The following is a 144,179-nucleotide window of genomic DNA, read 5'->3' on the forward strand; positions in this document are numbered from 1 at the left end:
GCCGTACCCCCGGATGAGTCTGAAGTCTCCCCCTGTGGTAGGCGAATAAAATGGGCGAGACTGGTCTTATCCGAGGCTAAGGTAGGGGAAATTCAATCCCTCTTAAACCAAGCAGTAACAACCCTCGGAACCTCCCTGGAAGGGGTGGGTAGAGCTAGTGGTCTTTTCGTCTCCCTGGTAGAAGCCTTAACCAACGTGTTCACTATGCACCCAAACAAGAGGGGTAATAAAGTGCCTAAAAAAACAGGAGAGGGCTGGTATACCCAAACTTGTAGGGCCCACAAGACAAGGCTAGTTGAGGCGGTAAAACTTAAGTCCCAAAGTGTGATTCAGGAAGCAAGGAAGGCCTATAACAAATCCCTTAAACTTGCTAGAAGGGAGTGGGAAGAAAAATTTTGGGACGACCTGCTCCAGGCTAGTAAAATCAGGGATTCAAGGGCCTTCTGGAATCTCATAAGCACACGCAATAAACCCGATGAACTTGTGAGACCCTGTAACATCCCGCCCCAAAACTGGGTAGAACACTTTGGGGCCCTATACCTCCCTCCTAACGGGGAACTGAACGAGGGATTCGATCTTACACGTGAAATTGAACCCCATGCCTATGACCTCTTCACTCCCCTTGAGATTGAGGGGGTTATAGGCTGGGTAGCGCCCCGCAAGGCGGCGGGCCCGGATGGCCTTCCGGGGGACCTTTTGAGAGCTTTCCCTGCGGAGTGGGCGAGGGTTATAGCAGCTCTTCTAAATGATATCATGATGGGAGGGGCAGTGCCAGAATCTTGGAAAGGGGCAGTGGTGGTCCCGATCTACAAAAAAGGGTGTAGGGAAACACCGGGGAATTATCGGCCTATAAGTCTGATAGACTCCACCCAAAAGATAGCTGGTAAAGCTATCCTTGGAAGGATTCTCCACTGGGTGGAGGAGAACAAAATCTTATCAGACTTCCAGGCGGGCTTTCGGGCTGGTATGGGGACAATTGAGCAGGTGTTTAGGCTGGCCCTATTGGGGTGGAAGGTTGTGGAACTAGGCAAGGGTAGTCTTTATCTGGCCTTTATAGACCTGAAGACTGCCTTTGACCTGGTGCCCCGGGAAGAGCTTTGGAGGGCACTTTATGAGTTAGGATTACCTCCTTACATTCTATCCCTCCTCATTAGCCTCCATACCCATACCTATGCACAGGTCCGCTGGGGTAAAAACGGAGAGCTCACCGAGAAGATACCAGTCTCCAGGGGCGTAAGACAGGGCTGTGTCTTGGCTCCCACCCTTTTCTCACTATATGTGAACGGGGTGGTAAAACATCTTCAGCAAGAACCAGCCGACGCCCCCTGTCTCGGAGGAGTCCGCATCCCCACCCTACTCTTTGCGGACGACACACTCCTGATTTCAAAAACCCCACAAGGCCTGCAGAAATTGTTAACACGGTTCCAGGAGTTCTGTACCGCAAAGGGGTTAATAATAAACGTGGACAAAACAAAATACCTAGTCCTAAATCCCCCTAAGAAACTGGGCCGTCCCCCTACCCTTAACTCGATCCCCTTAGAGAAAGTAGCCGAATTCGATTACCTCGGTATTCGGATTACAGATAGGTTGTCCTGGGGAAACCACATTGGTAAAATGGTTCTCAACCATAAGAGAGTAGGAGGAGCTCTTATGAGGGAGTTCAGGGCCTCACCCAGGAGATCACTCACCCCAGTAATTGACATCTACAAGGCCAAAGTAGTCTCATCCGCCTTGTATGGGGCAGAACTGTGGGGCCACTGCCGAATGGACGCCCTAGTGACAGCGGAGAGCAAGTTATTGAAATCCATTATCTCCGTCCCACTGAGCACCCCATCTGTACCAGTGTGGTTGGACACGGGCTGTAAAAACATCAAAGACCAGGCCCAGCTCCGACCGCTCCTGCTATGGACACGAATTTGGAGGGGTGAAGAACTAAAATCCTATGCTGATGCCTTGGGGGAAATCATGAGTCTGGGGGGTTGGGCCAAGATAAAATGGTTAAGAGAAACTAAAAATCTCCTGGAGAACATTGGGCTAGGGGACTGCTGGTCATCACGTTCAGCCCCACCAAAAGAAGTTGTTAAGGCCCTTTATTGGAAATGGACTTCGGAGCGTTTAATCACCAACTCTAACCATTGCAAATCTACTGTTGCTTTTTTTACAAATTAAAGACTCTGTGGCCTTTGAACCCTACCTGGACTTGATTACCATCCCCTTTGACCGAGCACTTTATTTCAAATTCAGAGTTGGATCCCTCCCCGTAGGTGCTGTGGTATCAAAATGGTCATCATTGGTTCGTACTTCCCCCAATTGTGCATGTTGCCCGAACAGGGTAGAGTCTTTTGCGCATGTTTTATTTGAATGCCCTGACTATGCAAGGCCCAGGAGCTTTTGGCTAAAACCTCTTTGTCGGAACATGGGCACACGTAACCACCTAGAAGCTCTACGTATTTTATCTACGGACACTTCCCCCCCAATAGTGTGCGGTATAGCAAAGTTTTTAAAACAGTTTTGGCTTATTCGTTGTAAGAGATTGTCAGTAGCTGTTTAATCTATTTTTAGCTAATTTATTGACCTTTTATCCTTTTTAAATAACTTTTTTACTGGCTTCTTGTAGCATTGTTCTCCTGTTTGTGAAATTGTAATGTTTGTATTTTATATGTGCTTACAAGATATCTTGCATATCGAATAAAAGCTTATGACTGACTGAGTAACTGATATCCTGAGACTCAAAGGACCACCCTTTCATCTTCTTTTGCCCTTCTTTTGCCCTTTGCCACTGCTGTTGAGCTGCTGAGCTGCGACCGCAGCTACCACTGTGCACACTCAACCCTGCTCCTTGAAATCAAGCGCAGACTGCCCCGGACCACAACTCCTAGGAGGGCATAGCATTTTTCGCAGCAGGAGCCGCACAACACCTGGGCGCCAACGGGCGCATATAGCCTCGCAGGTGCTCCCACGGCGCGGGACGCACACAGGCTCGCCCGTCCTTGCCCGTCATCGCCTGGAAGAGGCTGGGCTGGGCTTGACCTCTTGGTTTTCCAGGACTGCACGAACTTGAGAACATCGGGAAGGGATTCCACCAGCACAAGTAACTTTATTATCTCAAAAATATCACTGTGGGGCTGGAAATAGTTTATTTGTACAAGGGGGGAAGCAGTTAATTACCAGTACCCAATAGTACTTGAATATTTAGCCCCTATATGTCACAAGAGCATAGGTATTCTTCAATCTTTGACTGTTGACGGAGAATTAAAATATTGGTTGGAGGTGGAGAAATTAACATTAGCACAGATTATACAGATTGAAAAAGTAAGCATTAATGGGGAAAAAAAAGTTGCAGAGTGTGCAGCGTCCATCAGTCAAAAAGGCCACGGGTGATGTACAGCAAACCTTATTGAGCTACTTTACAGGAGCAATGGGGGCACTGGATAAACAAATATCTTCAGTAGAAGAGTCTATAGAGGCAGGTACAACTTGCCCTAACGTGGAAGTTGGAAGAAGTACAGAGATGTTAGAGGCCATGGGACAAAGATCAAAGGATAGAGTATCTTGTTATGGCTGTATCCAAAATGTATCTGATGAAATAGTACTCAGTAATTCTGACTCTTTTTTCCAACTGCCGCTAAAAAAGTTAAAAAACCCAATTACCCCAGATAAATTGAATGATGAGCTTGAAGGTGGGGTGGATCAAATAAAAATATCTAAGACTTCGGGTACTACTATTCTAAAACAAAGTAAACAGGGGAAAAAAGAACGGGGATAATAAAAGGCTCTTGGAAAAGCAAAGAAGAAACCTATAGAAAAACTGACCCCGTGGCAGCGACCTAAAGAGCTTAGCAGTTATAGTTGAAAGATTGGATCTCTACGTACGAGTATCATTAGATAAAATGGGCGAAAGATTATCCCTAATAGAAACCTCTCTGACCAATTATTTACATAAGGGAAGTAGTGAGAATCATATACCCATCAATCCCATAAAAGAGAGTAACGATACTCGGGAAGCAGGTAAAAACGCTGACTTGGGAGTTACTTTTCCTCTTATCACTCAGAGTAAAGAGATTGAAGTCCCTAGTGCGAGTAACCCCTTCAAAGAAACCTGAGTCCCTAAGGTAGATACCACCCAACTATATACGACTGGCCACTCAGCTAACATTATAGAGAAATGGGATAGAAGGGGTCGCAGCATAGCTAAAGCTCCAGACGGAGGTCCAATTATCCTATTCATAGCAAACAGATCGGGTTACAACCCGGGCTAATAGTCCCAGAATCAAATATCGATCTCTATAGTAGAAATCAATATTTAGACTTACCACCGGCAGCAACGCCATACGTAGTCATTCTAGCTAATGTACCAAAATTGGGGACCTCTGAACATGAAACTTGGGAAATGCTTAGAAATAAATCATTACATTTGATAAGTAGGAAGGTCGGGCTCACTGAACAACTCTTTGCTGAGTTTAAGATGGGAAGGAGGGTTCGATGGGTCGGCATTTGCAGAAAAACACTACCAAAGGATTGCGTGGTTTTAACATTCAAAATACCCCGGTTGGTGAACAATATCATTTGGCGGGCAGGCAATAATCCAGTGTCAACAATAGGGATTAATACTGTGCCTTTGGGATTTTTCTACCCACCACTATGTAGGGCAGAGAGGAACGATAATATTAGAAAAGTGGAGAAAAGGCAAAACCATACTTTTAACCTCCGACTGACAACCGATTCGCCATGCTCTCGGGCCTGGAAGAGATAGACTGACTGAATCAGTCAAATGAAATTCATATCAAGAACGCTGGAGGATATACACCATCTGAAATCCATCGCCCAGACCATATTATGAATCCTAGCACATATGAATTAGACCCAGGAAATGAACACCTATTAGAAAGGTAGACCCCGTACTTTGAAAACAAACTGGCCAGTAATGGACCAACAGTAAATCCTAGTCCGGAGGGAGATCAGGGAATTACTATAGCTATGACACTAGCTGCACTTCAACATAGGCCCATTGCAGGTGGCTCGAAGCAGGAAGATATAACCAGCGAATCCATGTTCAAAATCCTATTTTTGAACATAGCGGGCCTACGCTCAAAATTGACCAATTACACATGGCATGAGTTTGTGGGGAAATTTAACGTCCTCTGTTTCCAAGAGACATGGACTACCACCGAAACACACATTGAGGGATACAAGACCTATTTTACCCCAGCTATTCCATCTTCCTCTGGGAGGGCCAAGGGTGGACTGACAGTCCATATCTCTAATCTGTTGAACATAAAGGAAGTAACCTTTGCAAAGTCAGAACCCAATTTTCAAATAATAACCCTAAATATGAACGAACAAGACATGTATGTAGTGATTACGTTTTATAATAATATACAGACGGAATATTTGACGACTGTCTTAAAACAACTTAGAAATGCCCTTCTAGAGATAAAGAACAATAGTACTCAAAGTGTCTTATTGGGGGGCGGGGGGTGATTTCAATCTATCTCACTGTGGAACAAATAATAATTTACCATGTGGTTTAACTGAGGAGAACAACAGCAACTTACCCCATTTTTCCCACACAGTCAATGGTGACTGTTTAAACAAGTTGTTATTCGTTTAGGAACTAGGGGGCATATTACCAAGCAATAGCGATAATTATCGCTATTGCTTGGTTAGAGACAAAAATTTACCGCTGAGTTGCGGCGATTTTTACCGCAAATAAACCTTGGTATTACCAAGGTTTATCGCAAATGCGATAAAAATCGCCGCAATGCATGAATATCGCTGAAAAGTCAGCGAAATTCATGCATTACCGAGCTAATGCTCTTAGCCATGTTATCCACCTACCATTGGATAACATGGCTAAGAACTGCTCAGGGGCAGGTGTTAGCTTTTGGAGATATTCACGCTTAGCACGAATATCTCCAAAAGTTGGTAATAGGAGATAGCGATGTTAGTGACTGTTTTCAGTCGCTAACATCTTGGCACGCCCTCTTTGCATGTCATTAGTGATAAATATCACTGACATGCAAAGTGGGGCCCAAGATGGTCGCTATCTCCTATTAGCTGTCGCTAACTGGTGTTAGCGACAGCTAGGTAATAGGGAAATAATTTTATCTCCGCTTTCTTGGCTTTTAAAGCCAAAAAAGCAGAGATAAACTCCCTTGATAATATGCCCCTAGGTTTTGCAAACGACCTGCTTTCTTCAACAGTCCCATTTACACAACATTTTAATGGTAGAGGAGCAGACACAATTACAGACTTTGTTTTAATATCAAGTAGATATGTCTCCCGTCTGCTGAATTTTAATATGCACAAAAATGCTATCCGTGACCACTTTCAAAACAGTGTGTCAATATCCTGTCCGTACATCACTGGTAAAAGCAAGAATAAAAGGAGGTATGGGCATAAAAATCTGGAAATGCATAAAATAAATGGGTACTCACTAAAATGAAACAAAGTTGACCTACAGGAGATCACAAAAGTGGTAGTTAAACATCTTTAACTCTCATAATGAAGTGCTTAGATCCCCAAACTCCATATCATGACGTTTTAAGAAGTTACATGGAGATAACAATTGAAATCAAGGAATCCCTGAGAGTCTAATTAAAACAGAGGAAAGATAAGCGTAAGGGATGGTTCAATAGGAACTGCACAAAGACATATGCTGATTTGAAATTTGCTTTACATAAAAAGGACAGGGATAGGTTGGAGATTAGACAGCTCAGAAAGGCATATAATCAGGCTGTAAAAACAAGAAAAGATGAACTAAAAAAGAAACTTGGGTGGAGCTACATAAAAGCTGCATTAACAAGGATTCCACTGCATTTTGGCGTGTGGTCAAATCCCCTTTTCTTTCTGTATCTGAGGACATACCGTCTATAGAAATTGCAATAGACGAAAGACTTCGGGAGGACCATTTTTCTCAGATTTTCGGTTTAGATACCGAGAAGAATCCTAAGACATCAGGCTCACCTAATATTACTCTTTGTGCTAACCTGAGAGACCTTCCCATAGCCTTTGATGTCACCTTAACAAAGGTCGAGCTCACTCTTAAGGCCCCGGTACCTGATGGGGTCCCAGTGGACATCTTCAAATACAACATGGAGCTATGGACCCCAATACTAACTAGAGTGTTAGAAGCTTCCTGTGCAGCTGGGCTCAGTGAATCATGGTCTGAATCGATCTTGGTCCAATATTCAAGAAGGGATATCGACAGAATCTGGCCTGTTACCGCCCCATTTCACTGTTAGATTATTTGGGTAAAGTAGCAGGTCGTATAGTCCTCTACCGGCTACAACAGTGGTCAGAGGACAATAACGTGCTGTCCGATCTCCAATTCGGATTCCGGGAAGGATTGGGTACCACTGAGCAAGGCCTGAACCTGACTCTCCTCATGGGAAAATATGTAAATTCGAAAGGGGGAAAGCTGTACATGGCGTTCGTAGTCATAACAGCAGCATTATACTGTGTAAGCCATGTCAAACTTTGGAAGACTCTAGAAGTAATGGGTGTAGAGACCCCTATAATTAACTTCTTAAGGGAACTATATGCGAATGCGACTGCTAGGGTGCGATTTGGTACAAATGGGGAGCTTACAAGGCCGTTCAAAGTGGAGAGGGGGGTCAGGTAGGGCTGTGTCCTGGCACCCTTCCTTTTCACACTCTACACTAACATTCTGGAGCAAGCCATGGTGGAGGGATGTCAAGACCCACCACTGTTGCACAAACACCCAATACCCGCCCTACTCTACGCAGACAATGCCGTGATTATGGCCCGGACATCGATAGCGTTACAACGCGCCCTTAAAGCGTATCATAAATACATGGCCAACTTAGATCTAAGAATAAACATCAAGAAAACCTTTGTAATGAACTGTGGGACAGGTAGAGGAAAACAGAAGGATATCTATATTGAAAATATCAAGGTGAAGCCTACTAAAACATACCCTTATTTAGGTATTCTAATTGATAACAAGGGCTCATGGCGCCAAGCAATTCCAGAAAGTTGCTCTTTATGAGGACAATGGCTCTGGTTAACTTTGCACAGAGGTTAGGTAAGAGACCCCCGAAGGAGATGCTTCAAATATACCAAGCCAAATGTGTGAGTACAGCAACCTACGGGGCAGGAGTCTGGGGTTACGGTGTGGTGGATAAAATTTTGAAAGTTGAGAATGCCTTTTTAAGGTATCTGTTGGCAGTCCCACAAGGCACCTCCACGTTTATCTGCCACACAGAATTGGGAATACCTTACATCACAGACACAATAAAAAAGCAACAGGCCCTATCATGGCATCGTATCTGGTAATCTCCAAAAACAAATTTTAATCAGGAGGTGTTGAAAGGTAGTCTTGGCCTTGAGAATGTATTGAAAGTTGGATGGCTCAGGTACGTAAAAAAAAATCCTGTTTGATTTGGGGCTACAAGATTATTATAACAATCCTACATTGTTAGCACAAATCCCGAGGAAACTTTTTTAAAAACAATGTATGAGCCATATGGAGGAGCTTAGATTTTCCATGGAGGCAAACAAACAAACTGTACAAAACAACTTAATGATGCAAAGTAGCCTCACCACTCAGCCCTACCTAACGTTTATTCTATGTGGGCATGATAGGTTTCTCCTAAGACGTTTCAGGCTAAATGTATTCCATCCTCTGGTTAGTTTTCCAACAACGAACAACTGGGCCAAAAATCTATCAAGTTGCCCCTGCGATAAGGTATCACCCCAACCATCGATGCATGTGGTCCTGTTCTGTAAATTTAACAAAGCACTAAGGAAAAAATGGATCACACCGATTTTAAAAGTTTGGGGTATGAGACAATGTTGACCAGCCTACCTTGCATTGCAACTGCTAGATGCTGAGCGCTTCACGAGAAATATTGCACAATTCCTAAAAATCAGTATTAGGCTTAGAAAATCGCTCGTGTTATGAATTTTTGTCCTGTAAATAAGTCTTTTAATGTTCTCTTTTTAAGCACGTATTAGTATCTCCTGAAAAAACTGATTTGCCTATAGGGTCCAATAATGGTGTTATGAACGTATTAATTATAATTAATTTTTTTAATTATTTATTGTATAACAAGAAAGGAAAATTGTTTTTAATTCCTGTTCATTTAAATTTTACTTTTATGGTTTTTTACTATCATATGAAAACCGAATAAAGATATATTTGAATTGAATTTGACTCAAAGGACCATAGCCAAAGATGTCCTCTACCAGAATGTATTTTGACCAACTTTTTGTAGTCCACAAATATTCCTACAAATCTGCCGGGAAGTCTGCACCAGTTGCTGGTTTGCAGGAATATATTTGGGAAGGTCATATGACAATCTCAGTGGGATCCCTTACTCGCTGTGTGGAGTTCTTTATAGTAAAGATGTTTCCAGAGGGGCGATAGGATCTCCTGCAGAAAAAACGTTTAACTGTCTTTTGTTGTGGATGAAAATTCATTTTCCCTGCTGGGAAAGCCCTTCTGTTCACCCCGCTAATTTTGGGGGTGATCTATCCCACTTTCCACCCCACAAGGGATGTATGCTACCCTGAGCTGGAGTAACTTTCTGATCCATTCAAAGATGGAAATCTGTGGGAGAGGAGTTTGTGAATACCTACAATGCTCATAAACTTCCAAAGCAAACTGTGATTTGCAACGTCCACTTCCCAACCTTTGAGTGACATTTACAAGTGTCGAGTACTCCGCACTCGTAGATGAACTTATAGCTTCCAGAACCCCTTTGTAATTCCTTACAGGTCTGAGTAAGTTAAATTCAGTTGTAAATTTGCACTTATAACCAGCAGTGGATGGCCTAAACAAAAAGTGGTGGGTCAGGTGGTGTGCTTAGGGTGAGCGCGGGGGAGGGGTAATAATTAAAAAAAAGACTTACCTGAAGCTGTTGGCTGCCTTGCGACTCGGTGTTCTGCTACTTCCTGGTCCCAGCAGAACACTGGGGCTGCATCAGAGACTCCCTGTGTAATCCCTGCCCTGGTCTCATGTTATCACCAATGGCATGAGAGCACTGTGGGGACTGCCCTGAGCAGGCTGGCTTACCGCTCGCTCAGGCACAGCTGTTTCTCCAAAAATGCAATACAGCTGGGTTGGAGAAACCTAATTACGCATGTATGTTTGGCCGGCCTTAGATGGCAGGCCAAACAGACATGCACACTTAGAAGTGCACACTTCACTTGTTCCTCCTACCCCATCCCATGGCCCGGCCTGACCTCTATATTGCTATGATAAATGTATTTCCTACAGTATGTACGCTTCTACAGACTTTAATAATTTTGCTCTGTCTCCACTCTCGTGTATCGGCAACCACTGTGAAAGCTTAGAAACTCCATTCTCAAAGAAACAAACATCAGATCCTTCCCATTCCTGAACATCCCAATTAGAAAGAAGTGACCACTCTCACCAAAAATGTAAACAAGCATTGGCAAAGCCAGTCGGTCTGACTTACATTAGGACTCTTAACAACAATTTAAAAATGTATGCTGCAATCATATAAAACAACAAAATAAAAAGCGCTTACTGTATACAATGATTTTGTGAAGTAAATAATCGAATATGCAATGATTCAGTGTAGCTTTGAGATTTAAAATAGTCCTTCATGCCTTGCAATGCAAGCGCTCCACCTTAGGCAGAATGATATACCAAGAAGCCAATTGTACGAGGTAGGAGGGTCCACTAAGTAGAATAAAATCTTACCATATGCAATATTTTGCTTATTTTTTTTATTATATATCGTTTCCTGAACAACATTACAGCACAACATCGGCATTGCAATATCACCTTCGGCATCTCGTATTTGACCCCTCCTCCCTACCTTTATACATCAAATGGTATTCTTCATATCAAGTTTTGATAGCCCCAGTTCATTAATCTAGTCAAAGCAAATTCACTTCACACCCTATCATAAGGGCACTTGATTTATATTTCAAAGAACAATAACAATAAGTATTAGGCAACTGCACAGTCAAGCCAGACCTAAAAAATGCAGTGCTTAATTTTAGTCTGTGGTTTACGGTGCACAGTCCCTTAATCATCAATACCTGCAATTTTCATGAGCACCGTTTAAGGACAAGTTTCATTTACGGGAGATTAAGGGCCAGATGTAGGTAGCCTAATACCGATCGGTAACGGCCAAAATTACCAAATTTCGGCCGTTACTGACCGGTATTAGGCTTTTGAGATGTAGGTGGCCAATTTACAGATTCAGTAATGTTCCGAATCGGTATTTTAAGGAATCGGTAAATTACCGATTCCTTACAATACCGAATCTGTAAATTACCAAATCTGCAATGTAGGGAGCACTCTAATGAGTGAATTGCATAGTTAAGGATTCGGTATTTACCATCAACTAAAAGTTGGAGGTAAATATCAAAAATCTTTGGAAAAACATTTTTTTTGCATTTCCAAAAGTGCCATGTAGCATGTATGTGTCCCCAAAGTTAAAGGAATGACTGGGGAGGCAGGTATTAGTAATTTTGAACCCCTTGGCAGCGGCACGAATTGCGACGTGGAGTGGGTGGGGGCTGAGCGCGGTGCCGCCATGCTCGTGACGGAAACACTTATCATGAGTCCCGGGCGGCCTGTGCTCATGACAGCGTGGTTCCGTCACTGCCCCGCCCGCTCATTAATTTGTCCGCACAGGCGGGGAATTAATGCCGCGTGGGCGGAGCGGCAGCCGCATGATGGAACCACGCCGTCATGAGCACACACCGTCCGTGGCTCATGACGGCGTGATTCTGTCATAAGCAGAGAAGGGTTTAATGTATATTGTATTCATAGACAACCATTGTTCTGCTCATCTCTAAATTAGATGAGCAGCGCCACCATGTGGCAGACTGTCCTAAGTGTGGTGTTGACAATTAAGTGTCAGTGTCAAGCACTGGAAACCACTGGCTCAAATTAAGCCTAGGTTCATGAGTTCCAATGTAACTCCTCACAATGGCTAAGGAGAGTTCTTCAATCTGTGGGGTGCCCCCCCTGCGGGGGCGCGACACCGTGTCAGAGAGGGCGTGCACTCCACCTTAGAATCTCACCTTTGTCCTCAATTCTACTTCACTGCAGGCAGAGGGGCACTGTCCTAGAGTCAAATGTCAGGGGGCTGATTCTTCAAGCAAACGACAGAGGGGAGCGGCAGGGGCCCTAAGAAGAGGTGAAAACCATCAAAGCCTCGTGAACAAGTGAATGGTCTTGAAAATGACTGTGAAGTGCTCGGGTGGGGCTGTGTGCGCGCCTGGGAAGGTGTCTCAGCCCAGGCTAACGCACACAATGGGAGAAGGCGAGGGGGGGTATGGAGGAGAAGCTGAAGCCCTTTGAGTCCCATAAATGTTTATGTTAATGTCGAAGTGTTCGTGTACTGGCAATTGGCTCGATATGATTTACTATCTATCGCAAAGGGTTCATCCCTGCTGGAAAGTCGGAACGTGTATGTGTATGTGCATGAGTCATGCTGTATATTCGCAAACTGTATTTTATGAGGTTTGATGATACCTGTGAGTTACTTTTCACACAGAGATCGTTTTTTTTTTTTACTTGTGGAACTTGTACTTTTGTATAAATAACATGGGTTTAAAACCACCGGACAGTGAGACTGAATTCCTTGTTTTTCAGACAATACAAATGATACGATAATTCTAATGAATAATGTTTTTTGTGGCAGAGATCAGCATTTAGTTTAGTGGCAGTTTTCTCGCTAATAAAGTAGTGCGGAGGGTTCATACTGTTGTCTAAAGTGGGCCATATTAAACAGAAAAAAAAGGATGGCAGGTAGCAACAATGTCCAAAAACCCTTAGCACGTGTATTTATGTACATAGAAACTGGGCACTGAACACACATTTCAACCCAAATAAAAGGAGGAGAATGTTTAAATTCTGTAGATGTCACTTCCAAGATCATAAATTCAACGTGCTTGCACATTTATTATCCCCATTCGTATGAGTGTTTCCGAGGTAGAAATGCATGTGAAGGGTAATGATTAGATGTTCACACATACAACACTTTAGCTCTTTACTTGGACTTAATTCCTTAGTTTTACTTATGAGAAAGTGTCACTCAGTATCACGAATTTAGTAGAAGAATGTAAAAAGTACACTGAAACCATGAAAATGTCTCATATAAGCAATCTCAAAGCTTGGCATCTAGTCTTCACTCTTCTGAGGCTTGCCCAGTGCCCTGCGGTGGGCTGACTGTTGAGTCCCAAAGTCAGCAGACTGTTGCCCTTCCATTTCTGGTGCTTTGCACCATTTTAAGATGTTCTTACACTTTCTCGTTGCTTAAATGGGTGTAATTTCTGATATTTATATGTTTCCCTTCTCTTCTTTGCTTGATTTTGCACGCAAGAAGGTGTCACTCATAGTTGTTGAAATGTCACTCATAATTACACTCACTCCTCATTCTCGCCTTTCACTTTCATGCTCACTCTGCACTCACAGCGATCACAATTCCCTCACACTGACCCTGTGCACTGACACCATTCACCTGCATTCAGTGATCACTCTTCTCTCACAGTGCACTTGCGCGCTTTTCCCTGTACCTCAACCTGCAGCCACACAAGCACACTACCCACCCTCATGTGACACTTCACTCACCCGTCCCCCTCACTGCTCAATCTGCAATCTCACTTAAACAAGCCCATCACTAACCATGCATTCATTAGTCCCACTCTGCACTAACATGCACACCCAAATTCATATGGTCACCTCACTTACCCTGCAGTCACTCCACTTAACCTACTCTCACACTGGTGCATACATCACTGTGCACTCACATGAGCATTCCTGCCACCCTCACAGCACAGAGGGTTAATGTGCCTGCTACAAAGAAGGTGTACCATGCACATCAAAGAACTGAGGGGCATAAGTTCAAGGAAGTTGCGGAGTGAGGCGTTAGCAGTCATGGGTTAAGGCCTCTCTCCGCCACTTCAGAAACAGAAGGCTGCACCCTATTTACAACAATAGGGTGCAGCCTTGCGTTTCCCCTGCGCTGGCGCTACACTTAGCGGTGTAGCGCCTATGCAGACACCATTGCACCATAGTGCAAGGGTGTCTGCATGCAGGGGAAAGATTGTTTATGTACAGAAGGGGGACCTTCCTGTACATAAACAATCTTTAAATGCCATTTGTCACACTTCCATGTGTGCCGCTTAATGCAGCACACACGGAAATCACTTTTTTTTTTAAAGATTACAAATACAAGGCATTTTGCTTTTTGTATGTGTGCTGCACAAGGCAGCACACATGGATGGAGCAAAAATGAGGAGAAATAATGCATTTCTCCTAGTTTCACCAGCTTAAGACCAGGGTTTCCCTCTTCTTAATTTTAACGCTGCCTCAATTTAACGCTGCCCTTGTAAATAGGGTGCAGCATCAAAATCAGTGCCTGTTGCAGTGGAACGCCCACCGCAACACCCACTGCCCACCCTTTCATGCTAAGCATAGCATGAAAGGGGGCCTTATTTACAAGGCAGCGTTAAGCCAAGTTAAGTGGCTTAACTCTGCCTTGTAAATAGGGCAATGCCCCTATCGCCACCATGTCGTAAAAAGTGACGCTGTGGTTTCTATAGGGGGTTGTACATATGCCCCTGAGTATGATGAAATAAAATAAGAGTAGCACCATAAAAAAATTATATGTTTACCATAAAGGTGCCATAGAGAGATGAGGTGCACTGTTGGTGAGTGGTAGTGAGGGAATTCATGGAGAAGGAGGAGACACTCATTGTTTTGAACATTATTTGCCGGATATGGCCCGGGATATGCAGGTGGCGGTCGATTAGTTAGTGTACCAGATTCCAGAAATTTCTGTCAGGTGGTGGGGGGGCACGACATTTAAAAAATTCAACTGGGGGGTGTAGCGTGTAGGGGCTAGGCCCAACACGTGGGTGAGGGGTCGTAATAATGGACACGGACACAGTTAGCCAGTTAGCCGGAAAGACCCCAATCGGTCTTCCGCACTGTTTATTTATACCCCGGTGCGAGCCCGCCCCGGGGTATGCGTGTGTGCGTGTGTTGTGGGGATACATTGTATTAGAGAGCCCGAGTGGCTCTCTAAATCCCTCCTTCAATTTAGTTCTGTCCTTGCAGCACTCACGCGTTTCTTTTAATTCACGGAGATGTCCAGGCAAAGTCTCTCAGATGTTGGTTGGGTCTCGGGTTAGGCCTCAGATTGTAACGTTGGTTCCGGGCACACGGCATCCCCGCAACCCCAGCCGGGGTTGTTCCTGCATTCTCGCCGCTGAGGGTCGCCCAGGGTCGGTTATTCCCAGCGGTGAGGTTCGGCGGTGTCATTCTTGGTGGACTCTCCCCTCTTTGCCTGGTTGTGGGTGACCCTGGCAATGACCCTCCTAGATCTAGACCTCCATCATCTACTGCCTCCTGACCTTCCTTGGTGTGGTGGTCTCCATGTGCCTCGCTTATTTTCTTAAAGTATGACACATTACGGGTCACCACTTGTCCATTTTGCTTTGCATTTACCATTGTTCCTTGGACCTTATCCACGATCCACACCTCCAACTCGTAGGGCGTGCGGAATTTCCATCCTGGGTGGTGATCTCGCACTATGACCATGTCACCTTCCTTCAGAGTGGGCTCCTTTGCGTGACGATGCTCGCTCGCCTTCTGGTTGGTGTTTCGCCTCCGGGCTTGAATGGTTGTAGCATCTCTTTCTTCCGGGGCCCAAGTGCTGTCCGTCGGGATGCTGTCACGGGGTGCTCTTTTGAATAACACATGGGCGGAAGCACATTTTGTAGTGCTGTGAGGCATCTTTCGGTAGGCTCCTAGAAATTGATTGAGGGCTATTTCCGGATCCTCCCCACCGTCCACCGCGATCCTCAGTGCTCGGTTGAGTGTTCTCATCAGTCTTTCGACTTCCCCGTTTGCCTGGGGCCACAGCGGGGTGATTTTCCTATGCTTGATCCGGTGGCTCTCGAGGTAATTCTGAAATTCCCTCCCTTGGAAGGGAAGCCCATTGTCGGACTTGATTTCATCCGGGAGTCCCATGGTTGCAAAGACACGACTCAGCACTTTTTTGACTTGTGGAAATGCAGTTGAAGATATAATCTCCACTATCGGAAACTTTGAGAACAAATCGACGAGGACTAACATGTGTCTGCCATCGGGGAAGCTCCCAAAGTCTATGCTGAGGTGTGTCCAGGGCGTCTGGGGTGCATCCTCCATGATCACTGGTGCCGGGGTCGGATCACTGCCCGTGATTGTACAGGCATGGCAAGAGCGTACCATAGCGTCTACTTGGCTGTCCATGGCGGGGAACCATACTTTGCTCCTTAGACGTGCTTTTGTCTTGGCCATACCTTGATGGCCTATGTGTGCCAGAGCTAGTGCTCTCTGTTGGAGACTCTCAGGCATGACGATGAGATGTCCTCTGAGGATGACTCCTTCATCGCCCACGCCCAACTCAATACGGATTTGCCACAGTTGTTGCCTCGCTTGGCTCACCTCCAGCCGAAGGCTCGGCGCTCCATCAAGGAAATGGGCCCAGCGGTTTCCCTCCAGAGCCTGGTGAACTCTCACTAGCGTCTCGTCTGTGGCGGTTGCTTCCCCAATTTCCTTCAGTGACATATTTTCCGGGCACGCGGCCTGCGAGATCATGTGGACAAACTCTTCAGCTTCCACGCCTTCTTCTCTTGGTGGATATTGGCTAATGACATCAGGATGGCGGGACAGAATGTCCGCCGGGTTGTGCGCCCCGGGTCTGAACACAATCCTGAAGTTGTAACCCTGTAGCTGGACTGCCCAGCGTTCGATGCGTGGGGGTGCAAGCCTGGATGACCCTGCGAATAGTGGCAGCAGCGGCTTGTGGTCCGTCACCACGGTGAACTCCTGCCCGCACAGATAAAGATGGAAATGCTGACATGCCCATTTTATGGCCAAGGCCTCTCTTTCAATCTGTGCATATCTGGTCTCAGTGTCCGACAGCGCCTTGCTGGCATATGCGACTGGTTTCCACTCTTCTGATCCGTATTCCTGCAGGAGCACCGCTCCCAGGCCCACTGGGCTGGCATCGGCGATCAGTTCTGTCCTGCGTCGGGGTTGGAAGTATGCCATTACGGTGTTGTCGAGGAGGCTGGCTTTGATGTTTTGAAATGCTTTGTTGGCGGCTACTGTCCATTCCCACTTATGGTCTATCCGTGTGAGGGCTCGGAGGGGTTCTGCGAGTGCGGCCAAGTTAGGTATAAACCGACCGCAGTAGGTAGCCATGCCTAGGAAACTACGCACCTCGGTGGGGTTTCTTGGGGTGCTCGCTACCTTGATCGCCTCTGCCTTCTTGGGATCCACTTTCAGACCTTCCCGCGTGAAGGTGTAGCCAAAGAAGTCTATCGACTCTTGATAGAAAGAGCATTTCGACCGGTGTAGGGTCAGTCCGCTGTCCACGAGTCTTTGGAGGGTGGCCCTCAGGTGGGCATGGTGCTCTTCGAGGGTTGCTGAGTAGACTAGTATATCATCACTGAGGTTGATTACTCCACTCAGTCCGGATAGTACTTCTCGTATGGCATTTTGGAGCACCTCCGCAGCGGAAGAGACGCCAAAGCTTAGCCGTTTGTAGCGTCAAAGTCCTACATGGGTCGAAAAGGTGGTGATATATCTGCTAGCTGGTTCCAACTCGAGCTGGTGGTATCCCGAATTGAGGTCTAGTTTTGAGAACCATTTCGCCCCATTCAGATCGGCCACTATATCATCCATGGTCGGAGTGATGTGTCGTTCTCGTTTAACGGCTGTGTTGGGCAGCCTCATGTCCACGCATAACCTGATCGCCCCAGGTTGCTTCGACTTTGGTGCGACTACCAATGGGGAGACCCAGGGTGTCGGGCCCGACACCTTTTCGATGACGCCAAGGTCTTCCAGTTTCCAAGGTCTTCCAGTTTCCGGAGTTCCTCTTCGACTTGTGGCCTTAAGTTGAAGGGCACTCTCCTGTGCCGTAGTGCTACCGGCCGTACGGACGTGTCTATGTGCAGCTTGAATTTCCGTCCTTTGAGTTTTCCTAGGCCCTGAAACAATTCTGGGAAATCCTTCAGCATGAAGTCTGCATGCGCCTGATGCACCTGATTGGCAAAGAACACCAGGCCAAGGTCCTCTGCCGTGTGGCAACTCAGAAGGGTGCCTTTCTTCCCCTCGGTGATGTGAAACCGTGTTTCTGTGGAATACTCGCCATTGACGACGGTCGTTTGGATCACCCCTCTTAGTGGTAGTGGCTCAGTGCCTCCATAGGTGTATATCCTTGCAGTGGAATGTGCCAGCGGGGGCTTGGGAGACATCTTCTCATACTGATTGGAATCCATGACATTCACGGACGCCCCCATGTCTATCAGGGCTTTAATTTCGGTGCCTTCTACCGCTATGGAGCACATGGGCGGCGGCCTTCTCCTGGTGGACGCTCGGCTTACGTAGGAGATGACGTACACCTCATCGTCCTCATCGTCTTCATATCTCGGTCGTCTTTCTTGAGCCTGGTGGTCAGGGGGGGGGGGGTGGTTCGTGGTCGAGCGACAGCTGTCGGATGCGCTGCGTCACTGCCCTGGCTCTCGGACCAGCTGGCTTGAACTTTCCTCCCCTACAGACTGCGGCGAAGTGGTTCAGACGCCCGCATTTAAGGCACGTCTTCCCTTTCGCGGCACATGGGGCCGTTGCTGGATTGTCTTTACCACAGTACCCGCACTGATTTCCTCTGGACGGGGCACTTCGTGGGCGAGTGGCCGGGAACCTTCTCTGTATGGCGTCGACTCTCTCTTCCTTAATCAGCGTCGTCCTCGCGGCAGCCAGGGCGATCACTCGCATCAGATAGCTCGTGTGACCTGGCTAGAATTAGTATTTCATCTAGCGATATGCCCGGTTGGCGGAGAATGAGCTTTCTCAGCAGTTTCGACTTGCAGCCCACTATGATTTGGTCTCTAATTTCCTCCCGTGGGTTGGTAAATGGGCAGGTGCTCGCAAGCCGGCGGAGCCTAGCGTAGTACATATCGACAGATTCCGACTCCGTTTGCCAGGCTCGTTTGAATTTAAATTTTTCAAAGTCAATATTGAGTTGGGGATCAAAGTGCGCATTCAACGCTGCGACCACGGCGTCGTAGTCATGCTCGGGTCCCGTCTTGGGGAGTGACTCGAACAGTTCATAAATCTCTGGCCCACCGTATAGGATAAGGAGCGACTTTTTCACAGTTCCATCCGTCTCCCTTGTGCCTTTGAAGTATAGGTTTAGCCTCCCCACCCACGCCTTCCATCTCAGCGCCGCCGTTGCAGGGTCTGCCGCCTCGCTAAATGGGGGAATGGGCGCTGCGCCAGAGTGTAAGTGGGTGGGAGTCACCTGCAGGGGAACTCCGGCTTGGATTTGGGCTTGTGGCTGCGGCGCGACTACTACTGGTGGGGGTGCGACCGCTGAAGGTAGGTTCTGGCCTGCCCCATCTTGGCCCGCTCCCGGCGCTGTTACTGACATTGTTCAGTCTTCTTTTAGCTCTTCTGGTGCTTTCCGGTGTGTCCCTGTGTGGTGAAGCTTCTGACCCTGTTGTGACGTGAGGACTCTTACACAGCTCCTTGTTTCCTTCAGGGCAATGGATCTGATGGCACTTCTGCTTGGCTTGACTTATGCTTGTTTGTTTTCTTGTTTTTTTTTTCTCTCTCTCTCTCTTCTCTGCAGCAGGTGTGGATGTGCCTACCTCCTTTCCTGGGCCGTGCGTGCAAAGGACGGGGCCCTAGCGCTGTTTGGTTGTCCCTCTGTGGAGGAACTGGGGCTGTTTGGCTGTGCTTATGCTTTTTTTTTCTCTCTTCGTATTCCTTGTGTTCCTTGCGCTGGGCCGTGAGCGCTGAATGCACGGCCCGGGGTGTGGCACGGGCCTTCTCGAGCGTTCGCTCCGCTCGTAGCTGCGGTGAAGGCTGGGGGCTGGTCCTGGGCCTCGCCAAGACCACGTGGTGCCGCTGCGCGAGTCCCGCTGGATTCTTCCGCCGGGAGGCCTGAGGGAGGAGGGAAGGACACACGGGGGTGTCGTGCTGGCGGGGCACAAGCAGACTCACCCGCAGCTCTCAACTGGAAGCACCCAGGCTCCCCACGAGTCCCGCCGGCTGAAGGCGCTCCCTCCGGGTAGGTGCGTGGGCGGGCCTCGGGAGCCGGGCAGGACGGCAGCAAACGCGGGTGGGCTCCGCGGCAGGAAGCAGGCATACAGCGGCGCCACCGCCAGAGGCAGCCCGGCACGCGTGCAGGTAGGCCGGCCTCGTCGCCAATGTAGCGTGTAGGGGCTAGGCCCAACACGTGGGTGAGGGGTCGTAATAATGGACACGGACACAGTTAGCCAGTTAGCCGGAAAGACCCCAAGCGGTCTTCCACATTGTTTATTTATACCCCGGTGCGAGCCCGCCCCGGGGTATGCGTGCGTGCCTGTGTTGTGGGGATACATTGTATGGGAGAGCCCGAGTGGCTCTCTACAGGGGGGGCTCAACCTTCAAAAGTTTGAAGACCTCTGGGCTAAGGTGAGGCTACCATAAGCCAACCATGGGCAACTACCTTATGGTGCCACCACAAATAGCCACAAGAGGGTGTCAGATTGTAACAAGTTACCTAAAAAGTAGAAATGTACCTAGGGGTACAGGTAAGCAGATGTTTCACAATTAGGAATATTTTTTAATAAAAAATATTCCGAATCTCAACATAGTCATTGCCGTTACACAAACAGGACTCACGTTTTTAAGATCTTTGCCTCAAAAAGGTATGTTTTTTAGAGTTTGAGATTATCTGAAATTAGGAGTTCCGAAAAGTGAGATTGTAGTAGGCCATAATATCCTTCCACCCGATATCCTCACTTTCCTTATTATAATGTACTATAGAAGTGTTTTTTTGTATTTCATTTCACTTTCCATTTTATTTAATATAATTTTTCATTTTTATTACTCTGCAAGTTATTGAGGAGAGGCACTGTGTAAGCAAGTTGTTCTTCCTTTCTTAGCACCTTTCAGGATGGTGCACACTTTGGAGCCACATATTACTCTTTCCCATCTTTTTGTAATAAAAAAAGCCTTTATCAAGGCTCGCAACTCACGCTCATCTATTCTGCAGCAGAATATACGGCATTAATCTCACACAAGCAGGGCACAGTAATAGAAAAGCCAATTAAACATTAACTATGGTTGCTATCCCACTGTAATTATCAGCATTTATCAACCTGCAGATTTACATTTGCGTATTAAAAAGAAAGTTCCCTGAATGATGTGCTTGAAGCCGCAGGGCCATGAAAGTTATTTAAAATTTGCTTAGTGTTACAGCTGCCATTATCAAGGCAGATGCCAATTCATTTCCACTGCTATTGCCATCCAGATTTTTAGTGTGAGACATATATTATGGAAAATAATCCATACGGGTTAAGAAGCTTAAACTGACTAAAAGCGGGTTCCCACCGATGGTGGTAAAAAGACGCAAAAAGCCCAAATTTATTTTGAAAGCAAAACCTATATCTGAACCTAGATGGCATTTTTCGTGGACAGGTGTCGTCCACGTGGCTTGAAAGGAGATAAGTTGCTCGCCACACTCCAGTGAATATTAGAGTCGGTCCCACACACTTGTTGACAAATGGCAAACCGCTGAGTGCGTGGGATCCTTATGCACTTCTGACGAGCTGCAGAAAAGCCATCCATTTGCCCTCCACCCACAGCGCTCAGCCTTTCGTGCCGTCAAATAATTGCTTGTAACTGGAGTGTGGCGCGGCGGCACACAAAACAGTCTGGGCGGCTGTCAAAGTTGGTCACCTTCGGCCTCCGTCGTGATGGATTCAACTTTAAACGCAACAGAGAAAGGACTGGTTAACCTGGACGGGGTCATCCGCGGACTGCAACCATGCAGCAAGTCGGCCATTTTGTTTCAAGCCTGACTTGGCTGGTAGGAGCAGATAGTGGTCCCAGAACATATGAAGTAGTTCAGCTCAACTCAGGGTGGTGGTAAATTGAAAATTTTCACCCTCCAGTGGTGCAGTGAATTCACACCAATTTATTCAACTAAACTAAAGCATGCATAGAAAGCATCAGCGTGTGCAGCCCTTAGCCTCAGTCGCAGAAAACACGTTATTGCCACATTGGGCTTCTTCACTGACTAACAGAGTAATATTTTGCCAATATTTGAAGAGATTCCAGACCAAAAAACTCAACATTTTTTCAAAAGAACTGTCCTTGCTTTGATGATTGAACATCAACTAAACTGACATCTCCAAATGTAAACATTACCTGTATTGATTCTTGTACAATATTTGTGTTTAAGTTAAAAATGAGGAGCGCAAGATGAGGAGAGCAGCTTCCTATGAATAAAGCCGGTACAGTTTATCACCCACTTCTTCCAGCTTGCTGCATCCTTTACGTCAGGGCTTGTCAGAGAGTATTACAACCCATGTCAAAAAGGAAGATCACCCTGGAGTCATTCTGAGGTCATCCGATTACTTCAGCCAGGCTATTCTTGCAATTATCTGGGAAAGTCATCCCAAATGTGCCTGAAGTATGCCTATAGGACAGAATATTTAAATGAGATAACTCTATAGAGTCATCAGGGAAACTACTCGAGGATTGATTCCTGATTACCTTAGTGGAAAACATTTGATGATCTTGTACTACTGCAGGATGATACCACGATGATTGCAGGATTAGTCCAGTATGGGTTCCTGAATATTTCAATGCAAAATATGTGATGATTCCTTACCACTGCAGGATGATCCCAGAATAATTTCAGAATAAGTCTGGATTACTCCAGGATGACCTTGTGAATATTTCATGATGGGCTGAATTATTACAGAATGACCTTGTGATGACTTCAGAATGAGGCAGCATTACTCAAGATTCTCCTAAAATATCTTTAGAATGGGACTACTAGTTGATTATGACTTCATGATGGGGATGTATTACCTTAGGATGGGTTCTGGCTGTATTACGTATTGCATGACGATTTCAATATGCGGCTGTATTATTCATACATCTGATATAGTAGTGATTAAACCTTTGCCATAACCAGAAAGTTAAGAAATCATCAGTTTTTTTAGTTTGTTGGCAGAGCAGATTACTCCAGCAAAAACATGCATTGATAAATGCATTGGGATTCGCCCATGTGATCAATAATAGGCTGTTTTTTGTTTTGAGTTGCAGGTTGCTGAGTAGTTGTACAATATAAGTTACAGAAAGTCTGTTAAAGTGTTATGACTCATTTATGTGCAAAAAGGCAATATATTGTGCTGTTACTAGTGATGGAGAGTGTCGCAGAGTACAGAGGAATGGAGTGACATGGGGTAAAACAGGGTGGAATTGGTTGGAGTGGAATGAGGTAGTTGGGTGGATTGGATTGCAGTAGAGTTGGGTGAATTGGAATGGGGTGAGCTGAAATGTGGTGAGGTGGTTTGGAAAGCAGTGATTAGATTGACGTGGGTGCATTGGATTGAAGTGGAAGGACTAGGTTGGGGTGGATTGGAATGAATTTGGGGTGGGGTGGAATGGGGTGGATTAGATTGGACTGGAATGGGGCCGATTGGACTGGAGTGGGGTGGATTGGACTGGAGTGGGGTAGACTGGAATGCGGTGGGCTGAATTGTGGTGGATTGGATTGGGGGTGAATTGGAGTGAATGGGGTGCACTGGATTGACTGGGGTGAACTGGATAGCGTGGGTGGGTTAGATGGGGTGGATTGGATTGAGTGGGACGGATTGTTTCGGATTGGAGCGGGGCACACTGTTTCGGATTGGAGCGGGCAGATTCTTTCAGATTGGAGTGGGCAGATTGTTTCGGATGGAGCGGGGCAGATTGTTTCAGGTTGTAGCGGGGCAGATTGTTTCGGATTGGAGCGGGCAGATTGTTTCGGAATGGAGCGGGGCAGATAGTTTTGGATTGGTGTGGTGCAGATTGTTTGGATTGGTGTGGGGCAGATTGTTTTAGATTGGTGTGGTGCAGATTGCTTGGTATTGGTGTGGGGCAGATTGCTTTGGATCGGTGTGGGGCAGATTGTTATGGGGCGGATTGCTTTGGATCGGTGTGGGGCAGATTGCTTTGGATCGGTGTGGGGCAGATTGTTATGGGGCGGATTGCTTTGGATTGGTGTGGGGCAGATTGCTTTGGATTGGGACAGACTGTTTCGGATTGGAGTGGGCAGATTGTTTCAGATTGGAGTGGGCAGATTGTTTCGGATGGAGCGGGGCAGATTGTTTCAGGTTGTAGCGGGGCAGATTGTTTTGGATTGGAGCGGGTAGATTGTTTCGGAATGGAGCGGGGCAGATTGCTTTGTATTGGTGTGGGGCAGATTGTTATGGGGCGGATTGCTTTGGATTGGTGTGGGGCAGATTGCTTTGAATCGGTGTGGGGCAGATGGTTATGGGGCGGATTGCTTTGGATTGGTGTGGGGCAGATTGCTTTGGATTGGGACAGACTGTTTTGGGGCAGGTTGTTTTGGATTGGTGTGGGGCAGATTGTTGGGATTGGGTCAGATTACTTTGGATTGGTGTGGGTCAGATTGTTTTGGATTTGTGTCGGGCAGATTACTTTGGATTGGTGTGGGGCATATTGCTTTGGATGAGGACAGATTGCTTTGGATTGGTGTTGGTATATTGCTTTGGATTAGTGTGGGGCACATTGCTTTGGATTAGGACAGATTGCGTTAGATTGGGACAGATTTCTTTGGATTGGTGGGGCAGATTGTTATGGGGCGGATTGCTTTGGATTGGTGTGGGGCAGATTGCTTTGGATTGGGACAGACTGTTTCGGATTGGAGTGGGCAGATTGTTTCAGATTGGAGTGGGCAGATTGTTTCGGATGGAGCGGGGCAGATTGTTTCAGGTTGTAGCGGGGCAGATTGTTTTGGATTGGAGCGGGTAGATTGTTTCGGAATGGAGCGGGGCAGATTGCTTTGTATTGGTGTGGGGCAGATTGTTATGGGGCGGATTGCTTTGGATTGGTGTGGGGCAGATTGCTTTGGATCGGTGTGGGGCAGATTGTTATGGGGCGGATTGCTTTGGATTGGTGTGGGGCAGATTGCTTTGGATTGGGACAGACTGTTTTGGGGCAGGTTGTTTTGGATTGGTGTGGGGCAGATTGTTGGGATTGGGTCAGATTACTTTGGATTGGTGTGGGTCAGATTTTTTGGATTTGTGTCGGGCAGATTACTTTGGATTGGTGTGGGGCATATTGCTTTGGATGAGGACAGATTGCTTTGGATTGGTGTTGGTATATTGCTTTGGATTAGTGTGGGGCACATTGCTTTGGATTAGGACAGATTGCGTTAGATTGGGACAGATTTCTTTGGATTGGTGTGGGCAGGTTGTTTTTGGATTGGTGTGGGGCAGATTGTTCTGAATTGGTGTGGGCCAGATTGCTTTGGATTGGTGTGGGGCAGATTGCTTTGGATTGGTATGGGGCAAATTGCTTTGGATTGTATGTGGCAAATTGCTTTTGATTGATGTGGGGTAGATTGCCTTGGATTGGATGAAGCAGATTGCTTTGGATTGCTGTGGGCAGATTTGTTTGGATTGGGGCAGATTTGTTTGGATTGGAGCAGATTGGATTGGGACAGATTGCTTTGGATTGGGGTGGGGCAGATTGCTTGGATTGGTGTGGGGCAGATTTTTTGGATTGGGGCAGATTGTTTAGGATTACTGTGGACAGCTTGTTTGAATTGGGGGAGATTGCTTAGGATTGGTGTGGGCAAATTGTTTGGATTGGAGTGGGACAGATTGCTTTGGATTGGTGTGGGGCAGATTGTTATGGGGCAGATTGTTTAGTATTGGTGTGGGGCAGATTGCTTTGGATTGGAGTCGGACAGACTTTTTTGTGGCAGGTTGTTTTGGATTGGTGTGGGGCAGATTGTTTGGATTGGGCGATTGCTTTGGATTGGTGTGGGGAAAATTGTTATGGGGCAGATTGTTTTGGATCGGTGTGGGGCAGATTGCCTTGGATTGGTGTGGTGCAGAATGCGTTGGATTGGTGTGGGCAGATTGCTTTGGATTGGTGTGGGGCAGATTGCTTTAGATTTGTGTGGGGCAGATTGTTTTGGATTGGTGTGGGGAAAATTGCTTTGAATTGGATTGGGCCAGGCTGTTATGTGATAGATTGTTTTGGATTGGTTTGGGGCAGATTGCTTCGGATTGGAGTGGGCCAAATTGTTATGAGGCAGATTGTTTTGAATAGGTGTAGGGCAAATTGCTTTGGATTGGTGTGGGGCAAATTGCTTTGGGGCCTATTGCTTTGGATTGGTGCTGACAGATTGCTTTGGATTGGAGTGGGACAGACTGTTTTGGGACAGGTTGGTTTGGATTGGTGTGGGGCAGATTGCTTTTGATTGATGAGGGGCAGATAGCTTTTGATTGATGTGGGGCCAATTGTTTTAGATTTGTGTGGGGCAGTTTTTTTGGATTTGTGTGGGGCAGATTGCTTTGGATTTGTGTGGGCAGATTGTTTTGGATTGGTGTGGGGCAGATTGCTTTGGATTGGACTGGGGCAGATTGCTTTGGATTGGAGTGGGGCAGATTGCTTCGTATTGGAGTTGGGCAGATTTCTTTGGATTGGGGCAGATTTCTTTGGATTGGTGTGGGAAGATTGCTTTAGATTGGTGTGGGGCAGTTTGCTTTGGATTGAAGTGTGGCTGATTGCTTTGGATTGGAGTGGGCAGATTGGAATGGGGCACATTGCTTTGGGCGGGATTGGTCAGATTAGAGTGGAGGAGATTGCTTTGGGCTGGATTGGGCAGATTGCTTTAGGCAGGATCGGGCAGATTGCTTTGGGCTGGATTGGGCAGATTGGGATGGGGCAGATTGCTTTGGGCTGGATTGGGCTGATTGCTTTGAGCTGGATTGGGAAGGTTGGAGTGGGGCAGATTGCTTTGGGCTGGATTGGGCAGATTGGAGTGGGGCAGATTGCTTTGGGCTGGATTGGGCAGATTGGAGTGGGCCGGACTGTTATATGATAGATTGTTTTGGATTGATGTGAAGCAGATTGTTTTGGATTGTGTGGCGCAGATTGCTTTGGATTGGAGTGGGGCAGATTGTTTGGATTGGTGTGGGGCAGATTATTTGGATTGGTGAGGATTGTTTAGGATTGGTGTGGGACAGATTGTTTGGATTGGGGCAGATTGCCTAGGATTGGTGTGGGGCAGATTGCTTTGGATTGGTGTGGGCCAGATTGCTTTTGATTGGTGTGGGGCAGATTGCTTTGGGTTAGTGTGGGGAAGATTGTTTTGGGTTAGTGTGGGGCAGATTATTTTGGATTGGTGTGGGGCACATTGTTTTGGATTGGTGTGGGGCACATTGTTTTGGATTGGTGTGGGGCACATTGTTTTGGATTGGTGTGGGGCACATTGTTTTGGATAGGTGTGGGGCAAATTGCTTTGGATTGGCGTGGGGCAAATTGCTATGGATTGGTGTGGGGCAGATTGCTTTGGATTGGAGTGGGCCAAATTGTTATGATGCAGATTGTTTTGGATAGGTGTGGGGCAAATTGCTTTGGATTGGTGTGGGGCAAATTGCTTTGGGGCCTATTGCTTTGAATTGGTGCTGACAGATTGCTTTAGATTGGAGTGGGACAGACTGTTTTGGGACAGCTTGGTTTGGATTGTGAGGGGCAGATTGCTTTTGATTGATGTGGGGCAGATTGCTTTTGATTGATGTGGGGCAAATTTGTTTGGATTTGTGTGGGGCAGTTTTTTTTCGATTGGTGTGGGGCAGATTGCTTTGGATTTGTGTGGGCATATTGTTTTGGATTGGTGTGGGGCAGATTGCTTTGGATTGGAGTGGGGCATATTGCTTTGCATTGGAGTGGGGCAGATTGCTTCGTATTGGAGTTGGGCAGATTTCTTTGGATTGGGGCAGATTTCTTTGGATTTGTGTGGGAAGATTGCTTTAGATTGGTGTGGGGCAGATTGCTTTGGATTGAAGTGTGGCCGATTGCTTTAGGTTGGAGTGGGGCAGATTGGAATTGGGCACATTGCTTTGGGCGGGATTAGGCAGATTAGAGTGGCGGAGATTGCTTTGGGCTGGATTGGGCAGATTGCTTTAGGCAGGATCGGGCAGATTGCTTTGGCTGGATTGGGCAGATTGGGGTGGGGCAGATTGCTTTGGGCTGGATTGGGCCGATTGCTTTGAGCTGGATTGGGAAGGTTGGAGTGGGGCAGATTGCTTTGGGCTGGATTGGGCAGATTGGAGTGGGGCAGATTGCTTTGGGCTGGATTGTGCAGATTGCTTTGAGCTGGATTGGGAAGGGTGGAGTGGGGCAGATTGCTTTGGGCTGGATTGGGCAGATTGGAGTCCATCATCTGATGCACAATCTGCAAAATGTAACAACAACAAAAATGTTTCCTGCTCAAACAGATCAAACCTTACTAAAAACGTGGCAACTTGGTTGTTGTAAATTGGAAAATCCTTGGCACATGTAGGCTGGTCATTTTTCTATTGCTTACTGCTGTATTTAGTATTTAAACTGCTACTAAAGAGGAACAATGTTTGCACAGACAGTATTCGCATGTGTTAAAAATAATAAATTAAGTAATATTATCACAAAATGTGCAGCAGTCCGCTGAATAATTTGCCTTTTCTTTCCGCATAAATTAGTAACCCTGTCGCCCAATTTGTTTCTACCCTGCCGCCTAATGGCAATGGTAGAAATCAAAGCATAATGCAGCGTTGGTATGCTTCCAACATAAGTGATGTCACATTTATGAAGCTCTCGCTTCAAGTGGCGAATTGTCTGGTCATTGACGACTAGTCCTGTGTTTGTGTGTGACGTATATACAGAGCCACACAAATTGTAAGTTTCTACATCTGCAGCGTTTTCCATATAATATATAATCTGCTACATAAACTGCTGATTTAAAAAAAAAAAAGTAGATTCTAGCTCCAACAGTTAAAACTTTACTGGAAGAGGAGCAACACGTGTTGAGGCACGGTCGTAAGTCAATCACAAATATTGACTGGTCACTTTACTTTGGATATTGCTGAATTTGGGTGTTAATCTGAAAATAATGAGGCAAAACATTTTCACAGTGTGAACTTGCGTACAGGTGTCAAAATAATGAAGTAAAACTCAAAATAAATGTCACGCATTAAGCTAAATAATTCTCGTTTTGTAGCCGCATAATTTAGTCAGCCCTACAGCATAATTTGGAGTTTACCTCCCGCTTATTCAAGTGGCTCTGCTCATCTAACACGGCACCAGAGCACTGTGCACCGCGGGGCGATTTAAGGGTACAGGAGATGAGTAATGTAAACAAATAAGGTACAGGCTAAAAGGAACGAGCAGAAAATGTGAGCATACCCCGTTTCCTGGCAAGATTAGGTCTATAAAATCGACACGGACGTGAGTGTTTTGTTCTGCTGCCGTGGCAGGATTAGAATATAAAGTGTGGGTACCAGTTGAGAGAGAAGCCGTGGATAGAGCGAATGTGTATATTGGCATAAGGAAATGGGAAGACGGTGGCATAGGGTATTCAGAAACGAGCCCTTGTAAGAGCTAAGAATGTCAGTGGACATTGCAAAGTTTCAGACGCCAAGAGCGGCCCACATCTCGGTGACCAGTGTGAAATACCCTGCGCCCAGCATTAGGTGGCTTTCTGCCTGCCGCATAATGCGGCCTTTTATTTTAGTCAAATTTAACTTGATTAGTTTCACCCCGGAAAAAGGCCTTCATTTATAAAATGTTTTCACTTACATCAAGCATGCATAAGTTTGTGAGGTGGCATTTGCTGTAAGAGCATCCCATGTGTTTAAAGAGTGATCACTTTCTCCCTTGCCCTAAACGCGAACTAGCCCATAAAAGCAGCAAAGGAAAGGTGAATGTTATTGAAGTAAACGTCATGTGTTCCCTCACTCAATCACTGCACTGGCTCAATTGTTACATTACAACAGCAGGGGTGGCCATGCACTATTACCCCGACCGAGTTCGCACCTTAACTGGGCCTTGTAAGTTTTTAATGGCAGAAGAGACTTGGGGCCAGATGTATCAATAATGTGTTTTGCGATTCTATAATTGCGATATTTCGCGATTCACAATTGTAGATTTGCAAAACGCGATGTATGTAGGTGTTTGCGATTTTTCAGCGATTTCTTAAAATTCGCAAATAATTCTCAGAATATTTTGCGATTTCTTAAATTGCGAAATTCGCAAATTAAGAAATCGTAAAAAACGTGAATCTGCAATGCAGGAACAGGCTGATGACATCACAGTCAGGAAGTGGGACTGGTTACCTGCACCTGCTTGCCTGAGCCACACCCAGTGGCAGTTTGAAGAGTGTTTGGAGCCCGAACAGACCTGCTTGCACTGAAATGGAGCCTGAAAACACACAGGAGGGAATGGCTGGAGATAAAAGAAAGAGAAAACATAAGTTTTCAGAAAAGGAGCAAGAAATACTCATTGAAGAGATGGCTTGCAGCCATGAGTTGCTTTTTGGCAAAAAAACATTGAAAGTGCCAGAAGCCAGGAAAATAAAAATCTGGCTGGACATACAGCAGAAAGTCAATTCAGTTGGAGTGACCAATCGTACCATAGAGGAGTTACGCAAAAGATGGTATGACATGCGCCAGAGGTCTAAAGAAAGGGTTGCTGAAAGACTGAAGGAGGCAAACAAGACTGGCGGAGGGACTTCAACTGCTGAGCAGCCCACACCACACGAGGAACTGGTGGAGGCCACTCTCTTGCCTGAGAGTGTGAGTGGTGTAGCTGATATAGACAGCTCTGAGAATACACAAAGTGCACAAGGTAATATTCATGATGTTTCTTACAAATAAACATTGGGTAATGCATGTGCAATGGTGTAGTAGAAGTACACAGTGGTAGGATTGTTTAAGTCCTGGTACACAGATTCCCATACAGAGAGCAATGCATCATGGTTGTTGTAGTGCACCATTCAGATCTACATTTTCTCATAAAATAAACACAGACCCACATAGTGCTTTTTAAAAGAAGAGTGAAATGTACTTTAATGTTTTTAATTTTTCAAGTACAAACACTTTACAAATTAAATAAAGCACATCATACAACAAACTCATATGTCTCACTCTACATCCACAGCACAGTCAAGGCATTCAAGAGATGAAACTGAGGGAAATGAATCACCTATCCAAGATGTTTCTGCTGCAGAAGGCGTGAGCAGTGATGAGACTGTCTCCACTACCATAGTCCGTAGAAAGCGCAGACATGTGGCCCCTCTGCCTCTTTTAGAAGATGATCACAATAATGAAGGTGGCACAAGAGACAGTGTTCCTGACACAGTGGTCCCCCGTGGTACTGAAGAGCAAGACCAAACACAAAGAAGGCCACGTATGTATAGCGTGCAGAGATCACGGAGCAGCCGTGGGCATGTTGAAAATCCATCAGTCTTTGCAGGGTTAGAGCAGGATATGCTTCATGTGCAGCGCCTGCAACACAAGGCCCTCCGTTCCATCAATAGGCAGCTGACAAAAGTAAACCGCAACTAAGAAAGCATGGGAGATGGAATGAAAGCAATGGCAGAATCAATGGACAGACTGTGCTTGACTTTGGAACGCACAGAGACCTTACGCAACAAGGCAGCTCACCGTGCACATGGCAGGATGCATGGATACACTAAAGCCATTAACAGATTATGTACTGTCACCTGTAATTTTACAAGGCGCAGCATTAACATGCAGAGAGAAATGAGTGACTGTACTCAAAACATAGCCAAGGTCACATCTGCTGTGGAGATACTTCAAACAGCAAACTCTGGCGCCAGCGCACTTTTAGCAACAGACAGCGAGGACACCTCCAGCAGGAGTAGTAGCAACCCCACTCCTACTCCACAGCTGACGCAGCGCCGAAGTGGGAGGCATTCAGAAAATGCAGCAACTATGGAGAGCATGGAATGCCAGCAGCGCTCAATGCAAAGCCGCCAGCGCAAAAAATGACATTGTGCATTTCAAAATTTGTTCCTTACAAATTTATCTACATGTAGGGTATCTTTGTTGTTCACTAAACATTAATATGACTGTGCTGAAACATGTCATGTAACCGTACAATATTGAGTTAATTTTCTTTAAAATAAAAACATTCACTTACAAAAGGAAATACATGTTTTGAAATACCTTGTCTTACCTAAAAGTAGTTTTGTGTTATCGCAGACCTTCTTTGGCGGTCAGCCGCAGCTCCTACTCCTGCTGTAGCCCTTCTAGGTGGAGGTATGTCATCATCATCAGATGTGTCTGAGTCACTCACTTCACTTTCTGTTCCTTTTCTCATAGCCATGTTATGTAGCATTGCACAGCTAGTTATAATCTTACAGCATATTTCTGGTTGTATTGCAATGCACCTCCACTTTTGTGAATGCGGCGAAAACGGCTTCTTAATATTCCAAATGTGCGTTCAATGACGCCACGAGTTGACCTATGTGCCCTATTATATCTTCTTTCACTTGCATTAGATGGATTCAAATATGCTGTCAGAATAAAATCGCGCACTGGGTAGGCACTGTCACCTGCATGATGAAAAAGAAAGAGTGAGTGTGTATTACATCAATGAGTAATTGTTGTGTGAATGACTGTATGTTTGAGGTTCATTTACCTAGTAGATATCCCTCTCCAAACTGTCCTGCACTCAGACGTCTATAAATTGCACTATGGCGAAAAATGAAGGAATCATGTGTGCTGCCTGGGTACTTTGCCACAATGTCATTGATGATGTATTTTGTATTGCACACAATCTGAATGTTGAGCAAATGGTAACTTTTCCTATTTCTATACACATATTCTGTGGCTGGTGATGAAGTTATGGCAATATGGGTGCCATCAATACAACGAATCACATGTGGGAAACGCGAAATTTGATAAAAATCCAGTTTAGTATCTTGCATGGCTTGTTGGATGTTGGAGAAGTAGATGTGATGTTGAAGCCGGTTCAGCATTGCATCCAGAAAAGCATGGAAAAAGCGTGACAGTCTACTCTGGGACACCTGGGATACCCCACCAACCTCTGCAATGACGCTTTGAAAAGACCCAGACACCGAAAGGTGCAGTGAGCACAATACCTGCACATGAGTAGGAATTGATTGTGTCCGGCGTGTGTGATGCTCCAAAAAAGGTTTCAATTAATCAATTAGATCCAAAATAGTGTGTGGGGGAAGTCTGTATTTCTCATAGATGTCCTCTGCAGTCTGCTAGAACAGCGTGATGCGCAGTCTAAATATTCTTTCCTGTCTTTGTCTCCTCTGTGCAAGGGATTGGATTCGCAGCCTCCTGGCTATCAGGTAAAGTCCCGCCATTTTGGAAGTTAACATTGCATTATGAGTTCATTTTTATACTTTTGAAATGGCTACCACCTGCAAGTAGTTGGTGGTAATAGTGATTTCTTAAATTGCGATTTTCATATTTTCGCAATTTGCAAATTTTTCATACATTTCTTTGCGATTTCTTATTTTGCGATTTCTAGATTGAGAAATTCGCAAAAAAAGATGCACGCAAAATAAGGAATCGCAAAAAAATTGCAGAAAATGTTCTCGCAAAATAAGTCATCGCTAAAATAGCGATTACTTATTTTGCGATGCGAATTCCTACATACATACTATTTCCCTATTTTTTAGTCGAAAACGCTGTTTTTTAGCGATTCGCAGCGTTTGCACCTAAAAAAAGCTTTGATACATCTGCCCCTTGGTCTCTCTTGTGCCCTCTGTTCACAGCCCAGACATTTCCTTACCCGACATCTTGGATTCTCCTACGTCCGCTGCAGTGACACAGAGAGCGTGCAAAGAAAAGCCAGGTTAGTAGTTCATTTAACTACCCTGATCTCTGGATTTTGACTACAAAGTATAATTGCCCACTCTCCGTTTCACTGGAGCGATGTGATGCTGAAGGAGAAGCAGCCTCAATCTTGTATCACCTCTCTTAAATAAGGAGCCTTTTTTTACCGGCCGACATGATCGGAGTTTCCCGCCTTTAAAACCGGAGATGAGACAGCCCTGAACTTTGAAGATGGGAAGCCACAACTCTTTCTTGAATCGAATCAAACCATACTGGCGAAGTTCAGCTATGCGTCTCCTTCCACCCTCCTGCAAACATAAGACCGCATGTGATCATCTGTCACTTGGCACAGCAGTTCTTCGTCTTTGTCTCTCCTTAGCAGTCTGGCTACGGCCCGCTTCCGGTACTCCAGGGCAACTTCCATTTGAAAAAGGCGAAATAGAAAAAGGACATAAGCAAACGCCAGGGTAATATTTAGCTCTGGCTTTATTTTACCACAGTACCTCCAGATAGTGACATTTCAGTTGCACAAGTGCAATGAACACTCCTTTTTAATTTCTGTTCAGAATTAAACCATACTCTTTTTTTTGTTGCTTTTAAATTTGTATTTAACTCTCAACAACATTTTGTTCTAAAAATGGTGTCAGAGCCATTAAAATTATGCTAAATCGTGCTGCCAGAAAACAACAAGCATTGTAAAACCAACAAGTTTTGTCTAGAAGAGAACCATTGGCATTATCCTGAGCCTCGCTTGGAGCTCAGTTTGGTAAGAAACATTTCCGAGGTGGATGGCAAGGCGAATTATGTTCGCACCGAAGAACTGCATATTACTACAACCATGATTTTTCTGTTGGAAGGACGGGCAGCAACGGAGGGTGCAAACAGCGACACAAGGGTGGTGGGAGGGGCAGGCAACACCATATTTGCAATACATTAAATTAATCTGACCTTCTGTAATGTAATCCGGTGTGTATGTAAAGCGCTCCAATGCCCTTGGTCTTATTTTGCACTTTATACATACAACATTGGAGAGAGTGGGGTGTGGGGCTTGAGATGAACACAATGCGGGAGGGGGCAGGAACACCAGGGCAAGAAGCAATGATGGGGCAAGTAAAATGGAAAAAAAATACTCTACAAGCCCAGCTGGCTAGTGGTAGATGCAATGTAGCTGCTGTTGCTGGGTTGACAAGTTTGCAGTGTTTATCATGTGTAGCACACACGCTGCTTTGTCATACACATATTGGTGTTTGACAAGGATGAGCTACAATGGGTAACAATGGGTTTCAGCATCTGCTGCAGAAATATCTACACCAATCCCAACAGGGCCAGTTTGGCATTTCACCCTTCTGATGTCAATGAAACGAGTTGCAGTGAGTTGAGTCATATATTAACACCAGTCACTTAAGATGCCGCAAAGATGCCGCCAAGGATGTGGCTTCTCTGATATTATTCCAGGGCAGAGAAAACTGTCTGATTAATGTTAAATAGAAAAAGATTTTGCAATATTGCAGGCAAAGGCCCACACAAGCCAACAGACCTGACTCAGACAGAAGACCTCTGACTTTTGAAGCAAAAATTGTTTTTTTTTTTCACCTGCCTCGCACCTAAATATAGCCTCTGTTTTAATGTATGTCAATGAGAAAAATGCATTCCCCAAATTTTTTCGAAATCTCCCACTTTCCAGCTGTAAAACGTTGCAATTGTGTGAAACTCCTTCCGCCGACCATCAGCTGAGGTCATAAATATTTTTACAAATATTTTCGCCCCTTTATTACCGGTTTGATATCTGCATACAGCAATGAGCATTTGAAACTCGACTAGCTAGCTTTTCCAGTGTGCCCGCCATGGTATTGCAGTACAAAAGAGGGTGGTGATAGACGGAGCATCTGAACCAATGAAATACTCACACCCAGTCAACAGATCTGGGTTTAATCCATCACCGTTCTTTAGCCCACTCTGCCTCCCCAGTTCAGACATACCATATGCAAATCAGTCTGACCCTGTGCCTCATGGGAACAGTCCAGCCCGAACTGCCAAGCCATGCCTTCCCTGGACTAGAAACAAGCTTCCGAGGACCGGTTTCTGGCATTTCAGCCGTCTTCAACCCGGCTTGCCTGAATCCAGTGGCAAAGTGAGCAAGGGACTCACGTCTGAGCATACCCTGCCAACTTATGGTGAACAAAGCGGTACAAAAGAGGGTGGTGATAGAAGGAGCATCTGAACCAATCATATACTCACACCCAGTCAACAGATCTGGGTTTAATCCATCACTGTTCTTTAGCCCACTGTGCCACCCCAGTTCAGACATGGCCATATGCAAATCAGTCTAACCCTGTACCTCATGGGAACAGTCTAGCCCGAACTGCCAAGCCATGCCTTCCCTGGACCGGAAACAAGCTTCCGAGGACCGGTTTCTGGCATTTCAGCCGTCTTCAGCCCCGCTTGCCTGAATCCAGTGGCAAAGTGAGCAAGGGACTCACGTCTGAGCATACCCTGCCAACTTATGGCAAACAAAGCGGTACAAAAGAGGGTGGTGATAGACGGAGCATCTGAATCAATCAAATACTCACACCCAGTCAACAGATCTGGGTTTAATCAATCACCGTTCTTTAGCCCACTCTGCCACCCCAGTTCAGACATGGCCATATGCAAATCAGTCTGACCCTGTGCCTCATGGGAACAGTCGAGCCCGAACTGCCAAGCCATGCCTTCCCTGGACCGGAAACAAGCTTCCGAGGACTGGTTTCTGGCATTTCAGCCGTCTTCAGGCCGGCTTGCCTTAATCCAGTGACAAAGTGAGCAAGGGACTCACGTCTGAGCATACCTGCCAACTTATGGCGAACAAAGCGGTACAAAAGAGGGTGGTGATAGACGGAGCATCTGAACCAATCAAATACTTACACCCAGTCAACAAATCTGGGTTTAATCCATCACCGTTCTTTAGCCCACTCTGCCACCCCAGTTCAGACATGGCCATATGCAAATCAGTCTGATCCTGTGCCTCATGGGTACAGTCCAGCCCAAACTGCCAAGCCATGCCTTCCCTGGATCGGAAACAAGCTTATGAGGACTGGTTTCTGGCATTTCAGCCGAGTCCCGCCTGGCTTGCCTGAATCCAGTGGCAATGTTAGCAAGGGACTCACGTCTGAGCATACCTGCCAACTTAGGGCAAACAAAGCGGTACAAAAGAGGGTGATGATAGACGGAGCATCTGAACCAATCAAATACTCACACCCAGTTAACAGATCTGGGTTTAATCCATCACCGTTCTTTAGCCCATTCTGCCACCCCAGTTCAGACATGGCCATATGCAAATCAGTCTGACCCTGTGCCTCATGGGAACAGTCCAGCCCGAACTGCCAAGCCATGCCTTCCCTGGACCGGAAACAAGCTTCCGAGGACCAGTTTCTGGCATTTCAGCGGTCTTCGGCCCGTCTTTCCGGAATCCAGTGGCAAAGTGAGCAAGGGACTCACGTCTGAGCATACCCTGCCAACTTATGGCGAACAAAGCGGTACAAAAGAGGGTGGTGATAGATGGAGCATCTGAACCAATCAAATACTCACACCCAGTGAACAGATCTGGGTTTAATCCATCACCGTTCTTTAGCCCACTTTGCCACCCCAGTTCAGACATAGCCATATGCAAATCAGTCTGACCCTGTGCCTCAGGGTATTGCATGCACCAAAGTCTGCTGTGTGATTTTAGGTTCCCTTTGAAAAAGAAACATTATTTTTATTGCAATCTCAAATCATGCATGTTAGAAATGGGGGTCTCTAGTTGGCAGAGGTATGCACCTCAACGAAGTAGGGACCCTTCCTTCTAGTCAGGGTAAGGGGATTCCACTTCTATGATAACTCCTGCTCACCCGCTTGGTAGCTTGGCACAAGCAGCCAGGCTTATCTCAGAGGCAATGTATAAAGCATTTGCACATAACACACAGTAATGCAGTGAAAACACTTAAAAAGGACACCACACCAGTTTTAGAAAAATAGCCAATATTTATCCGTGTAAAACAAGACCAAAATGATCAAAATCCAGCAGACAGTTATCAAGATAAGAATAATGCAAAAAGAGACTTTAAATACAGTTCCTTGAAGTCGATAGCTCCCTCCTGGGCTACCACACACAGTCTGATTCCGCCAGCATGTGCAGCTCTGTTGAAAAGTATAGTTTCACAGTGGCTGGAGTGGGTCTATGCCTCATTGTGAGACCCATATCCGCCTAGTGAAGCTGTTCGTTAGTGTGTAAGACTTACGTCAAAAGTGTGAGGGTGACACGCTCACTGGATAAGACCTTGCCAAAACCTGTAACTCAATTAAAGACAATGGCGTCATTGCACGTGGCATGAGACTGTGCGAGACTCACACCCACCAAGTGAAAGTTCACCAATTTATAAGACCCCGCCCCCTCCCAACCACCTCTTCCCCTTTGAGGATGCTTATGAGAACATTAACGTATTTGTCGCTGAGAAGGCCTGGCCTGGCGTGGACTGACCGGTCGCTACTGTGAGTCCTCTGTGCATGGAGGTCACCCTGCCAAGAAGGAGAAGGCCCTTCCGAGAAACCGGTCGCCACATCCCAAACAGGAAGGGCAGCTGGGTCCCGGTCTCGGCAACTCTGGGTGAGCACAGAGAACAATACTCACTGGAAGCGAGCTACAAAGACGTGGTCCGTTAGGAATCGCTGTCTGACAAGAAGCGCTATACACGGTACAGAAGTAAATCTCTACCCCCCCACCCCCCAGGCTGGCGGCCAGCTGTTGCCAGCCGCCATTGTCCCACAGAATTTATTTTAAAATAAACAGTGCTCCCTGACTAACTAAAGCATCCTGTGTAACGCCGCAAGCCAACTATCCAGTCCGGGTGGGCGTGGCCAAGAGGAGACAGAGCGGTAACCAAGAAGCCTCATTTTCAATGGGAGGCCAGCGTTTTGCATAAACGGCAATGCCAGCCAATAAGAATGATGGGAGGGGCTTCAAGTCCCGTTCTGAAATCTACTCGATCACTATAAGCCTCGCAGAGCCAGGAGCTCATGCATGCTCCAGCGCTAGGTCGGCGAGACCTTAAAAGGTGGGTTATTAAACTCTGAGTTCAGACAGCCTAAACTCCACATCTCTAGCTGTTCCAAATGGTAAGTTGCACTTGTAGAGATGTTATAAGGCAGCTTTAATGTTAGCCTGTGGGAGAGCTAGTCCTTGCAATAGTGAAAATGAAATTGCCAGTATTTCACTATCAGGCCATGTAAAACACACCAGTACATGTCCTGCCTTTCACATACACTGCACCCTGCCCATGGGGGTACCTTGGGCCTACCTTATTGTTGCCTTACATGTAGTAAGAGGGAAGGTTAGGGCCTGGCAAGTGGGTACACTTGCCAGACCGACATGACAGTAACAACTGCGCACAGACGTTGACGTGGCAGGTCTGAGACACCTTTGAAAGGCTACTTTTGTGGATGGCACAACCTGTGCTTCAGGCCACGAGTAGTATTTGATTTACATGCCCTGGCCACACACAGTGCACTGTACTAGGGACTTACTAGTGAATTGTATATGCTACTCATGGAAAACCAATCATAACACAATTTTACTGTAGGAGCACTTGCACTTTAGCACTGAATAGCAGTGAACAAGTGTGCATGGACAATAAGCCCGCAAAAACGAAGTCTAGCATGCCATTAAAACAGGAGACCAGAAAGCAAAAAGACTGGGGAAACGCACCAAAAGATGCCAGGTCTAACAATGCAGCAGCTAGTGGATGATGCTGCAAGTCATTTTCTGCTTTACTTAGTCCACAGCAACTGAAAACTACTTTATAATGTAAGGAAAATAAGAATTTCAAGAAATACACATACCAAAGTAATCAAGATTTACTAACTTGTAATACTGTTAACTACGCCTGCACTAATACATTTTTATTTTCCGCCCTGTTCTACTTAAATCTAATAAAAACAGTAAAAATAACACACTGCAAATTACCTTTGACACATTTTTCTGAAGCCGATTTGAATGTTACAGGCAACTCATGTAGTAGCTAAATAGTTTTCACTGTTTAATTATCAACCACAGGGCTCAGCATTGCTGATGAAAATGCAACCAAAATAGTGGACAGAAAATGTAATTTTGTTTATCCCTTTGAAGTAATCAGACAGTCATTTTTTAATCATCTCCAAGTCATCAGGAACAATCTCAGCCTAAGAAGTAATCCTAAACGAATTTTTAAATCATCCTCAGTCATCAGGAAGATTCTTATCTTGCGAAGTAATCAAATGGTCATTTTCCAGTCATCCTGAAATCATCAGGCTCAAGTTTCTAAACGTTGCAGATGATTTCAAGAGCTTGATGATGTGTGATGACGTGAAAATGACTTCTACAGTAGTTGGATGATCATCCAATGACTCTGGGATGGCTTCTAAAGTAATCCTGTTTGACCTGGAAAGGGGGTTCGGAGATGCAGGCACCTTTCAATTGTACTTGCTTGGTGTCACTTAGACAGCAACCACCACAATGTGTTCTGGAAGTAAGGTAAGACCAGTGGTTCACTGAAGCAGCTGTAGGAGGAAAATGAATCCGAAACCTTATTGGTTAACATTTCGAGCTTTAAGAATGCACTGATACATTGGCACGGTCTCAGACCTAACTGGCATGGACTTACTACAAGATGGAGTCCCACTGCACTCCAGGAAAGCTCTACAGCTGCCCAAACCTGCTTTGCTGTTTCCTGGATATAGTGCTGTGTGGTGCTGGCAGTTTCCTAAAGGCTAGGACTAAGGCCGGTGACCGTCTGAAAGCCTGCTGCCTTATTGCTGCTACTGCCCTTGACTATGTGGAAGACCTTAACAAGCTGAAGGAGCCATGGAATGTGGAAAAACAGCGCAAATAATCCCTTTCTACCTTCTGCTGTACGAGAAATTAACACTTACATATGCAGATGAACTGAGAGGGTACTCTTCCTGAAGAGCACCCGCCCTTCCTGTGCGAATGTTTGCTGTATTTGTGGAACACTCCGAGTGCTTGCCCTGTCCTGGTACCCACTCGCCTCCTCCTGCTGTGGTTTGGGCATAGGTGCTTCACCAGCCCTTAAGTGCTTTGTGTTGTAATAGGTTTACAAAGCTTATTTTAGGGTCCTCTGACCCAGCCTCACAGTGCATAGGTCCATCACCTAGTCAGGGGTGTGCTAGCTAGATCGGGGTAGCTCGAAGACTGCCTGCATGGTTGTCATTTGTGCCAAGGTGCTTGTGGGCTCGCATATCAATTGCCCCTGTGGGTCAGACATACACCAGCCACTGTTAACTACCATAACACCTTCACGCTTATCCCCTCTCTACCCCATCTTGAAGAGTATCATCATTGAACTCAATTTACTAGAACTACAAGGGTATGAGCCATTCTCCTTTAAGGAAACCAGCACCCTGTTCATAAGTGAGGTTCATGCCCCTAGACCTCAAGGGTGACGCAATGAGAGTATGCTAGATCCTAGGCTCGCTCAGATAGTAGTGATAGATCCAGTAATTGGCCTAACCGCTAGGGCGCTCGACCTCGGACCTGGGGATCTGGGTTCGAGTCTCGGTAACGACGCCAGAACCTCCTGTGATTCTGGGCTAGCCAATTAATCTCCCCGTGCCTAAAATGAATGTGTGTCCTCATGTAACTTAACTGGTGCTATGTAAATCGCTCTGATACCCGATTCGGTTTGGGTCTAGTTCGCACTATATAAAACTCTGCAAAAACAAAAAAAACCTGACAAATCCTGCCTAATTATTGACCATGATGAAGTAACCTTGAATAAAAAATCATCATCCCCTTAAAACCAAAAGAATGGAAACCTTGTACTGGGAGCCTAGAGTGTGGCAGGGGCAACGAAGAAGGCTATGGATACCAGTTGGGAGAGATAGTTATTGAAATATCAGGTAATATGCGTGCAAGAGACGTGAGCAGTAGATATTTTTCATATAGACGGTTCTATTTTGTATCATACACCTGCAACTCCGTCCAGAGAGAGAAGAGCAAAATGAGTTTGGTGATCTTGGTTTCTACATTGTTATTAGTCGCTATAGATAAGTTTAAATGAGGTTTTCCATATTATAAAATTGCTGAAACTAGCAGAAAACAGTAAGCTGGACTTGCTACTAATTAATTATTATAACAACTGCTTTGGCTGTCATTGCGTGGAAGTTGTGGAATAAATTGAAAGAAATCTAGAACGGTTCCTAGGGAGCAATAGTAAAGACATTCACGTCATCTGAGCAGACAATTTCAACATACATCATTGTCTACTCTCTTTAAATGAGGCATGTGGGATTCTTGATAATAGGGCTGAAAGCGAATCACATTTCCAACATGATCAATATGGAGACGCGTTGAATACTACGCTTAGAAAGGACAATCTTACACTCCTGTGATTAGTGTCCCTCTGCAAATACTATCCCAGTTTTCAGAGGTAGGGGAGTGACTAGAACAATTGATTATATTTTGGTATCATCAAACGTTTTGCTTTTTTGTGTGCCCAAACCGTTATCCAGATTTGCGCAAGTAACCATAACCCTGTAACAATAGACTTAGACATAGATATAAACCCAACCAATAAGACCATATTAGTGAAGAACATAGAGGTGATTAGAAGTGGCGCCAGAAGAATTAAATGGTCAGAGGTAAATCCCTCTAAGTTTTTAACTACATTAATCAACCACTATATGATTGATTTTATAACTTGCTTGGATGAGGAATCCAGTGTTACGAATATTAGATCTTGATTTGAATAGATAGGTCTTGAAATAAATTTTTTTTTTACCCTACACGAAAAATACCAACACGGTTTTCTGGTCATAGATGGCTTGGGCAGGGCTGTACAAAGGCTCATGATACGTTAAAAGAAGGCTCCAAATTAGTACAGAGAGACATAACTGCCACCCAGAAGTGTAGATTAAGATACAAACAGGCCTCAAATGCCACAAAACTTGCAATGAAGAAAGAGGCATGGGAGGATTTAGTAAAAGCTCGCAAGACTAATGATAATATTTAATGCCCCGTTTTTAGGTCGAGCATTCAAGACCTCTTTAGTGTATACTTAAATGTGTATGTACTTTGTGGGCTCCAGAGATCAGCCCTAGGACTTGTCTGCTTCCACTTAGGTACTTTTCTTTCTGTTCAACTGTCTCTGTTTAACTGTCTTGATAGAAAACGACCAGTAGAGGTCAGTAAAATACCACAATTGCTTTTGGCTTGTTCAACTGCCTCTATTGAACTGTCTTGATAGAAAACGAACAGTAGAGGTCAGTAAAATACCCCAACTGCTTTCTGCTTGTTCAACTGCCTCTATTTAACTGTATTGATAGAAAACGACCAGTAAAGGTCAGTAAAATACCAGAATTGCTTTCTGCTGAGGGACTTTCTTTTTTGATTTTTCTGGCAACTACCTCTATTTAACTTTCTTGATAGAAAACGACCAGCAGAGGTCAGTAAAATACCAGAATCACTTTATCATTCTCTAGATTCCAGTCCATAGGAATTGTCTTCCACAAGCACCCGTAGACAATATTTTTATGGTGTATGACGTACAGGTGTATGATGTAGAGTTGAATGGCATGTCAGTGCATGGCGTTTGGTGGTATGGTGTACAGGTGTATAGGTTTATGGCATATAGGTGTACGGTGTATAGGTGTATGGTGTATAGCTGTATGGTGTACAGGTGTATTGTGTATAGGTGTATGACATATAGGTGTATGGTGTATAGGTGCATGGTGTATAAGTGTATGGCGTATAGGAATATGATGTACTGTGTATAGGTGTAGTGTTGACTTATGGGCACCAACCTTAACCAATCTGCTCAGTTCTGTAAGGAATGGTGAATTCCTGGCCACCTGGTTGCAATACATCTTTTTCCCTATTTATAAAATTAGCAATGGAAAGCATCCACAATACTATCGACGTTGCCTCTTTCCTGTTCACTTAATACAATAATTGTTTGGAAAAACTCTTACTTTAAAGTGTCATGAGTTGCCTCGGACAGGTGTACCTCCAATGCCAGTCGATGCAGACGCCACAGAATTAATGTCCAGAACAGCTTGTTTTGCAGACTTTATGGATTATTTAGACTTAAAGGTTTATTCCAAGATATATTATACAATGATCTGTGGTCTGGAAAGACCGAAGACACATCCTCACGGTGTAAGTAATGTAGATTTAAGCACTGTGACCACATTTATGTATTATGGACTACAATTTGACTCTGCTGGTAAGTGGATGCATCTAAGAAATATACAAACCCAACAGGTCACTAAAAGAATAGAGAGAGTTTTTAGATTTTAGCTTTGCTTCAAAATTGAGTCTAAAACCTATTAACTATGTGCAATCTAATAAAAGTAAAGGCCTTTTCATGGTCAGTTCTGGTGCAGATCTATGGGGGCATGGCAATTGTGGAAATATACAAAGGATGGAAAGTCAGTGGCAGATTTATCAAAATGTCACGCAGCGCAGGGCAGCGCACAAAGACACCTTGCTGTGCTGTGCTGCGTTGTGTGACAGGGACAAGGCAGGTGTGCTCCATTTTTAACATTATATGGCACATTCGTGTCCTCTCCTTGCGCTGACGCACTATGTGCTGCCTGCATTGCAAGCAGTTTTGTTTTTGTGCAGGAAGGCATGAGCTTGTAAATGAGGCCCTATCTTTTTTGCAAATGTTAAAAAACTCCAAGAACTCATTATATAAAGCCATTATTGTTAAATTTAAATTTCGATCAATACAGTCCGGCTCTTATATGTCTCCAGCAGTAAGACTCTCTATCTACTACCTTTACATTTGTGACTTTTGTTCATCAAGTAGCCCGAATTAGGAAATATCTAGTACATTTAGAAGAGATATGTTTTAACTAAATGAACTTGTCAAATGTCAATAAGTTACTTTTGTTTTTAAATTATCTATTAATTTTGCATTTTTGTGTTTGAATCATGAATCGAATAAAGAATTGAATTGAATTGGATGTAGCATCTCCATATTTGATTCATGTGATTGTTTAGGAAAGAGATGAGCAAGTCTATGACAATGCTTGGTACCCCCAGCCACTCCTGCAAGGAGGTCAAAAAGACCAAGGCCCTTATTTATGAGGCCTTGCGTCAGTTTTGCGCCGGCGGTGCGTCACTTTTTGTGACGCACAAGCGGCGTACAAAATGCGCCTTGTTGCGCCATATTTAAAAAGTGACGCATCTTGGTAGATGCGTCACTTTTTAAACCCCTGCGCCACATTATACCTGCGTCAGGTATAATATATGCAAAGGGGACGTTCCCCCGCAAAAAGCCTCGTAATAGTGACGCAGTGAAATCTATGAGATTTCACTGCGTCACTTTTAGGATGCTGTTGCGTCAAAATCTTGCGCCTGCCTCACAGCAGGTGTAAGACTGACGCAAGCCCTTTCACATGGGGCTTTCCTCATGTGAAAGGACGCATTGCTGGAGTTGCGTCACTTTTGTGACACACTCCAGCAATGCATCACTTTTGCGCTTACAGATGCGTCAGAAATACTGACGTATCTGTAGCTCCTTGCGACATGATGCGTCATACATTAAATATGACGCATCATTTGTGTCGCAAGGAGTGCGCAGTGAAAAGTGACTCATCGCTGTTTTCACGCAGCGATGCGTCACTTTTTATAAATGAGGCCCCATATCTTCTACCGTATCAAATGAAGCTGGGAGATTATGAAGAATTGATTTGTGGGGGGTATTTTGGGTAGAGAGAACATGGCTTCCTTACAAAAAGCGCATTTAGTTGATCCAGGTTGGAGCTGCCATAATATATCAATGGATCATTGTACTCAAAGCTGTATGCAGGTGCTGCCCAGCATCGCTGAAAGTCAACTGAAATATATTTGGTGCCAGATAGTACTTTTTCAGATTATGATATGATTTGATTTTTGGGTTTGTATAGCGCTCGAATGCCCAGAGGAGTCTTGGTGCTGAGGCGGACAGGAGATGCAAGGCCTGAATGGAGGTAATGACTAATTATCGTGTGAGAACAGCCAAGTTTTTACTTGCTTCCGAAAACTTAGGAAGTCGGAACACTGTTTAATGTGTAAAGGTAGTGTGTTCTAAAGTATTGCTGCCTTCAGAGAGAAACTCCGACCACCCCAGGCCATGAGCTTTGGTCTGGGGTGGATATTAACCTCGCTTGCAAGGATCGAGGCATTCTGCTTGCAGAGAACCAGGCTAACTCACTATGAAAATATCTGGGTCCATAGTTTTGCAGTGCTTTAAAAGGTATGCACAGTGTCTTAAACTCTAAACGTTTTGCTATGGGTAGCCAGTGCAAATTAATCATAGTTTGCGCTGCTGACTTATGCTTGGGAATTCCATCAAGAAGTCTGGCTGCCACATTTTGTAAGGTTTGTAATTTCTGTAGAGACTTTTTGCAGATACCAACAAACAGCACATTTCCATAGTCCAGCCTGGTCAAGATCAGGGAGAGCCTTTTTCCGACATTACTGACGGGTGGCGTTTGCAGAATCTGGATTTCCCGTGCATCTATTTTTATTACGGTGTTATCATCCCCCAGAATTGGCCGGTACTAAGTATTGTGACAGCCCGTATCTTTTCTTTGAACTGCCTAGGACGGGTGGACCATAGAATACCATTTCCTTTGGCCCTCATACGTGCCCAACAACAGATTCTGGCTATGATCGTGACGATCCAGTATAACATACGACCATTCAGTAGAAGCCTCAAAGCGGATAATAAACAGAAAATAAGTTAAATATTCTACGGTCAAATAAGCATATTGAGGTGTTTGTACCAGTGTGCCTCCAGCATCTGTCTTCATCAATATACTTACATCTGTGGAACATCGCCTAGCTGCCCCACTTTGTTAGCCGTCTAATGGTGTCCGGCCCCATTGGGCCTGTTTTCACTCAGTACAAAAAGACGGGGACCTGATGAAGGCGATAACGCCGAAACGCGCGTAGTCCTCACTACCGCCTTGCCTCCATTAATATCTGTCTATAAGTTGTGTGTACTGTCTTTTTAATAATTTTTTCGCAATAATGAAATTATTTCTTCCTTCTTTTTTTGATATGATTGTTTATATACCAACAAAAATATAAAAAATATGTACTTTATTCTAGACATGACGAAACGAAAAAATAAAATAATACTCAAGCTGAAATGATGTGTGGATACATATGTCATGTTTATGCTATACTTCACATTTATTTATTTGTATAATTCAGTTGACTTAGCTATAGACCTTTATCTACAAGATGAGGGAGGTGACGACCAATCTTTGAAGTTCATTTGGGATGAAAGGTCTGATTTTCTTTACTGAAGAAGATAGAGCTTTTACTTGATGATCAAAGTGGAGCTTATCATCAAAATGACTCCCAGGTTTCTTCCTTTTTGAGCTGGTGTCGGCAAGCGTCCCATATTCTGGGTCCCCCAGCCAAGTGACCAATCAGATCTATAGTTGCCAGAGTTTAGCTTAAGGCAATTTGTTTTCATCCAGTGATCAAGTTGCATCATTCAAGAGCTGAACCCATGGCCCGCCTCTTTAGGGTATTTGGGGATAGACACCACAATTTGTGTGTCATCAGCGTAAGACACTACCAAAAACCCCAGAGACTTTATCCATTTGACAAGGGGGGTGACGTACAAGATCTTTTCGGAGGTGGCGAGCAAAGCAGTTTCTGTGCTATGCGCCTTTCTGAAACCGTATTGTGAGGGGTCCAGCAGATAATTATTATCTATACAGGCCATCAACTCGATGTTTGGGCCTTTTAAAGTAGGTTGGCTGGGAAGGGAAGCCTGGGATGGGTCTATAACTACTAGGTTCCAGGGGTCCAGGTTACTTTCTTACAGTATGGGGAGGATAGATGCCATCTTCCAATCAATGGCAATGCATCCTGTGTTAAGCACTTTATTAAGGATTTGCATGAGTAGTTCCTTGAACATCTTTGGCGCTAAATGTATGATTTTGGGGGGACATGGGTCTAGTGGGGATCCTGATTTACAAGCTGTGATGGGTTTCATAACCTGCTCTCTATCAAGGGGGGAGAACCTATCGAGAATTGTGGGAGAGTTAAGGCAACGGGTACTTCCTTATGTTTTAACTTAAAGGAATTGAAAACCTCTGCGACTTTATCTTGAAAGAAGCTGGCGAGGGTGTCAGAGAAAGCTTTATTCAACGCGCTGTCCTTTTTTGTTGCCATTTTTTTTTTTACTTTATTGTGCAATGCAAATATAGTTAAAAGTATGGGCCTACAACCACAGGGGCCGGCCGCTAGAGCATAAAAAGCAGTCGTTCAACATCATAAAGCAGAGACTGATCCCCTAGAGGTCCGGCAAAATACAGGATACAATTCTCAGCAACACAGGATGGAATCAGAATATAGTTATTTTTATTTTTTAGAAAAGAACAAAAAGAAAAAACAGACAAACAAATCTCAAGGCGGAGAGCATTATGGACCAAGTCGTGGTCCAACGGGGGGGACCCTCAATACAGGATAGATAACCAGGTAAGCAATGGAGATGGCCAGGGGGGGAAGTCAGTGGGGAAGTCAGGAAATCAGGAAAAGAGTAAATTCTTCCAGGAATGTCAGGATCAGGGGGATAGAGAAATGTCCAGATTGTGCTCAAACGGGGGTGTACAGATGTTCCGTCGGTAAGCGTTCCATTGACCCCAGATTTTGTTCCACGCCCTAGGCTTTCCCCTAGCCAAATACACAGTCTTCTCTCTAAACATACACCAGTCCATATTCTCCTTCCATACCGACACGGTGGGGGGCCGTTGGGAACCCCACAGCTGCGCAATATCCCTCTTTGCGATCATGTTCCCAAGGGCCGCCCACCGGGCCTGAGCGATGTTGTAATCATTCGGCTCCTACACATTCAACAAGCATCTCCGAGCCTCAGGCAGCAGAGCGACCCCGGTGACACACTCCATTACAGCATGCACACGAGTCCAATACGCAGCCACCTCCCGGTATTCCCAAATTATATGGAGGAAAGTAGCACTCAAACCACACCCACGCTTGCATAACCCATCTGAGGAGAAGCCCATGGCAACCAAACGAGGGCCAGTCACATACACCCGATGAAGAATTTTGAGTTGGACGAGACGGAGACGGGCGGGAATGGCGACCTCTTTCGGGGAAGACAGTGCTGAATGCCAGTCTTCCTCATCCAACTCCAACCTGTCTCCAGTCCAGGCCTCCCTGAGACACACGAGGAGATCTGCCCGATTGTTGATTAACTTCTTATAAATCAATGAAATCGTACTATCGGGCAGATGACCATCAAGGATACGGTCCTCAAGTGGGGAGGACTCGGGAACATTAGTGTCGGCAGCGAAGACCGACGTCAAGGCATGGTGGACCTGTGCATACCTGAAAAACTCTCTATCACTCAACTCATACTCATTCTGAAGTACCTCAAAGGTCTTAACCGCGCCTTTCACCCAAAGGTCACCCACTTTGCTTATACCGATCATATCCCACTTCTCAAAACTTTTCGTTGTCCGGAGGCATCCCAGTCTTTCCGACGCATACAAAGGGGTCGCCCGTGTCAATCGATCGTTCCATCCCATGGCCGCATTTGCATCCTTCCACACACGCACAGCAATCTTGGTGGGTCCCGTCAAATTCCTCCCCGCTGTCCGAGAATAGAGCGCCCTGTTGAAGGTACCGCCCGGCAACTGATGCTTGTCCATCTCGAAAGCCGGATTTGGGCTGAGTGCATACATTGCGTGGTTGATTGCGGACAACTGGGAGGCCCAATAGTACCTCCTGATATATGGGAGCCCCATGCCCCCGTCATACCAGGGGAGAGTTAGCTTTGCAAGAGCAATACGTGCGCGGCCGTCCCAAACGAGCCGCCTCTGTAAGCCGTCCCCCTCCCGAAAGTAGCTTGCCGGAATGACGTCGACGAGTTCTGGAGTGCGTATAGAAACCGAGGCAAAGACATCATTTTAAAGAGTGTGGCGCGGCCGGGCGGCGACAACGGCAATCTACGCCACCGAATCACGTCTAGCTTCAACCTTCGGAGAAGAGGAAGGAGATTGCGCTCATAGCGAGCAGCTGGATCTAGCCATATAAAAATCCCCAAATATTTGAAGCCGGACTGAGAGATCTGTATGGGAAATCTACTTGGTAATGGAGGAAGCCACGCAAGATGACGTATACAGAAGATTTAGACCAATTTATGATCAAGCCAGAATTCTTGCAGAATGAGGTGAGAACGTCAAACAGGACGTTAGGGGATTAACGAGGGGAGGTAAGATACAAAAGAATATCGTCGGCATACAACGAGACTCGGTCATCAAAATCGGGGGCCCACTGAATGCCCTTTATCGATGGCTCCCATCGGAGCCAGGCTGCAAGAGGCTCTAAAGCAAGAGCAAAAAGCAGGGGGGACAGCGGGCACCCCTGTCTAGTGCCCCTCCCGAGAGTAAAGGACTTGGACACTCGACGTTTACAACCACCGGAGCCAGCGGTTCTGTATATAAAAGTTTTACCCACCCGACAAATTCTGAGCCAAAACCAAATTTTGCGAGGGCGGCCCTGAGATAAGGCCATTCTATTGTATCAAAGGCCATCGTGGCGTCCAAGGAAGCCAAGATGGCCGGCTCCGGAAGAGACCCCGCCCTCGCGAGAACTCCATGTAGGCGATGTGGAATAAAACCGGATTGATCCGGATGGATCAGGTCACAAATCACTGTAAGCAAACGATTGGGGAGAACCTTGGCAAGAACCTTAGGCTCAGCATTCAACAGGGAGATGGGCCTGTACGATGCGCAGCGATCCCTAGGCTTGCCCTCCTTGGGAATTACCACGATGGTTGCCAAACGCTGGTCACAAGGGAGGGTGCCAAGGTCACGTGACTCCATAAACATATCGCGAAGATATGGTGCGACTTTATCCGGGCGCAGTTTGTACAGCTCAATAGGCAAGCCGTTCGGGCCCATAGCCTTGCCCGAACGGAGAGAGCGAATTGCGGTTGCAATCTCGCCTAAAGACAACGGAGCCTCCATGCACTCTCGATCCTCCTCAGAAAGGCAGGGCAGCGCAATGTCCCGCAGCAATGAATGGGAGTCGTCCTCATCTCTATCAGACACCTGGGAGTACACAGCTCGAAAATAATCCGCAAAACACTCCACAATCTCACTCGGGTCCGTCACACTCTCACCATCTAAAGTCTGAATCACAGGGACCACACGATTCGCTCTCTCCTTCTTGTCAAGCCACGCAATCAATTTACCCGCCTTATCCCCAATATCATACAGTCTACCCTGCTGCTCCCTGTACATCGTCTTGGCAGCATCCGTGACAAGGGATTTATAGTCTAGCTGCTTCAGGCCAAGGGCGTGGAATCTGCCATGGGTAACGCCTGATTCTAGGTCAGCCTCCAAGTCCAATATTTCCGCCTCAAGACTCCCCACCTCCTGATTCCTGGCTTTCTTAGTTTCAGCTATTAAAGATAGGGCCTGTCCACGAATCACGGTCTTGAAAGCTTCCCACAGGGACACAGAGGACGAAACAGACCCCTCGTTCTCCAGGAAATAGTGGTCTAGGGACTTTATCAGACTATTACGGGTCTTAGGATTATGCAGGTACCAGGGGTTGATAGGGGCGATCCGCCCCGCAGTGTTCACCCCAGTGTCCATGCAGAGCCACAATGGAGAATGATCCGAAATGCCCCGGGCCAGGTGTCTAATCTCCCGAACAGAGGAAGACTGGGCAGCGGGCATAAGGATATAATCAAGTCTGGAGAGACTCCCATGAGCCCCAGAGTGAAAGGTGTACTGATTCTGTGACGGATGCATTAACCTCCAGCAGTATACCAGACCAAAGGTGTCTAAGAACCCACTGAGCCATGACTGGGAATTGGGAAGATCCCTGGGGGGGGTGTCGATCCATAATGCCAGAAAACACAGAATTAAAATCCCCACCCATAAGGAGAATGCTATCAGGGAGCTCCAGCATCACACAGCCAACATCTGAGAAGGTAGAGGTCTGGAGACCCGGGGGAACGTATACAGTGAGCAATGAAAGAGTCTTACCCTCCCACCTACCAGTGAGGGCGGCATAACGCCCTCTATCATCGAGGATTACATCATCAATCTCTAGAGGGAGAGAAGACCGAACCAGAATACCCACCCCTCTAGAACCAGTGGTGAACCCGGAGTGTGCGACCAGTCGGTAACCCCATCTATTCATAGCATGACACATATTTCTCACCAGATGCGTCTCCTGCAAAAGTACCACATCAGGAGACAAGTGACGCAGATAATGCAATACCACACCCCGTTTTATGCGATCACCCAATCCATTGACAAGATATTAACCTCAACCCACTACCCCCCATCCCAACAAGTGATGCAAGAGTCACCCCACAAAGAGCAGGACATTTGAGGTATAGAAGAAACCAATACGTTGCCTTGAGAAAAAAAAACACATTCACAAACACCCCATCCCACCCCCAACCAACACCCTTTACAACTCCTCCCTCCCTGCACCCCTGCAGTAGACTAAAAAGCCACCCGAACATGCAGTGTGCCTGTCGCCCTAACATTACCCCACTCTACAAAAAGACCCTGGAGGAGGAAAGAGGCCCGTCCCTCCCACCACCCAGAAGGGAACATCAGTGAATCATAGTGTACAAAATAAATAGAACCCAGTTGAGCAATGTCTAGTATTCGGAGATCAGGGGCCGAAATATCACTTCTGTACAGGCTCACCACCCTCGGCACCACCAGGGTGCTCAGTCTGGTCGTTCCGGCCAGGCAGGAAATCCAGCCAGTCACTCACATTCTCTGGCCGGTCAAAAAAGAATGTCTGTTCCTCGTACTCCACACGAAGCCTGGTAGGGAAAAGCATTGCGTACTTCAATCCTAAGTCCCGGAGACGTCGCTTAACTCCCTGAAAGCCCATCCTTTGTCTATGGACGAGCTGAGTAAAGTCTGGGTAAAAGTTAACTGTGGAACGCAATGGGCACGCCTCACTGCAAAGAACTTGCTCAGTCCAGAAGGGGCAAGGTGGTTCAGGACAAGATCTTCAACCAGGAGGTCAATCGAGTGAGTCTTGGGATTCTCCGGAACACCTATGACGCAGATGTTATTGCGTCTCGCCCTATTCTCAAAATCCTCCAGCCCATGGGACATCGGGTCATTAGCCGATTTCAAATTGCCAAGTTCGGTCTGAAGTTCCGACACATCGGCCGTGAGGCTAGAAGTCTTCCGATCCAACGACTTCATCTTCTCGTTGGTCTTGGACAGGTCGGCTCTGATCAGGGTGACATCAATGGCAACCGTGTCAATTTTATAAGCGAGAGGCTCGTATTGCTGGCCGATGGTCTCCTTCATGTTGGTAATGGCGGCCATGATGTCCTGCAGGGACAGATCAGTAGGGGCGGTTGAGTCCTCCATGGCGTCCTCCGGGGTACGGCTGGTGACTCCAGGGGATTTTTTGGGCTGAGTGTAACGGTCCATAACGTTGGACTGGACCGGTCCCCCACGAAGGGGCGTCTTAGTCTTCCGTTTCTCGGCTTCGCCCCTGGCTGCCATGCTGGAAGATGCGCCCCGGAGGGGCCCGCAAGACCTAGTGAAAATGGCCGCCTACGGGCAAGGCACCAACAGTCCACAAAAACTGGCTTGTGTGGCGAAGACAAAGACACGACTTGACCCAATCGGCGTAGACGGTGAAGTCTCACTCACACTGGATAGAGGCTGGACAGACCCCCGACCAAGCGGAACCTTCTCGCAATTAAACCATGCCAGGACCCAGAAACGAAACCGAAAGTTGGAGTAGGGCTACTGGGGAAGACCCCACACCGTTGTATTCGACTTCGTCCCGGCTGCACAATTCGCCAAGTCCCCGGCTTGCCGCAAGGTGGGCCTCAAAAGTTCAAATTGATGTAATTTCGGTTCCCCGAGTCCGAATTAAAATCTGAAAAGAGTTATGAGGTCAGCCAAAGTTCATCTTCAATAATCCGTCCAAGAATTCAGGATATTGTCAGGATAAGTTGCAAAGAGTGGCGAGGGTCCGGGGAGCTCTGTGCTCACGCCGCCATCACGGATGCTCGCATAGCTCCTCCCCCTTTGTTGCCATTTTTGATAATTTTATTGTCTTAAAAAATTCCTTGGCTGAATTTTCAGCCAACAGAATCCTTTCGGTGAAGTATTTGGTTTTCTCCCTATGTATCAGAGATTGATATACAGCAATGGCTTTTTTATAGGTCACTCTATCTCCAGACTCATATTTGGATTTCCAATTTTGTTCAAATCTCCTACAAGTTTGTTTCTGTGACTTTAAGGTCTCAGAGAATCAGGGTTCGGATGGAGTGGGGCACTGGTATTTCTGCCTTTTTCCCAGTGCTAGGAGGTCCACTGACGTTTTTATCCAGATAGTGTATTTACGGGCAGCTATCTCCACATCATCGTCCACTATATTCATTATGGGACATATGTCTACCAGGGTTCTATTAAGGTCAATTGAATATATCATGCTCCATGATCTGAACTTGAGAATCCCTGATGGTGACGTTCTGGCTACTTTTTCTGAATGGGGGTCCGATAGAAAAGAATATAGTTTTATGATCAGACCATACCAGGAGAAGAATATCTGTGACTACTAGGGAGGGACTGTTAGAGAAAAGCCCATCCAGTGTATGGCCAGCTGAGTGGGTGGGGGCTTCAATTCTTTGGTCAAGGCCTAGGGTCTCCATAAGTTCTGACAACTGGATAGTATTCCGGTCGTTATCATTTTCTAGGGGAAAATTGAAGTCACCTAGTACTAAATAATCCGAGCTGGTGACACAGTGCTCGATTAAGAGTTCACATTAGTGAAAAATGTTTCTCTAGGACCCGGGTGGCGATATAACAGTATTCCATTAAGTGAATGGTTTCTTGTTAGTTCAATTTGAAAAAAGATATTTCACAGCCCCGCGGCGGATCGGAGAGTGGGAGGATCACAGTAAGTAAGTAGGTTAACGCTGAGCAGGCATGCATTTACTACAAACTACAAACACAGTAAAATTGTTAAAATATATAAAACGGTTAAATCCGAGTAAAATTTTATCAGGCAATAGCAATCAGGCAATAGAAGGTAAAAGCGGTTCAGCACCTCACTCGTTCTCCCCATCCGTGCATCTATAGTTGTTTTTATTTACACAAAAGATCTTCATGTAGGCTTGTATATGGAGCAAAAAAATATTTTAACTTGTTATTGTTGGCTAAATATGATATCCTGTCCATTAATGATTAGGTGTACAAGAGGATGATTCCAGCCATACATGTTTAGTTCTTGCACATCTTGCTGTAGAGATTTTTCAACGCTTTGAATATTATCTGTCTGGTTCAGTCAGTCAAAAGAGTGGGTCTTCCATCTTAGAACTAGAATCTTCTTTCTATGCTCCTAATACTTAAAAGCAATGGTTACTTTGTGATACTTCCCTCCTGCATTACAATATGTATGGCCTGATTACAAGTGCCTTGGAAAATTGTGACCCTGCCCAAACCCATGTTTGCCCAGAGTTTATGATCATAACTGTGCAATGTTTATCACAGCCCCCCCCCCATTTTATTTCAGCAAACCTGCTGGAATTTTAAGAGGGAAATATGCCCGGTAATTACTGAAACGTACTTATTTTGATTCAGTAAGCCAAAATGCTGAAATTGGCAATAATTATCGCCATTTTTAGAGAGTCATCTTGTACGGTCTCTCTGTGTTGGCTGATACACAGCCAGCCTTTTATAAAAAGAGACGCAATCCGTGGGCGCAGCAGATAACAGTGTTAGTGCTCTTTTGCAAAAATGGGCTTGAAAAACTTGTGGTACTTGTTTTTCTTGGTGGGGACAAGTTATGGACTTTTAAAATTGGTTGCTCTCTGCACTTATTGCACTTTGCAGCAGGGCACTGTCCGCCTCCGTTAACTGCGTATTTGGCAGAGTTGGGCGGATGATGCGGCCATCTTGTTGGTGCCATTTTTAGGGCACTATCTTGTACGGTCTAGTGTTTTTCTCTGTGTTGGCCAATACACAGCCTGTTTTCTATATAAACAGAGGCGATGTGCAGACATGTAGTGGACACACATAGCGGGTGTGCTGCTGGCGCGTCAAAGGCAATCCTGTCTGTGCCCTTCCATGCCCGAAAGGGTGCAGGGATGAGGAACCCGGGCTATTTTACTTCAAGCAGGCTCATTTATTCCACTGCACAGCTGCGGTCCTTCAGTCCCTCAGTGTTTTCAGCTTGTAAGTGTAGTTTTGATCTTCTACAGAGCCTGCACTGTTGTTATCATTGTGGCTGTGGTTTTCGCTTTATGTTGGAAGATTAGGTCAAGCTTCTCTTTACCACTGGTTTGTCCTGCTGCTCTTAGGCATGTAATATATAGTTTGTTTAGCATGAGCTGCAGCTGTCTTGTAAAGCAACATTTAGAGGTTTGTAACTTTTTTATGGATTTTAAACCTGATGCTCTTTTTCTCATGTAAACGTGGTTACGTGCGTATTCCACTCTTGATATTACAATGGCCCTTTCAGATTACTTTTGTATAGTCACACCTGAAAGATTGGAGAAAAAGGGTGGTAGGATTCAGATTATTTTTAAGTCCAACTTTACCAACTTGGTAGAGAATCTTTCCTGAACCAGATGGTAACGGCCTGGTTTTCTCACCATCGGGCCGATTACAATCTCGTTAGGAAACACTTCTGACCTAATCAGTTTTGGAATCGTTTCCGAATGAATCGGGTTCTGCGAGTCCAACCGACCAATTACGATGCTTCCCAACATTGTTCAGTGGGACTTTAATGGGAGCCTGTGTTCCGAACGAGAACACAGGCTCCCATTGAAAAAAACAGTGGGTGGGGAAAACCTTGCACACTGTGACAGGCAACCCATGGTGCCTGCCACATTGTACATGGTTAGGTAGAGGGGTCCCTTGGGTACCCCCACAAGTCTCATTTGACACCTCAGGGTGAAGGGGGCCCCATAACAGGTCTCCAAAGACAGATTCCGACAGCCATTTTGTGTCGGGCAGACCGAATTGGAATGGCTGTCCGAATCGGTCATCCTAATCGCTCGTCCGAAACTGTGTCCATAGTAGGCATGGGCGGAAAATCCGTTCCGCTCGCGGATTTTGCGGATTTTCGGGAAATCCGCAATCCGCGAGATTTGCGAATTTCCCACAAAATCCGCAAATCCGCGAGCAGCGGATTTTGCTCGCACTGCTCGCACTGTTCGCGTGAGTTCGCGCCCCGCGAATAAGTGCAAAATTGCAGAAATACGATCTTAGCAAAACTGAAAGTAACTACTTACCAGGTTCAAAAGTTCAGGCTCATCATTAGTAGCCATTTCCTGGAGTGCTTCCTGAGGGGCCCCTCCAGAGTTCAGTTGCCAGTTGAAACTATTATGTGACCCTGCTCTGAACCTCAGAATAGTTACACATATGCCACAAAGGTCCTGAATTACAGCTAAGGGAGACAAGCAGGAGCCAGGCTGGAAGTTAAAATCCATTAATCAGCCCCTAATTCATTATTGTCAGTTGGGGCAGGGCAGGTGTTGTAACTAATTTTGCAACAATGAAAGCACTTAGCAAGTGCAAAAGATCACTAATCAGGGCGCACTAAGGAAGCAGGTGCCAGCTAAAAAAATATTCTGTGACACATTAATCAGCCCCAAATTAATTCAGGTCACTTGAGGCAGGGAAGGTGTGCTTTGCTTTGCCGAAAATAATGTACACTGGACAACCAGAGGGTGTGGTGATGAAACAGAGGGTGGCATGGGTGGGCCAGAGGGTGGCATGAGTAGTCAGAGAGTGGCAGTGGTGACAGAGTGGCAGTGATGAAGAAGAGTGTCCCAAACAGGCTGGACACGTAGAAACAACAAGTTCGCGAAACTTGCGACCCGACAGGTAAGTTCGCAATTTGCGAAAGTGTACAAAACCCTCGCGAACTGGCAGAAACACGGGCGAACACAAAAAAAAAAAAATCCGCAAATTCGCGGGAATTCGCGGATTTTGCGGATTGCGAATCCGCAAATCCGCAAAATTCGCGAACGCGAGATCCGCAAAATTCGCTCATGCTTAGTCCATAGAGCTGTACCCATCGCTCCGAAAGACTCTGGCTGTCCAAATACCTTTTGGAACTGATTCAGACTGCCCGAATGGTGTCCAGGCCTCCTCATCGCTCGTTGGGAAATATGTATGATTCATTTGGAAACAAGGGTTTCAAATTGAATTCTGCAACATCAAATCCCATTTGGAGCCTTTCCTAACGACATCGTAATCTGCCCCTATGTCTTTCTAAGAACTTTGCTTTTTTGTGGTCTTTGATTTACCACCCACCAGGTCCACCATGTGGGTGGAGCTCTCAGTTATCTGTGTCTTGTCTCATTTAGATGCTCATTTTAACTTACTGAGCAATTTCAACATCCAGTTTGATGACCCTAACTGTGGTATGGCATCTTCTCTTAATTGAGATTTCAAAGCTCTTGATATGTAGCAATTATTCTGTTTAAAGAAATGGGGTTACTGGTTGAGGGTGGTGAAACCCTACTCAGCAGCAACCTAAATCCTTGTCAGGTTGAGGCGCAAGCAAACCCCAAATTAACCTACGTCAACCCTCTGGTACCTTGGCACAGAGCAGTCAGGCTTAACTTAGAGGCAATGTGTAAAGTGTTTAACTTAGAGGCAATGTGTAAAGTGTTTAGCCAGTACTTCAAACTGAAAATATAAAACCAGAAAAATCCTTCACCAATTTTAAAGAATACAGTAACATTTTATGAATAAATCAAGAAGAAAATGGCAAACATCCAATCAGTAGAACTGAAGATAAGCAGTTTTAAAGATATAAGTGAAAATAGCACCAAAAAGCACAAAGCGCCAATTGTGGTTATCTGGTTGTGAAGGAGCGGGACAAAGTCAAATGTTCAGGCCAACCCTGGTGGAGTTCGAGCCGGCTACAGGGGCCCACTTAGGCCCCTGAACACAGTACCTTAAATGCCAGTGCATGGTCTGCCCGGTATTGCTTTGTGATACTTCGCTTTATGGCGGTTCCGATAAGGCTGTAAGCTGTGGGACAAGGCTTTACGATACCTATGATGTGGCAGCTGTGTGGCGAGGCTTTGCTGGCATTTGCCTTGATTCGCATCAGTTCTAATGGGGAAACAGCTGGGCTGGCAAAAGCACTTTCAGGACCACTTCCAAGGGTCCATGACTGAGGGTGGCACTACTTGGGAGGACATAATTCACAGATGGCAAGTTCAAGTGCTAGGTTCAAGGTTGTTGGAAGCCTGTTATGTACTTGAGGCTTCTGACCAGATGGTTAGCCAACTAGCTCTTGGAGTCATGTTTACGCACTGGGTTCACAGATACAGGTCCAGTCCTTCTCTCCCAGGCAAGATGGCAGCAGGCAACAGGTAAAGACAGCAGAGCAGCAGTCCAGCAGAGTGATAATCTTTTCAGCAGCACAGCATTCCTTCTTCCTGGTGGAGCAAAAGTGTGCTGAAGAGTTGGTTTCTGAGGTCCAATATTTATACCCGGTGTCTCCTTTGACGTGAAGAAGCTTCTAAAGGTTTCCCTTTGAATTGCACGCTTTCTGCCTCTTCTGCCCTGGTTCCATTCTAACTATAAGGGATATGCAGCCCTTTGTGTAGAGGCAGAATACAGCCTATTCAAGTGCCCAGCTCCATCCTCCCATCCTGCCAGTAAAGGCAGATCCAGGCACACCTAAGCCATTTGGGAGGAATACACAAAGCCCAACTGTCAACCACACCCAGTCATGTGTCCCAAGGACAGGCTTCAATCACTAAATGGCTAAGCCAGGAAAAATGCCAACTTTATAAAAGTGGCATTTTCAAAATTGACATTTAAAATCTGACTTTACCATAAGAGGTGATTTCTCATTATTCATGTGTGTGGAAGCCCATTACCATAGCTGGGTGTGGGAGCGCGCATTTTAGTATCTCAGTTAATCCCAATTTTTCTTTATCGGGATTATTAATTTATAGGCCACCTGGCCCTGAGGGCACCTTTTGCCATAGTCTCTTAGAGGTTGTTTCCTCTTTGATTTTGAAATCATCCAATTTCACGATAATCGGCGACCTGAATTTACACATGGACGCCCCCCTTTCTAATCCGGTCTCCAATCTGCTGGCTGATCTTGAAGCCTTCCAAATAAATCAATTGGTGCAATCACCGACCCATATAGGTGGTCATTTGTTAGATCCTGTTCTGACGAATCTCACTACCAATATTCTTGTGCTTTTGCCTAAGCCTATGGCTTGGACTGATCATTGTTTGATTGAAGCCCATGTCACCATCCCTAATCCTTCCTACAATAATAATACTCCGGGTCTTTTTAAGCGCCCTTGGAGAAAACTTAATTTTGAACATTTCCATCAGTTGTTGATGGAACATCATCCTCAACCTCCCTCGGAGGTCTCTCTTGGGTACGATAACTTCTGTGAGTGGCTTAATCACTCCCTAGACGTGTTAATACCAGCTAGGTGGAGCAAGACTAGATCCAGCCCTTCCAGCCCATGGTATGATGAATCCCTTAGACTGCTCAAATCTACCTGTAAAAAAGCTGAACGTGCATGGCGCAAAACTTACGACGCGGACCTTAAGTCCGCTTACAGGGCCTGCACGAGAGTTTATCATCGGGCCATCTGCTCTGCCAGAGCGGCCTTTTATTCTCGGGAGATAAAAAATAGTTCCAATCCCACAAAAGTAATTTTTAAGGTCTGTAAAGACCTTACAAGTAAACAAAATCAATCTGCCACTCTGGCAGCCTCCTTAGAGCATTGTGAGGATCTGGCGTCATTCTTCATTGAAAAAGTCGAGGCCATTTATAGGTCATTCTCCCAGTCTACCATCCAGGAGAATAACATAGCACCTAAGGCTTCCATACCACTGCTGACTATTCCCAGCCCTACTCTAGAGGAATTTAAAGCCTTGACAATGAAGGTTAAATCCGGCTCACCTGATGACCCCATGAGACCCATTCAATTCCAGGAAATTGCTGAGTGCTGCTACCCGGCCATGCACAGTCTCATTAAGCTGTCTTTTAACACCGGCTGTGTGCCCAGTGCTTGGAAGCAGGCTACCATCATTCCCATTCTAAAAAAACCGGCCCTTGACCCCACCAAATCGGAACATTATCGGCCGATTTCCCTGCTTCCTTGGCTAGCGAAATTAGCAGAATCTCATGCTAACCGCATCCTGTCACTCCATCTGCAGGAAGCGAAAATACTGGATACATCGCAGAATGGGTTCCGTGCGGGTCACAGTACTGAAACGGCTCTTCTAGCTGTGGTGGAGAACATCAGGAAGATGTTGGACCAAGGTCAGACGGCGGCACTGATCCTATTGGATCTCAGTGCCGCGTTTGACACGGTGTCCCATCAGATCCTCCTCCATCGCCTTGAGGAGGCCGGAGTTGGAGAGAGAGCACTTGAGTGGTTTCGATCTTTTCTCACTGATCGAACTTTTAAAGTATCCACTCCCCCTTTTGTTTCTGCTCCTCGTCCGATCCTGCAGGGTGTCCCGCAGGGGTCGGCCTTTAGCCCTACCTTATTTAATTTATATGTTCAACCGTTGGCTGAGGTCGCCCATAGTTTTGGTCTCTCCATGGTGTCATACGCCGATGACACGCAGCTGGCGGTGGCACTTAATGGAGAGACCAACATGGATGCTGCCACTTTTCAGTCCGCGTTAAAAGCTGTGGCGGGCTGGATGGCGAACAATCGCCTCCAACTGAATGCCTCTAAAACCGAGGTTATTATTTTTGGTAGGGAAAGCGAGCTTTGGGGCGATCAGTGGTGGCCACTTGAATTGGGCCCTGCTCCCACCCCAGTGGCTGAAGTTAGGAACCTTGGGGTGTGGTTGGATGATAAACTTTCATTCACCGTCCACACTAAACGGGTTGCCGAACTTGTTTTGGTGCCCTGCGGTGTTTGCGACCCATTTTTAAGTTTTTTGATGCTGACACGAGACAGATCATTGTCCAGGCCACAGTCTTGGCTAGATTAGATTACGCCAGTTCTCTGTTCTTAGGCGTTAATCAAGCAGAACTAGTTCGTCTCCAGCGGGTGCAAAATGCGGCCGCCAGGATGTTGGTTGGTCTTCCGAAGTTTGTTTCTGTGCGCCGTACTATTCAGGATCTTCACTGGCTGCCCGTGGGGCAAAGAATCAAATTTAAAACCCTTTGTTTAACTTTTAAAATCTTGAAGCTGGCTTCTCCCCCCATTTTGTCACAATTAATTTGTCATTATGAGCCATCTAGAGTTCTCCGATCCTCAGGGACAAACCTTGCTGTAGTGCCACGTTTTAAAAAAGCAAGGATGGTCGGACGCTCTTTCTCTGTGATGGCAGCAGCTCTCTGGAATTCCCTGCCTGCCTCTCTTCGCTCCATCCCTGATCTGCTCCCGTTCAGAAAAGCCTTGAAGACCTTTTTATTTTCCACTGTTTAGTCTTCTTCTCTGGGTATTAGTTTCCGTGTTGTGTTTTTTACCTTCTCCTAAGCGCCGGGACGCCTCTTGGCTGCGGCATCCGTTGCGCTTTATAAAATAAAATAACATAACATAACATAACATTACAATTCCAAAGACATGAAACATGAACTGGTTACCTGTTCCCATTTGGAATTTACAGCTTATTAAATGTAATAAGGTGACTCCAATGTTATCCTATGGGAGATGTAAGCCTTGCAACAGTGAAAATGGAATTTAAGAGATTTTCACTACCAGGACATATAAAACTTAAAAGCATGCAGCCAACTTTTTAAATTCACTGCGCCCCTCCCTGTGGACTGTCCAGGGCTTACCCCAGTGGTGACAAGTGCATTAAAGTGAAAGGTTTGGGCATGACAAAAGGTTTCTTTTTTTTTAAATGGCAGTTTATAACTGCACACAGGCTTCAATGGCAGACCTGAGACTTGCTTAAAGGGGCTACTTACGTGGATGGCACAACCAGTGCTGCAGGCCCACCGGGAGAATTTAATTTACAGGTCCTGGGCACCGCTTGTGCCACTGTACTAGGGACGTATAATTAAATTAAATATGCCAATTGGGTATAACCGTTTCTACCTTGTTTTAAGGAAAGAGTCCTAGCACTTTAGGACTGGTTAGCAGTGCTAAAGTGCACAGAGCCATAATGCCAGCAAAAACGAATTCAGCAAAACAGGAGGGTTGAAGGCAAAAAGTTAGGGGAAAACCATGCCAAGGATACCCAGCTTAATAGTCTGGCATCCACTCACAAAGCAGATCACATACTTCATCCAGTTTTCTCAAATGTGTCTTTGTTAACTATTGACCCTCCCATACCTCTTACATGGCCCGGCCATTTTGCCATCTCCATTTCTTTACTGGTGCCTGAGACTGGAGGGTCTAATTCAAGGCCCACCATGTATTCCAGACATTGGTCTAAACTTAACTCTACGATATCTTCAGGATAATGTCCCTTTCCTACAGGGAAACAACAACAAGGTGATGGATGGAATTCTTAAATGAATCTCAGTCACTTGCAAATTCTCCGGCCACATCCCAATCCATAGTTTTTCACCCACTAAGCCACCTCAGTTTGGACCCAGCCATATGTAAATCAGTCTTGACCCTGTTCTAACAGGAACATTCCACCCCAAATGGCGAGGCGAATGTTTGCATTGTCCAGTTTTCCATCCAGCAATTGTTTCTTTTGCATATATCACCCTAAGTGGGAAAGGTATGCCCAGACGTGGGTCCCGTGCTCACTGTGCCACTGGATTCAAGCTAGACTGGCTGATGAAGGGTGATGCCCTGAAATCGGTCCCAGGATACATGCTTCCGGTCCAGAGAAGCCCTGGCTTGGCAGTTCGGGCTAGATTGTTCCTACAAGGCACAGGGTCAAGACTGATTTGCATATGGCTGGGACTTAACTGGAGTGGCATGGTGAGCAAAACAATGATGGATTTAACCCATATCTCTTGACTGGGGGTGAATGTATGATTTATTTAGCAATCCGTCCATCATTTGTTTGCATAGCACTTTTCACCCTAAGTAGGATGGGTATGTCCAGACGTGGGTCCCTTGCTCACCGTGTCATTGGATTTAAGTTAGCTTGGCTGATGAATGGTAATACCCAGAAACCAACCCCAGGATGCTTGTTTCTGGTCCAGGGAGGACCTGGCTTAGCATTTTGGTCTGAACTGTTCCCATGATGCACAGGGTCAAGACTGATTTGCATATGGCTGGGACTAAACTGGGGTGGCATAGTGAGATAAAGAACGATGGATTTAACCCATATCTCTTGACTGGGGGTGAATGTATGATTTATTCAGCATTCCGTCCATCATTTGTTTGCGTAGCACAATGTCCCGGGGAAATTCAAAACACCATTGTCTGAATTCATTGTGTGCGATTGTTACCATATTCACAAGGCACCCATAATCAGGCAATGAGGACCCTATACCCTCATTCCAAATTGGTGGTTAATCTGTGTCTGGTGCACACATGAGCCTGTGTCTGAAGTTGTCTGCAAGTCTGACACCTCTTGCTATTTGCTTTGATGTAGATTTTCAACAGGTCAAACCATGAGAGAATCCTGGGGGCAAACAGCTCATATTACCAGTCTGTGCGCATTGGAACACTCGTCCACAATTTTCTGGTTATTCCACATTGTAAGGTCTGAAACCTGAGCAGTCATTATGTATTGGGTGGACAATATGCACCCGGAAGTGCACAACAATGGAAATGATTTACTCAAGTAACTACTATTGAAACAAGTAATTGCAATTAAAAAAACAGTATTCAAAAATATATTATAACATCAAATACATTGCCAGGTGATGAAAAATTGTACTTTAGCTTCTCTGAACGCTTAGGCTTGCCTCCGTGCCTGCACATAAAAAGCAGTTTGTGGTGTTACAGATCTCATAACATTTAGCTTCTTCGTTATATTTTAGATCCATTTATCCCTCCAATTCAACTGTAGTTTTTCATTGACTTTTTTTTAATGATATACTATGTTCAACATCGATGAAAATATTCTCTACCTACTTCACTTCTGCCTTGCACTGGTGGGATTAGCCTTAGGCCCTAGCTTAAAGAAACACGCTACCCCAACCCGCCATGAACATCCATGGAGGGCCTGAGAGTCCATAGAGAAAAGGGTCTTTAATTGATTTTTGTTGTTGGTTCTGAAAAGAACCACTTTTTGTTTTTTGTTATTTTTACATGATAAATACTCAAAAAAACATGTAGCATAAAAAATACAAAATGGGCAATCTGTGTAATATGGTCCTACATTGCTAACTACCTTCAGCTCAGCTCACCACCGTCCACCAAATGGCAATGAATGGTTTAAGAATTAAGGGGCCTATTTACAAGCTCCTAACGCCACTGGATTATCACTTTTTTTGACGCTCCAGTGGCATTGCTCCATACCCCATATTTACAAGGTGGAGTTAAGCCACTTAACATGGCTTAACGCCACCATGTACATATGCCCTGATCTGCAGCAGATCGCTGCAGCAGAGGGGTGGGCAATGGGTGTTACAGTAGTCGTTCCACCGCAACACCCATTGCTTTTTGACGTTGCCCCATATTTACAAGGATGGGACAGCACCAAAAACTAAGGCCAGGTAAAACCTGGTCTGCTGATGGCGATACGAGGAGAAATCATTCATTTCTCCTCATGTTTGCTGTTTCTATGTGTGCTGCAATATGCAGCACACATACAAACAGCCTTTCACCTTTATAAATTGTTTATGTGCAGGAAGGTTTCCCTTAGGGGAAACGCAGTGGTGTGCCGTATTTTTGTAAATAAGGTGCAGCCATGAGTTTTGAATGTCCCGGAGTGCAGCGTTGCCAAATTTTGCGTTACACTACGCTTCAACATATTCTTGTACATATCCCCTATGAGTGCCAACCTTCAGGGTTGTGAATTGCAATACATTGATGCAATTATGTGCATCGGCCTGTTGTCACCTGCTCTATGGTGTGCTAAAATATGCAAATTTGCGTGTGAAGGTGTTACATCTTTCAGAAATAGAAAAGTTGCATTCAAAATGTGCTGCGGTGCAGTGAAATGTGGAAATGTAAATAATATGCAAATGTTAGGTTAGTTATAACACCGAGGTATTAACAAATCTCCATGGAGGATGCCAGATCGTAACAAGTAATGACTCTGAAATCCTATTAACAAGTTTTGTGTGTTTCAGAATAACCAATATTGACCCATAAAATTCTTCATAAATAAAGGGGTAATTGGCTCTGTGCTGTTTCTTTCTTGAATTTCGCTCCAAACAACGTAAGGTGAGTTTAGTTTCAAATTGTATATCAAAGACTTGTTTTCTAACCAACAATTGTTATTTTTGTTATTTGCTAAAGAGGCCATCCATTGTAGAAGAAGAGAACAGTTCTATTTGCCCGGCCCTGCATGTCTAACAATCACGAACAACAGGTGTTTTAGAATATTCTTTTGTTTGATGATGTCTGCTTGGGTTTTGAGGTCTACTCAATCAATCAAACAGGATTTATAGAGCACGGCTAATCACCTTCAAGGGTATCCAGGCGCTATAGTGGCCAGCATCTCTCTTCACTCATGTGAGAGGGTACATCTGTAACACTCATGGTGGGGTGATTCAATGTGCTTCGGATATATCTGTTATACGCTTCCCCGAAATGTACTGTTGTAAAGAGTTTGTTTGTTTTCTGCAATCTATGGTTATTAATGGTTCTATTATTGAGACATATCTGTAAAGCGCTCTGATACCCCTTACAGGGTCATGTTCGCGCTATATAAAACACAAAATAAATAAATAAATAAAATAAATAAAAATCATACACACAACAGCCCCTTTATATTAGAATAAGATTGCAGATCAAAGGGAAACATGGAAAGGTATCTTCCAGCTTCTCCAATGTTGTAGGTCAAACCTTGACACTATGCCGGAGGCTTGACACGCCCCTTGTAGCACCGGCTACTTTGATTCAAAGAACACATTTGGAGGAATGAGAAAACAACATGATTGCTAATGTTCATGTACTATTTGCAGAAATCAGCACCACAGTCTGTCGTGGAGTTGTAGCTGAGAGTGATGATGTCATCAAAGCTCGAACAGCAGATTAATGATGCTGGAAAGTCATCCATTGCGTTTGCCAAAAATCTAAAGTGCTTGTTGGAGTATCTCACTCCATAGAAATTGTTAAAAGAAAATCTAACTGCACAATTCTCCTCAGAATTTGGCTAAAACACCTCATGCCCCATATAATTTGAGTGGGAAGTTTTACGTGCCCCACCCCACCACTCGCAAAAGGTATACATTACCTTCCTATGTATACAGTCGTTCTAACAACTTAGCTGTGGCGAAAAAAACGTGAAGCGGGAGCTTAATGCCGCGATCTAGGGCAGGGCGAGGTTATCGATGGGGAAGAGGGGACTGGAATCGGGACTTCTAGCCGCATGGCAGTGACGGGGGTTGCTAATAGCACAATAGTAGAAGCAGGCGGGAAAGACTGCAAGCAAGGCTGCATTAGGAGTAGGGTCAATCCTCATCTGGAGAAAGAGGTACAGGTGCTAGGTGGGCAGTCTGTCGGTAGAACAGTTGATAGAGCGCGCAGGGACCTACTAAGTCAATTTTACCATACTCACCTGGGCCCATATAACATTCACACTTTGAACTAGCAGACCTGCCTAACTAATAACTAATTTAGTCACCATATCAGTGCCTTGAGGTCCATTTAGGACTTATACCTGTAGACCATGACTTACCAATCCTTGTCACCTTTGCTATAAGTCCTGGGGATCGAAGAGAGAGTTAGTTTAAAACATGCAGTATTTAAGCACATTTACGTTTTCCTGTAATAACCACAGACTCGGGGAAAGTTTTAAAACCTTTATCTATGAGAGATTTTCTGAGTCAAATGGAAAAAGGCCACAATCTCATGACCATAAATTTTACAAGCAAGAATATAACCAGTAGGACATAAAGTTTGTAAGAAATCACAGTAACACCTTTAGACATTGGTACCTGGGAAGGGTGAGAAAGGGAAATAACACAAGGACATACCACATGGATTATATTTACCTGGAATATTGCAATGACCAATCCTGGCCACGGGCTGGGGCAAAACATGGACAAGGCTCCCAACTAATCAGGTGCCCAAGGGACAAGACAGGTGCAGATCAGGACAGGTGACCTCAGCTAAGTTTGACGCCAGCGTCACACCCCTCTCTCTCAGGAAAAGTCAATTAGTACCCCGACTGTGTAATCGATAATTTCCACTAGCACCTCGATTCTTCTGACAGAGTGCTCCACCAGCACCTCTGCTCTCGATCTCCTATAGCAGTCGGGTCAGTGACAAGTTTGTTACTCGGACAAGTCGGACAATTTCTCTATCTAAACCTACCTTAATTATACCATTTCGAGGGCAATGTACCACCCCTAAATGTTGCAAATCTATGTGCTCCCCTTCATTGATTGGTTGGAAAGACGAAGAGAGGTCATCACACCATACTAAGATGAGATCATCGAAATTGACTTGAATTGATCAAGTGCCCACCCACAATTTACTTTCTCACGTCTTTATGCCGTCCACCAACATTATTTCATTTTTGCATACAATGTTAAAATAAATTGTAAGTCTTCTTCCTTTTCCCAGGTCATGGGGTGAGGTTCACAGGCACATCGCGGGTGAGATGCTTCTTGGCGGAGGTTCAATGCCAATGCTTCAGCAAATTCAGAGTGTGAGTGCGCATGCGTAGCTTTCAAAGATGGGGTATTTCACAGTATTCAGGCCCAAGTAGGAGCTATAAGCAAAGTCAAAGAGAAACATTTTAGAATACAAAAATAAATGAAAGCACTGTATACCACTTATCTCTACTCTAACCCCATTACTTAATTTTATCTTTCACATTAATAGTTAAGCAAAATGAACAAGTTTGGTTTCAAGCTGCAGCATAAGCGTTAGCATGTGAGATTTAAAGCGGCCATTTCTGGCACTAGTGCGCAGAAGCGAGAAATTCCCACCAAAGCAGAAGTACTTCACACCATGTGAGTGTGGCAGACGCATGCGTAGTACAGTTCCCGTGTTTTCGGTGGCCATTTTAATGCATTCGAGTTACTGTTAGTAAAAGCACATAGGCAAGCTCCCCATTGATACTAAAAATGTTGTGTAGTGCAAATATTAGTGAACGAAACATGTTGGTTAATTAATTATAGGTTATTTCGCAAGGGCTGAATCCAAGCAAGTTTCTGCATATGTGAGACCTTGCTCCATCACAGTGATGATAGGGGTCTGGGTGAGGAGTCTGTCGGTAGGACAGTGACAGTAGGTGTCTAGCTGGGGAGCATGTCGACAAGACAATGATGGTAGGGGTCTGGTGACAGGGCAGTGATGGTAGCGGTCTAGGTGGAGAGTCTGTCCGTATGACAGTGACAGTAAGGATCTAGAGGGTTTGAGCAGATGAGTGGGGGGAGCTTGGCCGCAGGTCAGTGATGGAAGCAGAGAGATATCGTCCGCCACTGATGCTTTTCACTAAGGTAATCAAATTCTCAAAATGATTTTTTTCTCAAGCAAATGGCTCATACAAAACACCAAGCAGTAAACAAATCTTACTTTCTTGAACTGTTTACAGCGTTTGTCCGGATGAACTTGCACTCATTGGGTCAATAAATTGAAGCGCTGCCTATATTCACAGCCTGGTCTGTAGGTACTGCAGGCTTCACAGCCTGGTCTGTAGGGACTGACATATTCACAGCCTGGCCTGTCTGTACGGTTGTGTTCACAGCCTGGTCTGTAGGTACAGTAGTATTCACAGCCTGGTCTGTATGTACTGTTGCAATTTCAGCCTGGTCTGTAGGTACTGTAGTATTCACAGCCTAGTCTGTAGGTACTGTTGTATTCACAGCCTGGTCCATAGATACTGTAGTATCACAGCCTGGTCTGTAGATACTGTAGTATTACAGCCTGGTCTGTAGATACTGTAGTATCACAGCCTGGTTTGTAGGTACATTAGAATTCACAGCCTGGTCTGTAGTTGCTGTAGTATTCACAACCTAGTCTGTAGGTGTGGTTGTGTTCACAGCCTCACCTGTAGGTACTGTAGTATTCACAGCCTGATCTGTAGGTACAGTTCATAGTGTACTCACAGCCTGGTCTGTAGGCACTGTAGTACCTCAATATTAAAGTGTCTGGGTGGTGTTAGTGTTAATATCCTTCAGAAAGTTAAGTTTGGGTGCTACCATGGAGTCCCTTCAGCTGAGGTCAAAGGGTTCTAATCAGTGATGGATGTCAAGGCTTCTGGGATGCCCAAGGTTTGCAAAACCAAATATGAACCTAGGGGCAAGACTTTATAGTCTTTCGAGTTTTCTTTTCTGAACTTTTTTCATTGGTTTTTGGAAGCTGACGAAAACAAAACAAGAACACAAATCATAGCGTATGTGCATCTGAATTTGACCAGGGGTGTAACGCAGGCCCCATGCAGCCCCTACAGCACAGGCGGGGGTGGGGCTAGCCCTTCATAGGACACTCATTCAGCCCAAGGTGAATTAATATTTGTGAGATATGAGAGACTTGGAAACCCCTCAACGCATTCTGCACGAGTGACCCATCATTTTGGGTTACACAACTGAATTCGACCAACAATTCAGTGGCCAACTGAAGACCTGCATAGTGAATGGAGAAGAAAGGCGACATGAGCCACTAATTTCAGGGCTGAATCTTCTTTGAAAGGAGGCCTACAGCAATAGTTCATACCATTGGTATCCCTTGGGAAAGCGATAGAAGCTTCATCATTCAGAAGTATTGAGTCCAGGATCTCATTTCTTCTTACCTTCCAGGGCAGTCTTTTCCCCTGCACCACTTTTTCTGCTGCCAACAGCAGTCTATATTACCGTTCCAAGACACCACCTTTGGTTCTTCCACCGCAGAGCCTTGTGATGTCTCGTGGGCCACCACCATACTCCTTGGAGTTTTGATAAACTTTTTTTAGAGACCAGCATAAAAGATGATTGCCTATAGAGATTAATCAATACTAATATCAATTTGTCTTGGTTTTCAATATGAAAATGTGTAAAACAAAAATGACACATAGTGAATGGTGCTGAATGCACTAAGCTGACATCCCTAATGCCAAAACTTTGGCTAGGCTGGGGCGTGGCTTGACCGGCAGCAATGGCGGTTGTGCCTTAGGCTCGCTCCGGCCAGCCTGCTTATATCCTTCATGAATATCCTGCCCTGAGTGCCCATAATTACAGTCCAGCTGTCCGAGGTGCTGCAGTTTTGGTTAAGCAATCCCCCGATCTCTCTGGGGTCTCGCGAAGTGTGGAGATGCGGCCTGTAGTGCGGGGGCGGCCTGGCTAGTGCCGGCAGAGGCGGCGCCTTGCCGGAGACGTGGTTCCCGAGGCCGGTGAGGGAGAGCTGGTGTGGCGGTGCGACGCGGCTCTTCCCCCATTCAGCATCGGAGGGGTCAGCCTCGCGGAGCTGCACCCGGCTGCGGATCACGCTGCCTGGCGCTGCCTTAAGGCCCTGTGGAGGACAGGTCTGGAGCCGCGGGCCGGGAGAGCCCTTGTTCCAGACTGGGCGGCCCTGTGGAGGGCGGCGGCCCTTTTCTACGTCCCTGAATCCTGGAGACCACATCTTGGGGGTGACCTGCTCCTGCCAACTGAGAGCGCTGCTGGGGCTGTGGAGCGGCATTGCTGGACGACGCTCTGCGGGGCGGCTGGCCGGCTGGGTCGGCCTGTGTGGCCTGGGACCGGGGGAGACGCAGCGACTGCTCCATCACACCCTACATTGGACCGCGGTGGGTCCCCTCCATTTGGCAGCGGGGTGGCCCCTCTCCTACTGACGTTTGGCGGCGTGGAGGGGCATGAAGAGATGCCACCAGTGATTCCCAGAAGTACTCCTCAACGGGGGCTGCACACATGGACATCTTGCCAGGCCTGGGTGTCCTAGACAACGCTGAGGCCGGCTTGCCTGGCCCGGGCCCGCGGTGGTGAGTCCATCCCGTTGTGGCGTGGGGCTGTGGGCTGTGAGGCTCTGGTGGCCTCCCCTGGATATAATCCAGAGGCGGTGGTGGCCCTGGATCTGGTGTGTTCCGCGGTCTGGCCGGTCCGCGGGGATGATGGGAGTGGCGGCTGTGGTACCGTGATGCCACTGTAGAAGCGACCAGGCCTTTGTGGGGCTCCGTGGATGGTGGTGACTCCGCTGCTGCGGTTGGAGGGGCTGCTGGTGGGAGTTGGTGGTCAGTGTGGGCCACGAAGCAGGGGGCAGAGCGATATCCCCGGATGGTGAAGTGGAGTCACCCTTCAAGTGGCTCATAATCCTGAAGATAATCACAGCTTGCTTGAGGTCCACCTGGAGGGTCTTGTTGTTCTAGCAGGTGTCCAGTACATCACAGATGTTGCGACATACGGCTGCCCTAGGGTCGGTAATCCTTGCAGCGGACGGGACACAGACCTACACAATGACCCGCGACAAGAGAGGTGGCGGCGGTGCTAAACAGGGCACACTCGACAAGTATACTGGTGCCGGGGCCATCGCCGGGACTGCGGGCTTGCAGAGTCAATTGCCTGACAATGCGGCGCTCATGGCGGCTATCACACAGTCCCGAGACATGCTTGACGCCAAGATTGGGGCCGTCGGGTCCGATGTTACCCTGCTGCGACAGGATCTGCGGAATACTGTGGAGCATATCACTGCAGCAGAGACTCGCATATCGGAGGTTGAGGACGATGTCACGGTCCTGAAGAAGAAAGTTGCGGCTATGGAAAAGTTACAGAATGGTATGGCCCTGCGGGTTGAGGATGCGGAAGGGCGCGCCAGGTGGAACAATCTACGTTTCGTGGGATTTCCGGAGGGATGCAAAGGAGATAGCGTGAAGTGCTTTCTGACCCAGTGCTTGGAGGGTTGGCTCTCATCTGATGTGCTTTCTCGTTGTTTTGGTATAGAACGAGCCCACCGTGCCCTCATGCAGAAGCCCCCTGTGGGTGCTCGCCCAAGACCGATTATAGCTAAGTTCCTTAACTATATGGATCGGGACGCTATCCTGCGAAAGGCCAGGGCTAAGTATACCCTCACCTGCGACAATGCTTCCATACTCATTTTTCCAGACGACACTCGCATGGTGCAACAGCAGAGACAGTCTTTCCTGGCGGCCAAAGCGCGCCTTTGCGACCTTAAGCTACAATATGCGTTGTTGTATCCCGCCTGGCTGAGGGTCATCTATCGGTCCCGTACAGTGTTCTTTGACTCTCGGGAAGAAGTTATCAAATGGACTGATGAAACTGTGCGGATGCGTCCTCATATGCCGCCGGGCTTGGACTCTGAATCCTCTTCTAGTGATGTGACCCGTGGAGGCCCTCGGGGCCCAAGGGGTGGCAACAGGAGGTCCCGCTCCAGGCGTCGCAACAGGTCTGGCTCTGTCCTCAGTCAGAATGCTGCGTCTCCAGAGAAGCACCAACTGGAGGATTGACTTGGTGATATTGTTGCTTGGGCGCTCAGATAGGCCTGTTTGATTGGGCTGGTTCCCGCTCACACCTTCGTGGATGGGAGGGGGTGTGGTCCTTTTCTCCCCCACAGTTATGGGTGTTTTCTTGGGGATCCATTGGAGGGGATGGTGTTTGTCCCCCTGTTGGGGACTGGACCTTGCTCCGACCGTGACAGGTACTTACATGTGTTGGAGGTATGGGATGGTGGGGGGGTTCGAGGGGGGTTGTGGTGGTTGGGTGTTTGGGGGTTTGTTTGATTGCGTGGCAGTGCTGTCTGTCCATCAAAATTCGGGTTGCACTGGGTCAGGGAGGCACTGGTGAAAGGAGTGGGTACTTGTTATCATGCCTGACACTGGGGGAGGGGGGCGGGTAGTCCCAGGGTCCCTGCGCGTAGTTAGCTGTAATGTGCGTGGGGCGCTAGATAAAGTCAAGAAAGGGGCCATTCTGCGATACGCCAGGAGGGCGGGAGCTGATATTCTGTTGCTTCAAGAAACACACCTCCTGGGCACGAAGGCTCTTTGTTTGCAACGATTTGGTTTTGATCAGGTCTATCACTCTGGGTTTACGAGGGGCTCCAGGGGTGCTGCAATCCTGATTCACCGTAGGGTCTCTTAATGCACGAGAAGATATGGACCGACACTCAGGGCAGGTATGTTGTCATACAGGGAAAGATGGATGTGACCCTGTGATGGTCAGCAGTGTATACGTCCCGCCGCCACTACAGTGGTCCTTTGTGGAAAGGCTGTTGACGTTGTGGGGGACCATGCCGGATACTCTGTCCACAGTAGGGGGAGACTGGAATGATGTGATGGAGCCCGGGCTTGATAGGTGGCGCAGGGGGGGATTCCTTTGGTGGGAGGTCCCTCTACCAAGCTCCATACCATGGCGTTGGGACTCGACTGGGTGGATGTGTGGCGCCATATGCATGGACCTCTTAGGGAGTACATTTTTTTCTCTACTGTACATGAGTCCTTCTCTAGGTTGGATTATATCTTTGTTCCCAGGAGGCTTGTCCATAGGGTAGTATCAGCTGCTATACTGCCCAGGGCCATGTCTGATCATTCGCCAGTAGCGCTCACTCCAACTGGGCCCGAGGTGGCAGCCACTTTGGTGGCGTATGTCGGGGTGGCGCCTTCAGGGAGAGGAGTATAGGGAGCACCTGACCAGGGCCATTGCGGATTATTTTGCTGCTAATGTGGGGTCCGTAGACTCTTCCGTGACTCTCTGGGAGGCGTTGAAACCGACGATGCGGGGAGTCGATATTTCTTGGTGTGCGGGGGTGAGGAGGGAGCGGCAGCGAGATTTGGTGCATCGGGAGGCCGCCATTGAGGCGTTGGATCGCAGGGGCCGGGAGGCTGATGGTGGTGTGGCAAGGAGACAGCTCGTATTGGCCCAACAACAGTAGTCTGCGATTCTGATGGACAAGGCGCGTCAGGCCTGGCTGGCTACGCGCAGTCGAGTATATCAATAGGGGGACAAGTCCAGCAAGATCCTCCACCGCTTGTGTCAGGGTTCTTGTAGGAAGGGGGAGGCTCTAGTTGGCGCAGTGTGGCACTAGCGACAAGCAGGGACTCTCTCTTCCTCGTCAGAGCTGAGGGTTACCTTCCAGACAACCTCTGCTTACCCTCTAGGTAGTGTGGCTTAAGCAGTCGCAGGCTAATCTTTGGGGCACATAGGGTTAAACACTTGCAACAGTACACCCTTACAACCAACCCACCACACAACGAGACCAGACTGTATTCTGTAAAAATATATATCTTTATATAGATTTTAAGCAGGCTTGTGAATACAGTCAATATACTTTATGAAAACGGTTGCAGGTTACTTGATTCGGGTTACCACAGTTCTTATAGCAGTTCTCTTGAGGCCCGTAGGCCGGTGTTACCCAAAGTTCTTGTGGAGCCGGCGGCTTCCAGGGGATCTGTCCCACGTTGCGTTGCCTTCCCGGGGTCGCTGATCGTTGCGGCTCTTCAGCCGAGCAGGTCACTGGTCATCCGGGGCAGCGGTGTTCTGTGGCGGCAGGGTCCTCTCCTCGTCGTCCGCTCCAACCCTGGAGGCGGCGGCTGTGCGGGGGTGGCAAGCGGCAGTACGGTCCCCAAGTGCAGGACGTACCCAGCCAAGTGCCGGTGCAGCTGTGGGCTCACAGCTGGGCTGTCGGGCAGACTACCGACTCTGCGGACTCTCGTAGAGCAACTGTCCGTCTTTGCAGGTGAGTGGCTGCTCGCTATGCAGTCACCTCGTGAGCTCGGACCGGACGGGTCCTCCCTTGCTTTGCTCTTGGGCTCCCGGTGCAGTCGCGGTCACGGTGTTCGGGCCAGCGGCGGCTGGTCCTTACTTTGCTTCCGCTGTTGCTTTGGGCCCCGGTCACGGTGGTCGGGAGGGCGTTGATGCTTTAGAGGAGATTCCTCTGTCGATGCTGCGGCGATGGTCAGCACCCGCAGTCGCTTTCTTCCAAGGGGGGGTAGTGTCCACTGGTCCTGGGACGCTGGTCAGGGGGCAAGTTCAGTTGCAAGCCCTTGGAGATCTCTTTAGCAGAGTTTGGCACAAGTAGAGCAAAAGTCTTTTCGTAGTCTTTTTGGTCTTCCTCTTCTTCAGCAGCAAGGCACCAGACACAGGCAAGAGTCAGCACCCTTCCTCGTCTCTCACGGTCCTTCTCGTAGGGCAGAGTCCTTCTGTGGCCCAAACCGGATCTAATTTTCAAGGAGCAGGGCTCCTTCTTTTATAGGCCAATTCCTTTGTTCTCGCAGGCCAGGGGGGCCTTTGCATAGCCACTCTCAGTTCTGGAGTACCCCGGCGGGTGTACTCCGGCTTCTGCTTTCAGTGTGAGGGGCAGGCGCATCAGACGCCCCACAGGAGGTGGAGCCAGCATTGTCCGGACAGGGGTGGCCAGAGTACCTTGTTGATGGGGGCTTCGCCCTTCCTGGGCCAGGTGCCGGCAGAGTCATCCGCCGCTCCCCAGGAGGGTGGAGCCAGCATTGTGGTGGCCGAGCACAGTGACAGTTTGAGTCAAGAGGCACTCCTACCTCCCACTAAGGTGTAATCTGCGCATTCACCACCTGTCATCCCTCCAGCCCTGTCACTCACACATCCCAGACAGACAGATACACATACCAGCAGAGGCGGCTGAAATGGTTAAGCAAGCAAATGCTAACTTTCTAAAAGTAGCATTTGCAAACCCAGGATACTAAAATAAACTTGACTACAAGACATATCTCGTTATCCTGAGTTCAGGCATACTAAACACGACTCACTACCATGCTCCTTGAGCCTGCGGGGATTATAGGGTGTAATAATCCTCGCAGCCCAGTCTGGCCTAATGGAGCAGGTAGCCTTCAGTAGTGAACTACGGTCTTCGTTGTAAGTCACTACTAGGACATGCCACGCACATCAGGGCTTGTCCTACCTTACACCTACAACGCACCCTGCCCGTAGGCCTACCATAGGGGTGACTAATATGTAGTCAAGGGAAGGGTCGGTGCTGGCAAGTGGGGACACTTGCCCAGCTAGCGTGACATTACGAGACCGCACGCGGGTTCTGCGGTCGCAGTTCCCAGACACATCTTTACGGCTGCTTCGGTGGGTGGCGCAACCAGCGCTGCAGGCCCACCAGCAGTATTGGCATCTACAAGCCCCGGCACTCTCTCGTGCACTTTACTAGGGACTAACAGTAAATCCAATGCACCAATCATGGATACCAATCGTATGTACAATTTACAGTAGGGAGCACTTGCACTGCGGCACGGATCAGCCGTGGCGCAGTGCCCTGAGTATCGGAAAACCAGCAAAACATCGGAGGCACATCAGCAAAAAGTGGAAGGGAGACTCACACCAAGGCGCCAGGTCTAACATGTGTCCCCTCCAGCTGAAATGTGGGAGGAACTACCCTTCCCCAGGGAGTTCCACATCACTAAGGCGGAAAAATCTGGACAGACCGTCAGCGTTGGCGTGATCGGTGCCAGGGCGGTGTTCCACCGTAAAGTCCATACTCTGTAGAGAAATGGACCACCTCAACAGTTTCGGGTTCTCACCCCTCATTTGCATCAACCATCTGAGGGGCCTGTGGTCTGTCTGAACTCGGAAGTGAGACCCAAACAAGTAGGGTCTTAGCTTCTTCAGCGCCCAGACCACAGCAAATGCTTCTCGCTCTATTGCACTCCACCTACTTTCCCGTGGAAGTAACCTCCGACTTATGAAGGCTACGGGTTGGTCAAAGCCCTCCTCAGTCATCTGTGAAAGAACAGCCCCTACACCATGCTCTGAAGCGTCTGTTTGCACAATGAACTCCTTGGAGAAATCGGGGGCCAGGAGCACGGGCGCCGTGCACATGGCAGTCTTCAGGGTGTCGAAAGCCTTCTGACAGGTGTCAGTCCAAATCACATTCCTGGGCTGCTTTTTCGAAGTCAGCTCCATCAAGGGGGTCACGATCGTGCCATAGCCCTTGACAAACCTCCTGTAATACCCAGTGAGCCCAAGGAAGGCTCTCACTGCAGTCTGGGTCTTGGGGCGTTCCCAAGCCAGGATGGTTTCGATTTTGGGCTGCAAGGGGGCTACCTTGCCACTCCCAACTTGGTGTCCCAAGTACACCACTGAACCCTGCCCAATCTGGCACTTGCTTGCCTTGATTGTGAGGCCTGCTCTGCGCAGGGCCATCAACACTTCCCAGAGGTGTCGCAGGTGTTCGGGCCAGGTGCCGCTGAACACCGCGATGTCATCCAGGTAGGCGGCACTGAACTCGTCCAGTCCCGCCAACACCTGGTTGACCAATCTCTGGAAGGTGGCAGGGGCATTCTTCATTCCAAATGGCATAACCCGGAACTGGAAATGCCCATCTGGTGTAGAGAATGCCGACCTCTCCTTTGCCCCATCGGTCAAGGCGATCTGCCAGTACCCAGACGTCAAATCAAACGTGCTGAGAAACCGGGCAGCCCCTAGCCGATCAATGAGCTCGTCAGCTCTGGGGATGGGGTGCGCGTCAGTCTTCGTGACTGAATTGAGTCCTCTGTAGTCCACACAGAACCGGAGTTCGGGTGTGGCTCCCGGCGCAGCAGCCTTCGGCACCAAGACCACGGGGCTGGACCAAGGACTGCTGGAGGACTCAACCACTCCGAGGGCAAGCATCTTGGAGACCTCCTCCTTGATGCAGGCCCGTACCCTGTCAGTTACCCGGTAAGCCTTATGCTTCACCGGTAAGCTGTCTCCAGTGTCCACATCATGGACGCACCAATCTGTGACACTCGGAACCAGGGAGAACAGGTCTGGAAACTGCCCCAGCAACTGGCGGCAGTCCTCCTGTTGTTCGGCGGTCAGGGAGGGTGAGAGGTTAACTCCATCCACTGACCCATCCTTCTCACAGGCCACCAAGAGGTCAGGAAGAGGCTCCGACTCCTCCTCCATTCCGTCATCGGTTGCCAACAACATGCCCACTTCGGACCTTCGCAAGTGGGGCTTGAGGCGGTTGACATGTAGGACCCGCAAAGGGTTCCTGGGCGTCTTCATGTCCACCAAGTATGTCACGGGGCTCTTGCGCTCCACAACCTCAAATGGTCCTGTCCACTTATCCTGAAGGGCACAGGGCTCCACTGGGGCCAAGACATACACCTCCTGTCCAGGCTGAAGCTCGACCAGAGTGGCATTCTGATCGTACCACCGCTTCATCTCCTCCTGGCTCGCTTCCAGATTTGCCTCGGCAAGTTGTCTGAAGCGCCTGGTTTGGTTTCTGAAGGCCAGCATGTAGCTATATACATTCTGGGGAGGTTTCCTGGGAGATTGCTCCCAGCCTTCCTTTACCAAACTCAGTGGTCCTCTCACGGGGTGACCGTACAGCAGTTCAAAGGGGCTGAACCCTAGGGACTTCTGTGGTACCTCGCGATATGCAAAAAGCAGGCATGGCAAGAGGACGTCCCACTTACGCCTCATCGGACCTTCCAGGCCCATGATCATGCCTTTGAGGGTTCGGTTGAATCTTTCAACCAACCCGTTACCTTAGGGATGGTAGGGTGTGGTGAACTTGTACGTTACGCCACACTCCTGCCAAAGGGACTTCATATATTTCGATATGAAGTTGGTCCCTCTGTCGCTCACCACCTCTAGAGGGAATCCTACTCGTGAGAAAATTCCCATCAGTGCACGCCCCACCACGGGAGCCGTCACTGTCCTCAGAGGGATGGCTTCAGGGTACCGGGTGGCATGGTCCACCAAGACCAGGATGAACCTGTTGCCCATGGCTGTCTTGGGGTCCAGAGGCCCAACGATGTCAATACCCACTCGCTGGAATGGCGTACCGACCACAGGGAAGGGTTGGAGGGGAGCCTTGTTCTTCCCTCCCGTCTTCCGACTTGCCTGGCAAGTCGGACAGGTTCTGCAATAAGCGTCTGAGCTTTTATGCATTTGGGGCCAGTAGAAGTGGGTGACAAGCCTGTCATAGGTCTTGTCCATCCCTAGATGTCCTGCTAAAGGCACATCGTGAGCCAGACCCAGTAGGAAGGCTCTGAACTTCTGGGGTACCACCAGCACACGGGCCGACCCAGGTTCAGCAGCCTTAGGCTCCGAATACAGGAGGTCGTTCTCCCAGTACACGTAATGTGTTTTGGCCTGAACACCATTGGCTTGGTCTGCAGCCTGCTGCCGCATACCCACGAGAGAAGGGCATTCTTTCTGCTCCCTGCAGAATTCCTCCCTGGAGGGTCCTCCTTCTTGCTGCCAATGGGTCAGCTCAGGCAGGTCCCCCAGTTCGGCGATCTGTTCCCTTGTAGGCTCCAGGGCATCCCCCTCAAGGTCTGCCTCCTCCTGGACCGTAGGAACCTCAGGGGCCGGTTTCCCGCGCCCCCTGCGCCTTCTCCCTAAAGCCGGTTCCTGGGCCTCTCCATCAGGCCCCAGGACCTCTCGATCACCCTTACTGGCTGCCATTGACCGGGTGGTCACGCACGCCCAGTCAGGCAGACCCACCATCCGCAGGTGAGTCGCTTTCTCCACCTTTTCCCAAGGGGAGTGCTCCAAGTCGTTCCCTAGCAAACAGTCAACAGGCATGGTTTTTCTCACACAGACCTGCAGAGTACCCGAGACCCCCCCCCACTCGAAGGGAACTTGAGCCATCGGACACTGACTCTCAGAATTATCAGCGTTGATAACCCTACAGTAGGCATGGGGTACAACCTGCTCTTGAGACACCAGGTGCTGCCTCACCGCAGTCACACTGGCTCCTGTGTCTCTAAGAGCCTCAGCTTCCTTGCCATTGATGATCACCACCTGCCCATATTTCTTAGTGTTAGAGGGCAGGTAGTTTGTCGGGATCATCTCACTGTCTCCTAGCGAGACTAGGGTCATGTGAACGGGATCTCCACCCCCCGGGACCATCATCTCTTCTCCCAGGTGAACGCTAGTCACTTGTCGGGGCGGAGCACCAGTGGGTGCGGGTTTTCCAAATAGGCGACACTTGGGGTCACTGGATATGTGCCCAGGCTCGCCACATTTGAAACAATTGAAGGGCCCCTTCGGAACAGGTTTACCTGTCGGGGCCCCATTCTGCTTCGGGGGTGGGGGAGGCTGAGAACCCTGCTGCGGATTCCCTTGGGAACTACTTTGGGGGCCTTTTTGGAACCCTTTCTGTTTTCCCCCTTTGTCCCCCCCACTCTTCTGCTGGGGACCCTGCCCACTCTTGGCGGAATCTCCCACGGGACCCTTGTGGACCCTGGTGCTGAGCCAGCGGTCCGCCTCCTCAGCAAGCTTCCTCGGGTTGGACAGCTTGCTATCGATCAGGTGTTGGCGTAACTCAGGAAAACAGTGATCAGACAAGTGCTCCCATGCAATTAAATCAAAGAGACCTTGAAAATCATTCACTTTGTTACCTTTCACCCAACCATCCAGTGCTCTGCAAAAGTAAGTCACATACTCCACATACGTATTCCCAGGCCGCTTAGTACATCCCCTAAACTTTTGTCTATACATTTCAGGGGTAAGCCCGTACCTGTTTAATAAAGCTTCTTTCATGTGGGCATAGGATCTCTGATTCTCAACGGGCAAATCTAGCAAGGTATCTCTCCCTTCGCTAAGGAACCTTCCCCACAACCCCGCTCCCCAATCCTTGTCAGGGACCCGGTGGGAGGACATGGCTACCTCATATGCCCTGAACCACTGTCCTATGTCATCCCCCTTAAAGAACTCCTTAACTACGTCCTTCGGGATGTGCACTCTTGACTCTACCTGCACTGGCGATGTGCTGCCACCAGAGGGAGGACGATCCAAGCCTCTCTCCTTGAGACTTATCTCCCTCATTTTCACCTCGTAATCCATCTGGTGCTTTCGCTCTTCCAGCGCCATTCTTTTGGTTTCAAGCTCCAGCTGGATTTTCATTTCTGCCAACTTTCTCTCGTGATTCCGGGTTTCCTTCCTGTCCGCCAGCTCCTCTGGCGACAGGCCTTTACCCAAGCTGTGCTCGCTGTCTTGCCTTTCTAGATCGATCAGATCCCCAAGCGCATTTTGCTCCTCCGTCGTATTCTGCTCGGCGAGGACGTCTTGCTCTTCCGGGGTCTTTCTGGACTCCACCCAGGCTTTCAGGGCCTTGTAGAGCTCCGGCTTGTTTTTGCAACCAGCGTGCGGAACCTTTAGTTTCCTACAGAAAAACTTCAGTTCCATCTTTGAGTATTTGTCCAGCTTTGCGGCATCCCACTCTATCTCCAACACCTCGGAGGTCGTGGACTCCGCTCCATCCAGGCTCTTTGTGCCCGGCATGGTTTCTGCACTCGGAATCTTTTTTCGGCAAAATTCAAAAAGTAAAGCCTGTGGTTTAGTAACTGTACCGTAATCCCTGTGTAGTGGTCAGAAGCTCAGGTATAACTATCGCAAGTGTAAATTCGAAATCCTCACCGCTGCGTCCAATGTAGGAAGGGGGAGGCTCTAGTTGGCGCAGTGTGGCACTAGCGACAAGCAGGGACTCTCTCTTCCTCGTCAGGGCTGAGGGTTACCTTCCAGACAACCTCTGCTTACCCTCTAGGTAGTGTGGCTTAAGCAGTCGCAGGCTAATCTTTGGGGCACATAGGGTTAAACACTTGCAACAGTACACCCTTCCAACCAACCCACCACACAACGAGACCAGACTGTATTCTGTAAAAATATATATCTTTATATAGATTTTAAGCAGGCTTGTGAATACAGTCAATATACTTTATGAAAACAGTTGCAGGTTACTTGATTCGGGTTACCACAGTTCTTATAGCAGTTCTCTTGAGGCCCGTAGGCCGGTGTTACTCAAAGTTCTTGTGGAGCCGTCGGCTTCCAGGGGATCTGTCCCACGTCGCGTTGCCTTCCCGGGGTCGCTGATCGTTGCGGCTCTTCAGCTGAGCAGGTCACTGGTCATCCGGGGCAGCGGTGTTCTGTGGCGGCAGGGTCCTCTCCTCGTCGTCCGCTCCAACCCTGGAGGCGGCGGCTGTGCGGGGGTGGCAAGCGGCAGTACGGTCCCCAAGTGCAGGACGTACCCAGCCAAGTGCCGGTGCAGCTGTGGGCTCACAGCTGGGCTGTTGGGCAGACTACCGACTCTGCGGACACTCGTAGAGCAACTGTCCGTCTTTGCAGGTGAGTGGCTGCTCGCTATGCAGTCACCTCGTGAGCTCGGACCGGACGGGTCCTCCCTTGCTTTGCTCTCGGGCTCCCGGTGCAGTCGCGGTCACGGTGTTCGGGCCAGCGGCGGCTGGTCCTTACTTTGCTTCCGCTGTTGCTTTGGGCCCCGGTCACGGTGGTCGGGAGGGCGTTGATGCTTTAGAGGAGATTCCTCTGTCGATGCTGCGGCGATGGTCAGCACCCGCAGTCGCTTTCTTCCAAGGGGGGGTAGCGTCCACTGGTCCTGGGACGCTGGTCAGGGGGCAAGTTCAGTTGCAAGCCCTTGGAGATCTCTTTAGCAGAGTTTGGCACAAGTAGAGCAAAAGTCTTTTCGTAGTCTTTTTGGTCTTCCTCTCCTTCAGCAGCAAGGCACCAGACACAGGCAAGAGTCAGCACCCTTCCTCGTCTCTCACGGTCCTTCTCGTAGGGCAGAGTCCTTCTGTGGCCCAAACCGGATCTAATTTTCAAGGAGCAGGGCGCCTTCTTTTATAGGCCAATTCCTTTGTTCTCGCAGGCCAGGGGGGCCTTTGCATAGCCACTCTCAGTTCTGGAGTACCCCGGCGGGTGTACTCCGGCTTCTGCTTTCAGTGTGAGGGGCAGGCGCATCAGACGCCCCACAGGAGGTGGAGCCAGCATTGTCCGGACAGGGGTGGCCAGAGTACCTTGTTGATGGGGGCTTCGCCCTTCCTGGGCCAGGTGCCGGCAGAGTCATCCGCCGCTCCCCAGGAGGGTGGAGCCAGCATTGTGGTGGCCGAGCACAGTGACAGTTTGAGTCAAGAGGCACTCCTACCTCCCACTAAGGTGTAATCTGCGCATTCACCACCTGTCATCCCTCCAGCCCTGTCACTCACACATCCCAGACAGACAGATACACATACCATCAGAGGCGGCTGAAATGGTTAAGCAAGCAAATGCTAACTTTCTAAAAGTAGCATTTGCAAACCCAGGATACTAAAATAAACTTGACTACAAGACATATCTCGTTATCCTGAGTTCAGGCATACTAAACACGACTCACTACCATGCTCCTTGAGCCTGCGGGGATTATAGGGTGTAATAATCCTCGCAGCCCAGTCTGGCCTAATGGAGCAGGTAGCCTTCAGTAGTGAACTACGGTCTTCGTTGTAAGTCACTACTAGGACATGCCACGCACATCAGGGCTTGTCCTACCTTACACCTACAACGCACCCTGCCCGTAGGCCTACCATAGGGGTGACTAATATGTAGTCAAGGGAAGGGTCGGTGCTGGCAAGTGGGGACACTTGCCCAGCTAGCGTGACAGTACGAGACCGCACGCGGGTTCTGCGGTCGCAGTTCCCAGACACATCTTTACGGCTGCTTCGGTGGGTGGCGCAACCAGCGCTGCAGGCCCACCAGCAGTATTGGCATCTACAAGCCCCGGCACTCTCTCGTGCACTTTACTAGGGACTAACAGTACATCCAATGCACCAATCATGGATACCAATCGTATGTACAATTTACAGTAGGGAGCACTTGCACTGCGGCACGGATCAGCCGTGGCGCAGTGCCCTGAGTATCGGAAAACCAGCAAAACATCGGAGGCACATCAGCAAAAAGTGGAAGGGAGACTCACGCCAAGGCGCCAGGTCTAACAGTTCTCTGCATGCCAAGCAGATGCCCCGGATCTGTGATCCGGAGGGGGTCCCTGTTGTTGAGACCTCGGCCATCGCTGCGAGCTTCGCAGCGTACTATGAGGGTCTATATGCACCTCAGGAGTGTCCCCCAGAGGAGACCATTCAGAAATGTATTGATGATCTTCCCCCCAGAGGGGTATCGGACGAGGTGCGGGATAAGTTGGACCAACCCCTGTCCGACGACAAATTGAGTATGGCCTTAGGGGAGCTGCGCCCGGGGAAGGCGCCAGGTCCTAGTGGCTTCCAGAGCGAATTTTTTAAACGTTTTTTGTGCAGCTACGCCCATATTTTAGACCGGTGATTGAGGAGGCGTTGGAGAGTGGCTCGCTCCCCCCGGACTGGCGACATGCGGAAGTGGTGGTTTTCCTCAAGCCAGGGAGGCCTCCGGAACGTCATGAGTCCTATCGCCCTATCTCCCTCCTCAATATTTACAGATGCCTGATCCTATTGTGTGCTCACAAGACCTCTGTGATAAAATCGCAGGATTTTTTCACACGAAAATAGCGGACATTTATTCGGCCCGTGATTTACAAAAGGCCCTAATGCCCCTCCCTTCTCCCAGCCCAACCCTCCTCCCTCCCGAAGTTGATGCCCCGACTACCACAATGAGTTTGTCTGCATTTCCACCGCTCTTTCTGCAGGAACTTGACTTGCTTTTAAGCAAGATGAGGTCAGGGTCTCCTCTAGACCCTTGTGCTCTCAAAGTTCTCAAGGACTGCAGAGATACCTTGCTGCCTCTGCTTCTGGACATCATGAACAGAGCAATGAAGGATGGTATCTTCCCTTCCCAATGGAAGAGTGCTGTAGTCAAGCCCCTCCTTAAGAAGCCCACATTGGACCCTGAGGTACTTAAAAACTTCCGCCCCATTTCCTCGCTCCCTGCACCTGCAAAGATGCTGGAGACCCATCTAAACCAGCATTTGGCGGCGTTTTTGGATTCCTCAGGTCCTCTAGATCAGTCCCAACACGGTTTCAGGAGAGGACATAGCACGGAGTCGTGCCTTACGTTAGTGCTTGATAACATCTGCACTGAGGTCGACCAGGGCCATACCTCCCTGCTGATCCTTTGAGACCTGACAGCCGCCTTTGATACCCTGTCCCCCTCGGTTCTTACATCTCTAATGAGGGAGATAGGGGTAGAGGGCGCGGCCTTGAGTTTACTAGCTTCTTTCCCGAATCAGAGGGAGCAGAGGGTCAAGCTGGGAGAATATCTATCTCCTCCCACACCTGTGCAATGTGGGGTTCCACAAGGGTCGGCATTAAGTCCGACCCTCTTTAACATCTATGTGGCCCCACTTGCCAGGCTTGTGAGATCGTTTGGGATGGAGGTAGTCTCCTATGCCGATGACACCCAGATCCTGGTGTCCCTTTCTCACTCGATGAACGCTCCCATTCGTAATTTTAGAAACTGCATGGAGGCGGTTTCTAGGTGGATGATTCACAATTCACTTAAACTGAATGGGGAGAAGACCGAGATTCTGGTCTTTGGCGGAAATACAAACATCTGGACGGCCGAATGGTGGCCCCCCTCGCTGGGAGCCTGCCCCACACCAACAGATTCTGCGAAGAATCTGGGAGTGATGATCGACCCAGCTGTCTCAATGGCACAGCAGGTCAATAGAACAGTTGCTACTTGCTGGGGCATCATTAAAATTCTGCAGAAAATTAAATATTATCTGTCCCCCCAGGCTCGTAAGAAGGTCTTTGTTGCACTTGTTGCTTCGCGACTTGATTATTGCAACGTCCTGTACGCCGGCGCCAATAAAGGTCTGCTGCAGCGCCTTCAGACTGTTCAGAATGCGGCGGCCAAATTTGTTCTGGATGCTCCTAGACTCTCCTCCGCCACGGCTGCCAGGAAAAGCCTGCACTGGCTTCCTATTGAGTCCGGGATTGTTTTTAAGACTCTTTGTGTGACCTATGGGGCGCTTACTGGCAAAGGGGCTGATGGCGTGAGGAATCTGTTGCGCCCATATGCACCGGATAGAGTCCTCCGCTCCTCAACGAAGAGCTTGTTGGTTGTGCCTCATGTTCGAAGAAGTAAATGGGGTGGGAGGGCGTTCTCAACGGTAGCCCCCAGGTTGTGGAACAGCCTGCCCATAGAAATTAAATCCCAACCGTCGGTCTTGAACTTTCGGAAAGCTCTGAAAACGTGGCTATCCTCAAAGGCGTACCCGTAGTGCTGGTTATCTGGTAATTCTGATTATTTTTATGTTAGGCACCTTAATGCCTTCGGGCTTAGTAGCGCAATATAAGACTTATTTCATTGCATTTCATCTCAGGCCAAGGTGTCGGCTAAAGCTCTGGCTAATAGGCTCCGGTCACATATCGCTGACTTGGTACACCCGGATCAGGCCGGATTCGTGCCTCAGAGGGCAACACACCTCAATATCAGATGGGCGCATGTTGCAATATCAGCTTGGAAGCAACTCAGAGGGTCAGAGGCATTATTATTGGCAGACATAGATAGGGCGTTTGATTCCCTGAGTTGGGTGTATCTGTTAGCGCTGTTACGCCATCTTAACCTTGGACTGCGTTTCTTGACTTACCTGCGGTTGCTTTATACAGATCTTAAAGCGTTGGTGCGGGTGGGAGGGGCGATATCTCGCTCCTTTAAGATCCAACGGGGTGCGCGCCAGGGGTGCCCCCTCTCCCCATATTTATTTGCGCTTGCTATGGAACCACTGGCGGCGTGGGTGCATATTGATGCTCAGCTCAAAGGCTTCCGATGGGCTCCTGGTGACTTTGATAAAATAGCATTATGCGCCCGATGATGTCCTATTTTTCCTCACTGATATAGATAGGTCGGGACTGCGCTTATTGCGAATTTTACAGATTTTTGGTGAGACCTCTGGGATCTATATGAACCTGGGTAAATCTACCCTTTGAGTCCTGGATGATCACTACAGGGTGGGGGACTGGACGTCCGTTCTCAATCCCGCATCTGGGGGGATGAAATATCTGGGAGTTTTTCTCTAGGCTTCATCGATCGTCTCTAGGGAACGGAACTTGGCCTTGGCATGGGACTGTACGCGAGAGGACCTCAAGGCGTGGTCTCGCATGCCCCTCACTATTTATGGAAGATCAGCCATTTTTAAAATGGTAGCGCTCCCTCGCCTGTTATATCAGCTGCAGAATCACCCCTATTTGATCCCCACGCGTTGGTTCCAACAGGTAAATTCGGTCTTTGGTGGGTTTCTATGGAAGGGAGGGGCGGTGCACGTAGCGCTACGAACGTGCTTCCTCTTTACATACACTGGGGGGCTTACGACGTCAGATGTTCTCTCCTATTACCAGGCCGTGCACCTGCTGGTGCTCAGCGAATGGTAGTACGGGGATAGGGGGGACCCGGCGTATGCGGTGGAGTGCCACTTGATGGGCAATAGGTCACTACACACGTTGCTCTATTCAGCGCTGTGGGGGCAGAGCCTCTCCTCGGCCATGCAGGTGGTATTCCATGTCTGGCGACGGAGTTTACATAGGATGGGGTGTTGAAATGTACTGACTCGGGAGACGCCACTGTGGAGTAATGGGCGGCTGCCTCAGTTGAGGGCGCTGCGAGGTTTTCAGGGGTGGGACTCGATAGGGATCTCGTCCTTAGGCGGCGTGATGACTGACCTTTCAGGAGCTACATAATGAGTATGGTATGCCGTGGTCCCAATTCTTTCAATATCTACAGTTTAGCCATGCATTGTCACCTTATTTAGTGGGGCCCGAGTCCCTTCCTGAATTTAGCCCCTTGGAGGCAAAGGTGTTTATGGGTGAGTTGCCGGACCGCAAGATTTCACACATTTACCAGACGTTAGTTCACCACTGCTCTACTGACTTACAGCGCCTTCGAAGAGCGTGGGTGGGAGACGTGGCTGATTTGGAGGAGGAGAACTGGGCAGAGGCCCTGGCGAGTCCACGTGGAGCCGCTATTTCCACACGCCTGCAGTTAGTACAATTTAAATACCTACACCGTGTGTATTTTACTAGAATGCGACTGTGGAAGGCGGGAATGATAGACTCCCCTGAGTGTCTCCGATGTGGGACGCGCGAGGGTACACTTCTCCACACAGTCTGGGATTGCTCTGCGCTGCGTAGATTCTGGAAGGGTGTGTTCTCTTGTTTGTCAGAGGTGTTGGCCTGGGAGCTTCTGTACACGCCGAGATTGGCATTGTTGTATGTGATGGAGAGTGTTGGGGGCAATAGGTATAAGCGCCACTTGCTACTGTTGGGCCTCACGTTGGCAAAGAGGGATATAGCCAGGGCTTGGAAGGCGGCTCGGGCTCTGCCGTTGGCTGCCTGGCGATCTGGGATGGACTTCTGCATGGGGCTTGAGCTGCCAATATTCCTTGCCAGGGGATACCCCCGTAAACATTACAAAATCTGGAACCGTGGGCAGACTATAGGGGATTTGAGCTGGACCCGCCGTCGGACGAGGCATCTATTGTACTTCTTTGAATTGGGATGATGGTGGTACTTTGTAGGGTGCTGGGCAGACTCAGTGTGTTACTTTGGCCATGTAATTATTCAATTGGGACGGCATGCACGCAATCGGGGGGTGGTAGGGAGGGGGGTTGTTTGTTGGTTTAACAGTCAACGGCATTATTGTATTTCCATTGCTGTGTGCTGCAGTCTCCGGGTTACGAAGCTAAGCGTAATATGTGACCTGTGACAAATAAAATCTGTTTTAAAAAAAAAACTTTGGCTAGGCTTGTCTTTTCTATAAAATAGATGCTTTAGAAAAATGTTGAACTCTGCACAAGTGTATTCAATGGATTGACCTTAAAGCGACTTGCTTAGATGCTGTCATAACTGTAGAATGTGCTGAACGTATTAAATGTATTATTTCTTCAGCTAAATATTCTTGATAAACTAGAACTGAACTTCCTTCATTGTCATATGTTTGTATGAAATTGAACAGACAGTTTGTTTCAACAATAAATATATGCTTATACGGTATGGACTGCCATGACCTAACATGGGATTTGCAAATAAATGTTTCTGTCTTTAGCACAGTTCATTCTCCCTCAGTGAAACATTTAACAAGTAATTGACCAAACACTGCAATTTTCTTTCCCGAACCAAGGCTAACTTGTCCCAGTTGTACAAATATTGACATGAGATGATACTTTTCTGATAATGGATCGAGAGCTACACATGTCTGCCATGGGAAAGAAGGTACGAGACCGCTTACAGACGAAGGGTGTCTTCTCATTGGAGGGGAACCTTTGGAGATGAAACAATGGAGTGATGTGTTTTTATGTCTTTTATAATAGTGTGGTTCTAATTAGACAGACGCAATTTTCCCTGAGCACCCATGTGTGCTATTCTCCTTTGAAGTTGCCCTTTTTGCTCTGAGCTACTGGTGACGATGAATGCTGTTGCCTGACACTTTGTAGGTGACAATTCCTTTACCCTTTCACTCTAAGTGGGGCGGCTACTGCTGTGTCTGTTTCCTTATTTTCCTGATCGAGATTTAGCTTTGTGTGGTTGCTACTGCAACTGTATACTAATATTTATGTCGAAATGAGACTCAGCTGAATTTCAAAAACTTCTCTTCATGGGGAGTTTGACATACTTTTTAATGTTGATGCTCCTTGGATCTTACTCTTTTCCAAGGACTTTTTATGGGTTTTGATAGGTTAGGTTACTTTTGGATAGAATAGGGAGTCATTCCTCTATGGAACCCACTGTTATTTTGCTCTATGGAACCCACTGTTATTTTGCTCTATTGATGACTCTAACAATATTTTTATGATTTGTGTGACCAGAATATTTGATTCACTAAGTTAATAAAAAGACAAATGAAAAGAATTTACCAATCTCTTTATGAGAAATAAAGCTTTGAAAACTTCCTAAAACTCTCATCATTGACTGAACTTAAATGTAATTTCATTACAAGACCGGAGGCTACATTATGCATTATCTCTCTAATGCAGTCACAAGCAGCCGCACTACATCACAAAGTAAAACAGTTCTAGAATGGAATAGTCATATAGTATAAGAGGCATGAGCATCAAACAGACTGCCTCTTTTAAATGCGGCTCACAAGCAGATACGTTCCTTTATCTTACTTCAATTTTTGGTTCTTTTCTTAATTGTTTGCCTAACAGCTTTGCCTTGCTAGCGATCTGAAGAGATTTTACCCCTTTCGCCCACCCTTCTTTCCTCCCACCTTTCAAATGCCCTGATTCCAATTTATGGTCTTTTCGGCACTCCCCCGCCCTCTTCCACCTTCTCCTCACAGGAGTCCTGGTGTCTCTTTCCTTCAGGTGGGCCTATGCGCCTTAAGCGCTTTGATTTCTCCTGCCTTCACGATGGTCTTCCGCTCTCAAAACCCTACCTTCACTTGTGGTCCGATTGCGGTTTGCGCGTTCAACGTACTTCCTGATGCCGCCATTGTTTTAATTCTTTTTCACCCCTAAAGCCATTCCCAAAAGCTTTTGGTTAAACATGTGGCCTCTTTCTCGAGCGCTCTTCCCCCTTCGACAAGTGGGCCTAGGCAACTGCAGTGCTGCACGCTCCTGTTGCCAAGTTCCTTTCCTCTACACCCTCTGGCAGCAGCTGAGCTCGAGGGGCTTGTTACAGTTGCTCACCTGCTATCAGCTGGTGCCGGTCACTTGTCCCTTGCTTTCTGCCGATTTTCAGTGTCCTTTTGACCCAGCCAATTTCACCACTTTGGACTTGACGCCCTAAAAAAAAAAAAGGAAATAGTTACTAAGGGTAGTTTTTAGGTCTTGTCTATTATATTCCGCAAGGAATAAATAGACGAGAGTATAGCGGGCCATCCAAGCTCCTAAACCATCGCAGATTTTGGACAGTGCCAGTGGATTACTCAAGCGAAAAGCGCGTCCATATCAAAGCAATCAGCCTCCCTCCCACAGGCATCTGTTGCTTCCCCAGTGTGCGCAGTGCATGCTCGGCCTCACTTCTCCTCCCCCCTAATTACATCCCGTGCGCTCGGCCTCAGGCATTTCTCCTCCCCCCTAATTATTCACCGTTGCTGCCCACGGCCGTACTTTCACTTTCACGGCCGCCAGGCCGTGTCTCTTTCAACATCCTCCCCCCTCCCAGTATAACAGAGTATAAATAATTCTGCAATATCTGTAAAAACTTGTTCATACAGCGGCCGTGCAGGTAAGACTCGTAATTTTCTTCGACTTTGATGGAATTGCTAAACTTTTCTGGTCATACTTTTGTTCTAAGATGTGATTCGTTCAAGGACCAAAACATGACAACTTTTAACCTGGTGACTTTTTCCTATTGGACTATTTAAGGACCTTTGAAGGATGCAGTTGTGTGCACTTCGTGCGTGTCAGCATTCCTGGTCCGGGCACGGTGCCCGGCTTAACTCGTCACCCGAGGCACGTGACGGCGAAAAACATTTCGGAGAAACAATAACAAACTGTGCGCATCTAGCCGGGCATAAATCCCCTCTGTACGTTGAAAAAGGACCAGGCACGTCACACTTAAAATGTACGCGCCCTCAAAATACACAGATTCAAAACTTGAGTCTCCGAAGTTATTTTCATCCGTTTCATATTTAAGGCTGGAAACGGAACATCTGCTTTTTTCACGTGGAGAAAGGTGATTTCATTTCCAGGTTCCAGCGTAAATCACTACAATTCACCAGTGGGGCAGCCATGTGCTTCACGATGCAGCACTAAATATCCACAAGAAACTGTCTAGAAAGTGCAGCGTTCATAATTATGCGCTTGTGATCGGATGCAGTAATTTGTAAAAAGCATGAGAAGAAAAAAATACGAATTCAAGTAAAAATCCATACTGCAACTGGCGGAATCAGGGTCGATGCAGCACTAAATATCCGCAAGAAACTGTCTAGAAAGTGCAGCGTTCATAATTATGCGCTTGTGATCGGATGCAGTAATTTGTAAAAAGCATGAGAAGAAAAAAATACTAATTCATGGAAAAATCGATACTGCAACTGGTGAAATCAGCGTCGATGCAGCACTAAATATCCGCAAGAAACTGTCTAGAAAGTGCAGCGTTCATAATTATGCGCTTGTGATCGGATGCAGTAATTTGTAAAAAGCATGAGAAGAAAAAAATACTAATTCATGGAAAAATCCATACTGCAACTGGCGAAATCAGCGTCTGTGTATTATCCAATACTAAAGAGGCATCAATTGTGTGTAATATAGATGCTTTATGTACAGATGTCCCTATTGCAAACATTATTTTGTTACTGATTGGCCACAATTTCGAAAATTAATAACTTTTTTTTCTATGAAGCCTGATTCTGCCGTTTTTTGCGTGAGCTGTAAAGAGGATGTTGGTCAGTTAATTGACCTCGGAAGGACGAATGGCTGAGTTGGCCCAGTTTGGATGTCAAAAAGGTTAGGCTCTGATGGCAGCAACGGGAGTTAAACTCTGAGCCATTGCTCTGTTTGCATTTACCTTTAATATGCACTTTTGATTGTGAAAATTCACATGCAATGCACGTTGTACGGAACTCAGAAGGAAAGTACTCAGTCAAAGCGGTTATCTCTAACGAAGCTGACCCTCAAAATATGTATTTCTATATCTTTCCTTTTGTGTTAATACGCCACTCAGACCTTGCTATTTTGCATCAGGTCGCATGCTGTTTATTTCTTCTACATTATCACTCAGCACCACCACAGCAACACTCAGCACCACCACAGCATCACTCAGTGCTACCCGAGCATCTCTCAGCACCACCACAGCATCACTCAGCACCACCACAGCATCACTCAGCACCACCACAGCATCACTCAGCACCACCACAGCACCACTCAGCACCACCACAGCATCACTCAGCAGCACCACTTAGCATCTCCACAGCATCACTCAGCACCACCACAGCACCACTGAGCACCACCACAGCATTACTCAGCACCACCACAGCACCACTCAGCACCACCAAAGCATCACTCAGCAACACCACAGCATCACTCAGCACCACCACATTATCACTCAGTACTACCACAGCACAACTCAGCACCACCTCAGAACCACTCAGCACCACCTCAGCACCACTCAGCACCACCACAGCACCACTCAGCGCCACCACATCATCACTCAGCACCACCACAGCATCACTCAGCATCACCATAGTATCACTCAGCACCACCACATTATCACTCAGCACCACCACAGCACCACTCAGCACTGCTACAGCATCACTCAGCATCACCACAGCACCACTCAGTACCACCACATTGTCACTCAGCACCACCACAGCACCACTCAGCACCACCACAGCATCACTCAGCACCACCACAGCATCACTCAGCGGCACCCCAGCATCACTCAGCGCTACCCCAGCATCACTCAGCACCACCACAGCACCACTCAGCACCACCATAGCATCACTCAGCACTACCACAGCACCACTCAGCACCATCACAGCATCATTCAGCACCACCACAATATCACTCAGCACCACCCCAGCACCACTCAGCACCACCACAGCACCACTCAGCACCACCACAGAACCACCACAGCATCACTCAGCACCACCATAGCATCACACAGCATCACTCAGCACCACCACAGCACCACTCAGCACCACCACAGCACCACTCAGCGCCACCACAGCACCACTCAGCACCACCACAGCATCACTCAGCACCACCACAGCATCACTCAGCGGCACCCCAGCATCACTCAGCGCTACCCCAGCATCACTCAGCACCACCACAGCACCACTCAGCACCAACACATCATCACTCAGCATCACCACAGCATCACTCAGCGCCACCACAGCACCACTCAGCACCCCCACAGCATCACTCAGCGCCACCCCAGAATCACTCAGCGTCACCAAAGCATCACTCATCACTACCACAGCATCACTCAGCACCACCACAGCACCACTCAGCACCACCACAGCACCACTCAGCACCACCACAGCATCACTCAGCACCACAACAGCATCACTCAGTGCCACCCCAGAATCACTCAGCGCTACCCCAGCATCACACAGCACCACCACAGCATCACTCAGCACCACCACATTATCACTCAGCACCACCACAGCACCACCTCAGCACCACTCAGCACCACCACAGCATCACTCAGCACCACACAGCACCACTCAGCAACACCACAGCATCACATAGCACCACTCAGCACCACCACAGCATCACTCAGCACCACCACAGCATCACTCAGCACCACCACAGCACCACTCAGCACCACCACAGCATCACTCAGTGCCACCCCAGCATCACTCAGCGCCACCACAGCATCACTCAGCGGCACCACATCATCACTCAGCGCCACCACAGCATCACTCCGGGCCATCACAGCATCACTCTGTACAACCATTCAACAACTACTGGTTCTAATATGTTCTCTCAATGTTTCAAACTTTATTACAAATGTCACAAAAAGATGCTAATATTTCACTTCTGTTCTTGAATTTTCGTCACAATAAAATATACTGAACATAATCTTCACACAAGTTATTTACAAAAGTTTAAGCTATTGCCATTATAAATTACAATCACTTTTATTTAAGTATTAATTATTTAAAAAAATTAAAAGCCAATGTTATTTGTAATATCAATACATCTAAGTCACGTAAATACAAAACATGTTGCATTACAAATGCTATAGGTTTCACATTTGCGAAAGTTATAACTATTTGCATTGTAAATGACAAAGCTATTAATTTAGCTATTTTCAAAACCAACACATAAATTAAAAAATTGTCATTTACAAGGCCAATAGCTCAACCTTTCCTAATGCGAGACCTATTGCATTGCATTGCAAATGCTTGTTGTTTATGTTTTTGGATAAAATTACATTTAAAAAAAGGGTGCATTTACCTTTCCTTCTAAATTACCTGCTCTCTGAGCCTAAAAATGTCCGACCTAGACTCTGATGACACTCTAGCAAGCTCCCCCAATTTTAATGATGATTCTTTTTAAAAAATTCATCCATAGAGAAATGAGGTCCTGTATGCTGGACACCCTCAAGGAGGCTATGTCTGCTAAAATACTCCTTCCTTCTGAGTAGGACCACTCTATTGAAGGCTCAAATACCATTCTTATTGGCATGCCCACTGTACAGGGAAAAAGAGTCACAAGATTGAGCCTAATCAGAGCACTGTTGGAGGTCCTAGCACCTCAATTTATTTGGGAGGTCCTAACACCTCAAATCTTTTGGGAGGTCCTCGCACCTCGAATACTTCGGGTGTCCATAGTGGCACAAACTACTCAGTTGTCCCCGGGGGCACGACCAATATAGGTGTCCTTAGCGGCACAAACTATTGTAGTGCTCATAATAATGCCAGCATTGACTCTTAGAATTAGGACAGGTCCCCTAATTATTGTGACAAATTTGTCCTCGATTTAGACAATGAGTACTTTGATTTTAACAACCAACCTTCTGAGGAAGAAATCTCCTCTCATCTAAAAATGTCATCCTCGACCCCGTGGGCGAAGAAGTATTCTCCCCTCTTAACATCTCTCATCCCAGAAGTTCTAACTTGTTTCCTCAAGATCTTGTTGTGAAATTCATTAAGAGATGGCTCAGAAACGCCTTGTAGAGAGATACTCGTGGTATCCTCAGGGCCGTGTGCCTGAGGATACGCAATACAGGATAATGTCTGTCAGACCCCCAACCTTGATCCCGACTTGATCAAGTTCCTGTTCAAGCTTGCAAGAGATCCAAGGAAGGGTGTGGAAAGGCCTAAAGGGCTGTCAAGATCTCCTTCTTGACATCCTTGGGCCTTTGTCCAGAATTTTAGACCTGGCTAAAGAATGCCACATTGACGGCACTCCCCTTGACACCGACCTTGTCAGAGGCTGGGGCCAAAGGGCCATAGTTCTCCTTGGCAATGCAAACGCAGCCCTTAAAGTGAAAGAAGGCGAGTCATTCTCACTAAAATCAACCTCAAGCTAGGTGACCTGGCCGAAAAGGATCCCTCCCTAAATCCCAAGGGCCTCATTTTTTGTGAGGATATGATCAAGTCTATTGGCAAGTATGTGTCTACCTTTACCGTCCTCGACAAAGCACAATCCAATATGAGGCATGTTTTTAATTCTGACCGGCTGTGGCAACCAAAGACCCTTCTCAAGATTCAGAAGTTCCGGAACAGGCTTCTTCCCATCCAACCCTCAATTCTACCCACAGAGAGGGAGAGACTCTCGCAACAGAGGATTCAGATCCCATGGTCCTCCCACAACCTCAGTCTTCCAAGTAAGTACTCTTCTTCCTCCTTCTTCTTCCCCTCTAAGGGCAGAATATCTCCCCGGGAAATCAAACATTTCCGCGGATTGGAATTTCGAGATTCCTCTTAGACTTCAGCGATTGGAAACTTATTGTGAATGTCTTCAACGCTCTGCATCGGATCTGGGGTCCCCTTGACGAGGTTATTTTTGCCAGCAGGCTGACTTACCAATTAGAGAATTACTTCAGCAGGATGCCAGATCCGGACGTTCTTGCAGTGAACGCCTTCCTTAAGTGCTGGTCAGACCTTTGCGGCTACGTTTTCCCTCCCTTTGCTATGATCCAAAGGGATCTTCAGAAGGTGAGGAAACAAATGTGGGATCACACTGCTTCACCTCCCGTCGGGTTCCCCCCTAAGCATTATGGTGGATGCAGTTCATCCAGCATGTGTACTTGCAAAAAAGTTCTTTCCAGTGTTTCACTAGGTTGGTGCAGATCAATGCTGGACATCTCTAAACACGTGTTTCGGGATTATTAGCCCTCATCAGTAGAGATTAGACAGGAAAATATTAGGGGTTGCTGAGAAGGCTGCCAAAGTCTTCTCAGGTCACAGTACCTCTCCAGGCGCGCAGGTGCCTCTCCACAAGCTCGTCAGCTCAAAGCGGCTCGAGGGAGCCTTTTAAACAGGAAACAAATGTGGGATCACACTGCTTCACCTCCCAGCGGGTTCACCCCTTAGCAATATGGTGGATGCAGTTCATCAAGCGTGTGTACTTGCAAAAACGTTTTCACACTGGGAGGTGAAGCAGTGGGATCCCACATTTGTTTCCTGTTTAAAAGGCTCCCCAAATATTTTTTGCCTAATCTCTATTGATGATGGATAATAATCCAGAAACACGTGTTTAGAGATGGCCAGCATTGATCTGCACCAACCTGGTGAAACACTCAAAAGAACTTTTGTGCAGGTACACATGCTTGATGAACTACATCCACCATAATGCTTATGGGTGAACCCGCTGGGAGGTGAAGCAGTGTGATCCCACATTTGTTTCCTGTTTAAAAAGCTCCCTCGAGCGGCTTTGAGCTGACGAGCTCTTGGAGAGGCACCTGCTCGCCTGGAGAGGTACTATGTCTGGAGAAGACTTTGGCAGCCTGCTCAGCAATCCCAAATATTTTCATGCCTAATCTCTACTGATGACGGATAATAATCCAGAAACACGTGTTTAGAGATGGTCAGCATTGATCTGCACCAACCTGGTGAAACACTTGAAAGAACATTTGTGCAGGTACACACGCTTGATGAACTGCGTCCACTATAATGCTTATGGGTGAACCCACTGGGAGGTGAAGCAGTGTGATCCCACATTTGTTTCCTGTTTAAAAAGCTCCCTCGAGCGGCTTTGAGCTGACGAGCTCTTGGAGAGGCACCTGCTCGCCTGGAGAGGTACTATGTCCGGAGAAGACTTTGGCAGCCTGCTCAGCAACCCCAAATATTTTCATGCCTAATCTCTACTGATGACGGATAATAATCCAGAAACACAAGTTTAGAGATGGTCAGCATGGATCTGCACCAACCTGGTGAAACACTTGAAAGAACTTTTGTGCAGGTACACACGCTTGATGAACTGCATCCACCATAATGCTTATGGGTGAACCCGCTGGGAGGTGAAGCAGTGTGATCCCACATTTGTTTCCTGCTTAAAAGGCTCCCTCGAGCGGCTTTGAGCTGGCGAGCTCATGGAGAGGCACCTGCGCACCTGGAGAGGTACTGTGTGCCCCGTTCCATAAGGCAGATTCTGCCGGAGCACACTGTGCGGGATCACATTGGGGCATTTCCTTATTTTCATGCCTGTGTGTCCCCATCCAAATAAGGGAACAGTTTGCTTTTGATCTAGTACTATATTACAGACATGGGCAAAGAGGCAAAAAAGCTGTCATGAGGTACACCGACTGTACTCCACGTAGAGGTGGCCCACAGTATGCCCTGGAGGGTACCATTATTGAGGGGGTCACGTGGGTCAGACAGACCCTCAAGAAATCCCCCTGAAGGTGGGTGCATTAAAGCACTGCACCCACCAGCAGAGGTATGCCTTTTCCCCTCTCCAAATGGAGGCAAGGCTTAGTTCAGTGAAAGGCAGGTCACCAATTTCAATGGTGGCTCTGTCTTTAACTAATGCTCTCTCCTTAGCGCAGGCACAAACTATCAGAGTTAGGGCCAGCACCAAGGACAGCGTATTTTGTTGTGTACTCTGGTGCACAGCACCGGGCGCACCTAGTGATGGGTGTGCTGCGGCACATAAAGGGACAGGGCGCCAGATATGGAATACAAGTCCAGATTGTTAAGAAAATCTTTGACATCGCATTTAATCCCCCATATCATCCTATAAAACAAGTGATTATAAAACATACTTTGTTAAAGGTGGGGTTGGCCTTTTGAACTTGCAATTGTGTAGAAGACTTCATTTGTCCAATGCCCATAAGCACTCGTTCAAAATGACTGCTTTGCTGTACACTTGCTTAGCTTTTACTGCAGAATATTATTCAATGGCTAATTGTGCAAGATTTATTTCTGCAATAACATTTTTTAAATCAATGAAGCAAAGTGCTTCTTAGCAATAACCTGTTTTCTGAAGCCAAGGTTGCTAATTGTCTTCATCGTGCCATAAACTAGGAGCTTCATGTCCATAAGACACAGAATACCTTATTTTGGAATCCATTGTGGTAATGGAAGAATAGCTGTAGATTGTTCCACTGGAAGCACAGGAAGACTTAGATATGTGAAAGGTCTCTGTGTTGTGGGTTAAGTACCACTGTAGTTAGACAGCACACAATGGCGGAAACACTAAGAAGAGTGATATGTCTGCTGCGGAACCCTGTCCATGACCTGATTCACATCCATGAAGACAAAGGGCCTGGTCCACAAAGGGCCTCTGCACTAGTGGGGGAGTCTCTGCAAGTGCGCAGCCACCCCAACGACTGCGGGCCTCCACCACGAGTGCGGAGGCTCTTTGTGAATCAGGCCCAAAGTGTTATTCTGATCATTCCTTAGGTGATGTCAGCTCAATGGATTGCTGATCTCTAGGAGAACGGGTGTGCTGCCAGAATTATGGAGTGCATTATTATTTCTTCAGTTGAAGACAAGCTGAGGTGTGGTTAAGAATCAACCCATTTTCGCTGAGTCCTGTTTATTGTAGCTAAAATATACATGCCAAAATAGTAATACGTTTAATGCCTCATCAACCTATCAGTTCCTTTGTCTCCCACCAAAAGCCTACAATCAACCAACCAAGATCCATTATCCATTCTGTTGATATGTTACGATACATTTGGTTGAGTTTTATTGAAACTGAAGAAGTCTTGTCTTCCTAGGACTATGCCGCTGCCCACCGCAGAGGGGTAGATTTCATTGGTAACCGCGGCACTGGATCCTAGAAGCGTGAGGGCCCCACTGAACCCTAATTATTGCTGTATTTTATCATTCAAGCAGCAGCCAGGTGCCCATTTTGCTGCTTGCAGTAGGGCCCATCACATGCTGGCCCACTGTCTTCTTAAAAATCTTCAATTTGCAATTGCCTCAATATTTCTGATACCAAAGGAAATTTCTGTACTGTCTAAGACTTTAGTGTGGCACCTTGACATTCTGAGTGAGTACACATATCTGCAGGTTCTCTCCGCTCACTGGCTTATTGTTTGGGCTCTACTACCTAGACATGAAATATTTCCTGTCCTATACATTTACCCATCATGCTTTGATGCTGCAAGATGGTGGTATGGAGCACGCCTAAAAAGCCAAACTGTAATGAACACTTATGTCCTTATAGTATCTGTTGGAGAATGTGACCTCTTTTGTATAGCAATTGTTTTTTGTTAATGTTTTTAGTTGCCATAATTCTTCGATTATGAAATCCTATGTTGCAATTCCATTTCATACCACTAGGTGGAGTAAAGTGCAGAAACGATTTTAACCGCTTCGCCGCGGCACACATTCCCCCGCGGTGCGGGTGAATTCCATGGGTGCGCAGATTGGCCGCCCCCGGCTGTCCGACGCACACGCCCACGATGACGTCATGGAAGAGGCTAAGTAACCGGCAGGTTATGGTGAATGGGTGTTTTCTAAAAAGTTGTAAAATATGACAAGAGAAACAAATACGGTTCAAAGATTTGCTTTTTCACTGATGCACATACACCGATGCACTCTTTTCCCAACTGTTTGTGGGGCAGTGATTTCCTATGCCTCTACTCAGGTAGCTGTTTTGTAGTTGCCGCTCTTCGTGCGCAGTTCTCGAAGAGTAGTGAGGGAAGTGTTGTTTATTTTTTGCAGCTCACAACCACATCTGGGTTGTGGGCTGCCTCAGACTACATATGTGTTTCTCCGTACCTCCATGCCCACTTCCTTTTTTTTCTTTACAGATGTAAGGCGCCCCCTGTAGCTCTGTTCCTTGCTCCTTCTCCCGTTTGGTGGCCTGGGATATTAGTGTAGTTCCTATTTTCCCTATAGGCCCTGCGCATTGGAATAACATAAACAGCAGTGTAGACGTAGAAGTGCGGTCTTCCAGGTCTCTACTGACTATGCTAAACTTAATTGGGTTTGTTACCAACTAGCTCAGAGGTCACTGGAAACTTTCTTGACTGAATAGGAAGTGATCAGCTTCCCTGGCACAGACAAGAAGGGATTCAGTTTTCCAACAACCGCATAAACATGACAACTTTGCTCCTTAGAATAAGAGTCAATCTCTAGAGTCGTGTGAAACAATAGACAGTTATTTTACTCAGTCAGTTGTGCAGATTACTTTCACCAACATGCAGAGAATAGAGAGACGGGCGTTTTCAATAAAAGGTATTATTTATTGAACAGTCTTTCTTCTCATGCAAGAGAAATGAATTGCCACAATTGCAAGACTTGTTATTATAAAAAGTGCGTACAGTAAAAGGAGGATTGCGAAATAATACTGTAAAAGCATTGATATGGTTTCTTAGCCATACAATGGTTAAAATGAATAAAATATATACATTCATATATACATTTAGCTAACGTACTCAACTGGTGCTTCTAACTACGCCTACCCCAGTCTACCTGACCTAAGCCTAATACTTGGAAGGGAGTAAGTAAGTAGCAGTTTAGTTAAGTTGGTTTTGCCAAGAGTTTGCTTCAAGAATTCTCTCTAAGGGTTTAGTCAACACCATACCTCTGGAATAGAATGTTGGAGGGCTGGTATCTCCTTTCAGGACTCAATATTCCTGTCACCCGCAAGGGTAGGCTGGAAACGCCGGAGCTGGATTTTCTCGGCAGGAGAAAAGACAGCGTCTTTCTCAGCGCCTCAAGGAGGAGGAGGGGCAGCGTCCGTGGGCTGCTTGCATCTGCTGGGCTCTGCAAAGGACTGCTGTTCTGCTCCTGTATTCACCACACCATCGCTCTTGCTTAAGGCAACGTTGGTAATATTTATACCTGAAAGGTGCCTTGTTTGACGTAAGTTTTTGGACATAAGATGTCAATAAAGATGTCACAAGAACCGGTCGTTCTTACAGTGCTCATTAGAGTTCTATTACTAATCAAAACATAGCAAGCGGGGTTTTCCCAGGTTGCTGGGGGTTTTATCTTGTTGAAGAACTCGGAGTGTAATCTAGGAATCCAAGATAGTGGCTTCTGCTGTGTCATGTACTGTAATGAGCTGCAGAGGCGAGTTTCTGAAATATGGCTGAAATATGGCTCTGATCGTTTATGCCATTATAGGGGTATGAATGGATTATAGCCGTATAGGGGCATGAGGTCACAACATTGATCGGGGTCCTAGATTAGAACACGACACCCACTCCACGAATTTATGTCCATCAAATTACTAAAAACTAAAGCAATAAGATGCGCGTGTATTCCTACCCACCCCAAAATACATATTTGCATTTGAAAATGGTGTATTTGAAATACATGAAAATATAGGTACTGTACGTCTTTAAGCATAGAAATCATTCAAAAATTATAGCATATGTAATCAGTTGAACGATTTTGCGAAAAAATGAATTACACATGAAATATCTCTTTATACAGAAAAGAAGGGTGAGATTGTTTCATCACATAAAATGCATTTGCTGTAAAATGTGCTAGAGGCTGAGGTAAAGTTATTATGTCTCTAGCTCTACCTAAAAATAGAAGTTCTGTTCTTTATGAATAGTTCTACTTTAAGCAAAGGTATTCGTGGCAGGAAAAAAAGGTAAATATTTTGAAAAAATGTTCAATCCGAAAACATTTTTTTTATGATGAACGGGGCAATAGAGTTCCAACGTTTTTCAGTAGTTTTTGTTGATCAAAACTGAAAGCCGAATTCAGAGTTCATGGGAACGCTGTGTGTCGGAATGCTTATTAAAAATTATTGTTTCTGTTCAGAGGAGAACATCATATCAGACAGGCTCTCAAAGAATTGGTCTACAAAATCAGGTGACAGTTTGACCAAGTTCGATAATGCTGTAACTTGGCAGGTGTGAGAATGATTGCTATCGTCGATGTCTGGATCAGCAATGCTCACAGAAGGTCGTACCTGGGTTATGTTGCTTTTATTTCTTGCTCCACTGTCGCCACCTAGTCGTAGCACAGGAGTCTCAATGAATGCCGTCATCAGGATTGGTAGCCGCTGGGGACAACACAATGCGTGAGCCGTTACAGGACTTAGCAAAGTATCGATATCCATTGGTACCTCTGATGGAAGTGCAAGACAGGTGTCTAACACGCATTCTTCTCCGCATAGCATACATCGAAGCACAGGTAAGATGCAGGTCTGCATGAAAGAAACCAGGTCATGTTCAGATCTCTTAGCCTGGCCAATCCAAGGACTCTAGTTATGCGGTCCCGGTAGCGTATTGCTAGGATCGTTTCTTCCATCCTTGCCGGAGTCATGTCTGTGTTTTGGCTTGCCATATCGGAGCAGGAGGGTCAACATTAAAATGCCTGCTACAAGTCCCAAAATCAGGGGTATGCCGCCAAAGACTGAATGGACAAAATTAGGAATAATTCCTAGGATTGCTTTGAATGGTGTTAACAGTCCCGAAAAAATGGTCTTAAATACGCCTGGGATGCCTATGGCACTTGACATATTTAGAATTTGGCTAAGCATTTCTGTGAAATGCACGGGGCAATTTGTTGATAAAAGGTCATGTATCTCCGAAGCTGTCCTTGCAACTTGGAGGTCATACGACTCTTTTGATGACGTTATGGGCATTGTTGTCTGTAAAAGCACAGACTTCATTCTGCTTAAAGTATCAATTCGTATAGAAGAGACATTCAAACGAGGCCAAATGGGAGTCTCGGAGTCTCCAGGGCCGTTTGGAAACAATGCTTGCATACAGCATTTGACCATGGAAGTTACGCTTACGAGATATGCTTTCCCTGGCAAAAGGCCACAACAGCTGTGATCCGTATTAGAATGTAACTCCCGTTAGCAAGATCTCTAAAGAAGGGCTCTATCTGCGTTGCAGGTGTGACATGTTGGTGGCATGAAAGATTGTTTGAAGTTCCTTCACAGGCCCGTGTAAATTAATACCTTGACACAAAAGTACACCGCTTAGTGAATGTTTGCAATTTTCACCACTAAGAAAAACATTTTTGTTGCTGTCACTATAGCATGTGTGTGTATATGGTAATTTCCATGATGACAAAATGTACCCTTTACCCAATCGTTCATACTGGCCAGTCGGTATATATTCAAGGCAATTTTTAAATCGGAAAGTTGTTATCGGAATTGTGATAATCCCATGTATTATCCATTCAATGACAGGACTTTCTGACATTGTCAATGGTAATCTCTCAGGTTTTTCGATGCTCAGGATTGTATAGTCTGCTCCTTTCTGTGCCAAGCTGATTGGTTTATCAGTAAGGTTAAAGATGGAAAACAATGGCGTTGTGTTGATTAAACGCCATGGCACATAGCCTGAACAAAGATTTTGCAGCGTCCAGCCTAGCTGTACAATAGAGCGCAATTTCGACTGGCCATGCTGTAACATTAGCAAGTCTTTATCTATTATATCTATGGCAGATGATACAATACTGTCCAGTGAATATATTCTGGAGGACAGAGTCATTAACTCATTGTCCACAACAGAAAGTGATTTTTCCAAATTAATACGATCAATTTCTCGTATTTTTTCAGCTGTTTCAATTTGTGTTACTTTCCAAGCCTCGTTGTAAGCTGCATATATACTGGTCGCTATGAAACGTTTTTGACGCTGTTTGCGAGGTCCCAGAATGAAATCGCGCAAATCAGCACCATCTTTAAGTAAAGATAAGTGTTGCTTAATTTCTCCCAGTGTGGATGATTCTAGCCATTCAAGGCACAGCTTCCCTACACTGTATGTTGTTACTATCCCTGGTTGTTGTCTCTGGGAGTATCTAGGGTCCGGTCTGGTCATTGTTAACCCCTGTGTTTTGTTCAGGAATCTATCTTGACAGTTATTCGTGTCAGTAGGCCAGATTAACCACTTTTTCCAATCAGGATGTGTTCTGTTTAGATGTAAAATTTTTGATACATCTATTTCAATATCTGTTGTTGCATTATCAGGTATTGGCTTTGGAATAGACGGTTTGTTAAGGTCTTTAATCTTAGCTAGACCAAGACAGGTTGTTTGGTGAATTGTGTCATTTAAGAACATTATTTGTTCTGGGATCATGCAGGCTCGAAATAATGCTTCTAGGCCTTGTACCTGCCAATCTTTTGTACCCCAGATGGTTTTTGTTTCAATATTATTTTTCCAAAAATCAAAAACAAATATCATCATTTTTTCATAAAATGCTTCTGAATATATCAATTTAGTATTTGTCATCATAGTTTTCAACCCTGTTTTATCCAACAGTTTATAATAAAACGTTTCTGCATCACTTGTGTTAAACCCTGAGAAGTACTGGAATTTCTCATAGAATGTTTTAGAACTACTTTTAGGTGGAGTAGCACAATGTTCCCATTGGTTATATTTAAAAACATTTCTAGGTTGTGCAGATTTATGTAAGTAATGGTCTCCGTAATGTGAGAAGCAGTACATCTGTTCATAATTAGACGAACTTTGTAAATAATCATGTTCTGTAAATCTCGCTGATAACACTAAATCATTCAGAAAAGGGGGTGGTGATGAACAGAGTGTCTGAATTAAGCAGACCACTCTTACCCAGTCCAAAGATCAGGGCTTGATCCATCACCGTTTTTTAGCTCACTGCATCATCCCAGCTCAGAACCTGGCTTCATGCAAATTAGTCTGTCCCTGGCCCAGTGCATCATGGGAACAGGGCAGACCAGACTACCAAGCCAATTCTTCACTGGAAAGGAGACAAGCTTCCGGGGACCGGTTTCTGGAATTTCAGCCGTCGTCGGCCCGGCTTGCTTGAATCCTGATGGTGCAGTGAGCAAGGGACTCATGGCTGAGTATACCCTGCCACACTTATAGTGGCCAAAGACGATTCAGAAAAGGGGGTGGTGATGAACAGAGTGTCTGAATTAAGCAGACCACTCTTACCCAGTCCAAAGATCAGGGCTTGATCCATCACCGTTTTTTAGCTCACTGCACCATCCCAGCTCAGAACCTGGCTACATGCAAATTAGTCTGTCCCTGGCCCAGTGCATCATGGGAACAGGGCAGACCAGACTACCAAGCCAATTATTCACTGCATATAGCCAGGTTCTGAACTGGGATGGTGCAGTGAGCTAAAAAACAGCGTTGGATCTAGCCCTGATCTCTTGACTGGGTGAGAGTATTCTGCTTAATTCAGAAACTCTGTCCATCACCACCCCTTGTTGTTAAATATTTTGTCCACCCTAAGCGTGGAAGGGTATACTCAGATGTGAGTCCCTTGCTTATTGCACCATCAGGATTCAAGCAAGCCGGGCCGACGACGGCTGAAATGCCAGAAACCGGTCCCCGGAAGCTTGTTTCCTTCCCAGTGTAAGAATTGGCTTGGCAGTTTGGTTTGCCCTGTTCCCATCATGCACTGGGACAGGAACAGACTAATTTGCATATAGCCAGGTTCTGAACTGGGATGGTGCAGTGAGCTAAAAAACGGTGTTGGATCTAGCCCTGATCTCTTGACTGGGTGAGAGTATTCTGCTTAATTCAGAAACTCTGTCCATCACCACCCCTTGTTGTTAAATATTTTGTCCACCCTAAGCGTGGAAGTGTATACTCAGATGTGAGTCCCTTGCTCATTGCACCATCAGGATTCAAGCAAGCAGGGCCGACGACGGCTGAAATGCCAGAAACCGGTCCCCGGAAGCTTGTTTCCTTCCCAGTGTAAGAATTGGCTTGGTAGTTTGGTTTGCCCTGTTCCCATCATGCACTGGGACAGGAACAGACTAATTTGCATATAGCCAGGTTCTGAACTGGGATGGTGCAGAGAGCTAAAAAACGGTGTTGGATCTAGCCCTGATCTCTTGACTGGGTGAGAGTATTTTGCTTAATTCAGAAACTCTGTCCATCACCACCCCTTGTTGTTAAATATTTTGTCCACCCTAAGCGTGGAAGGGTATACTCAGATGTGAGTCCATTGCTCATTGCACCATCAGGATTCAAGCAAGCCGGGCCGACGACGGCTGAAATGCCAGAAACCGGTCCCCGAAAGCTTGTTTCCTTCCCAGTGTAAGAATTGGCTTGGTAGTTTGGTTTGCCCTGTTCCCATCATGCACTGGGACAGGAACAGACTAATTTGCATATAGCCAGGTTCTGAACTGGGATGGTGCAGTGAGCTAAAAAATGGTGTTGGATCTAGCCCTGATCTCTTGACTGGGTGAGAGTATTCTGCTTAATTCAGAAACTCTGTTCATCACCACCCCTTGTTGTTAAATATTTTGTCCACCCTAAGCGTGGAAGGGTATACTCAGATGTGAGTCCCTTGCTCATTGCACCATCAGGATTCAAGCAAGCCGGGCCGACGACGGCTGAAATGCCAGAAACCGGTCCCCGGAAGCTTGTTTCCTTCCCAGTGTAAGAATCGGCTTGGTAGTTTGGTTTGCCCTGTTCCCATCATGCACTGGGACAGGAACAGACTAATTTGCATATAGCCAGGTTCTAAACTGGGATGGTGCAGTAAGCTAAAAAACGGTGTTGGATCTAGCCCTGATCTCTTGACTGGGTGAGAGTATTCTGCTTAATTCAGAAACTCTGTCCATCACCACCCTTTGTTGTTAAATATTTTGTCCACCCTAAGCGTGGAAGGGTATACTCAGATGTGAGTCTGTGGTGTTGGGTTCTCCAGGCCTACATACTCCGTAGAATACCCCCTACACCATAAGGACTGTTGGCACAGAAACTAGAAAATGCAAAAGACAAGTTTATTAAGACCCCATGGGGTGGTGGTACATTCCTACAACACCCTTCGGTAATGCAAGAAGTATCACACCGAACATCGGTGCAAGTCCTTCTTTTATACAGTTTTACAGACATTAAAAGGTAGGCGGTACACAGTTACAGAGTTTTAGGTACATATATGGTCATTTTTAGAACACAGCCAACTCATGGGAGGGGCTACAAAACCACTGGTCAGTTTGGCGGAACATTCCTAAGTGATGACTGGTCAGTCTAAACTGCGCATGTGCGGGCTTGACCATTACTAAAAATAGCCTGTTGCTGGGCAAACTCGAGTGGTCAGTGGTACAGAGGAAGGACAAAAGGGCATGCTGACCACGAGGCAACGCATTCTCTGAAATGGCCGCCGTTACATACAAGATGGCGTTTAACAACTATGGTCAAGTTAAGGGAGTAATGTGTAGCAAAGCTTAACGCTAACCCGATCATTGTCAAATTACGACAGATGACCCTTTTAGCGTTTAGCTGAAGCTACCTCATAGTGGACATAATCGGGATACTCATCTTCTATATCGATAGACATAATCTGTGCCACTTCTTTATGAATCATTTGTTCATGTTTAGCAAAAGCTCGTTTGGATGGAATGCAAGCAGAGAGACAGATAGAACATAATACAGGGCCACACTGAATACAAAGGCATAAGAAGAATAATATCCCAATTATTATACATAGAATCGTCAGTAACTTCCAGCCCCAGGTACTAAGCATTGACCAAAACCACCCCGAAAATGTCCATGTACCATTATCAGGATGTATCTCAGCAGCAATTTTATGTAATTTAGATATGGCATCATACACAGAAGGTGAATTATCTGGTACGTAAACACAGCAACTACTTCCGATAATGCGGCATGCCCCTCCTCGATCAGCTAGTACTACATCTAGAACCATCCGGTTCTGGAGCGTTACAATTCTAGATATCTGAAGCTCCTCAGTTAAATTTCCTAACGCAAAAGCAGTATCATTGGCAACAGCTTCCACAACACGAGTTAACCTTCGTATTTTCCGGCTGTTCAGAGCAGCTCCAACAAAAGAAAACAGGCCTAAATTGAAATCGACATATTGTTGCAACGCAGTGTCCGTTTGGTCTATATCATCAAGAACTACTGCTCTCTTGACCCTATTCAATATAAAGTCATGGTAAAGAATGTAATTGTTATGGTACATGGGCGGGGCAATAAACAAAGGGGGCAATACAAAAGATATATAACATGTTCCCAACCATCCTATAGGGAGACGATGATAGCCTTTATTACCACATATAAAATACGTATTTCAGGAGGCCACAAATGAAATGCCATTAGGGGTATCAAAGGTGAGAGTGGTGTTACATTCACTTCTGCCCACTGGGATTGTACCTTTCGAACACAGAGGTCAGCTTTGGTATCAATAACATTAATTACATAAGAATTGGACATGTTGACACTCTGTTGATTGCTGTAAACTCGTGGTGTTGACATGTTGTCGGGGCGGTACTCCTCCCATTCAAACTTAGTTCCTTCAGCTTGCGGATAGCCGTCTCGATCATTAAAACACATCTTTTCTAAACAAAAGAGCAGCCCCCCTTTTGTTGGCCATCGCAAAGTGAATAGGAGGGTGTACCAGGCATTGCAAGAACCATTATGAGAAAACGGAAGTGGGATAAGCGATGTGCCTCCTTTCTTCTGATGTCCAGGCAACATCCCACATACCCAGCAGTTAGAAGTGTTTGTCATATTGTGAGTGTGATGCAGAATCTGAATAAAACTATTGTTCAAATAAGTCTGTCGGTGTCGCTCTTCATGATAAGGCAGAGTGAAATGGAAATGTTCAGATGGAGCCGGGGTAGTCGGCAACAAATGTTCTCGCACAGGTACCACAAGTTCTACTACCCAGGCTATCACAGCTATCACAACAATTGTTAATGCAAATAATACAGCACCAAGAATTCTCTTGTCTCGCACTGCAGAAGACGCCATAGTTCAAAGTTCAAAGTGTCTCAAAAAACACAACTAAAAAATAAAAATATGAGTGCTGAGCTCCGAGGTAGCCATTGGTTTCTTCTCCGAGATTCAAGACGGGTGTCGCTACACTTGGCAGAACAGATCCCCCCCCTTGATATTCCCGGCTTCCGTTTCACAAACCCCAGAGCAGTAACTCAACCAGTCTCGCACCAAAAAAAAAACTTCTTACCGTGGTCGTAGATTGTATCTTTCTCGTCCAGAAACAGTGTGGTCCGGGAAGGCTCCCTCTGATTCGGCAGACGTTACAGCTGGGCGCTTCTCCTCGTCCAAGATGTCTCTGTAGTCAGACAGCACATTCGGGCTCACCAGATCCGGAGAGACACGGCGGCAGTGAGTAGAATGCACCCACCGCTTCCTGTTAGTGACTCGCACAGCCGTACGAGTTGCCAGCAACACCTGTTCAGGACCACGCCACCTCGGTTCCAGGCTGCTTGTTCTCTCGAACAAACGGATCATGACATGATCCCCAAGACGAAGATTGTGAGCCTCTCCAATGGAATTGTCAGGTAGCGCTTCTCGAACCTGTTGGTGAATAGAAAGTAAATCATTTGTTAATCGTGCCAAATAATCGTTCATCATTATACAAGGCACATCATGTAACAATCGAGGCTTAGGAACTCCCCATATGTTCATAGGCCTTCCAAACACCACTTCATAAGGTGTGAGGCCTGTTCGGGAATGGGGCACTGATCTGATAGAGAGTAATGCCAAAGGCAAGGCATCAGGCCATTTCAAAGACGTGGATGCCACGATCTTTGCTAGCTTTAATTTCAGAGTAGCATTATACCGTTTAACAAGACCTGCTGACTGAGGATGGAACACAGCATGAAACTTCTGCTGAATTCCCAATCCCTTCATCACGTACTCTACAATTTTCCCAACAAAATGAGGACCATTGTCGCTCCACAGAAATTTGCAAACGCCGTATCGAGGGAAGTACTCCTTGAGCAGAACCTTAGCTGTTGTCAACGCTGTATTATCCTTCGTGGGGAAGGCCTCAATCCATTTGCTGAAAGCACACACCACCACTAAGACATACTTAAGGTTATTGCAACGCTCAAGCTGGATGTAATCCATTTGCAGTACTTCAAACGGTGCAGTTGGTGGAACAAACCCTCCTTTCGGAGTATGGGTCCCTTTTGCAGGATTGTGCTGTAAACATATCAGACAGGTCTGCACTACTCTCTTGGCCGTATTGGCAATCTCAGGATGCTCCCAAACTCGCGTTAGCAATCGAGTAATTGCAAGAGCTCCAACATGTGCCAACCCATGTGCCATCTGGACCATCGCTTGCAAGTAAGCTGCAGGCAATTTCCATTGTTCCATATCTTTGCTCCTCCAACAACCCTCATCATCCAGCACTCCCTCTGATGCCCAGGTTGCAAGTTCTGCTTCGGTCGCTGATTTCTGAATGTCTAGTATCTCCTCTCTAGCATCATGCCATCGCTCAGCCTGTGACTTCACCACATACATTGGAGAGTCATTTCGTGCCATAGCCGTTTGTCTTGCTATACTGTCTGCAAAAGCATTGCCTTGTCCCACTTTGTCAGTGACCTTTTTATGTGCACTGCATTTGATTATCGCCACTTTCTTTGGACAAAGCAAGGCATTCAAGAGATCACGCACTAACTCTCCGTGCATAATGTGTACTTCATGCGAAGTAAAAAACCCACGCTCTCTCCAGAGTAGGCCAAAGTCATGCGCTACTCCGAAGGCGTACCGGCTGTCTGTGTAGATATTCACACATAAGCCAGCACTCAATTCACAGGCTCTTGTCAAAGCTAATAATTCCGCTGCTTGGGCCGATTTCTGTGGTATTCGTGCTGTTTCTACCACTGTCTTAAGCGTCGTGACCGCATATGCTGCAGAAGTTGTGCCATCTGGCAGCCTTAAACACGATCCATCAACCCACAGTTCCCCATCCACATCTGGAAGTGGCGTATCCTGTAAGTCAACACGACCCTTTGTTTGTTCTTCAGTCAGGAAAACACAATCATGGTGTTCTTCGTCCTGGCCCTCGGCAACCGGATACGGCAATAAAGTGGCAGGGTTCAGGGTAGCACATCTCTTTAGTGTGATGTGTGGCGCCAAAAGTGTAAGCTCATATCCTGTTAAACGTGCACTCGTGAGATACTGGGTTTTCGTTTGGTTTAGCAGAGCGTCTACCGCATGGGGAACTAACACCAACAGTTTGTGTGACAAAACTATTCCCTCACTCTGCCGTATAGCTACTGCTGCTGCTGCAACTGCTCGGAAACACCCAGGTAATCCTCGTGCTACAGGATCAAGAATGGCCGAAAAGTATGCACAGGGCCTCTGCTTATCCCCGTGTGTCTGCACTAACACCGACAATGCACACCCATCTTTCTCGTGCACATACAACGTGAAGATCTCGTGTAATCTGGTGAACCTAACACTGGTGCAGAACAAAGGGCTTGTCTCAATTGTTCGAAAGTATTCTGACATTCATCTGTCCACTCAAGGTGCATTGGTGTAGTTTTGGACAATAACGCTAACAAAGGTTTTATAATGTGCGAAAACCCCATTATCCACTGTCTACAGAAGGACGTTAATCTTATAAAGGCACGCACATCTCTCTGAGTACGGGGGACTGGTGTGTCTAAAATTGCTTGAATTTGATCAGATGTTAATGCACGTCCCTCCTTAGACAAAAGATGACCGAGGTAGGTCATCTTTGGTCTACAATATTGCAACTTCTTCCTAGAAACTTTGTGATTGTTCTGAGCAAGAAAGGAGAGCAAAGCAAGAGTACTCTCCTCACACTGCGCATATGTGTCCGCAGCCAGTAAAAGATCGTCCACGTACTGGATAAGAGCTACTCCAGACCGCAATTAAAAGGAATCAAGCTGTCTTTTTAAAGCCTGACTATAAATGCTAGGACTTTCTGTATAGCCTTGAGGAACACGACAAAATCTATACGATTTATTATTCAACGTGAAGCCAAATAGATATCTGCTGTCGGGATGGATGGGAATGGAAAAGAAGGCAATCTTAAGGTCAATAACAGAAAAGGTAGTGACAGTGGGGGGGACCAAAGTAAGTAAGGTGGTGATATCAGACACCACCGGGTACTGGGGCACTACAATTTTGTTTATTTCTCTCAAATCAACAATAAATCAATAGACTTTGTCATCAGTATCTTTCTTTAAAATCGCAAGAATCGGGCTGTTACAAACATTGTAGGGAACTTCCTCCACAACTCCTGCAATAATCAAATCCTGGACAATGTGCGTCAGGGCAATTCCACCTTCCCTAGATATCTTATACTGGGGTACACATGGCAAAGACACTCCCTCCTTAACAGTTATTCGAATAGGCGGGATGAGCATCTGTCCCACATCCGTATCTGATGTCGCCCATAACGTGTGCGGGAGAGAGGCTAGCGCTTCAATTTCCTGCATGGTACATAGTCTTCCTGCGTCAGGATAATTGTCATTCAAAATAACCCGCACTCTCTCAGGAGCGCAGCGTATTGTTGCTCGAAAATATTTAAGCAAATCTATGCCCATAATATTGCCTGTGTCAACTAAAAACTGATCAGTAGAACCCAAAACGCCCGCTGATACATATGGACCTCTTTGATCTACTGGCACTTCAACCGATTCCACACCCCATCCTACGCAATCCTATGCGTGCACATAATCCTGACTCTCCACGTTCTCACCCTCCGAAATCTGGTACTGATTCCGTCGATCGAAAGTATTACGTTCATCCTGGCCACGACCCCTCACCTCAAACCTACCACGATCACCTGCTCCACCTCTTGCCCCCGAATAACTATTCCGTGTCCTTCCACCTCCTCTACCACGCTGACTATGTTGCTCACGAAGCACCGGACAATCTTCAGCCCAATGCCCAAACTCTTTACAATATGCACATTGGTCCTCAGCAATGTCGGTGCGACCATACAACGTATTACCCCCTCCTCGCCTGCCTCTATCATTCCCTCTAGATTGCGCACCACGAACCTGAGCCAACATCACCTTTGTCTTTAACTCCTTCGCTTTCTTATCAGTACTTTCTTTAGCCTCTAATTCCTGCCGCTTATAATACTGAGCCATAGTTAACAAAGACGCAGGGGTCGCCGTGGTCCAGGAACTTTCACTAGTTTTCAATCGTTTTGCAATCTCCGGTAGGAGATTAGCCACGTACTTGTCGACAAACAGATGCCTATCCGTATCATCCGTTAATAATTGCCCACGGTAATCATGAAACGCTTCTTCAAAATGTGAGAAGAAGTCAGATACCGACTCATCCTGTTTCTGTTTGCAAGAGGCTAACATAGTCCAATCAATTTTTTTAGGGGGAACAAGCGTTTTTAATTTGTTCAGAATAGCTGTCGGGAGATCTAGAATTAACTGGCAAGGCTTACATGCGGGCTCCCTATCTAAATCAGCTTGACCTATAGTTTTCCAATCAGCACCTAAAATCGCTTGATCATCCAACTTACGAATTGCTCTACACATATCAGGGGGCAGTATTAACCCAAAGAAAAGATCGATATCAACTAGTGTCATAACACAGGAAGAAATAGCCCCCTCCACTCCTTCATAGAAAGCTGCCGGATTTTTACGGGAATCGGGCAAAGCGTTTTTCAATGCCATAATATCCGCTCTATTCCAAGGCGTATACACCCAATTATATATAAAATACCCTTTTGAATCCCCTGACAATTTATCGTCACTGGTACCTTGCCCTTTAGGGGGAACATACAAAGGTGCAGCTTCACACATGGGCATAACATGAACTTTAGAACTTTTATCTGCTCCAAACATAGAACACCGTTTGGATGATTCCGTCGACCCCGGCGCAGACTCGTCTGCTGCTTTTCGTGCTTCCCGCAATCTGGACGCCTCATCCCGTAGCTGGACCAACCGTAGGAAAAACCCATCCGCATCTGTAATAACAAATAAACCTTTACGCATATTCTCACGATGAACTGATATGTCCTTAGGTTCTAAATCATCTGAATTCTTACGAAATCGTTCTACAACTTCATCTCCAAAAGCACTTAAGAAATACAACTGTTCTCGCTCTGACCATTTATTCCTTTCAATATTAATCTCTGACATAGTTATTTTATTCAAATTAAGCTTTCGAGCAAAACTGCGCAACTCCGCAGCTTCACTAGCAGTTAACCTCTTACTCTTACTCCCTCGACCATCGTCGTCCGAGTCCTCGTCCGGAGCCGTAGGCAAAACATACGGAGGCGGGCACCGATCTAATAATGAAAAATCATCAACTTCATTAGTAAGGACAGGATAAAGCGGACGCCGAATAGGAAATTGACCGCTCATTTGCAAATTACGTTCCCGTGCCTCCCTCTCTTTCTTTTCCTGCAACTCCTTCTCCTCCAGCTGTAAAGCCGTATCTCGAGCAGCCTTGAGCTGCTCTTTTTCCACCAAGGCAATCTCATGCTTCATTCGTTCACGCACTGCTTTCTCCCACATTCGTACACAATCAAACATATCTTGTCTAGACCTGCGCTGAAACAAACATTGCTCCACAAACTGAACCTTTCGTAAATCAAACGACCCATGTAGTGGCCATTGCAACTCAGAATCAGATTTGGTGTATTTATTCCATAATTAACTATACAATATAGGGGGTAGGCCAAATTTAATATACATTTCACGATTGGGTGTCCCCTCTGGGGGAGCCAGCTGGGATTCGTTTAATCGATATGTGGTACCATTCCCAAGACAGCACATTCCTCGGAGTGTGCTTAAAACAGGCATGTTCAAAAAATATCACGAAAACGTGATACCGCAAAAATGGCACTTACTATGCTTCACACAAAATGTGTCGCTCAAAACACAAACAAAGTTAGAGAAACATCTCTACATGCCTGCCTATGTGAAGTGCACTGCACATATAGTTCAAATCATAGAACCAAATGTTAGCTAACTCAAAACATATTCATAGAACCACAGTAAGCGTCCGCAGACTACCTTACCAATCACAAGCTTACCAAATTCTCAGATATCCAGGTTCCAACTGCCAAGGTCTTTAATCGAATCAGCCAAACCGGCACTGTACGACAACTCAGACGAGCAGGATCTCAGTCGGGGACCGGCGCCACCTGGAAGGTCAGATCAGAAGGAAATGAAGAAAACACCATGGGTGCCAGGACTTGCGTCCCTCAGTGGCAGCGTAAGTGTCCATGGCGAGTTTCCAATCCTTCGTCACGACCTCTCCTTCGGGCATCCGAGTTGCCGATGAGTCCCTTCGTGGTCGCCAATTTGTGGTATTGGGTTCTCCAGGCCTACATACTCCGTAGAATACCCCCTACACCATAAGGACTGTTGACACGGAAACTAGAAAATGCAAAAGACAAGTTTATTAAAACCCCATGGGGTGGTGGTACATTCCTACAACACCCTTCGGTAATGCAAGAAGTATCACACCGAACATCGGTGCAAGTCCTTCTTTTATACAGTTTTACAGACATTAAAAGGTAGGCGGTACACAGTTACAGAGTTTTAGGTACATATATGGTCATTTTTGGAACACAGCCAACTCATGGGAGGGGCTACAAAACCACTGGTCAGTTTGGCGGAACATTCCTAAGTGATGACTGGTCAGTCTAAACTGCGCATGTGCGGGCTTGACCATTACTAAAAATAGCCTGTTGCTGGGCAAACTCGAGTGGTCAGTGGTACAGAGGAAGGACAAAAGGGCATGCTGACCACGAGGCAACGCATTCTCTGAAATGGCCGCCGTTACATACAAGATGGCGTTTAACAACTATAGTCAAGTTAAGGGAGTAATGTGTAGCAAAGTTTAACGCTAACCCGATCATTGTCAAATTACGACAGACGACCCTTTTAGCGTTTAGCTGAAGCTACCTCATAGTGGACATAATCGGGATACTCATCTTCTATATCGATAGACATAATCTGTGCCACTTCTTTATGAATCATTTGTTTATGTTTAGCAAAAGCTCGTTTGGATGGAATGCAAGCAGAGAGACACATAGAACATAATACAGGGCCACACTGAATACAAAGGCATAAGAAGAATAATATCCCAATTATTATACATAGAATCGTCAGTAACTTCCAGCCCCAGGTACTAAGTATTGACCAAAACCACCCCGAAAATGTCCATGTACCATTATCAGGATGTATCTCAGCAGCAATTTGATGTAATTTAGATATGGCATCATACACAGATGGTGAATTATCTGGTACATAAACACAGCAACTACTTCCGATAATGCGGCATGCCCCTCCTCGATCAGCTAGTACTACATCTAGAACCTTCCGGTTCTGGAGCGTTACAATTCTAGATATCTGAAGCTCCTCAGTTAAATTTCCTAACGCAAAAGCAGTATCATTGGCAACAGCTTCCACAACACGAGTTAACCTTCGTATTTTCCAGCTGTTCAGAGCAGCTCCAACAAAAAAAAACAGGCCTAAATTGAAATCGACATATTGTTGCAACGCAGTGTCCGTTTGGTCTATATCATCAAGAACTACTGCTCTCTTGACCCTATTCAATATAAAGTAATGGTAAAGAATGTAATTGTTATGGTAAATGGGCGGGGCAATAAACACAGGGGGCAATACAAAAGATATATAACATGTTCCTAACCATCCTATAGGGAGACGATGATAGCCTTTATTACCACATATAAAATACGTATTTCGGGAGGCCACAAATGAAATGCCATTAGGGGTATCAAAGGTGAGAGTGGTGTTACATTCAACTCTGCCCACTGGGATTGTACCTTTATTACGAACACAGAGGTCAGCTTTGGTATCAATAACATTAATTACATGAGAATTGGACATGTTGACACTCCGTTGATTGCTGTAAACTCGTGGTGTTGACATATTATCGGGGCGGTACTCCTCCCATTCAAACTTAGTTCCTTCAGCTTGCGGATAGCTGTCTCGATCATTAAAACAAATCTTTTCGACACGAAAGAGCAGCCCCCCTTTTGTTGGCCATCGCAAAGTGAATAGGAGGGTGTACCAGGCATTGCAAGAACCATTATGAGAAAACGGAAGTGGGATAAGCGGTGTGCCTCCTTTCTTCTGATGTCCAGGCAACATCCCACATACCCAGCAGTTAGAAGTGTTCGTCATATTGTGAGTGTGATGCAGAATCTGAATAAAACTAATGTTCAAATAAGTCTGTCGGTGTCGCTCTTCATGATAAGGCAGAGTGAAATGGAAATGTTCAGATGGAGCCGGGGTAGTCGGCAACAAATGTTCTCGCACAGGTACCCCAAGTTTTAAATACCCAGGCTATCACAGCTATCACAACAATTGTTAATGCAAATAATACAGCACCAAGAATTATCTTGTCTCGCACTGCAGAAGACGCCAAAGTTCAAAGTTCAAAGTGTCTCAAAAAACACAACTAAAAAATAAAAATATGAGTGCTGAGCTCCAAGGTAGCCGTTAGTTTCTTCTCCGAGATACAAGACGGGTGTTGCTACACTTGGCAGAACAGATCCCCCCCCCTTGATATTCCCGGCTTCCGTTTCACAAACCCCAGAGCGGTAACTCAACCAGTCTCGCACCAAAAAAAAACTTCTTACCGTGGTCGTAGATTGTATCTTTCTCGTCCAGAAACAGTGTGGTCCGGGAAGGCTCCCTCTGATTCGGCAGACGTTACAGCTGGGCTCTTCTCCTCTTCCAAGATGTCTCTGTATTCAGACAGCACATTCGGGCTCACCAGATCCGGAGAGACACAGCGGCAGTGAGTAGAATGCACCCACCGCTTCCTGTTAGTGACTCGCACAGCCGTACGAGTTGCCAGCAACACCTGTTCAGGACCACGCCACCTCGGTTCCAGGCTGCTTGTTCTCTCGAACGAACGGATCATGACATGATCCCCAGGATGAAGATTGTGAGCCTCTCCAATGGAATTGTCAGGGAGCGCTTCTCAAACCTGTTGGTGAATAGAAAGTAAATCATTTGTTAATCGTGTCAAATAATCGTTCATCATTATACAAGGCACATCATGTAACAATCGAGGCCTAGGAACTCCCCATATGTTCATAGGCCTTCCAAACACCACTTCATAAGGTGTGAGGCCTGTTCGGGAATGGGGCACTGATCTGATAGAGAGTAATGCCAAAGGCAAGGCATCCGGCCATTTCAAAGACGTGGATGCCACGATCTTTGCTAGCTTTAATTTCAGAGTAGCATAATACCGTTTAACAAGACCTGCTGACTGAGGATGGAACACAGCATGAAACTTCTGCTGAATTCCCAATCCCTTCATCACGTACTCCACAATTTTCCCAACAAAATGAGGACCATTGTCGATCCACAGAAATTTGCAAACGCCGTATCGAGGGAAGTACTCCTTGAGCAGAACCTTAGCTGTTGTCAACGCTGTATTATCCTTCGTGGGGAAGGCCTCAATCCATTTGCTGAAAGCACACACCACCACTAAGACATACTTAAGGTTATTGCAACGCTCAAGCTGGATGTAATCCATTTGCAGTACCTCAAACGGTGCAGTTGGTGGAACAAACCCTCTTCTCGGAGTATGGGTCCCTTTTGCAGGATTGTGCTGTAAACATATCAGACAGGTCTGCACTACTCTCTTGGCCGTATTGGCAATCTCAGGATGCTCCCAAATTCGCGTTAGCAATTGAGTAATTGCAAGAGCTCCAACATGTGCCAACCCATGTGTCATCTGGACCATCGCTTGCAAGTAAGCTGCAGGCAATTTCCATTGTTCCATATCTTTGCTCCTCCAACAACCCTCATCATCCAGCACTCCCTCTGATGCCCAGGTTGCAAGTTCTGCTTCGGTCGCTGATTTCTGAATGTCTAGTATCTCCTCTCTAGCATCATGCCATCGCTCAGCCTGTGACTTCACCACATACATTGGAGAGTCATTTCGTGACATAGCCGTTTGTCTTGCTATACTGTCTGCAAAAGCATTGCCTTGTCCCACTTTGTCAGTGACCTTTTTATGTATTTGATTATCGCCACTTTCTTTGGACAAAGCAACGCATTCAAGAGATCACGCACTAACTCTCCGTGCATAATGTGTACTCCATGCGAAGTAAAAAACCCACACTCTCTCCAGAGTAGGCAAAAGTCATGCGCTACTCCGAAGGCGTACCGGCTGTCTGTGTAGATATTCACACATAAGCCAGCACTCAATTCACAGGCTCTTGTCAAAGCTATTAACTCCGCTGCTTGGGCCGATTTCTGTGGTATTCATGCTGTTTCTACCACTGTCTTAACCGTCGTGATCGCATATGTTGCAGAAGTTGTGCCATCTGGCAGCCTTAAACACGATCCATCAACCCACAGTTCCCCATCCACATCTGGAAGTGGCGTATCCTGTAAGTCAACACAACCCTTTGTTTGTTCTTCAGTCAGGAAAACACAATCATGGTGTTCTTCCTCCTGGCCCTCGGCAACCGGATACGGCAATAAAGTGGCAGGGTTCAGGGTAGCACATCTCTTTAGTGTGATGTGTGGCACCAAAAGTGTAAGCTCATATACTGTTAAACGTGCACTCGTGAGATACTGGGTTTTTGTTTGGTTTAGCAGAGCGTCTACCGCATGGGGAACTAACACCAACAGTTTGTGTGACAAAACTATTCCCTCACTCTGCCGTATAGCTACTGCTGTTGCTGCAACTGCTCGGAAACACCCAGGTAATCCTCGTGCTACAGGATCAAGAATGGCCGAAAAGTATGCACAGGGCCTCTGCTTATCCCCGTGTGTCTGCACTAACACCGACAATGCACACCCATCTTTCTCGTGCACATACAACGTGAAGATCTTCGTGTAATCTGGTGTACTTAACACTGGTGCAGAACAAAGGGCTTGTCTCAATTGTTCGAAAGCATTCTGACATTCATCTGTCCACTCAAGGGGCATTGGTGTAGTTTTGGACAATAACGCTAACAAAGGTTTTATAATGTGCGAAAACCCCATTATCCACTGTCTACAGAAGGACGTTAATCTTATAAAGGCACGCACATCTCTCTGAGTACGGGGGACTGGTGTGTCTAAAATTGCTTGAATTTGATCAGATGTTAATGCACGTCCCTCCTTAGACAAAAGATGACCGAGGTAGGTCATCTTTGGTCTACAATATTGCAACTTCTTCCTAGAAACTTTGTGATTGTTCTGAGCAAGAAAGGAGAGCAAAGCAAGAGTACTCTCCTCACACTGCGCATATGTGTCCGCAGCCAGTAAAAGATCGTCCACGTACTGGATAAGAGCTACTCCAGACCGCAATTCAAAGGAATCAAGCTGTCTTTTTAAAGCCTGACTATAAATGCTAGGACTTTCTGTATAGCCTTGAGGAACACGACAAAATCTATACGATTTATTATTCAACGTGAAGCCAAATAGATATCTGCTGTCGAGATGGATGGGAATGGAAAAGAAGGCAATCTTAAGGTCAATAACAGAAAAGGTAGTGGCAGTGGGGGGGACCAAAGTAAGTAAGGTGGTGATATCAGACACCACCGGGTACTGGGGCACTACAATTTTGTTTATTTCTCTCAAATCAATAATAAATCGATAGACTTTGTCGTCAGTATCTTTCTTTAAAATCGGAAGAATTGGGCTGTTACAAACATTGTAGGGAACTTCCTCCACAACTCCTGCAATAATCAAATCCTGGACAATGTGCGTCAGGGCAATTCCACCTTCCCTAGATATCTTATACTGGGGTACACATGGCAAAGACACTCCCTCCTTAACAGTTATTCGAATAGGCGGGATGAGCATCTGTCCCACATCCGTATCTGATGTCGCCCATAACGTGTGCGGGAGAGAGGCTAGCGCTTCAATTTCCTGCATGGTACATAGTCTTCCTGCGTCAGGATAATTGTCATTCAAAATAACCCGCACTCTCTCAGGAGCGCAGCGTATTGTTGCTCGAAAATATTTAAGCAAATCTATGCCCATAATATTGCCTGTGTCAACTAAAAACTGATCAGTAGAACCCAAAACGCCCGCTGATACATATGGACCTCTTTGATCTACTGGCACTTCAACCGATTCCACACCCCATCCTACGCAATCCTATGCGTGCACATAATCCTGACTCTCCACGTTCTCACCCTCCGAAATCTGGTACTGATTCCGTCGATCGAAAGTATTACGTTCATCCTGGCCACGACCCCTCACCTCAAACCTACCACGATCACCTGCTCCACCTCTTGCCCCCGAATAACTGTTCCGTGTCCTTCCACCTCCTCTACCACGCTGACTATGTTGCTCACGAAGCACCGGACAATCTTTAGCCCAATGCCCAAACTCTTTACAATATGCACATTGGTCCTCAGCAATGTCGGTGCGACCATACAACGTATTACCCCCTCCTCGCCTGCCTCTATCATTCCCTCTAGATTGCGCACCACGAACCTGAGCCAACATCACCTTCGTCTTTAACTCCTTCGCTTTCTTATCAGTACTTTCTTTAGCCTCTAATTCCTGCCGCTTATAATACTGAGCCATAGTTAACAAAGACGCAGGGGTCGCCGTGGTCCAGGAACTTTCACTAGTTTTCAATCGTTTTGCAATCTCCGGTAGGAGATTAGCCACGTACTTGTCGACAAACAGATGCCTACCCGTATCATCCGTTAATAATTGCCCACGGTAATCATGAAACGCTTCTTCAAAATGTGAGAAGAAGTCAGATACCGACTCATCCTGTTTCTGTTTGCAAGAGGCTAACATAGTCCAATCAATTTTTTTAGGGGGAACAAGCGTTTTTAATTTGTTCAGAATAGCTGTCAGGAGATCTAGAATTAACTGGCAAGGCTTACATGCGGGCTCCCTATCTAAATCAGCTTGACCTATAGTTTTCCAATCAGCACCTAAAATCGCTTGATCATCCAACTTACGAATTGCTCTCCACATATCAGGGGGCAGTATTAACCCAAAGAAAAGATCGATATCAACTAGTGTCATAACACAGGAAGAAATAGCCCCCTCCACTCCTTCATAGAAAGCTGCCGGATTTTTACGGGAATCGGGCAAAGCGTTTTTCAATGCCATAATATCCGCTCTATTCCAAGGCGTATACACCCAATTATATATAAAATACCCTTTTGAATCCCCTGACAATTTATCGTCACTGGTACCTTGCCCTTTAGGGGGAACATACAGAGGTGCAGCTTCACACATGGGCATAACATGAACTTTAGAACTTTTATCTGCTCCAAACATAGAACACCATTTGGATGATTCCGTCGACCCCGGCGCAGACTCGTCTGCTGCTTTTCGTGCTTCCCGCAATCTGGACGCCTCATCCCGTAGCTGGACCAACCGTAGGAAAAACCCATCCGCATCTGTAATAACAAATAAACCTTTACGCATATTCTCACGATGAACTGATATGTCCTTAGGTTCTAAATCATCTGAATTCTTACGAAATCGTTCTACAACTTCATCTCCAAAAGCACTTAAGAAATACAACTGTTCTCGCTCTGACCATTTATTCCTTTCAATATTAATCTCTGACATAGTTATTTTATTCAAATTAAGCTTTCGAGCAAAACTGCGCAACTCCGCAGCTTCACTAGCAGTTAACCTCTTACTCTTACTCCCTCGACCATCGTCGTCCGAGTCCTCGTCCGGAGCCGTAGGCAAAACATACGGAGGCGGGCACCGATCTAATAATGAAAAATCATCAACTTCATTAGTAAGGACAGGATAAAGCGGACGCCGAATAGGAAATTGACCGCTCGTTTGCAAATTACGTTCCCGTGCCTCCCTCTCTTTCTTTTCCTGCAACTCCTTCTCCTCCAGCTGTAAAGCCGTATCTCGAGCAGCCTTGAGCTGCTCTTTTTCCACCAAGGCAATCTCATGCTTCATTCGTTCACGCACTGCTTTCTCCCACATTCGTACACAATCAAACATATCTTGTCTAGACCTGCGCTGAAACAAACATTGCTCTACAAACTGAACCTTTCGTAAATCAAACGACCCATGTAGTGGCCATTGCAACTCAGAATCAGATTTGGTGTATTTATTCCATAATTAACTATACAATATAGGGGGTAGGCCAAATTTAATATACATTTCACGATTGGGTGTCCCCTCTGGGGGAGCCAGCTGGGATTCGTTTAATCGATATGTGGTACCATTCCCAAGACAGCACATTCCTCGGAGTGTGCTTAAAACAGGCATGTTCAAAAAATATCACGAAAACGTGATACCGCAAAAATGGCACTTACTATGCTTCACACAAAATGTGTCGCTCAAAACACAAACAAAGTTAGAGAAACATCTCTACATGCCTGCCTATGTGAAGTGCACTGCACATATAGTTCAAATCATAGAACCAAATGTTAGCTAACTCAAAACATATTCATAGAACCACAGTAAGCGTCCGCAGACTACCTTACCAATCACAAGCTTACCAAATTCTCAGATATCCAGGTTCCAACTGCCAAGGTCTTTAATCGAATCAGCCAAACCGGCACTGTACGACAACTCAGACGAGCAGGATCTCAGTCGGGGACCGGCGCCACCTGGAAGGTCAGATCAGAAGGAAATGAAGAAAACACCATGGGTGCCAGGACTTGCGTCCCTCAGTGGCAGCGTAAGCGTCCATGGCGAGTTTCCAATCCTTCGTCACGACCTCTCCTTCGGGCATCCGAGTTGCCGATGAGTCCCTTCGTGGTCGCCAATTTGTGGTATTGGGTTCTCCAGGCCTACATACTCCGTAGAATACCCCCTACACCATAAGGACTGTTGACACGGAAACTAGAAAATGCAAAAGACAAGTTTATTAAAACCCCATGGGGTGGTGGTACATTCCTACAACACCCTTCGGTAATGCAAGAAGTATCACACCGAACATCGGTGCAAGTCCTTCTTTTATACAGTTTTACAGACATTAAAAGGTAGGCGGTACACAGTTACAGAGTTTTAGGTACATATATGGTCATTTTTGGAACACAGCCAACTCATGGGAGGGGCTACAAAACCACTGGTCAGTTTGGCGGAACATTCCTAAGTGATGACTGGTCAGTCTAAACTGCGCATGTGCGGGCTTGACCATTACTAAAAATAGCCTGTTGCTGGGCAAACTCGAGTGGTCAGTGGTACAGAGGAAGGACAAAAGGGCATGCTGACCACGAGGCAACGCATTCTCTGAAATGGCCGCCGTTACATACAAGATGGCGTTTAACAACTATAGTCAAGTTAAGGGAGTAATGTGTAGCAAAGCTTAACGCTAACCCGATCATTGTCAAATTACGACAGACGACCCTTTTAGCGTTTAGCTGAAGCTACCTCATAGTGGACATAATCGGGATACTCATCTTCTATATCGATAGACATAATCTGTGCCACTTCTTTATGAATCATTTGTTTATGTTTAGCAAAAGCTCGTTTGGATGGAATGCAAGCAGAGAGACACATAGAACATAATACAGGGCCACACTGAATACAAAGGCATAAGAAGAATAATATCCCAATTATTATACATAGAATCGTCAGTAACTTCCAGCCCCAGGTACTAAGCATTGACCAAAACCACCCCGAAAATGTCCATGTACCATTATCAGGATGTATCTCAGCAGCAATTTGATGTAATTTAGATATGGCATCATACACAGATGGTGAATTATCTGGTACGTAAACACAGCAACTACTTCCGATAATGCGGCATGCCCCTCCTCGATCAGCTAGTACTACATCTAGAACCTTCCGGTTCTGGAGCGTTACAATTCTAGATATCTGAAGCTCCTCAGTTAAATTTCCTAACGCAAAAGCAGTATCATTGGCAACAGCTTCCACAACACGAGTTAACCTTCGTATTTTCCAGCTGTTCAGAGCAGCTCCAACAAAAAAAAACAGGCCTAAATTGAAATCGACATATTGTTGCAACGCAGTGTCCGTTTGGTCTATATCATCAAGAACTACTGCTCTCTTGACCCTATTCAATATAAAGTCATGGTAAAGAATGTAATTGTTATGGTAAATGGGCGGGGCAATAAACACAGGGGGCAATACAAAAGATATATAACATGTTCCTAACCATCCTATAGGGAGACGATGATAGCCTTTATTACCACATATAAAATACGTATTTCGGGAGGCCACAAATGAAATGCCATTAGGGGTATCAAAGGTGAGAGTGGTGTTACATTCACCTCTGCCCACTGGGATTGTACCTTTATTACGAACACAGAGGTCAGCTTTGGTATCAATAACATTAATTACATGAGAATTGGACATGTTGACACTCCGTTGATTGCTGTAAACTCGTGGTGTTGACATATTATCGGGGCGGTACTCCTCCCATTCAAACTTAGTTCCTTCAGCTTGCGGATAGCTGTCTCGATCATTAAAACAAATCTTTTCGAGACGAAAGAGCAGCCCCCCTTTTGTTGGCCATCGCAAAGTGAATAGGAGGGTGTACCAGGCATTGCAAGAACCATTATGAGAAAACGGAAGTGAGATAAGCGGTGTGCCTCCTTTCTTCTGATGTCCAGGCAACATCCCACATACCCAGCAGTTAGAAGTGTTCGTCATTTTGTGAGTGTGATGCAGAATCTGAATAAAACTAATGTTCAAATAAGTCTGTCGGTGTCGCTCTTCATGATAAGGCAGAGTGAAATGGAAATGTTCAGATGGAGCCGGGGTAGTTGGCAACAAATGTTCTCGCACAGGTACCCCAAGTTTTAAATACCCAGGCTATCACAGCTATCACAACAATTGTTAATGCAAATAATACAGCACCAAGAATTATCTTGTCTCGCACTGCAGAAGATGCCAAAGTTCAAAGTTCAAAGTGTCTCAAAAAACACAACTAAAAAATAAAAATATGAGTGCTGAGCTCCAAGGTAGCCGTTAGTTTCTTCTCCGAGATACAAGACGGGTGTTGCTACACTTGGCAGAACAGATCCCCCCCCCCTTGATATTCCCGGCTTCCGTTTCACAAACCCCAGAGCGGTAACTCAACCAGTCTCGCACCAAAAAAAAACTTCTTACCGTGTTCGTAGATTGTATCTTTCTCGTCCAGAAACAGTGTGGTCCGGGAAGGCTCCCTCTGATTCGGCAGACGTTACAGCTGGGCTCTTCTCCTCTTCCAAGATGTCTCTGTATTCAGACAGCACATTCGGGCTCACCAGATCCGGAGAGACACGGCGGCAGTGAGTAGAATGCACCCACCGCTTCCTGTTAGTGACTCGCACAGCCGTACGAGTTGCCAGCAACACCTGTTCAGGACCACGCCACCTCGGTTCCAGGCTGCTTGTTCTCTCGAACGAACGGATCATGACATGATCCCCAGGATGAAGATTGTGAGCCTCTCCAATGGAATTGTCAGGGAGCGCTTCTCAAACCTGTTGGTGAATAGAAAGTAAATCATTTGTTAATCGTGTCAAATAATCGTTCATCATTATACAAGGCACATCATGTAACAATCGAGGCCTAGGAACTCCCCATATGTTCATAGGCCTTCCAAACACCACTTCATAAGGTGTGAGGCCTGTTCGGGAATGGGGCACTGATCTGATAGAGAGTAATGCCAAAGGCAAGGCATCCGGCCATTTCAAAGACGTGGATGCCACGATCTTTGCTAGCTTTAATTTCAGAGTAGCATAATACCGTTTAACAAGACCTGCTGACTGAGGATGGAACACAGCATGAAACTTCTGCTGAATTCCCAATCCCTTCATCACGTACTCCACAATTTTCCCAACAAAATGAGGACCATTGTCGATCCACAGAAATTTGCAAACGCCGTATCGAGGGAAGTACTCCTTGAGCAGAACCTTAGCTGTTGTCAACGCTGTATTATCCTTCGTGGGGAAGGCCTCAATCCATTTGCTGAAAGCACACACCACCACTAAGACATACTTAAGGTTATTGCAACGCTCAAGCTGGATGTAATCCATTTGCAGTACCTCAAACGGTGCAGTTGGTGGAACAAACCCTCTTCTCGGAGTATGGGTCCCTTTTGCAGGATTGTGCTGTAAACATATCAGACAGGTCTGCACTACTCTCTTGGCCGTATTGGCAATCTCAGGATGCTCCCAAATTCGCATTAGCAATTGAGTAATTGCAAGAGCTCCAACATGTGCCAACCCATGTGTCATCTGGACCATCGCTTGCAAGTAAGCTGCAGGCAATTTCCATTGTTCCATATCTTTGCTCCTCCAACAACCCTCATCATCCAGCACTCCCTCTGATGCCCAGGTTGCAAGTTCTGCTTCGGTCGCTGATTTCTGAATGTCTAGTATCTCCTCTCTAGCATCATGCCATCACTCAGCCTGTGACTTCACCACATACATTGGAGAGTCATTTCGTGACTTAGCCGTTTGTCTTGCTATACTGTCTGCAAAAGCATTGCCTTGTCCCACTTTGTCAGTGACCTTTTTATGTATTTGATTATCGCCACTTTCTTTGGACAAAGCAACGCATTCAAGAGATCACGCACTAACTCTCCGTGCATAATGTGTACTCCATGCGAAGTAAAAAACCCACACTCTCTCCAGAGTAGGCAAAAGTCATGCGCTACTCCGAAGGCGTACCGGATGTCTGTGTAGATATTCACACATAAGCCAGCACTCAATTCACAGGCTCTTGTCAAAGCTATTAACTCCGCTGCTTGGGCCGATTTCTGTGGTATTCATGCTGTTTCTACCACTGTCTTAACCGTCGTGATCGCATATGTTGCAGAAGTTGTGCCATCTGGCAGCCTTAAACACGATCCATCAACCCACAGTTCCCCATCCACATCTGGAAGTGGCGTATCCTGTAAGTCAACACAACCCTTTGTTTGTTCTTCAGTCAGGAAAACACAATCATGGTGTTCTTCCTCCTGGCCCTCGGCAACCGGATACGGCAATAAAGTGGCAGGGTTCAGGGTAGCACATCTCTTTAGTGTGATGTGTGGCACCAAAAGTGTAAGCTCATATACTGTTAAACGTGCACTCGTGAGATACTGGGTTTTTGTTTGGTTTAGCAGAGCGTCTACCGCATGGGGAACTAACACCAACAGTTTGTGTGACAAAACTATTCCCTCACTCTGCCGTATAGCTACTGCTGTTGCTGCAACTGCTCGGAAACACCCAGGTAATCCTCGTGCTACAGGATCAAGAATGGCCGAAAAGTATGCACAGGGCCTCTGCTTATCCCCGTGTGTCTGCACTAACACCGACAATGCACACCCATCTTTCTCGTGCACATACAACGTGAAGATCTTCGTGTAATCTGGTGTACTTAACACTGGTGCAGAACAAAGGGCTTGTCTCAATTGTTCGAAAGCATTCTGACATTCATCTGTCCACTCAAGGGGCATTGGTGTAGTTTTGGACAATAACGCTAACAAAGGTTTTATAATGTGCGAAAACCCCATTATCCACTGTCTACAGAAGGACGTTAATCTTATAAAGGCACGCACATCTCTCTGAGTACGGGGGACTGGTGTGTCTAAAATTGCTTGAATTTGATCAGATGTTAATGCACGTCCCTCCTTAGACAAAAGATGACCGAGGTAGGTCATCTTTGGTCTACAATATTGCAACTTCTTCCTAGAAACTTTGTGATTGTTCTGAGCAAGAAAGGAGAGCAAAGCAAGAGTACTCTCCTCACACTGCGCATATGTGTCCGCAGCCAGTAAAAGATCGTCCACGTACTGGATAAGAGCTACTCCAGACCGCAATTCAAAGGAATCAAGCTGTCTTTTTAAAGCCTGACTATAAATGCTAGGACTTTCTGTATAGCCTTGAGGAACACGACAAAATCTATACGATTTATTATTCAACGTGAAGCCAAATAGATATCTGCTGTCGAGATGGATGGGAATGGAAAAGAAGGCAATCTTAAGGTCAATAACAGAAAAGGTAGTGGCAGTGGGGGGGACCAAAGTAAGTAAGGTGGTGATATCAGACACCACCGGGTACTGGGGCACTACAATTTTGTTTATTTCTCTCAAATCAATAATAAATCGATAGACTTTGTCGTCAGTATCTTTCTTTAAAATCGGAAGAATCGGGCTGTTACAAACATTGTAGGGAACTTCCTCCACAACTCCTGCAATAATCAAATCCTGGACAATGTGCGTCAGGGCAATTCCACCTTCCCTAGATATCTTATACTGGGGTACACATGGCAAAGACACTCCCTCCTTAACAGTTATTCGAATAGGCGGGATGAGCATCTGTCCCACATCCGTATCTGATGTCGCCCATAACGTGTGTGGGAGAGAGGCTAGCGCTTCAATTTCCTGCATGGTACATAGTCTTCCTGCGTCAGGATAATTGTCATTCAAAATAACCCGCACTCTCTCAGGAGCGCAGCGTATTGTTGCTCGAAAATATTTAAGCAAATCTATGCCCATAATATTGCCTGTGTCAACTAAAAACTGATCAGTAGAACCCAAAACGCCCGCTGATACATATGGACCTCTTTGATCTACTGGCACTTCAACCGATTCCACACCCCATCCTACGCAATCCTATGCGTGCACATAATCCTGACTCTCCACGTTCTCACCCTCCGAAATCTGGTACTGATTCCGTCGATCGAAAGTATTACGTTCATCCTGGCCACGACCCCTCACCTCAAACCTACCACGATCACCTGCTCCACCTCTTGCCCCCGAATAACTATTCCGTGTCCTTCCACCTCCTCGACCACGCTGACTATGTTGCTCACGAAGCACCGGACAATCTTCAGCCCAATGCCCAAACTCTTTACAATATGCACATTGGTCCTCAGCAATATCGGTGCGACCATACAACGTATTACCCCCTCCTCGCCTGCCTCTATCATTCCCTCTAGATTGCGCACCACGAACCTGAGCCAACATCACCTTCGTCTTTAACTCCTTCGCTTTCTTATCTTTACTTTCTTTAGCCTCTAATTCCTGCCGCTCATAATACTGAGCCATAGTTAACAAAGACGCAGGGGTCGCCGTGGTCCAGGAACTTTCACTAGTTTTCAATCATTTGGCAATCTCCGGTAGGAGATTAGCCACGTACTTGTCGACAAACAGATGCCTACCCGTATCATCCGTTAATAATTGCCCACTGTAATCATGAAACGCTTCTTCAAAATGTGAGAAGAAGTCAGATACCGACTCATCCTGATTCTGTTTGCAAGAGGCTAACATAGTCCAATCAATTTTTTTAGGGGGAACAAGCATTTTTAATTTGTTCAGAACAGCTGTCGGGGGATCTAGAATTAACTGGCAAGGCTTACATGTGGGCTCCCTATCTAAATCAGCTTGACCTATAATTTTCCAATCAGCACCTAAAATCGCTTGATCATCCAACTTAGGAATTGCTCTCCACATATCAGGGGGCAGTATTAACACAAAGAAAAGATCGATATCAACTAGTTTCATAACACAGGAAGAAATAGCCCCCTCCACTCCTTCGTAGAAAGCTGCCGGATTTTTACGGGGATCGGGCAAAGCGTTTTTCAATGCCATAACATCCGCTCTATTCCAAGGCGTACACACCTAATTATATATAAAATACCCTTTTGCATCCCCTGACAATTTATCGTCACTGGTACCTTGCCCTTTAGGGGGAACATACAAAGGTGCAGCTTCACGCATGGGCATAACATGAACTTTAGAACTCTTATCTGCTCCAAACATAGAACACTGTTTGGATGATTCCGTCGACCCCGGCGCAGACTCGTCTGCTGCTTTTCGTGCTTCCCGCAATCTGGACGCCTCATCCCGTAGCTGGACCAACCGTGGGAAAAACCCATCCGCATCTGTAATAACAAATAAACCTTTACGCATATTCTCACGATGAACTGATATGTCCTTAGGTTCTAAATCATCTGAATTCTTACGAAATCGTTCTACAACTTCATCTCCAAAAGCACTTAAGAAATACAACTGTTCTCGCTCTAACCATTTATTCCTTTCAATATTAATCTCTGACATAGTTATTTTATTCAAATTAAGCTTTCGAGCAAAACTGCGCAACTCCGCAGCTTCACTAGCAGTTAACCTCTTACTCTTACTCCCTCGACCATCGTCGTCCGAATCCTCGTCCGGAGCCGTAGGCAAAACATACGGAGGCGGGCACCGATCTAATAATGAAAAATCATCAACTTCATTAGAAAGGACAGGATAAAGCGGACGCCGAATAGGAAATTGACCGCTCGTTTGCAAATTACGTTCCCGTGCCTCCCTCTCTTTCTTTTCCTGCAACTCCTTCTCCTCCAGCTGTAAAGCCTTATCTCGAGCAGCCTTGCGCTACTCTTTTTCCACCAAGGCAATCTCATGCTTCATTCGTTCACGCACTGCTTTCTCCCGCATTCGTACACACTCAAACATATCTTGTCTAGACCCCCGCTGAAACAAACATTGCTCCACAAACTGAACCTTTCGTAAATCAAACGACCCATGTAGTGGCCATTGCAACTCAGAATCAGATTTGGTGTATTTATTAAGCATGGGCGGAAAATCCGTTTCGCTCGCGGATTTTGCGGATTTTCGGGAAATTCGCAATCCGCGAGATTCGCGAATCTCCCGCAAAATCCGCAAATCCGCGAGCAGCGGATTTTGCTCGCACTGCTCGCACTGTTCGCGTGAGTTCGCGTGAGTTCGCGCCCCGCGAATAAGTGCAAAATTGCAGAAATACGATTTTAGCAAACTGAAAGTAACTACTTACCAGGTTCAAAAGTTCAGGCTCATCATTAGTAGCCATTTCCTGTAGTGCTTGCTGAGGGGCCCCTCCAGAGTTCAGTTGCCAGTTGCAACTATTATGTGACCCTGCTCTGAACCTCAGAATAGTTACACATATGCCACAAAGGTCCTGAATTACAGCTAAGGGAGACAAGCAGGAGCCAGGCTGGCAGTTCAAATCCATTAATCAGCCCCTAATTCATTATTGTCAGTTGGGGCAGGGCAGGTGTTGTAACTAATTTTGCAACAATGAAAGCACTTAGCAAGTGCAAAAGTTCACTAATCAGGAAGCACTAAGGAAGCAGGTGCCAGCTAAAAAAATATTCTGTGACACATTAATCAGCCCCAAATTAATTCAGGTCACTTGAGGCAGGGAAGGTGTGCTTGCGTTGCCACAATAATGTACACTGACTGGACAACCAGAGGGTGCTGTGATGAAACAGAGGGTGGCATGGGTGGGCCAGAGGGTGGCATGAGTAGTCAGAGAGTGGCAGTGGTGACAGAGAGTGGCAGTGATGAAGAAGAGTGTCCCAAACAGGCTGGACACGTAGAAACAACAAGTTCGCGAAACTTGCGACCCGACAGGTAAGTTCGCAATTTGCGACATTGTACAAAACCCTCGCGAACTGGCAGAAACCCGCGCAAACACACAAAAAAAAAATCCGCAAATTCGCGAGAATTCGCGGATTTTGCGGATTGCGAGTTCGCAAATCCGCAAAATTCGCGAACGCGAGATTCGCAAAATTCGCCCATGCTTAGTATTTATTCCATAATTAACTATACAAGATAGGGGGAAGGCCAAATTTAATATACATTTCACGATTGGGTGTCCCCTCTGGGGGAGCCGGCTGGGATTCGTTTAATCGATATGTGGTACCATTCCCAAAACAGCACATTCCTCGGAGTGTGCTTAAAACAGGCATGTTCAAAAAGTATCACGAAAACGTGATACCCCAAAAATGGCACTCACTATACTTCACACAAAATGTGTCGCTCAAAACACAAACAAAGTTAGAGAAACATCTCTACATGCCTGCCTATGTGAAGTGCACTGCACATATAGTTCAAATCATAGAACCAAATGTTAGCTAACTCAAAACATATTCATAGAACCACAGTAAGCGTCCGCAGACTACCTTACCAATCACAAGCTTACCAAAATCTCAGATATCCAGGTTCCAACTGCCAAGGTCTTTAATCGAATCAGCCAAACCGGCACTGTACGACAACTCAGACGAGCATGATCTCAGTCGGGGACCGGCGCCACCTGGAAGGTCAGATCAGAAGGAAAGGAAGAAAACACCGTGGGTGCCAGGACTCGGGTCACTCAGTGGCAGCGTACGCGTCCATGGCGAGTTTCCAATCCTTCGTCACGACCTCTCCTTCGGGCATCCAAGTCGCCGATGAGTCCCTTCGTGGTCGCCAATTTGTGGTATTGGGTTCTCCAGGCCTACATACTCCGTAGAATACCCCCTACACCATAAGGACTGTTGACACGGAAACTAGAAAATGCAAAAGACAAGTTTATTAAGACCCCATCGGGTGGTGGTACATTCCTACAACACCCTTCGGTAATGCAAGAAGTATCACACCGAACATCGGTGCAAGTCCTTCTTTTATACAGTTTTACAGACATTAAAAGGTAGGCGGTACACAGTTACAGAGTTTTAGGTACATATATGGCCATTTTTGGAACACAGCCAACTCATGAGAGGGGCTACAAAACCACTGGTCAGTTTGGCGGAACATTCCTAAGTGATGACTGGTCAGTCTAAACTGCGCATGTGCGGGCTTGACCATTACTAAAAATAGCCTGTTGCTGGGCAAACTCGAGTGGTCAGTGGTACAGAGGAAGGACAAAAGGGCATGCTGACCACGAGGCAACGCATTCTCTGAAATGACCGCCGTTACATACAAAATGGCGTTTAACAACTATAATCAAGTTAAGGGAGTAATGTGTAGCAAAGCTTAACGCTAACCCGATCATTGTCAAATTACGACAAGTCCCTTGCTCATTGCACCATCAGGATTCAAGCAAGCCGGGCCGACGACGGCTGAAATGCCAGAAACCGGTCCCCGGAAGCTTGTTTCCTTCCCAGTGTAAGAATTGGCTTGGTAGTTTGGTTTGCCCTGTTCCCATCATGCATTGGGACAGGAACAGACTAATTTGCATATAGCCAGGTTCTGAACTGGGATGGTGCAGTGAGCTAAAAAACAGAGTTGGATCTAGCCCTGATCTCTTGACTGGGTGAGAGTATTCTGCTTAATTCAGAAACTCTGTCCATCACCACCCCTTGTTGTTAAATATTTTGTCCACCCTAAGCGTGGAAGGGTATACTCAGATGTGAGTCCCTTGCTCATTATACCATCAGGATTCAAGCAAGCCGGACCGACGACGGCTGAAATGCCAGAAACCGGTCCCCGGAAGTTTGTTTCCTTCCTGGTGTAAGAATTGGCTTGGTAGTTTGGTTTGCCCTGTTCCCATCATGCACTGGGACAGGAACAGACTAATTTGCATTTAGCCAGGTTCTGAACTGGGATGGTGCAGTGAGCTAAAAAACGGTGTTGAATCTAGCCCTGATCTCTTGACTGGGTAAGAGTATTCTGCTTAATTCAGAAACTGTCCATCACCACCCCTTGTTGTTAAATATTTTGTCCACCCTAAGCGTGGAAGGGTATACTCAGATGTGAGTCCCTTGCTCATTGCACCATCAGGATTCAAGCAAGCCGGGCCGACGACGGCTGAAATGCCAGAAACCGGTCCCCGGAAGCTTGTTTCCTTCCTAGTGTAAGAATTGGCTTGGTAGTTTGGTTTGCTCTGTTTCCATCATGCACTGGGACAGGAACAGACTAATTTGCATATAGCCAGGTTCTGAACTGGCATGATGCAGTGAACTAAAAAACGGTGTTGGATCTAGCCCTGATCTCTTGACTGGGTGAGAGTATTCTGCTTAATTCAGAAACTCTGTCCATCACCACCCCTTGTTGTTAAATATTTTGTCCACCCTAAGCGTGGAAGAGTATACTCAGATGTGAGTCCCTTGCTCATTGCACCATCAGGATTCAAGCAAGCCGGGCCGATGACGGCTGAAATGCCAGAAACCGGTCCCCGGAAGCTTGTTTCCTTCCCAGTGTAAGAGTTGGCTTGGTAGTTTGGTTTGCCCTGTTCCCATTATGCACTGGGACAGGAACAGACTAATTTGCATATAGCCAGGTTCTGAACTGGGATGGTGCAGTGAGCTAAAAAATTGTGTTGGATCTAGCCCTGATCTCTTGACTGGGTGAGAGTATTCTGCTTAATTCAGAAACTCTGTCCATCACCACCCCTTGTTGTTAAATATTTTGTCCACCCTAAGCGTGGAAGGGTATACTCAGATGTGAGTCCCTTGCTCATTGCACCATCGGGAATCAAGCAAGCCGGGCCGACGATGGCTGAAATGCCAGAAACCGGTCCCCGGAAGCTTGTTTCCTTCCCAGTGTAAGAATTGGCTTGGTAGTTTGGTTTGCCCTGTTCCCATCATGCACTGGGACAGGAACAGACTGATTTGCATATAGCCAGGCTCTAAACTGGGATGGTGCAGTGAGCTAAAAAACGGTGTTGGATCTAGCCCTGATCTCTTGACTGGGTGAGAGTATTCTGCTTAATTCAGAAACTCTGTCCATCACCACCCCTTGTTGTTAAATATTTTGTCCACCCTAAGCGTGGAAGGGTATACTCAGATGTGAGTCCCTTGCTCATTGCACCATCAGGATTCAAGCAAGCCGGGCCGACGACGGCTGAAATGCCAGAAACCGGTCCCCGGAAGCTTGTTTCCTTCCCAGTGTAAGAATTGGCTTGGTAGTTTGGTTTGCCCTGTTCTCATCATGCACTGGGACAGGAACAGACTCATTTGCATATAGCCAGGTTCTGAACTTGGATGGTGCAGTGAGCTAAAAAACGGTGTTAGATCTAGCCCTGATCTCTTGACTGGGTGAGAGTATTCTGCTTAATTCATAAACTCTGTCCATCACCACCCCTTGTTGTTAGATAACACTAAATCAGACATCATAGGGGGGAGGAGCCAAGCCAGCAACTGCGATGGCCGCCTGACTCCTCGGCTCCACTGACCCGCCCGCTTTCTGCCCAAAGCGCAGCGGATCCTGATCTCTATCCTGAATGAAAACCGGCGCTTCGGAGCCGGGCTGAGCTTCCGCCTCGAATGGTGTGTTCCCCGTCGGTCAGCTCGCTGTGGAACCGGAGATTCGCCTTTGCCCTGCCCCACCACGGCGTGTGAGGGATCGGGTCTTTGTTCTCCGGAGAGGCTGCCCCTTGACTCGGCAGCAGCGGACGCCTGCAGCGGGAGGGGCCGGAGGCTGCTGTGCTACTGTTGCACTGATTGCTACAGTGTGCCGCCTGGCCCGCGCTTCCATGTTTGCTTCGATACTGTAGCAGGAGCTGCATTGTATCCCTCATCCGTCCCAGGTCCGGCGCTGGGTGATTTCACTATCCTTTGGCGCTGCTGTAGACGCCATTTTACCAGGCGCCCTGCACCTGTGCTGGTAGTCCCCGGGGGTTTCCAAGAGACGCTCTCCATGATGAAAATTGCTTACGGCAGGACCCGGACGGCGGGAGATTAACTTTCATCGTGGCTTAGTGGTGATTGCGCCCACTGCTTGCACTATTGGCTTTGCCTTTGTGATGGGCTCCGGCAGCCACTACAGTGGACGACAACATGGCGACGCCCTCCGGGTGCGGGACTCTGCTGCTGTGGAGCCCATTGCCCTTGCGGATGTATTCATTGCCCTGCACGATCTGCGGTCATCTATGCGGGCTTGCGCCCGTGACCTGGGAGACCGACTAAATGGAGTGATGCCTGGTGAGCTCCCGGACAACTGTGCTGCTGGCTGTTCCCCGCCGGACCTGCTGTACCCGGTGACCGGCGGGTGGGACCTGTGTATCCCGCCGTGTGTCGAGACACGGTACCCCCCGGACGACTCGGCTGCTGGGCCCTCTACTCTGGGGATGCTGGGGAGTGCGACACTGGACCCTGCCCACCGGCTGGAGAGCGCTTGCTGGTCGACTTGCCCCGTGTCCACCTGGGGGTCCTCCAGAGGGCCCCCTGCTCTGCCAAGAGATTGTTGCAACGGCCCTGGCCAATCGGCCTTCAGGTACTGCTGCTGGGTTTCCACCTTTACTGGGTAGCTCCTGATTGTTCGGCACTACGTGGGACAGATTTCTGCGAGGGGCTTTTGAACTGGTGGTGGTCTTTACATCTGCACCTCGTGTTCAAGATGGCCGCTGCCCGCCTGGACTTCATTGTTGGGCTGGATCGACGGGGACAAGGCTGACACTATTTAAGTTTTGAACGCGGTCGGATGCTACATGGTTGACGGAAAATTGGAACTGTTGGGATGGTATATGCTATTACGGTGTCGGGTCGGGATCCGAGGAGGGATGGCCGAGGGTGGTTTTATTGACTGTATGTTTCCTTTGCCTGGGCCCTCCCCCGGTCTTCTGTGAATTCCTTTCTCTCTTTTCTTCTCTTCTGCATTTCGGGTACTCTTTTGGGGCGACAGGCACTCTGCGAGGGGGGGGTAGGCCGTAGCCTCTGCATGTGTGTAGGGTGGGGCGGGTGTACTTATGTTTCTTTTTGTTACTATGGGCCTTGGTTTTTATTCTCCTACTTTTATTCTTTCTCTCCCACTTTTTCCTGGGGGTTTTTGGGTGGATCGATATGGTGTGGGTGGTAACTGCCGACCGTAGTAATGCTAGCTTACGTTTCTCCTGTCTGGTCCTCTGCGGTCAATTGCTGAACGGAAATTGTTTGCGTAATGATGATGCTGATACTAGCCCACTTATGTCCTGGATGGTCTATTTTGCCTCAGATCCTTTCTAGCCCCTTTTATGGACATACTAAAAACTTTAAAATTAAACCTCACTTCGCCTGCTTCCCGGCGGCGCATGTGTTTTCAGTGTAACTTGATACTATCCTGCTTGTGCTCCTATGTTGCCGGGACGCCTTTACCATTTGCTACTGCACTCCAGATGCTACCGAGGCCGGCCGGATGGTTGTAGGCCCGTATTTGTATGATTCTATTGTGCAATAAAGGTTTTCAAAAAATTAAAAAAAAAAAAAAAATCAGACATCATATTATTAATACTTTCAAAATCCCAATCATCAGAAAATGTACTTGGTTTTACAAAGTCACTTAAGGAAACCTTGAACTGGTGAGGATATTTCAGGATTTTGACCGGACCATATACTTCATAGTCAGTTTTGTCCCGTACTACCCCACCGGGTATTGGAATGGCTGTGACATTTACTGTTGATAGTTCTCTTTTCTTCACGTGGGATGATCTGTGTGGTTTTAGTACTAAGTTGATGTTCTGACTTGCTGTGTTCATTGAATTGTAATAAACTTTCCTAAAATTAAAACCAATATTAGGCCTAGTAGGAGTATAAGTACCCCTGATATAATCCAATGCTCAATCAATGGTGCATCCAGATATACTTCTTTGATTTGATGAAAGAGTTCTGTTGCTTTTTCTTTGAAAGTCTTTGTTTCTGGCGTCACTTCAGGGTTGCTTGGATCTTCAGAAAATTTATCGAAATTGATGAAGTAGCCAGAGGCAGTTCTGTCAATTGCTGGAACTGTTTTCTCCGTTTGGATTTCTGTAGCACATTCTGATGCCACATCATTGTAGACTGGTGTTTCATGACAAACTGTTTCAATCTGTGTTTAAGGAGGCACGAGTTCCGTGGCATTATTGCGTAGTCCCTCTCTGTGCACTGCAGGTTTATCAAATGTGATTAGTCTTTCAGTTTGAACCTCTTGGATTGTTGCAAACAATAGTTCGTATGGGCTGAAACCTTTTAGAGAATTTCTTGGCAAATTGTTTAGACTAAGTTGGACACTTATTAAATGTTTGACCCACCCATCACCCGAACCTAATACCTTCGCCGTTATAGATTGCTTTATGTCTCGTTTTTTTCTTTCCACTACACTGTTCCCTTCGGGGTGTGATGGACAAGAGTATCGCAACCCAACGCCCATACTGGCCATGGCCTCCTTATAAGCTCGAGAGCTGAAAGCAGGACCCTGGTCAGAATGGAACATGGCAATGCGTATGTGCCGATAAAGACTCGCAGATCTTTGATAACAGTTTTGGCGTCAGCCGAGCGCTGGGGCCACATTTTTTAAGTAAATGTAGTCTTAAACAATTAATAGGATGCTGGATGGCATATAGACAGCATTACCCCGTCTATAAGTGGTAACTGGGCAACAGGCAGGACCGGTACATTACTGTGATCTCTGTCACATTCGGGACAGTTCTTTACATATATTTGATGTTGCACGCTCATCCCCGGCTACCAGTATACTGATTGTAATTCGGTCAGAGATTCCTTCATCTGTATGTCCCTTGGACCTTCACCCATGTGTGCGTCTGCTATTAATAACTTTCTCCGGTTCGTGTTTGGAATTACCCTATCCCCCACTCCAGGGATTCGAGCAAAAGGAACGGAGTTTGCATCAATTACGTATGCATAATTGAGTGGATAGTTCACGGGTAGTCCTGCACAGTCGCCTTTTAAGGACGTTTTTACTGCCAGCACGGTTTCCCCGTCTATGTATTTTTCTGAACGCTTTTTTGTGGCTACGGAAGCCGGTTTATTTGCTTCCGCTATGGCTGTGTTAGCCAATGAATTCCCTGCAACGTGAACGCCATCACGTTGATGACTCAGAGTGTGTATCACGTGAGTCTTTTGTAGTTCTTTCTGTAAAAGAACTACCTGTTTCCAAAGCATTTTATGCTTGATTGTGGCACCTGTGTCATCTTTGTAATCATTTTGAATCCAGCTCTGCAACTTATTATTGTAAGAGTTGACACAAAAATGCGAATCGCACACGATTAGTGTAGGTAATTCAGGTTCTGCATTTTCAAGCGCCATCTTTAAAGATCTGATTTCAGCTCGCTGAGCCGAACAGTTTCTCACTGATTCAGTTTTTGTTATTTTCGGTCTGAATTTACCGCACAGCCAGCGACCTTTAACAATCGCACAGGCTGCATCATAGGATTTGTTTTCTACATTGTAATGTTGTACAAATCTGTCTGTGTAGATTATACAGGAGTATTGTTGTAGAGGAAGAATTTCGATTGGCAGAGGATATTCTTTTTCATAAGTTAAATCATTCAGTTTTTTCATGTGCGGGGCGAAATAGTATTTCACATCTTCCGCGCCAAGAGAAGTTACACACTGTATCCATTTCGGATCCAGTGACACTGTAGGCAGGTTTACTGGGCTGAATAGCGCCTCGAAGGCGGATTCCGCTGTGAGGACATTGATCCTTTTGCCGTGTGCTAGTTCTCGTTCATTTGTTATTGCAGTTTGTACTGCTTTCACAGTATTTTCTGTGAGACTGAATGTTTTTTCTGCTTGTGTGTACAAGTGAGAGTTGCAAGCTATTGGTACCTTTTCTCCCTCATTAGAGGTCAGGTACATGAATCTGCATCTTCCAGGGATGACTCGGATTACAAGGTTGCGTGTATTGTCACGTGTATCTAATTTTGTTTTTTGCTAACATGTCTGTTTGCAGTGATCTCAAAATTTCTGTGTGTTTTTGAGTCCACTTGATTGGTTTAAAATCAGGTTTAATTAGTTTGTAGAGAGGTTTAACCCTCTCCACATAATTTAGAATGTATGTTCTTCCGAAATTCAGGAAACCTAGAATCGATTGTAAGTTCGTCAGCGTTTTTGGCGCTTGGAGTACAGCGCACTTCTCTAAGAAGTTGTCCTCCAGGCTTTTTCCTTCACTTGATAATTCGTATCCTATAAATAATACTGTCAGATGAGCAATTCGAGACTTTTTAAAGTTGAATTTGTAACCCTCTGCTGCGAACCCAAGTATTATGGTGTTCACTCTTTTCAAGTGAGTCTCCAAGTCGTCGTCTGTGAGATAGATATCATCTACTTAAGATAATGCCTCATCATCATACATTTGTAGTAACTCTGTTACTTTGGCTGAAAATAGTCCTGGGCTTGTCTTGAATCCCTGTGGGAGCCTACAGAAATTTTTCTGAGACCCCATTACTAAGAAAGCGGTCAAGTATCTGCTTTCTGGTGCAATATTTTGACAAAAGAAACCATTTGATATGTCTAATGTCGTTTTATATTTTTTACGAACTATGTTATTCATTAGTGCAGCACTATGCGAATTTTGTACTGCAAATGTTTTGCAACATGAGTTTAGGTGTCTGTAGTCCAAGACTAGATGATATGAATCGTCCGGTTTGGAGACAGGAAACTAAGGATTGTTCATTTGAGAGGTGCATGTTTCAATCACCCCCTGGTATTCAAGTTGATCTAAAATCTCCCTGACCTGTTTTTTAGCTTCTTGCTTAATTGGATACTGCCTTTGTGCAGTGGGTTGACTTTTTAACTGGATTTTGTGAGGAGGAGAGTCCTCATCCCATCCTACATGATTTTTATATAGAGCTGGTGCCTGGGCTACTGCCCATTTCCTTGCATATATATATTTAGTGTGAATCGGAATGTGATTCGAGAAGGCAGGCATAATCATTTCTTCGTCACGAGGGCACTCCCTGACAAACTCTGGGGGCCAATGTTTTTCAGCTAACAGGATGTCATAACCTTTTGAGAGTTTATCCCAAAACAGACCCCTTATTTTCCTAGTCTTATCACCCTCTATACGCAGTGTTATTTCGTATATCTTATGAGGTTCGCTAACTCTGGTGTCGGCAGTTTCTACTTGAATGTATTCATTCGTGTCCACTGTCTCCATATGACTCATCAGGATCTTGCGAGCTATGGTGATTTCTGCTGCGCTGTCTAGCATTGTCTGTGCCCACTCCCCGTTTTTCAGCTGTTTCCTCAGTATTCTCGGCATGTTCGATTACTCTAATACTGGCTACCTTCTTTCTTGGAAATTGAGATTTTTTACTTTGAGCAGATTCCTTGTCTTTGGACTTGGTGTGCTCTCCTGGGTCTGACCGTCCTCTTCTTTCCGATTTCTGCGAAAAAGATCGAGAGGGACGTGTATCAATACTTTGATATCTATCGGGCTTCTTCAAGTTATCCCTATTTCTAAGGTTATATCTTTTCTCAGAGGGCTCCCTCTGGGGAGACTGGTGTTCTCGAGTCGGAGTTCTTTCCCTCCGTCAAGGAGACCTTCCTCTGGACTGGAAAACTTTTTCCTTGGGAGTGGATTGTTTATTTCCATCCCAGCTATTTTTAGGAGTGTTTGAATTATTTTTAATAAATAATTTTTCAGGATTTCCGAGTAGTTGGGGTTTCACTGGTTTCCCACCCAAGCTATCTCTACCTAATTCTTCATAACATTTTTCTATAATTCTGGCAAGCTCAATTGGTTGATCTGTTATATCTGTTTCCTTCAATTTCTGGCGGATCGCCACAGATGCTGCATCTCCTTTTATATTGGCTAGTAATATAGCCGAGGCCTGCTTGAAGTCTTTCAGTAATTTCATACCAAGAGTTAAAGCAGGTTCTGGACCGTATTCATTCTGAATCTGTTTTAGCACATCTGGTATTACCGCCATTGACGGAACACCATGTGTTTTTGTGTAAATGGAAGCAAAGACTGTACCCCAAGTGTCACAGTCCTCCACGTGTGGTGCGACCCCCATTGGAAGGCAGATGGTCAGAATTCTGTGTTTCTCGATAGGGATAGTATTCGGAAATACTGCCTCTATTTGAATAATTTTCTGCGCTTACCAGAAAGGAATTTGTTCCCGTTTTATGGGTGTTTTACCAAGACATGATTGTATGTTCTGTGGTGTAATTTTATTTGTGTTCCCCTGATGAGGGGTCAGCTGTGGAACATTAACAGCTGTTTGGACTGTTGCAGTCCGCATTACATATTGGACTAATTGTCTATGTATTTTAATTAATGTTTTTAGCTGTGCTAAAAGTTCTTCTTTTGACATTTTTGCAATGTCCGGATGTGGTGTGTAGCTGGCTAGAACCGGCCACGTTGCTCCTGGTCTACCTAGTGGACCGAGCCTGGTAATATGATCGTTGTGTTTTAAGGCGCCTTTAAACCAGAGCAAATGCTCTTGGTATTTTAATGGGATTTCAATCTCCACGAAAGGAGCGTACTCTTCCGGAGGATCCTCTATTTTGTAATAGTGGAACTCGTGTGTTGCAGCGTTTGCCGCTGGAAATTTTATCCAAGAATAGAATACCTCTGTCTGCCGATATTCGTGTGCCTCTATCACGAAGACGACTGTGCCACCTTGTGTGGTCAGTCCATTGTCTATAAGTTTTACCGTTATAGATTTTCTTAAATGTACCGGAATGATTATCGCACCCGGTGGGTAAATTCCTGTTTCATCGGAAGCCTGCTGAGTCGCATTTACTGCGGCTCCAGTGGTTCCGTTCTCTTCTACTGACATTTTACTGTCAGAAAGGTCTTTTTGTTGCAGATCAGGTTTCAAGGAGGACAAAGATTAGGTGCACAAAATTTTGGAACACTGTACCCTTCAACGTTGAATAAACCAGAGCTTTACATAGGAATCTCTTCCTACTAAGTTCGGGCGGATTTTAACCTTTCACCCACTCCAGACGTCTATTGGAGTATTTACGGGAGAAAGGGTCTGTGTGAAAAAGCACGACTGAGTTACTCTAACGTCTTGCGTTAGTTTTATCGCCTTACCAAACGTTGGGCGCCATGTAGTGTAGTTC

The sequence above is a fragment of the Lissotriton vulgaris genome, chromosome 4_1, assembly GCF_964263255.1.
Source record: "Lissotriton vulgaris chromosome 4_1, aLisVul1.2, whole genome shotgun sequence".
Taxonomy (NCBI): Eukaryota; Metazoa; Chordata; class Amphibia; order Caudata; family Salamandridae; genus Lissotriton; species Lissotriton vulgaris.